Below are 144,179 nucleotides of genomic sequence, written 5' to 3' on the forward strand. Positions count from 1 at the left end.
AGACGTAGCCATCCCTCGGGCAGCATTGTCAGCAGCATCCAATAGTCGTTTTATCCGGCCATCATGTTTGATGGTCTCACCTCCTGAGGTGACAAATCCTTGTCTTCCCCAAATGGCATTTCTAGATTTTTTCCAAACTTGTTAGTTTTATTTATTTATTTTTAAAAGATGAGATTTAACATTTTATTTTAAATGTATCTCAGTATTTTGTTGTGCCTTTTCTTAACCCGTGTTACTTGAAACCTTCACAACAAAATGAACTCTTCACTGTTCCCATCCTAATTTCTGCTCCCCTTTTGTAGTATTTGTATTTATTTTTCGATTAAAAAATGTCAAATATGGTAATACTGTTTTTTTTAAATATTGGAATTCTCATTTATACTTATAGTTTCTAAGTGATTCACAGATCACAGAATGCAAAATACTTGTTTTATAATTATGTGCATAACCTCTGTTTTAGAAGCTGAACATTAAAAACTCCAATCCAAGTAGGAAAGTATAAGTAGTAAATCTTTTGCTCTGTAACTTCAAGATATATTTTGTGATACAGTACCTCATAAATTACATCTTTTTAGGCTTCAGCTTCTGACATAGTAGTTGAGGTAGAGTTACACAGATGTGTACTTTTATTAAAAAGGTTTCCAAACCCAAGATTTTCCAATACAACCAAAATGTTTATCAACATAAGAACATAAGAACATAAGAATTAGGAACAGGAGTAGGCCATCGAGTGCCTCGAGCCTGCTCCGCCATTCAAAAAGATCATGGCTGATCTGGCCGTGGACTCAGGCCCGCTCCCCATAACCCTTAATTCCCTTATTGGTTAAAAATTTATCTATCTGTGATTTGAATACATTCAATGAGCTAACCTCAACTGCTTCCCTGTGCTGAGAATTCCACAGATTCACAACCCTCTTGGAGAAGAAATTCCTTCTCAACTGGGTTTTAAATTGGCTCCCCGGTATTTTGAGGCTGTGCCCCCCAGTTCTAGTCTCCCCGACAAGTGAAAACAACCTCTCTGCCTCTATCTTGTCTATCCTTTTCATTATTTTAAATGTTTCTATAAGATCACCCCTCATCCTTCTGAACTCCAACGAGTAAAGACCCAGTCTACTCAATCTATCATCATAAGGTAACCCCCACATCTCCGGAATCAGCCTAGTGAATTGTCTCTGTACCCCCTCCAAAGCTAGTATATCCTTCCTTAAGTAAGGTGACCAAAACTGCACGCAGTACTCCAGGTGCGGCCTCACCAATACCCTGTACAGTTGCAGCAGGACCTCCCTGCATTTGTACTCCATCCCTCTCGCAATGAAGGCCAACATTCCATTCGCCTTCCTGATTACCTGCTGTACCTGCAAATTAACTTTTTGGGATTCATGCACAGGGACCCCCAGGTCCCTCTGCACTGCAGCATGTTGTAATTTCTCCCCATTCAAATAATATTCCCTTTTACTGTTTTTTTTTTCCAAGGTGGATGACCTCACATTTTCCTACATTGTATTCCATCTGCCAAACCTTAGCCCATTTGCTTAACCTATCTAAATCTCTTTGCAGCCTCTCTGTGTCCTCTACATAGAAACATAGAAACATAGAAAATAGGTGCAGGAGTAGGCCATTCGGCCCTTCTAGCCTGCACCGCCATTCAATGAGCTCATGGCTGAACATGCAACTTCAGTACCCCATTCCTGCTTTCCCCTTGATTCCCCTAGTAGTAAGGACTTCATCTAACTCCTTTTTGAATATATTTAGTGAATTGGCCTCAACAACTTTCTGTGGTAGAGAATTCCACAGGTTCACCACTCTCTGGGTGAAGAAATTCCTCCTCATCTCGGTCCTAAATGGCTTACCCCTTATCCTTAGACTGTGTCCCCTGGTTCTGGACTTCCCCAACATTGGGAACATTCTTCCTGCATCTAACCTGTCTAACCCCGTCAGAATTTTAAACGTTTCTATGAGGTCCCCTCTCATTCTTCTGAACTCCAGTGAATACAAGCCCAGTTGATCCAGTCTTTCTTGATAGGTCAGTCCCGCCATCCCGGGAATCAGTCTGGTGAACCTTCGCTGCACTCCCTCAATAGCAAGAATGTCCTTCCTCAGGTTAGGAGACCAAAACTGTGCACAATACTCCAGGTGTGGCCTCACCAAGGCCCTGTACAACTGTAGCAACACCTCCCTGCCCCTGTACTCAAATCCCCTCGCTATGAAGGCCAACATGCCATTTGCTTTCTTAACCGCCTTCTGTACCTGCATGCCAACCTTCAATGACTGATGTACCATGACACCCAGGTCTCGTTGTACCTCCCCTTTTCCTAATCTGTCACCATTCAGATAATAGTCTGTCTCTCTGTTTTTACCACCAAAGTGGATAACCTCACATTTATCCACATTATACTTCATCTGCCATGCATTTGCCCACTCACCTAACCTATCCAAGTCACTCTGCAGCCTCATAGCATCCTCCTCGCAGCTCACACTGCCACCCAACTTAGTGTCATCCGCAAATTTGGAGATACTACATTTAATCCCCTCGTCTAAATCATTAATGTACAGTGTAAACAGCTGGGGCCCCAGCACAGAACCTTGGGGTACCCCACTAGTCACTGCCTGCCATTCTGAAAAGTCCCCATTTACTCCTACTCTTTGCTTCCTGTCTGACAACCAGTTCTCAATCCATGTCAGCACACTACCCCCAATCCCATGTGCTTTAACTTTGCACATTAATCTCTTGTGTGGGACCTTGTCGAAAGCCTTCTGAAAGTCCAAATATACCACATCAACTGGTTCTCCCTTATCCACTCTACTGGAAACATCCTCAAAAAATTCCAGAAGATTTGTCAAGCATGATTTCCCTTTCACAAATCCATGCTGACTTGGACCTATCATATCACCTCTTTCCAAATGCACTGCTATGACATCCTTAATAATTGATTCCATCATTTTACCCACTACCGATGTCAGGCTGACCGGTCTATAATTCCCTGTTATCTCTCTCCCTCCTTCCCCACGAATCTTTGTGTCATCTGCAAATTTTGTTACACTGCACTCTGTTCCCTCCTCCAGGTCATCTATATATATTGTAAACAGTTGTGGTCCCAGCACCAAACCCTGTGGCACACCACTAACCACCGATTTCCAACCTGAAAAGGACCCATTTATCCCAACTCTGCTTTCTGTTAGCCAGCCAATTCTCTATCCATGCTAATACATTTCCTCTGACTCCGCGTACCTTTATCTTCTGCAGTAACCTTTTGTGTGGCACCTTATCGAATGCCTTTTGGAAATCTAAATACACCACATCCATCGGTACACCTCTATCCACCATGCTCGTTATATCTTCAAAGAATTCCAGTAAATTAGTTAAACATGATTTCCCCTTCATGAATCCATGTTGCGTCTGCTTGATTGCACTATTCCTATCTAGCTGTCCCGCTATTTCTTCCTTAATGATAGCTTCAAGCATTTTCCCCACTACAGATGTTAAACTAACCAGCCTATAGTTACCTGCCTTTTGTCTGCCCCCTTTTTTAAACAGAGGCGTTACATTAGCTGCTTTCCAATCCACTGATACCTCCCCAGAGTCCAGAGAATTTTGGTAGATTATAACCAATGCATCTGCTATAACTTCTGCCATCTCTTTTAATACCCTTAGATGCATTTCATCAGGACCAGGGGACTTGTCTACCTTGATTCCCATTAGCCTGTCCAGCACTACCTCCCTAGTGATAGTGATTGTCTCAAGGTCCTCCCTTCCCACATTCCCGTGACCAGCAATTTTTGGCATGGTTTTTGTGTCTTCCACTGTGAAGACCGAAGCAAAATAATTGTTTAAGGTCTCAGCCATTTCCACATTTCCCATTATTAAATCCCCCTTCTCATCTTCTAAGGGACCAACATTTACTTTAGTCACTCTTTTCCTTTTTATATATCGATAAAAGCTTTTACTATCTGTTTTTATGTTTTGCGCAAGTTTACTTTCGTAATCTATCTTTCCTTTCTTTATTGCTTTCTTAGTCATACTTTGCTGTCGTTTAAAATTTTCCTAATCTTCTAGTTTCCCACCAACCTTGGCCACCTTATACGCATTGGTTTTTAATTTGATACTCTCCTTTATTTCCTTGGTTATCCACGGCTGGTTATCCCTTCTCTTACCGCCCTTCTTTTTCACTATAATATATTTTTGTTGCGCACTATGAAAGAGCTCCTTAAAAGTCCTCCACTGTTCCTCAATTGTGCCACCGTTTAGTCTATGTTCCCAGTCTACTTTAGCTAACTCTGCCCTCATCCCACTGTAGTCCCCTTTGTTTAAGCATCCTCGTTTGAGACACTGCTTTCTCACCCTCAATCTGTATTACAAATTCAACCATACTGTGATCACTCATTCTGAGAGGATCTTTGACTAGGAGATCGTTTATCATTCCTGTCTTATTACACAGGACCAGATCTAAGATAGCTTTCTCCCTTGTAGGTTCTGTAACATACTGTTCTAAGAAACAATCCCGTATGCATTCAATGAATTCCTCCTCCAGGCTACCCTGTGTGATTTGATTTGACCAATCGATATGTAGGTTAAAGTCCCCCATGATTACTGCCATTCCTTTTTCACATGCCTTTATTATTCCCTTGATTATTGTCCACCCCACCGTGAAGTTATTATTTGGGGGCCTAATAAACTACGCCCACCAGTTACTTTTTCCCCTTACTATCTCTAATCTCCACCCACAATGATTCAACATCTTGTTCATTAGAGCCAATATCGTCTCTCACAACTGCCCTAATATCATCCTTTATTAACAGAGCTACCCCACCTCCTTTCCCTTCTTGTCTATCCTTCTGAATTGTCAGATACCCCTGTATGTTTAATTCCCAGTCTTGGCCACCCTGCAACCACGTTTCTGTAATGGCCACCAAATCATACCCATTTGTAATTATTTGTGCCGTCAACTCTATTTTATTTACTTTATTTCGAATGCTGCATCTATCAAGAAGAATCACCCGAAATATCTCAAAATCCCAATTCAAATATTGTGCTGCCAATCTTCTATTTAAAACTCTTTTTACTGAGCTTGAAGCTTTCACGTTATTTAACATAAGATTTTACACAAAGGAAAACGGGGGCGTAGCTTCCCCAGCCCATAGCTTCGAGAGACCCATGCAGACTTTTTTAAAGGCATTACAATTTCCCTTCTCCTTTCTTTATCTCATTCCTAGACTCAATTTATTGTCTTTCAACACAATGTAGTCAATGATTACGTGTTTTCTTTTGACAAGTAAGTGAGTGTGTCGGAATTATTTTTTCAACAAACGGGACCAGGCATTTTTTATCTTTTGTTTAACAAACTTATCCTTTGTGCATTTCCTAGCTCCGTAACTTAACATCAAAATAAATCCGCACCTGCGTTCCTAACTTAAAATGCAATTCAATTCTAGGTTTACACTTTCTTAAAACTTTCCACACTTCGGACAACATTACAAAGGGTTAAAAACTTTCAACTCTCTGTCTGAAAAAGTGGGTGGAGCTAAAACAAACAGACAGCTACATCATTTTTTTTAAACAGGCTTTCAGACAAATGAAAAATTCATTAATTCCCACCTCAAATATTCTGCAGTCAAGAACCACATACACACTTTTCATTTAAAGACAGACATTCACTCCAGCTTTTCATTCAACAAAGCTTATTAATTCTTTTTTTTTTTGGCCGGCTCCATTTTATGATCCCATCTGTCACATAACATAGTCACAATCAGTTTCTTATAGTCGGCCAAAAAATATCTACTAAGGCAGCAGTCCAGCCCTCCAATCCAGCATATCTTTACACACCATACTCAGTTTTGGTACATCTACCCCTATATCGGTTTCACTGTATTCTCAGATACTGACCGTCCCCTTACTTGGTTTCACTTAAACCCGGCGTCTAAGGTCTCACCGACTTTTTATCGATTTAAACAGTATTCTTAGATACTGGTTGTCTCTCTAATCGGTTTCACCTAACCCTAGAACCTGCAATCCCATCGAAACCCTTATCGATTTATCTGTATTCTAAGATACTGATTGTCCCTCTACTCGGTTCCCCTTGAAACGAGAGGCAACAATCCCATCGATACCTTATGATAGTTTCTATTGTGACTTCCTAATTCCCCCAAGTCTTTTACACCATAACAGACCTTACACAGATTCAGGTACCCCGGGCAACAGACACATCTCGTAACAGCTCACATTGGATTTTGAGTGGTAGTTTAAATATACTCACTCATGATGGCTCTGTATACGCTCATCTATTGGCTTCCCGAATACCCCGCTCGCAGTGCCAAAATGTTGTGGAGTATTAAAAATATAACACTCAACACAAGGTCTGTATATAGAGAAAAGAGTTGTTTATTTAAACCTGATCGATCAAAGAAGACTCGGTCACATCTGTACTGATACTGATGCAATCCACACCGGTCTCTAGGAACAGCCTGGGCTGCTACATTTTATACATTCAAAATACAGTCAAAATCATGAAACTATGCGGGGACGTGTCCATTGGTTGTTTGGCACAAGTTCCCGCCCACCTACTATTAATACGTTGGTTAATAGTTACAGTAATTTCATTGGTACATTCAATTTCTAATGATTTCATTGGTACATTCAATTCTAAGGATTTCATTGGTACATTCAGTTATAGCAAATTTAGCTGGACGGCCCTTATGAGTTAGGTGTTACATTTCTGTGAACTTCTTTCCCAGGCATGGATTCTAATACTGGTGTCCTTTATAAGTACAGCTGGATAATTTTATTTCAAAGAGACCTTGTCTCATGTTATCTCGTGTACCTCAAGGTGGCCCTTCCAGTTTATTATTTTATGAGCTGTCTCCATTTGTCTTGTTGAGCTGTTGGTTTGTTTTTAGGCATATGTTCTCAGGAGATGTTATCTCCTCGAGAACTCTCTGACCTCAGTCCTAATCCTTTGTGAGAACCTTTGTTCTTTGTTTCAGATGGAGAAAGCTGTAACCATTAATTACTAGACTGCAGAACTCAGCTATTCCACCATGACCACATTAAGCCTTTCTTTCAACCTACTTTACTTAAGATTTTAACTTTACTAAATTAATTTTTTTCCTGATTAATTTCTTGCTACTACACTGACCAACGGATCTACCACAGACCCAATCTACGTCCGGACTGGAGTCAAGGAGGACTGCGTCATTGCACCAACACTCTTCTCGGTCTTCCTTGCTGCAATGATTCAACCCACTCTGAACAAGCTCCCCGCTGAAGTGGAACTAAACTATAGAACCAATGGGAACCTGTTCAACCTTCACCACCTCCAGGCTAGATCCAAGATCATCCCATCCTCTGTCATCGAACTGCAGTATATGGATGACATTTACGTGTGCGCACATTCAGAGGTCGAACTCCAAGCCATCGTCAACACCTTTACTGAGGCATACGAGAGCATGGGCCTTACACTAAACATCCATAAGACAAAGATCCTCCACCAACCTGACCCCACCACACAGCACTGCCCCCGTTCATCAAAATCCACGGCATGGCCTTGGACAACGTGGACCATTTTCCATATCTAGGGAGCCCACAGATCAGCAAGGGTAGACATCAATGATGCGGTTCAACACCGCCTGCAGTATGCCAGTGCAGCCTTCGGTCACCTGAGGAAGAGAGTGTTTGAAGACCAGGACCTCAAATATGGCACCAAGCTTATGGTCTACAGGGCAGTAGTGATACCCACCCTCCTATATGGCTCAGAGACGTGGACTATATACAGCAGACATCTCAAAGCACTGGAGAAGTACCACCAGCGCTGCCTACACAAGATCCTGAAAATCCACTGGGAGGTTAGACACACCAATGTCAATGTTCTTGCTCAGGCCAACATCCCCAGCACTGAAGCACTGAAGCACTGACCACGCTCGATCAGCTCCGTTGGGTGGGCCACATCGTCCGTATGCCCACACGAGGCTCCCTAAGCAAGCACTCTACTCGGAGCTCCGGCACGGCAAACGAGCCCCAGGTGGGCAGAGGAAACATTTCAAGGACACCCTCAAAGCTTCCTTGATAAAGTGCAACATCCCCACCGGCACCTGGGAATCCCTGGCCCAAATCCGTCCAAAATAGAGGAAGAGCATCTGGGAGGGCGCTGAGCACCTCGAGTCTTGTCGCCAAGAGCATGCAGAAACCAAGCGCAGACAGCGGCAGGAGTGTGCGACAAACCAGACTTCCCACCCACCCTTTCCATCAACCTTTGTCTGCCCCACCTGTGACAGTGATTGTAATTCCCGTATTGGACAGTACAGTCACCTGATAACTCGTTTTTAGAGTGGAAGCAAGTCTTCCTCGATTTCAAGGGAGTACCGATGATGATGATGTTAATGATGATGATGATTTTGGGACCAGTGAGTTATTTCAATTATTTTCACTCAAGAGAAAAGGATAATTCTGCAGAATTTCTAAAAATTCACAAGGACTAATACATTTTGCGGAAAACCCATGTTTGTGAGTTTTTATTTCCGCTGGCCATAAACAAGCATGAGAAGTTTAATTGTGTGAAATGTTAAAAATAAGCTCCATGGAATAAATTATCAACTTTAATGGTTTAGAGATTTTTTTTCCCAAACGTTGACAAGTAATTTTTTGCAATTTCTATTTGTTTCTTTGTTGAATATTCTTACAGCAGGTCAACAAGTGCCTTGTGTATAAAATAGTTAGAGACCTGCCACCCCATTATGTTCCTCATTCAGCAGCAAAATGTCACTTTTGGATCTCTGGATATTGGCATATTTGCTCACTTTTTGCCCTTCCTCGCTATGCAAATGAGAATAAAATGGTGACGCCATCGAGGGCTGGACTTTCCCTAAAGCCCCTCAATGCCCGATTGTCCACTGAGAGGAACCGCTAACATTTGGTGAGTAACGTTGGCAAAAATTTCCATTTTTATAGTTAAAGTAATTGAAACTAATCGCCCGATGCAAAAATGGACGTTGCACCTTCATTGTCGGCGGTTTTCTCGGCAGTTAAGTGGAAAGTTAGTAACTTGGGCGATGGTTACCGGAATGGACGGTAAGTACTAAAATTTAGCCCGAGGCTGCTGTTGGGCCCAGGAAGAGGGGAAAACATTATTAAATAACTTCAATTTAAAAAAATAAAAACATACAAAGCAATCCCAAGACACTTTTATGCCTAATCGCCATTTTAAATTTTAATAAAAAATAAAGAACCTTAAACTTACCTTTCGTTGCAGAGGACTCGCCTACCGGCCTGTTTAAGCAGCTTTTACAAGGCGGTTCTCGCGGCGAACTGGACGTCGGCGGTTGAGGCCAAACTTACGCCTTGGCGGTTGTTCTTGGCGTTGCACGTGGGCGATTTGGTTCTGGCGGGCGTGTTCAGATGTGGGCGATAACATTGAAAAACTTAAGTGGAAGCTCTCGCCGGGCGGAAAAACAGCTGTACAGCCGAGAAAATCGGCGGCAATGAAGGTGAAAGTCTGGCCCCGAGAGTTTATCATCATCATCATCATCATAGGCAGTCTCTTGGGGTCGAGGATGACTTGCTCCCTCACTAAAGATGAGTACTCAGGTGACTGATGAACTCATTTGAACAATGGAAGATGCCTATGCTTGAAATCTTTTCACGTGTGGTGGCCGTTGCACACCAGCCACCATATGGGCTTCACGGAGCAAGGTCTTGGTCCAGTGTGAAGGGGATCCAAGACGAGAGGTGATCTTATCGAAACGTATAAGATTATGAGGGGGCTTGACAAGGTGGATGCAGAGAGGATGTTTCCACTGATGGGGAACACTAGAACTAGACGGCATGATCTGGGAATAAGGGGCCGCCCATTTCAAATAGAGACGAGGAGAAATTTCTTCTCTCAAAGGGTTGTAAATCTGTGGAATTCGCTGCCTCAGAGATCTGTGGAAACGTAGAAATATAGAAAATAGGTGCAGGAGTAGGCCATTCGGTCCTTCGAGCCTGCACCGCCATTCAATAAGGTCATGGTTGATCATTCCCTCAGTACCCCTTTCCTGCTTTCCCTCCATACCCCTTGATCCCTTTAGCCGTAAGGGCCATATCTAACTCCCTCTTTAATATATCCAATGAACTGGCATCAACAACTCTCTGTAGCAGGGAATTCCACAGTTTAACAATTCTCTGAATGAAGAAGTTTCTCCTCATCACAGTCCTAAATGGCCTACGCCGTTCTGGACTTCCCCAACATCGGGAACATTCTTCCCGCATCTAATCTGTCCAGTCCCATCAGAATCATGTCCGTTTCTATGAGATCCCCTCTCATCCTTCTAAACTCCAGTGAATAAAGACCCAGTTGATCCAGTCTCGCCTCATATGGCAGTCCAGCCATCCCTGGAATTAGTCTGGTGAACCTTCACTGCACTCCCTCAATAGCAAGAATGTCCTTCCTCAGATTAGGAGACCAAAACTGAACACAATATTCCAGGTGAGGCCTCACCAAGGCCCTGCACAACTGCAGTAAGACCTCCCTGCTCCGATACTCAAATCCCCCAGCTATGAAGGCCAACATACCATTTGCCTTCTTCACCCCCCCGCTGTACCTGCATGCCAAACTTCAATGACTGATGAATTATGACACCCAAGTCTCGTTGCACCTCTCCTTTTCCTAATCTGCCACCATTCAGATAATATCCTGCCTTTGTGTTTTTGCCCCCAAAATGGATAACCTCACATTTATCCACATTATACTGCATCTGCCATGCATTTTCCCACTCACCTAACCTGTCCAAGTCACCCTGCAGCCTCTTAGCGTCCCCCTCACAGCTCACACCGCCACCCAGTTTAGTGTCATCTGCAAACGTGGAGATGTTACACTTAATTCCTTCATCCAAATCGTTAATGTATATTATAAAGAGCTAGGCTCCCAGCATTGAGCCCTGCGGCACTCCACTAGTCACCGCCTGCCATTCTGAAAAGGACCCGTTTATCCCGACTCTTTGCTTCCTGTCTGCCAACCAGTTCTCTATCCATGTCAGAACGTTACCACCAATACCATGTGCTTTGATTTTGCACACCAATCTCTTGTGCGGGACCTTGTATAAAGCCTTTTGAAAGTCCAAATACACCACATCCACTGGTTCTCCCTTATCCACTCTACTAGTTACATCCTCAAAAAATTCCAGAAGATTCATCAAGTATGATTTCCCTTTCATAAATCCATGCTGACTTGGACCGATCTTGTCACTGCTTTCCAAATGCGCTGCTATTTCATCCTTAATGATTGATTCCAACATTTTCCCCACTATTGATGTCAGGCTAACCGGTCTATAATTACCCGTTTTCTCTCTCCCTCCTTTTTTAAAAAGTGGTGTTACATTAGCTACCCTCCAGTCCATAGAAACTGATCCAGAGTCGATAGACTGTTGGAAAATGGTCACCAATGCATCCACTATTTCTAGATGCTAATTGAAAAGTCCTGTCCCCTCAGTACAGATTCACACGAGGCATGTAGTGAAGTCAAGGTCACTCTGGACCTGCACCTTTAGTTCACAGCTCTGGAATGCTGCACTTGCCTGAGACCTGTCCTTATATACCTGTCTCTTGCAAGTGCACCCCTGGTGGTAAGGTATGCTGGTGGTTACAGGTCATATCATATTACAGTCATGTATAGCATGTTAGGATACAGTTATATATAATAATGTAAGATACATGACATCACCCTCCCCCAAGGTCTTATTGACTTTATAGGTTCAGTCTCCCAGGTGGTCTATGCTCTCGCGTGGAGCGTCTGAGTTGTGGTTCAGTTGTTTGCCTTGGTGTCTGTTTTTCTTTGGATGTGGTTGCTGGTATCTCGCCTGGGCTGTCTGTTTCGATTGGTGTGATTGTTGTTGACTCACCTGGGCTGTCTGTTGGGATTGCCCTTTCCTCAGGTTGTTCCCTCTGTCTGTTCACCAGGTGTAGTGCGAGTTCCACATTGTAGTCTGCCTCTGGTTCCACAGTGTTGTGGGTAAATCCGCTTTTGACTTGGTCTACATGCCTCCGGCAGGTTTTGCCATTGTCCATTTGTACTACCAGTCGCCTGTTTCCTTCCTTGCCCGTTACTGTCCCTGCAAGCCATTTGGGACCCCTGCCATAGTTTAGTACAAACACTTTGTCCCCTATCTCTTTCCATCTCCCCCTCGAATTTCTGTCATGGTACTCAGTCAGTTTACGGTGCTTTGCCTCAATGATTTCTTGCATGTCTGGGAGGATTAATAAGAGCCTTGTTTTTAAAGTCCTTTACATCAACAGTTGCGCGGGGGGGATCCCAGTAAGTGAGTGCGGACGAGATCTGTATGCCAGCAGCAGTCGCGACAGGCGACCCTGCAGCGTGGGACCTTGGATTTTAAGCATGCCTTGTTTAATGATTTGCAATGCTCTCCGCCTGGCCGTTGGAGGCCGGCTTGAACGGTGCCGTTTTGACGTGATTTATGCCGTGGTCAATTATAAAGTCTTGGAATTCTGCGCTGGTGAAGCACGGACCATTGTCACTGACCAATATGTCAGGGATTCCGTGCGTTGCAAACATGGTTGCGAGGCTCTCCACAGTGGTGGAGGTTGTGCTCGAGTTTAAAATGGTGCATTCGATCCACTTTGAAAATGCATCGACAACTACGAGGAACATTTTGCCCATGAATGGGCCCGCATAGTCTACGTGCACCCGCGACCACGGTTTGGTAGGCCAGGGCCAGGGGCTCAGTGGAGCCTCCCTGGGGGCATTGCTGAGTTGGGCACAAATGGTGCACCTTCGGACGCAGAGCTCCAAGTCCGCGTCAATATCAGGCCACCAGACGTGGGATCTGGCTATGGCCTTCATGAGAACGATCCCCGGGTGCTCGCGGTGGAGCTCCCAGACAAATTCCTCTCTGCCTGGCAGATGCATGACTACTCGGCTGCCCCACATCAGGCAGTCTGCTTGTAGTGATAGCTCATGCATGCGCCTGTGAAAGGGTTTTAATTCCTCGGGACAGACATCGCGAGCCTCTGCCCAGTCACCAGTTAGGACACATCTTTTTACTAAGGATAACGTGGGGTCGCTGGCCGTCCAGGCTCTGATTTGGCGAGCCGTCATGGATGAACCTGTGGACTCAAAGGCATTGATTGCCATGACTATCTCACAGTCCTGTTCGTCAGACCCTTCCGTGATCGCCAGGGGTAGCCTGCTGAGCGCGTCGGCATAGTTGTCTGTGCCTGGTCTGTGCCTTATGGTATAGTCGTAGGACGCCAGCATGAGTGCCCACCACTGAATTCGCACCGAGGCGTTGGCGTTTATTGCCTTGCTCTCAGATAGGAGGGACGTGAGGGGCTTGTGGTCGGTTTCTAACGTGAACTTGGCCCCGAAAAGGTATTGGTGCATCTTTTTGACACCATACACGCACACGAGCGCCTCCTTCTCTACCATTCCGTACCCGCGCCCCGCCCGCGAAAGTGAACTGGAGGCATAAGCTATGGGCTGTAATTTGCCTGCACTATTGGCATGTTGCAAAACGCACCCAACCCATACGCTGACGCATCGCATGTGAGAACTGGCTTTTTACCTGGGTCAAAGAAAGTCAAAACACTGTTGGAACACAGAAGGTTGCGTGCCTTATTGAAGGCGCGTTCCTGGGCGTCCCCCCAAAACCAATCGCACCCCTTCCTGAGTAGCACGTGAAAAGGCTCCAGCAGCGTGCTTAAGTTCTGCATAAAGTTCCCAAAGTAATTGAGAAGCCCGAGAAAGGTGCGCAGTTCTGAGAAATTCCGGGGCCTGGGTGCCAGGCGAATTGCTTCTGTTTTGGACTCTGTTGGGCGGATTCCATCAGCGGCAATCCTTCTGCCCAAAAATTCAACCTCGGGTGCGAGAAACAGGCACTTGGATTTCTTGACTCGTAGGCCTACCCGATCCAACCGCTTTAGTACTTCCTCCAAATTACGGAGATGGGAGTCAGTGTCCCTGCCCGTGATAAGTATGTCGTCTTGAAATACAACCGTCCCCGGGATGGACTTGAGCAGACTCTCCATGTTGCGCTGGAATATGGCAGCTGCCGTCCTGATGCCGAATGGGCATCGATTGTACATGAAAAGACCTCGATGTGTGTTGATGGTGGTGAGTAGCTTGGATTCCTCGGTCAATTCTTGCATCATATACGCAGATGTGAGGTCTAATTTTGAGAAAAGTTTACCTCCAGCCAATGTGGCAAATAAGTCCTCCGCTCTGGGCAGCGGGTACTGGTCCTGCAGGGAGACTCTGTTTATGGTAGATTTGTAGTCCCCACAGATTCGTATGGATCCATCAGGCTTCATGACTGGGACGATGGGACTTGCCCAGTCGCTAAATTCCACAGGTGATATAATGCCTTCCCGCAGAAGCCTGTCGAGTTCGTGTTCAATCTTTTCCCTCATCACATAGGGTACAGCTCTGGCCTTGTGATGGACCGGTCTAGCATCCTGTGTGATGTAGATTTTGACTTTGGCCCCTTTGAAAGTGCCCACACCTGGCTGAAAGAGACGTTCAAATCGCTTTATAACTGTTGAGCAGGAGGTCCGTTCCTCTAATGACATGGCATGGACATCATCCCATTTCCAGTTTAGTTTTGCCAGCCAGCTTCTCCCCAGCAGTGCTGGGGGGTCTCCGGGGACAATCCACAGGGGAAGTCGGTTCACTGTCCCTTTGTGTGTGACAGAGAGCATGGCGCTGCCAAGGACTGGCACGATTTCTTTGGTATAGGTCCTTAGTGTGGTGTCGACCCTTGTGAGTTTTGGTCTGTCTCTTTTATGCGGCTACAGTTGTTCAAATTGCTGAGCGCCCAATGCAGATTGACTCGCTCCCGTATCCAGCTCCATGTTGACAGATATCCCGTTGAGTAGGACCCTCATCATTATAGGAGGCGTCCTGTTGTTGGAGCAGCAGCCATTGATCGTGTTGACCCGCTGTACATCGGTGTCCCGGGTACTGTCCCCACCATCTTCTGGTCCGCTTTCTGACCCATCCGATTCGTATACCAGCCGAGCTGCCGTTCTTTTGCACATGCGGGCCAAATGCCCTGTATATTCACAATTTCTGCAAACAGCCTGCTGAAATCGACATCCCCTTGACGAGTGCCCACCCCCACACCTCTAGCACAGACCTGTTCCATTGTTCAAAGTGTTCCCAAAGAATGAGCTGCGTCTGGCTGATCTCTCTTGAGCTTCTCTCAGTTTGTAGTTGATTGCTCGCATTGTGGGTTAATGAGGTGTGAACGGCCGTTCCTGTGGCCCTTGATGGCTTCTGCCTGCTGTCAAGAGCCTGTTCTCCCGGTTTTCTCTGTGTGTGGTGGTAGCAGCTTGTTTAGTGCTGTGAACTTCTTGTTCTGATATTTTGTTAGTTGTCGTACCTGCATTGTAAATCAACCTCGTTTCTTCTTCCCCTACCAAGAATGTCTGTGCAACCAGTGCTGCTGCCTCTAAGGTCAGGTTCTTGGTCTCTATGAGCTTTCGGAATATGCCTGCATGGCCTATTCCTTCAATGAAAAAGTCTCTCAGCATTTCTCTCCTCAGTTCATCGGAGAACTCACATAAACTAGCCAACCTCCGAAGTTCCGCCACAAAGTCGGGTATGCTCTGGCCCACACAGTGTCTGTAGTTGTAGAACCTGTGTCTGGCCATGTGTAGGCTGTTCGCTGGCTTCAGGTAGTCTCTTACCAGTGTGCTCAATTCTTCAAACGACTTGCTTGCTGGATTCTCGGGTGCCAACAGATCCTTCATTAAAACATATGTTTTCGAGCCACAGCTAGTCAAGAGATGGGCTCTTCTCTTGTCTGCCTTATCGTCGCCTAACCAGTCTTTGGTTACAAAGCTTTGCTGGAGCCTTTCTATAAAGCCCTCCCAATTGTCTCCCACATTGTACTTTTCATCTGATCCGTTGTTCGCCATTCTGTGGATTCTGTTATCCCGTAACTCGTCGCCACTGTAAAGTCCTGTCCCCTCAGTACAGATTTACACGAGGCATGTAGTGAAGTCAAGGTCACTCTGGACCTGTACCTTTATTTCACAGCTCTGGAATGCTGCACTTGCCTGAGACCTGTCCTTATATACCTGTCTATTGCTAGTGCACCCCTGGTGGTAAGGTATGCTGGTGGTTACAGATCATATCTTATTACAGTCATGTATCGAACATAAGAACATAAGAACATAAGAATTAGGAACAGGAGTAGGCCATCTAGCCCCTCGAGCCTGCTCTGCCATTCAATAAGATCATGGCTGATCTGGCCGTGGACTCAGCTCCACTTACCCGCCCGCTCCCCGTAACCCTTGATTCCCTTATTGGTTAAAAATCTATCCATCTGTGACTTGAATACATTCAATGAGCTAGCCTCAACTGCTTCCTTGGGCACAGAATTCCACAGATTCACAACCCTCTGGGAGAAGAAATTCCTTCTCAACTCGGTTTTAAATTGGCTCCCCCGTATTTTGAGGCTGTGACCCCTAGTTCTAGTCTCCCCGACCAGTGGAAACAACCTCTCTGCCTCTATCTTGTCTATCCCTTTCATTATTTTAAATGTTTCTATAAGATCACCCATCATCCTTCTGAACTCCAACGAGTAAAGACCCAGTCTACTCAATCTATCATCATTAGGTAACCCCCTCATCTCCGGAATCAGCCTAGTGAATCGACTCTGTACCCCCTCCAAAGCTAGTATATCCTTCCTTAAGTAAGGTGACCAAAACTGCACGCAGTACTCCAGGTGCGGCCTCACCAATACCCTGTACAGTTGCAGCAGGACCTCCCTGCATTTGTACTCCATCCCTCTCGCAATGAAGGCCAACATTCCATTCGCCTTCCTGATTACCTGCTGCACCTGCAAACTAACCTTTTGGGATTCATGCACCGCAGCATGTTGTAATTTCTCCCCATTCAAATAATATTCCCTTTTACTGTTTTTTTTCGCAAGGTGGATGACCTCACACTTTCCGACATTTTATTCCATCTGCCAAATCTTAGCCCATTCGCTTAACCTATCCAAATCTCTTTGCAGCCTCTCTGTGTCCTCTACATAACCCACTTTCCCACTAATCTTTGTGTCATCTGCAAATTTTGTTACACTACACTCTGTCCCCTCTTCCAGGTCATCTATGTATATTGTAAACAGTTGTGGTCCCAGCACCGATCCCTGTGGCAAACCACTAACCACCGATTTCCAACCCAAAAAGGACCCATTTATCCCGACTCTCTGCTTTCTGTTCGCCAGCCAATTCTCTATCCATGCTAATTCATTTCCTCTGACTCCGCGTACCTCTATTTTCTGCAGTAACCTTATCGAATGCCTTTTGGAAATCTAAATACATCACATCCATCGGTATACCTCTATCCACCATGCTCGTTTTATCCTCAAAGAATTACAGTAAATTAGTTCAACATGATTTCCCCTTCATGAATCCATGCTGCGTCTGCTTGATTGCACTATTCCTATCTAGATGTCCCGCTATTTCTTCCTTAATGATAGTTTCAAGCATTTTCCCCACTACAGATGTTAAACTAACCAGCCTATAGTTAGCTGCCTTTTGTCTGCCCCCTTTTTTAAACAGAGGCGTTACATTAGCATGTTAGGATACAGTTATATATAATAATGTAAGATGCACGACACTAATGTTGGTGCGTCTGTCCTCCCAGGGGTTTGTAGGATCTTGCGGAGGCATCGTTGGTGGTGTAAGGTTCTGCAAAACCAACCACGGAGACATGTGGCAGGGAGAATGGGAAGATGCCATGTTTAAAATGACCAACTGCAGCCAACAGCCTGTAAACCGTGGAGGATGATGGGACTCTGGCCACCCTGTACAGTAACAGACAGTGTTGCAGGGGCACAGAACCGGACGGTGGATGAGCCAGCTACCGTAAGAAGGAAGAGTGTACATTCGGTTCTTCCAGGAAAATGGATACAAGGCAACTTTATATTTTAAAAGGACATTTCTCCAGCTTTTCGTGTAAAGACCTCTCAGGGGAGGCAACATGTCCAGGCAAAATCTCCCCAGTAATACACAAGGCAACACAAAGGGTATCAGTTTGAATAATTAAACAAAGGCCCACAGGTCTGATGCAATCATTTTGGCCAGCCCAGACAGAGTGGCACCTCTGTCGAGATAGTGAACAATCATCTTCATTCACCCCATCAGCGAGCGACAGGATACAAGAGGTGTGGCTAATCTCCCATTCCAGACAGATCAATACACATCGAATTGCCATTCACACCCCATTTTATTCAAGGAAGACCCAAGACAATGGCATGCAGTTTTGGCGCGAAGCTGAACGGACTTTAAGAAAAGCTGCAAAAACACACAAGGAGGTTGGAGGTTGGAGTCAGCTTTTTGCATTGAGTTGTAGAGTTGAGTTCAGAAGGTGGGAGTAAGTTTTCGTTGTGGTTGAGTTGAGTTAAAGGGGAGTTGAGTCAGCTCTTCACAGGGCCCTCGCTCTGGGGAAGGTGTGCTTAACTCCAGCAGCTTTTTGCTCAGGAGCCAACCGAGAGGCAAATAGAAGAATCCGACGCAACATTGAGGAGGAAAACCGAACCGGCCAACAATGTAAAACCCACCCCAGAGGGACCCTGAGCTGAAATAAGTGCCCCCAGAACCCCGGCATTGATAGGATTGTGAGTAGAGCCCAAACCCCCTCACAGACTCAATTTAGGATAGGAATTGGTGAGAAGGGTGGAAGTGGGAGGTGTGGTTGCGAGAATTTTTCGTGTTGTTGAGTGAGATTGTGCCATTTCTGTTATTTACGACCTCTTCCTAAACCCTCTATCTTTGTGTTTACTTTTCTAAATAAACAACATTAGCCATTTTGCACTCTTACCCACTGTGTCTGGTGCCTCATTACTCACCCATCCTCATAAATCGCATGTACAGAACCTCAGGGGAGTGTGGATTCGAACCCACACCCCAAGCTCCCCTTACAGTGGTATTTCGCCAGCGACTTGAGGTGTCTACTGTACATGGCCCATGTCTCTGAGCCATACAGGAGGGCGGGTATTACTACAGCCCTGTAGACCATGAGCTTGGTGACAATTTTGAGGGCCTGGTCTTCAAACATTCTTTTTCTCAGGCGGCCTAAGGCTGCACTGGTGCACTGGAGGTGGTGTTGAATCTCGTCATCAATGTCTGCTCTTGTTGATCGAGGTTCCGGAGGTATGGGAAATGGTCCCCGTTGTCCAGGGCCATGCCGTTGATCTTGATGTAAGTCCTTTCTGAAGCTCATTCCCAGAAAATAAATTGTGTGTTGACCTTTCAGCGAACAAACCTTAAAAGAAACACTATTTGGCACTTAATGGGTAATTAACAAACATCTCCGTGCATTGAGTCAGCTAATTATAGTATTTGAGCACTATTCATGGAACACTATCATCAATTCGGAACAAATGTTACAAAAGACAGATTAAACATACATTTTAAACAGAAAAATGCACAAAGATCACCATCTGAAACTTTGCACTGCCGCAATAACAATCTCCGCTGTCTAAGCGAGCAGACACTTGCTGTTGTTATAAATACACCTGAAGATTGCTCACAGTAATTTGTATGACATGCGTTTTATAAGTATAAGAGCATCATTCCATGTAATGGGCTATGTATTACTAGATTGCTCAGGTGCAGCTGTACGTAACCTATCTGTCTGTTTAAAGCCACAAGGTCTCGTTGGTGTAATGGAGCGCATTTTAGCATCAATTCGAGGCCAGTTCCTCTTCTACATGTCCTGACATCAGGATTAAAGCGGGAATCATTTTTTAGTAGATTGGCAGCAGCAGGACATAAAGATTTGTCTATTTTATTCAATTTTTTGGCATCTGTAACTAACTCAAAATTTATAGATAGATCGATACGGGAGGATAAAAACAAAGGCAGGAAAAGACTATCAAGCTCATTAAGCCCACTTCATCTAGATATAGTGCAATCATGCACACCGCTGACCCAACTCCCCAACTATGTAGCTTCACGAGAGTGGAGAAAAAACCTGCAGCCAATTCTGGAAAATCCCACTCCGATGTTGACTCTTTGCTCGGTTACTGACCCAGAAGTGTTAAACATCATTCAATATTTTGCCAAGTGCACAGTGCAAACAGTGAATGTTGACAGGCTATTCTGACAGACATTCAACACTAGTGTGTTATCTTAAGGTTTAAAACAAATGTAATTTTTATGTGTTTTTAGTCTTATTTTGATATCTTAAAAACTCAGTGGCCTAGAAATTCGGTAAAGTCCATTTTTGGGCACCTTACCCACAGAGTGTTAACAGCCTGGGGAGGCCCAAGGAGCCTGGGACTTTGGGCCTCGCGCCTCATTATCATGTCGATGGTGCTGCTGTAGGAGCCCGCACAGGTTCGTGCGCCAATTTTCAGGTTAGTGATTGGGTAAGATCCTGGGTGTCTGGAGAGGAACAGCTGGGCTTCGGAGTGTGAGCGGAGGGCTGTCATGGGTCAGGGAAGAAGATCGTGCCATTCTGGAGTATCATGGGAGGGATGAGGAGTGCTGTCGGAGAGCTAGGAGGTCGGGCTGAGGTTGGGGGGAGATTCGGGGAGTCTGGAGGTTGGAATCAGGAGTGAATCAGGTGAAACAGCAATTTACTTGTACTTCTTTCAATTTAGTATACTGTATTTGCTGCTCATGATGTGGTCCCCTCTACATTGAGGAGACCAAGCATAGATTGGGTGACCGCTTTGCGGAACACCTCCGTTCAGTCCGCAAGTGTGACCCTGAGCTTCCGGTTGCCTGTTACTTTAATTCTCCATTGCATTCCCACTCTGACCTCTCCGTCCCCGGACCCCTACACTGTTCTAATGAAGCTCAACGCAAGCTCGAGGAACAGCACCTCATCTTTCGTATAGACACTTTACAGCCTTCTGGACTCAACATCGAGTTCAAAAATTTCAGATCATAACCGCTGGCAATCTTTGGCTCCATTTCCCCCCACCCTCCCCATCCCCTCAGAACCTGTTTCTTTCTTTGTTTTCTCCTTGCCTCTAATGGCAGTTGGTCATGATCCCACCATTCACACCCTATCTCGACTAATGTTTTTCTAACTCCTGACATTACCATTTGAATTTGGGCCATCATTCCTTTTGTCTCTCTAATCTCTCCTGTCTTCCAACCTATCGCAGACCTTCCCTTTTGTACTTTCTTCCCTTCCCCCTTTCAATGTTTGTTAAGAAAGAATCTGTTCTTTTCGAACATTTTCCAGTTCTGACGAAGGATCATTGACCTGAAATGTTAACTCTGCTTCCTCTCCACAGATGCTGCCTGACCTGCTGAGAATTCCAGCATTTTCTGCATTTATTCCAGATTCCAGCATCCGCAGTATTTTGCTTTTGTATTAGTGAGGTTGGACATCTCGGAGCCAGGATGACGATGACAGTGGCAGTAATTATGGTAAGTACTTATCTTTTTTTAATTCTGTGCTATTTAGCGTTGGTTTTCCCGGAGGCAATCAGCACTGACGCTGGCTGCCTCAGGCATAACCCAAAGTTCCAAGAGCAAGCAGAAGCAGGCATTAGGCCCCTTATTTGCATGTGTAAATGGCCTTATGCCTGCTTCAGATGTGGGTAAAGGACACCTCTTGTTTGGCCTTTACCAAGACGGAGTCGGGCGCGGCATGCACCAGAAGTGTGCGCACACAACGCATGGCGCGAATGCTATTTTGGACACAAAACGGCACCCATAGCACCGAAAAAGTGGGCACTATTAGCCGGATTTCTAGCCCAGGGCTGGATATTAGGCTTTTTGCATTTTCGCCCATTTCTAGTTGCAATTTGCGGTGAAATCAAAAATTTAGTACCAGGTTAGCATCAGTGCCAGAGTGTGCAACTTTTGCCAAATGAAAGTTCGCGAAGAACATTAGCGCTAACTCCGGTGTTGCACCACACAATTTGTGCATCGGAGCTGAAAGTACCGGCGCTAAAAAACTCGGCCATTCTGCGCATGCGCAAATGTTTTTTTTTCTTCCCGCACTTCTGGTCTGCTGTCCGATCGCAAGCACCAATGTCGGGCATGGCCGCACGCATGTGCAGTACACCCGGGGCTGAATCAGCCATTTTCAATTTGGATTTTCATGATGGAGGATGAGGAATCGAGACAATGTGCCAGGCGATTCAGCCAGGGGGCTAATGAATCTCTGGTGGGGGCTGTGGAGAGAAGATGGCAGGAGTTACCTTGGATGGGTTAATCTAGTCTACTGCCAACCATTTTCAAGCGCATTTGGAGGGAAATCACTGAGGAGGTCTCTGCCTCAGACACAGTGGTCAGGAGTGGCACACAGTGCCGAAAGAAGTTTAATGATCTTTCGAGGGTCGTTAGAGTGAGTACAATTTTAATTCATACACTCCTTCATTACTTCAGTTATAAATCTGACATGCTATTTGTTCTCATGCTGTAGTTATCTGAGCACTCTGTGCGTTGCCTCCTAAAATGCATGACACATAGGTAGGCTTAGTTTGGCACCCTATTTGCCATGATGATCTTTACACATTATTAAGATTGCTTTCTGAGATCTCTTAAGATGAGTCCGTACTTCGATGTCCCCCTGATGAACCACGTGCAACTTCCAAGGCCATTAAACAGAGGACTGCATTACATTCAGACAGTATTGCATAATTCCTTTGGAGGCTATCTATGCCACAAGAGCAGATGGAACCTCTTGTAACAATCCCATTTTCATCTTTGCAGGGCCAAGAAGTCCCATAACCACCGCGAGCAGGTGTAGACAGGTGGCAGTCCGCCTCAGACATATGCCACTTACCGACCTTGAGGAGAAAGTGGCAGGCCTCACCGGTGGCTCAGGTTGGACAACTGCCACTGCAGATGCAGACCCCTGCTTGGATACTGAGGGTAAGTCCTGCAGACTGTGGATTAGGGTTGGGGCAATATCCTGCACACTCTCTAGGCTGGATTGGAGCAATGTGATGCAGTGTCTATGGACTAGGGTTGGGGCAATGTCCTGCAGTGCCTCTGGACTAGATATAATGGAGTAGCAGTGGTCCTTCAAATGAGCCTGTGCTATGCGACCTTCCTCATGTCACCCTGCCCCCTCCCCTGCTGCTAACCACTCGTCTGTTGCTTTCTACTTCCAGATGACCAGCCACAGCTGCAGCATTCCTCAAAACAACACTCCACGTCAGGTCACCGTCTGGAGAAAGAGGAGGACGAGGCTACCAATCAGCCGACTGCAGCGCAGCTGCAATCCACCCTGTTTTACCACCAGCACTCACCTCGTCTGAGAATGACGATGTGACTTTCTCGGGGTTTGACAACTGTAGCAACGCAGTTCTGGGGTCGAATCCCGTATGCCATCTCTCCGGAGGGTGAGTTGGCAAAGTCGGTCTGCTGACAGTCAGGCAGACGTGGAATTGAACATGGTAGGAATCTTTAGGGAAAACATCCAGGTCACCCATCAGCTCCTTGATGACTTGGGTAAGATTTCCGTGACCATCGAGACTCTCACTGCGACCATTACGGAGGTAGGGTCGCAGATTGTCGGTGCGAGCGGTGAAACCTGCGAAGCCATCAGTGCCCACACGAGGCTGGTGGCCTCCAGCAGTGACACTGGAGTCCCGGAGAATGTGATGCGAACCCTTGCGGAACATGGCACAACACAGGCACAAGTTTTGCTTCAGCTTGGGCAGGTGATGCAATCCGTAAACCCTCCCACCATACTCTCTGCGTTCCCCACTGGAACACCCAAACCCCAACCACCTGTGACTGGCGACCCCGATAAAGAGGCTCGCCAGTCAGAAGCGGGTCTTCCATTCCACGAACTGGTCCAGTGTGTCCTCAGGCGGTGTTTCCATTGTCTCTCCCACCAACACAGCAGTGCTCTGGCAACGTTGCAGCATGCCATCTTAGTACCACCTGGTTTAGGAGCAGCAGGCAGGGGAGTGGGATGAAGGGAAGGGGGGGGAAATCTGGTAGTAAAAAATAGTGGGGCAGGGTTTGCTGCATTAAGTTGTTGATGCTGGATGCATCCTATGTTTTATGTTGCATTATGATTATGTTCTGGATTATAGTGTTGATAATGTTGTTGTTGTTGAATAATCACACTGCTGGATGCAGCTAATTTATGTTATTTTATTAAAGTTTCACAATTAAGTTTACAAAGTTGACAAAGTTTACAATGTTTAATAAATTCTTTTGTTCACCTTTGCCAGTCCTGTATAGTGTCTCATTTGCAGAATAAGAGGAGGAATAGTCAACTTGATGGGATAGAGTGGCCAGGCAACACTCAAACGTGTTGTTCACTCTTCAAGCAAAGTGTTCAATTATGAGCTGCCGACATAATGCTTTTGCAGCGGCGAAATTTTCACAATGCCTTCCCTGTGGTTGTGGTGGGGATGTTGGTGGTGGTTGCATGGGTTCTTTGCCAGGCTTCTCTTCCTCATCTTCCTCCTCCTCCTCCTCCTCTCACCTTCTCTCCTGAGGTGGGCTGCAATCCCCATCGGCGTTTCCTGCCCCCTCATGATGGCTAAGTTGTGTAGCATGCAGCGCACCACAATGAACTCAGAGACCTGCTGAGGGGAGAATTGTAGGCAACCTCCAGAATGGTCCTGGCATCGGAAGCACTGCTTGAGCACTCCAATTGTCCGTTTGACGATGTTGCATGTAGCTGCATGGCTCTCATTATAGTGATGCTCGGCTTCTGTCTGAGGGTTCCAGAGGCGGATCATGAGTCAGGTGGCGAGGCCGTAACCTTTGTCCCCGAGCATCCAGCTCTGATCTTCTGGTTGATGCTGCAACATGCGTGTGACACTGCTCTCACGCAAGTTGAAAGCATCATGGATGCTCCCTGGATATTGGACATTGACTGCCATGATGCGCTGAGTATGGTCACAAACGATCTGTACGTTCATGGAGTGGAATCCCTTTCGGTTTCGGCAAACCTCTGGATTCTCTAAAGGTGCCTGCAGGGTGATGTGTGTACAGTTAATGGCACCCTGAATCTTGGGGAAGCCAGCAAATCGTCCAAAACCTACAGCCCTTTGATTTTGGGTCTTCTTGGTCGTTGGGAAGTTTATGAGGTCCATTCTGTGTGCGTACAGTGCAGTAGTCACCTGACGAATGCAGCCATGTGTAGAGTGCTGCGAGATGGAGCATATGTCTCCTGCTGATGCCTGAAAGGAGCCGGAGGCATAGAAGGCAAGTGCCACAGTCACCTTCACCTTGATGGGCAGTGCAGTCCTCTTGCCATTGGTAGGCTGTAGGTCTGCCTGTATGAGCTACCATATCTCTGTGACCACCCTTTTTCGGAGCACAGCCTTCTAACACACTGTGCCTCAGAGAGCTGGAGGAATGAGCGATGATCCCTGTAAACCCGTGAGGAGTAAGGCCTCCTCCCCATACTTCTGTGACCTCTCGATTACGTTGAAAATGATCATCAATAAGCCTTCTTCCAGCTTTACGCCGTATGAATATAGCAGCTAGGATTACTGGCTCCCGACATAGCATGCCACCATCTTTTAAAATGTCCTTAAATGTCCTTTAAAACAAACTAGAAACTTACACAAACTTCACAATTAAAAGTATGCAGTAACGCAGCATTTTTCTCCCAATGTTTTTAATCACTCATAACTGCAACTTTCTCCTCCGTTTTCAAGATGGCACCATTAGCACTGGTGCACCCTGGGTCCGACTGGTTTTTCTTGAGGGGTTCCCTGGCGGGCGCTAAATTGGGCAAAATGCTCGAAAGTTCTGCCCGGGGCACTAGCACAGTGATGCACGACAATTTACGTCCTCCAAACGGTCAAAACAACGGCGGAGCGCGAAGTTTTAGCGCCGCCGCAAAACTATTGGCGAAAATTCCACCCGGGCGCAAAATCTTGTGCACCTCAGTTCATGCCCAAAAAATCATTTTTGCACCCTGCCGAGGCGCTAAATGGGGCGCAAATGAATGGAAAAACCAGCCCAAAGGATGGCAATGCTGAAAATGGAACTTTGCAATGAATGGCTGTACACTAAAATGTTCTTCAAGTTGCAAATATATTCCACCATGGAACTCAACAGTGAATGACTTCCAAGTTCACTTCGGTTGGGAAGCCCAGAACCTGATATAGGCTCCTAGAGATTTCTTCGATGGCGACATCATGATGTCATGGTGTCACAAGGCATGCCGCACAAAATGGTTAACTTGATGTTTTTTAGTTTTTTTATTTCTTCAACCCTTTGGGGAATCATTTTTTTTCAAGTTTACCAATTGGTTTCTCCTTGGCACTGATAAATGCTGTTCTTTGGGACTTGAACCTCAGAAGATTACATTTACACTGCAGTCTGTGATCCACATTTTGGGTCTGAAATCATCAGGTGCTGGGTTAGACAGTTAGGTCTGGAGATCAACACCGTTTGCAAAGCAGGAACTGCCAAAAAAAAGGTATGAATCCCTTCCAAGAGATTATCTGCAGTGACTATCTGATGATAGTCACAGCAATATGCTGACTCGGCATTAAAGATATGCTAAGACACTTTGGGCTATATTTTGCTGTAGCAGGGTATCTAAGCTGATTAAGGGATATGGGGATAGGGCGGGAAGGTGGCGTTGAGGTCGAAGATCAGCCATGATCTTATTGAATGGTGGAGCAGGCTCGAGGGGTCGCATGGCCTACTCCTGCTCCTAATTCTAATATTCTAACAGCGCCAACCGATAGTTTAGGCTTTTACATTTTATGCATGGTGAGTTGCTAAAAGTGCAAGCTGATAATGTCGCAGCGAGGAAATCGGACATCTGGGTGTGTATATCTCCTTAACCAAACAGATTGAAGGATTATGAAATAAACAGTGCAACGACTGAGAAGGAAGTATAAATTAGAATGGGTAAATTCATTACCAAATCAGGTACAGAAAGAGAAATAATGAGAGGGAAATAAAAATGGAATTAAAGAAGAAGGAATAAAGAGACAGAAAGGAAAAGTAAAAAAAAAATTTTTAATTTGACATTTTTTAAATCTCCAACAATTAAATCCTGAAGACATGAGACTCACTTTTAATAGTTAATGTTTAGTGCCAGAGAAGTTGATTTACAGTAATTTACACATCATGTCATTAAAAGGGTACTTAAACATGAAATGACTTGACTTAACTTTCTGTGGCAAGTTTAGTTCATATCCGCTGCGCAAATACAGCAATTTCATGCCATTCAATGCGTTTCAATCATGAGGCCTACAGCAGAATGTTATTTTCACAAAGCTAACAGCAGTGCGGCACAACTCGGACAGCACCTTTTGGATATTTGAGTTTAACTGTGCATCTTCCCTCACTTGAAGTTGCTGTACCATTTGCACTGAAATACCAGCAAGCACCATTAGCCTCACCATTTATTTGACAGAAAGTTGCTAATAGTTCCGAATTTCCTTGGAGTCTGGGGGGACACGAGTAGTAAAAAATAGCCTGACAAGCAGCAGACCAGGCAGAAAACCACCAGGAACTGGAAACCCCAAGTCTCTGCCCAGAAATCAACCTGGGGAATTCCAACTGGGGCTTGGGGCAGTTGAACCTTCCATCCAACCCATAGAAAGACACGACAAAAGGAAAATGGCAGAACTGGTAGGATGGCCTTCTCCTCCAGAATTCCTGTGGCTCTCATCTCATGATTTCCCAGCGATCTGAACATGGGAAGGTACTAGCATCCAGGTTTATTGGGGGCCGTAGGTAGGGACGATACAAAGATGGAAGGAAGGGTAATGTGTGAGGAGGACATAAAGAGGCTGCAGGAGGACATAGACAGGCTCAGTGAGTGGGCAAGAATTTGGCAGATGGAGTATGTTATGCCTTTAGATGCTTTGATAATGACTCCCATGAGGCAATGTATTGTACTTGAACTGCAGTGACCTTAGTCCATTTAATGTAACTCCACAGTGAGTATCACACATGGTGGCCTGCCTTTTATACTATGCCTGGCACACCTGTATAGATAATCTACAAGTCTCCCACTGCAGTGCCCTCTGGTGGCACACCTTAGTGACCATACAGCTGGTGTACAAGGTTCCCATTGTAGTACCCTCTGGTGGCACATCATATGTAATAGTACAAGCAGTAAACATGTTTGGATACATGACATCACTCCCCCCCCCCTCTCCCCGCCCCCCCAAGTCCTGAGTGTAAATCGCCTTCGTGCATTCACTGTGCTCTAGGCTTAGCTCTATCTGGTTGACCCTTGGGGGGGGGGGGGGGTCGTCTCCATCTTGAGTGAGTAGGTGGTATTTCATTGGCAGTAGAGGTGCTGGTGGATTCTGATTGTGTGTCCATGACCACTCCATTCTCTCCCCCCCACATATAGATTATGCCGGTGGCTCATTACATTCATATACATTCAAGTCCAGAAAAAACATTTGCATTTACATCATTACATTTGTGATACAGTTGTGGAGCAAGTACATTTGACTGATGAGGTACATACTTGATGCATACTCGTAATCAGTACTGGTGTCAGCACCAGAACTGCTGGATGTTGTCCAGGTAGTCTGGTGGCAGCACGGTGCCCAGTGCTGGCAGTGGGAACCCGGTTGGCTCAAGTTGCCTGCTCTCGGGGCCTTTGACGTTGCTCCTAGCGTCGGGCAGGTTCACCGATGCCTCCCTGTCCTTTCCTTGCGCCCCGGGTCGCTGCTGCTCCCTGAGGAGCAGTCATCCAGCAGTGCGCAGGGAACTGCTGACTCGCTTGCCTGGCCGTTATTTGGTTTGGGATTCTAGCTGGTCCCGGACCCATTTGGGAGAACCGTTGCGGGTGAGGGTAGAAATAAGAAGGCTAGTCAGATAAATACATGGCTGGAGCATTGGTGTAGGAGGGAGGGCTTTAGTTCCTGAACAATTGGGATCGCTTCTGGGGTAGGTGGGACCTGTACAAGTCAGACAGGTTACACCTCAGCAGAGACGGGACCAATGTTCTCGTGGGTGGTTTTGATAGTGCGGTTGGGAGGGCTTTAAACTAGCTTGACAGGTGGATGGGAACCCAGGAGAGTGCTCTGAGCTAGTTAGAGTGGGTGAGAGCTCAGATGAACAGAACCCCAAGAAAGGATGCAAAAGGCAGGAGGCAACAGAGCAGAGTAGCACTGGGGTAAGTGTAAATCACAAGGTGATAGGAAGGGACAATATGTATGAATATAAAGGGGCTGCAGGAGGGGTCAAAACTAAAAATCATGGTTTAAAAACTAGTATTAAAACACTTTACGTAAATGCATGCAGCATTCGAAACAAAGTAAATGAGTTGACGGCACAAATCATTACAAATGGGTATGATTTGGTGGCCATTACAGAAACGTGGTTGCAGGGTGGCCAAGACTGGGAATTAAACATACAGGGGTATCTGACAATTCGGAAAGATAGACAAGAAGGGAAAGGAGGTGGGGTAGCTCTGTTAATAAAGGATGATATCAGGGCAGTTGTGAGAGACGATATTGGCTCGAATGAACAAAATGTTGAATCATTGTGGGTGGAGATTAGAGATAGTAAGGGGAAAAAGTCACTGGTGGGCATAGTTTATAGGCCCCCAAATAATAACTTCACGGTGGGGCAGACAATAATCAAGGGAATAATGGAGGCATGTGAAAAAGGAACGGTAGTAATCATGGGGGATTTTAACCTACATATCGATTGGTCAACTCAAATCGCACGGGGTAGCCTAGAGGAGGAATTCATAGAATGCATACGGGATTGTTTCTTAGAACAGTATGTTACAGAACCTACAAGGGAGCAAGCTATCTTAGATCTGGTCCTGTGTAATGAGACAGGAAAAATAAACGATCTCCTAGTAAAAGATCCTCTCGGAATGAGTAATCACAGTATGGTTGAGGGTGAGAAAGCAGTGTCTCAAACGAGCGTACTATGCTTAAACAAAGAGGACACAGTGGTAATCAGGAAGGCGAATGGAATGTTGGCCTTCATTGCGAGAGGGATGGAGTACAAAAGCAGGGAGGTCCTGCTGCAACTGTACAGGGTATTGGTGAGGCCGCACCTGGAGTACTGCGTGCAGTTTTGGTCACCTTACTTAAGGAAGGATATACTAGCTTTGGAGGGGGTACAGAGACGATTCACTAGGTTGATTCCGGAGATGAGGGGGTTACCTTATGATGATAGATTGAGTAGACTGGGTCTTTACTCATTGGAGTTCAGAAGGATGAGAGGTGATCTTATAGAAACATTTAAAATAATGAAAGGGATAGACAAGATAGAGGCAGAGAGGTTGTTTCCACTGGTCGGGGAGACTAGAACTAGGAGGCACAGACTCAAAATACGGGGGAGCCAATTTAAAACCGAGTTGAGAAGGAATTTCTTAGAATCTGTAGAATTCTCTGCCCAGGGAAGCAGTTGAGGCTAGCTCAATGAATGTATTCAAATCACAGATAGATAGATTTTTAACCAATAAGGGAATTAAGGGTTATGGGGAGCGGGCGGGTAAGTGGAGCTGAGTCCACGGCCAGATCAGCCATGATCTTATTGAGTGGCGGAACAGGCTCAAGGGGCTAGATGGCCTACTCCTGTTCCTAATTCTTATGTTCTTATGTTCTTATGTTCTTATGTGACCTTTCGTTCCCGGGTGTAGCCTTGGTGGCGATAGGATCTGGGGGCTGCGCCTTAGCGCGGTTTGCTCTTTCAGGCTCGTGGCAGTTGGTGCCATCGGGTGCCCGAGAGGTGGAGCCGATCAGGGGCAGGGTATCGATACCAGTGTCGGTGCCCTCCTGAGATCGCTTGCTCTGCAGCTTGTCTATTTTAGCTGCTTGTGGCCACACTCCGTGGTGTATCACTCTGGTCCCAGGGATGCAGACTACAGCATTCGGTAGCTCGCTGGACCTGTGTGCTCCCAATGGGTGTTTGCCCGCTATATTAACTGAACGCAGTTGAAATCCTACATCGCACAACGTTTCATTACTCATTGTGGATAAACTGTAGCTCCGATCGCAATCGCACGACTTTTCTTTGCTTATTACATGTATAAAACTCTGATCAATTACAAGCTTTACATTTAACTCACAATTGCTATTACATTAATTGGGAATGTGGACCTGTCCCTCTAAGTGTGGTGGGTTGCTGGCCTCCTTTAAGAGAGCCTTGCCATCTTTTCCCCAACCATCTTCTTCGCTTGGTGCCACATGTTGCTCCATCAGCGCTGCACCTCGTGGTCTGGCCGCCACCATCTTTTTCTTCATCGCTTCACCTCGTGGTTTGGGCACCATCTTTCTTCCATCCACGATGTCGACTGCTGTGATCCTCTTCTACCCGGGTTCTGTCACCGAGGCTGGGAAATCGCCTTTGCATCCGATTTTCTTCCTTCGGAGTCCTGCCACTGGAGTCTGGAAAGTGCGTTCGGGTCATCTCAGCTGGATCATCTCTACGCAGTCAAGCTGAGCGGTCTGTGCCTCGGGTGCTGTGCTGGTCTGCTCTCTGGTGCCAGATCCAACCTCAGGTGAGGGCTTGCTTTGCCTCTGAGTGCGGGGGACGTTGATCGCTGGGTGGATGAAATCTTCCCAGCTCCAATGGATCTTCTCCATCCACCTTCTTCCGAGTAGCGTTGGTCCATCACCTGCAACAATCCACAGTGGTAATTTGTGCATCATGCCATCATGGAGTACCTTTACATCCGCACTACCAATGACTGGGACAAGTTCATTGGTGTAGGTGCGCAGCTTTGCCTGAACCGGGACCAACTTGGGTCGTTCAGCTTGATTGTCCCATAGCCTCTCAAAGGCTTCTTGATTCATTACTGACTGGCTCGCTCCCATGTCCACTTCCATGAAGACTGGAACACCGTTTATCTCAACTTCCATCCTCAACGGGGAATATTCTGTGGTGCAGGTAAACATGTCATACACCTCATCGTGGGGCTGAGCTGCCTCTCTGACTATCGCTTCATAATCCGTGCTGGATTCATGGCCATCTGCAGACTCTTCATCAACACAGTGAGTCATATTTCTTTTACACATTCACTGGAGGTGGCCCTTTGTGCTGCAGCCTTTACACACATAGGGCCCAAGTTTCCACAAGAAAAAAAACGGGCGCTCCTCCGAGCTGGGCGCCCGTTTTTCGCGCCTAAAACGGCGCCTAAAAAAATCCTCGGTATTCTCCACCGACTTACAGGTCCTGTGGCACTCGGCGCAGCCGGCACGAGCTGTGGGGGGGCGGAGCCAGGTCCCTGCGCTGAAAACAGTGCCGGGACCTCTGCACATGCGCGCTACAGTCGGCACGCAAGTGCAGTAGCTCCAGGCGCCGAACTGTGTGGGAGGGGCCCGAAGCACGCAGCCCCTAGCCCTGGCCCAATGGCCTCACTGGGGCTGCGTGAATGAGGCTCCTCCCACGGCCAGCTCCTGCTCCCCCTCCCGACCAGACCCGACACTCGCTGCCCCCCCACCCCCGACACCCGAGACCCGCTCCCCCCCGCCCGACCGAGACGCGACACCCGCTCTCGCCCCACCCCCCCGCCCCGACCCGAGACCCGCTCCCCCCCCCTCCCCCGACCCGCTCCCCGCCCCGACCCGAGGCCTGCTCCCCCCCCTCCCCCGACCCGAGGCACGCTCCCCCAGCCCCGACCCGACACTTGCTCCCCCCCGACCCGACACCCGCTCCCCCGACCCGACACCCGCTCCTGTTCCCTGACCCCCCCCCTCTCTTCCCCGACCCCCCCTCTCTTCCCTCCCCTCCCTCCCTCTCTCTCCCTCCCCTCCCTCCCTCCCTCTCTCTCCTCCCTCCCTCTCTCCCTCTCCCTCTCCCTCCCTCTCTCCCTCTCCCCTTCTCTCTCTCCCTCCCTCTCTCTCTCTCCCTCCCTCTCTCGCTCAGCGGCACGAACAGCTGCAGAATTATCCCTGACTGAAGCACTTTCACACAGGGAGGAAGATGGTTTATTTAATCTTTTCTTGGCTTATAAATGTTTATTCAGGTTGGATTTATTTGTATAATATTTGTAGAAGTATAAATAAGGATTTATTGTCGAATTTAATGAGTTCCCTCCCCCCCACCTCGTTCTGGACGCCTAATTTGTAACCTGCGCCTGATTTTTTAATGTGTAGAACAGGTTTTTTCAGTTCTACAAAAATCTTCACTGGCGCCATTCTACTTTAGTTTGGAGTACATTTTCACTGTGGAAACTTTCAAATCAGGCGTCAGTGGCCGGACACGCCGCCTTTTGAAGAAAAAATTCTGTTCTAAACTAGAACTGTTCTACCTGACTAGAACTGCAGAAAAAAAAATGTGGAGAATTGCGATTTCTAAAATAGTCCGTTCTCCACCAGTTGCTCCTAAAAATCAGGCGCGAATCATGTGGAAACTTGGGCCCATAGTCCTTAAAACGGCACTGGTGAGCCCTGCGATTCCCTCCGCAACGCCAGCATGGTGCGACTTGATTAGCCCCCCTCGGCGGACTCTGAGTTCAGGGACTCGGGGGCCTGTTCTCTCTCCCCTGAGGAGATTCACGTTCTACAGTCCAGCCTCTAAAAGACGCCATTCACTGTACAATACTTGCTGTACAGTGAAAACTGTCTATTTCTGTCTTAAATTTATTCAATGTCCCAGCTTCTACAGCTCTCTGAGGCAGCGAATTCCACAAATTCACAACCCTCTTAGAGAAGAAATTTCTCCTCATCTCAGTTCTAAATGGGCGGCCTCTTATTCTAAGATCATGCCCTCTAGTTCTAGTCTCCCCCATCAGTGGAATCATCCTCTCTGCATCCACCTTGTCAAGCCCCCTCAAAATCTTATATGTTTCAATAAGATCACCTCTCATTCTTCTGAATTCCAATGAGTAGAGGCCCAACCTGCTCAACCTTTCCTCATAAGTCAACCCCCTCATCCCCGGAATCAACCTAGTGAACCTTCTCTGAACTGCCTCTAAAGCAAGTATATCCTTTCGTAAATATGGAAACCAAAACTGCACGCAGTATTCCAGGTGTGGCCTCACCAATACCTTGTATAGCTGTAGCAAGACTTCCCTGCTTTTATACTCCATCCCCTTTGCAATAAAGGCCAGATACCATTGGCCTTCCTGATCACTTGCTGTACCTACATACTATCCTTTTATGTTTCATACACAAGTACCCCCAGGGCCCGCTGTACTGCGGCACTTTGCAATCTTTCTCCACTTAAATAATAATTTGCTTTTTGATTTTTTCTGCCAAAGTGCATGACCTCACACTTTCCAACATTATACTCCATCTGCCAAATTTTTGCCCACTCACTTAACCTGTCTATGTCCTTTTGCAGATCTTTTGTGTCCTCCTCACACATTGCTTTTCCTCCCATCTTTGTATCGTCAGCAAACTTGGCTACGTTACACTCAGTCTGTTCTTCCAAGTTGTTTATATAGATTGTAAATAGTTGGGGTCCCAGCACTGATCCCTGCAGCACCTGACTAGTTACTGGTTGCCAACCAGAGAATGAACCATTTATCCCAACTCTCTGATCTCTGTTAGTTAGCCAATCCTCTATCCATGCTAATATATTACCCCCAACCCTGTAACCTTTTATATGGCACCTTGTCAAATGCCTTCTGGAAGTCCAAATGCACCACATCCACTGGCTCCCCTTTATTTATCCTGTTCGTTACATCCTCAAAGAACTCCAACAAATTTAGCAAACATGACTTCCCCTTCATAAATCCATGCTGACTCTGCCTGACGGAATTTTCCTGTCCCAAATGTCCTGCTACTGCTTCTTTAATAATGGACTCCAATATTTTCCCAACCATAGATGTTAGGCTAACTGGTCTATAGTTTCCTGCTTTTTGCCTGCTTCCTTTTTTAAATAGGGGCATTACATTTTCAGTTCTCCAATCTGCTGGGACCTCCGCAGAATCCAGGAAATTTTGGTAAATTACAACCAATGCATCCACAATCCCTGCCGCTACTTCTCTTAAGACCCTAGGATGCAAGCCATCAGGTCCAGGGGATTTATCTGCGTTTAGTCCCATTATTTTACTGAGTACTACCTCCTTAGTGATTGTGATTGTGTTAAGTTCCTCCCCCCCAGAGCCTCTTGACTATCCACTGTTGGAATATTGTTAGTGTACTCTACCGTAAAGACTGATACAAAATATTTGTTCAGGGTTTCTGCCATCTCCATGTTCCCCATTACTAGTTCCCCGGTCTTGTCCTCTAAGGGCCAACATTTACTTTAGCCACTCTTTTCCTATCTTTATACCATCTTGACTCAGGATGTTGGCTTTGGCTCAGTGGTATCACTCTTATCTCTAAGTCAAGTGTCCATGGGTTCAAGGCCCATTCCAGAGACCTAAGCACATAATCTAGGATGACACTTCAATGCAGTACTGAGGAGCTGGTGCATTGTTGTAGATGTTATCTTTCAGATGAGATGTTAAACTGAAGCACTGTCTGCCCATTCAGGTGGATGTAAAAGATGTCATGGCACTATTCAAAGAAAGGCAGCGGTTAAGAAGACATATGGGATACTTTCCTTTATTAGCCGAAACATAGAATTTAACAACAGGGAGGTTAGGCTTGAACTGCATAAAACACATGTTAGGCCACAACTAGAGTACTGTGTACAGTTCTGGTCACCACATTACAGGAAATATGTGATTACACTAGTGAGGGTATGGGAGAGATTTAGGAAGAAGTTGCCAGGACTGGAGAATTTTACCTATGAGGAAAGATTGGATCATCTGGGATTGTTTTATTTGGAACTGAGGAGGCTGAGGGAGACTTGATTGCCATGTACAAAATTATGAGGGGCCTAGATACAGTGGATAGGAAGGACCTATTTCCCCTCGCAGAAAAGTCATTAACCAGGGAACATAGATTTAAAATAATTGGTAGAAGGATTAGAGGGGTGTAGAGGAGAACTTTTTTCACCCAGAGGGTGGTGGGGGTTAGGAATTCACTGCGTGAACTTGTAGTAGTGGCAGAAAACTTCATTACATTTAAAAATCACTTGAATATGTACTTGAAGTGCCGTAACCTACAAGGCTATGGACCAAGAGATGGAATGAAGGATTAGGCTGGATAGCTCTTTTTCGGCCGGCACGGAAGAATAGCCTACTTCTGTGCCGTAAATTTCTATGATTTGTCTGATTATCCAGGCTATCATTTATCATAGAATCATAGAATGGTTACAGCATGGAAGAAGGCCATTCGGACTGTCGATATACATATACCTCAGACAACACAACCAAAAATAGATTGGGCTGTATTTTGCGGCCCCTATGGGTACGTGCGATGTGTGCACGTGCCCGTAGGGGCTGTGCATGTTACGGGTTTACGCATATGCTGCGCATGCGCTAAAACCCAGAACTTGCATCTGTCAAGAATTCTCTTGACAGATCCTCCGCATCGCCAAGAAAAGGGCCTCCGCACGCGGAGAGTTGGGCGATTTGCCCAACTTCTGCCCAGCAAATGCCCATGAAATTCTTATGTCTGGTAAGACTTTTAAGAGTTTTAAACAACTTAAAAATAAAATGTTATCAATCATTTATACATTAAAATCCCTGTGCAATAAGGTAAGTTTATTTTTTTACTCCTGTTAAAACATTTTAAATATTTAATTAAATGCCACTTGAATTCATTTCAAATCTGTTTTTTTTTTATTTATTTGTTATGTTGAATGTATTTTTTATGTGATCCCCATTCATGCTTATGGGGATTACGTACATACAGAATCCCATAAGCATGAATTGGGATTCCCTTCCTTGATTGGTTGGGCTGGCCCACGTGATCCCAGGGGCACTTGCAAACCGCCTGCGCGCCTGGGATGCGCAGGCCTACGCATAGAGGCCCAGGAGCGTAAATTTCCATGGATCCTGAGGCAGGAGGTAAGTGCATAGATTTTTTGCTGGTCGGAGGCATCCGCCCACGGGAAACCTCTGACTGCAAATTCAGCTCTTATATCTGGTCATTTATCTCACTGCTGTTTGCAGTGTACAAATTGGCCACCATGTTTTCCTACATTACAACAGTGACTACATTTCCGAAGTAATTCATCGGCTGTGAAGTGCTTTGGGACATCCTGAGGATCTGAAGCATGCCCTATAAATGCAAGTTCTTTCTTTTGACAATATCTGTTTAACTATGAATTCTGCAGTTGAAAGGACTATAATGGTGGAAGAGCTAGCTAGCACTTGACAAGGAAAGAAGGAACACAAGCACTAATGAACTAACAAAGCTTATAAAGATGGAGTAGCTGTTGCAAGCGCTTGAATGCTAAGGGCTAGTCAGAACCAGCATTTGGTAAGATGACAGTTTATAAATTTTGGGTGCCACTGGGGACCAGATAGCAAACTTTCAATGGTTGTGATCAATAGCATTTACGTGCATATAGCACAATGTCATTTTAACTAGGTTTCTGCAACAGGGATTTGGCAAGAAAGCCACAGCTCAGTCAGATTCCTAAAACATTCGGAAAGCAGCATTGTGAGGAATTCTGGACTGTAAAGAATGAGTTACTTCTGTGACCATATTCTGGGCCCAAGTTTCGAGCCGCGCCTAGAACGGCGCAGTCCCGACCTGGACGCCCGTTTTTCACGCCACAAAGTGCGCCTAAAAAAACCCTCCAGATTCTCCACCTCCCTGCAGGTCCTCTGGCCCTCGGCGCAGTGCAGCAGGAGCTGTAGGGGGCGGAGTCAGGTCCCTGCGCCGAAAACAGTGCCGGGACCTATGCACATGCACGCTACAGTGGGCACGCATGTTCAGTAGCTCCAGGCGCCCGAAACTGTGTGGGAGGGGCCGAAGCATGCAGCCCCTAGCTCTGGCCCAATGGCCTCACTGGGGCTGCGTGAATAAGGCTCCTCCCACGGCCAGCTCCTGCTTCCTCCCGACCCGACTCGACTCCCGCTTCCCACCCCCGGACCGGACACACCCCCCCCCCGCACCCGGACCGGACCCGACATTCGCTCCACCCCGCCCCCGGACTGGACCCGACACCCGCTCCCCCCCCCCCCGCCCCCGGACCGGACCCTCCCCCCACCCCGCACCCAGACCGGACCCGACATCCGCTCCACCCCACCCCCCCCCCCGCCCCCAGACCGGACCCGACACCTGCTCCACCCACCCCCTCCCGCCCCCGGACCGGACCCGACACCCGCTCCCCCCCCCGCCCCCGGACTGGATCTGACCTGACCTCCCTCCCCCCGACCTGACCTCTCTCTCCCTCCCTCCCTCCCTCCCTCCCCCCGACCCGAACCGAACCGACCTCCCTCCCACCACCCCCCCGACCCGACCCAACGCCACCTACCTGTAAATCTGGTGCTGGGGACGGGCCCTGCCCAAAGTCTCGGGCCCGGCCCGTTCAGCCTCCCTCCTCCTTCTCCTTCCCCCCCACCCCCCCAATCTCCTTCACCCCCCCCAATCTCCTTTCCCCCCCCATCTCCTTCCCCTCCCCCCAATCTCCTTCTCCCCCCCATCTCCTTCTCCCCCCATCTCCTTTCTCCCCCTTCTCCCCTTTATCCCCTTCACCCCCCTCCCCCCTTCCCCCTTCTCCCTCCTTCTCCCCCATCCCTCCTCCTTCTCCCCCATCCCTCCCCCTTCTCCCCCATCCCCCCCTTCCCTCCCTCTGCTCCCCCCCTCTCTCCCTCTACCCCCCTCCTCCCCCTCCCCTCGCTGTCAGAAACACAGACACTGACAGACAGAGAATGAGAGACACACACTGACCGACAGAGAGATAGAGACACTGACAGAGACACACTGAGTGGGGCATCCCAGCACACTGTTGGAGGGCTCCCGGTGCTGCAGTCGGTAAGTAGAAAATGTTTTATTTATTGATTTTTTAAAAAATTATTTCTTATTAATTTCTTTTGATTGATTTATTGGTTGATTTATTGATGTATTTATCATTTATTATTGATGATGGCTCTTTATTTGTAAAACTGAAGTGTTTAATGTTTGTAAACTTCTCTTTAAACACCCCCCCCCCCCCACCATTCCCTACGCCTGATTTGTAACCTACGCCTGATTTTCTAAAGTGTAGACAAGGTTTTTTCGAGCGTACAAAAATCTTCACTTACTCCATTCCAAGTTAGTTTGGAGTAAGTTTTCACTGACGAAACTTTGAAAACAGGCGTAAGTGGCCGGACACGCCCCCTTTTGAAAAAAAAATTCTGTTCCAAAGTGAAACTGACTAGAACTGGAGCAAACTAAATGACGAGAATGCCGATTTCTAAGATACTCCGTTCTACACCAGTTGCTCCTAAAAATCAGGAGCAAATCATGTGGAAACTTGGGGCCATAGAGTTTACATTGTCCAACTGCTTTAATCAATAAGTATTCACTTATTAGATATATATTTATTACATTGAATTCTTAAATGTGAAAATACTGTCATCTTTATTGCTTTTCAACTCTGTTTTCAGATGCATAAATTTAATGTAATAAATACATATCTAATAATTGAATAGTCCTTGGTATATTGAGTGCTGTTGTTTTATTCAGATAGTGAACTCCCTCACTTGCGCACTGCAAACTCTCACAAACAGCAATGTGATAATGGAGAGATAATCTGTTTTTGTTGTGTTGAATGAGGGATAAATATTGGCCAGGACACCGTGGATAACTCCCCTGCTCTTCTTTGAAATAGTGCCATGGGATCTTTTACCTGGGATCGGGGCCTCAGTTTAATGTCTCATCCGAAAGTCGGCACCTCCGACAGTGCAGCGCTCCCTCAGCACTGCACTGGAGTATCAGCCTAGATTTTTGTGCTCAAGTCCCTGGAGTGGGACTTGAACCCATACCTTCTGATTCAGAGGCAAGTGTAAAGCCCACTGAGCCATATTAAAACAAGGGGGGTCGAAATTCGGGAGCACACCATTTGGGGCGCTAACTTTTAAAAGTTGAAAAAATGAGTGCCAGGTGCTAATGTTTTTCAACTTCTAAAAAATTCGGGGTTTGTGCTCCAGGAAGGAAGTGGAGCACTAAATCAAGCGCTCTACTTCCTTCCTGGAGCGCAACAGGCAGCAGGCGGGTCGGTAGGTGTGCAACGCTGCACAATAGGCAGTGTAGCGCTACCGTGTTGGAAGGCTCCTTCCCTCCCTTAAAGGGAAGTGCCATCGCTGCAGGCTCTGCAAGGGAAAACTTACCTGGTCCCCAACAGCAGCAGTGATCCGGCCTGATCAGTCAGATGCCCTGCAGCAGAGTGCCGGGTTGTTCGATCGGAACGGAAGAGGTTGAAAAAAATGGAATTACAACATTGTACACTTTTTATTACTTATCTCAGTCACCTTATCTTTAAGCATCGCCCCCGAAACGTCTGACCTCCCAATGAACGCCTCCTGTAGCTGCCGGTGATTTCGCCCGGCGATGCTGCAGGGGGCAGAACCCAAGGTCAGGTCCGTGATGCTACCGGGGCAATGTGCGTGGCGATGACATCACGATCTCCGGGCGAAGGAGTTCGGGATGCATTGCCATAACGCTGCCGCAAACCTCCCACCGAATCTAGCGGGAGTCGATCTTCTTGCCACACCCGGTAGGTAAGTGGTTAGCGACCCATTATCGACCCTCTGGAGGCGACAATGGAAGGCGCTAAGGAGGCCAATTTCTAGGCCAAGGAGTTCAAATATAGGAACAATTTCAATCAGTCTCTCTACGCCAAAAGTAATTGCCTAAATACACAGCATTGACAAAATTAATAAAAGAAACTGTTCAACTGAACGACTAATAGATATTTCGCAAAATTATGAATATTTAGTGAGCTAGTTCAAAATGTGTGTTAAGCCTAATACATTCATGTGCACTTGGGCTAAGGTCTAAGCTTCAGAGGCTGAATAGACAAGAGTTCTCTTGAGAAGACAGAACAACAGAAAGAGGAAAGGGGACGAGTCTTATGCATTTTACAAATGTTTACAAATGTTTTTCTCACCCAAAAAGCTTTACCTAGAACGACAGTCGAACACCTCAAATAAGTCTGCTGATCAGAATTATTAAAAGAATATTCCATTTGATTAGGCACCTCCTCACATTAGATTTTCAATCATCATGACTACTGTCATATCGTGGTATGCTTGGGCTCCAGGAATGAAGTGCGGAAGCAAACTAATGACTCCTCTGAGATTCCAAGTGATTCCACAATGATGCTCCATTTTGACGAGATCTCAGGAAGTTTCCATTCCCAGCGGATCACAATATTTCACACACCTTCAATACATTTAGCAGTCATTTTAAACTGTTACAAAGGAAACCTTACAGCATTTCAGACCATTTTCCACCATATAAAAAATTGTACAATATTGTAATTGTATTGTAATTGTACAAAATTACTAATATTTCACTAGGAATTCCCTAAAGTTATTGCAGTTGAGAAATAGGTTATACAATTGCAATAGGTTATATGTAGCAATTGACTGCATTCCATTTTTACACTTTCAAATACAAAACTTTTAATGGTAGGAGCATAAAAGAATCATAAAATTACACAAAAAACAGATATTTTATATAAAATTGTAAATTACAGTATTGAACCAATCCAAGGGGATAGTTATAAGATAAAGCTTCACCAATTTATATTAGTCTCCAGTCACTCTTAAAAGCAATAAATGTAACAGTGCAGTAGGATTGTTATTAATGATGCATTTCGTGCTGCAATTTTACTTGATAATCCAGAAATCCCTGTACACAGGGTGTCAATTTAAAAATGAAATACTGCCATTACCTGCTGCAATTCTTACAGTAAATGCTTCAGAGTTTGTGAAAGATGCAATCTTCATTCAAGCACTTTCTTTAATGATCATGGGGGGGGAAATTTGGCTACTTTGTGGCACCCGATAGCGCCCCCGGGGGTGCAAGTCAGTTTGTGACCGGGCACAGCGAGAACAGCGCCTCTCACTAAATTCGGCAGAGGTTTTACGGCAGCGGTTACATGTAACGCCCCGCTCTGCTGCGCCCAACGATGCTGACGTCATCACCATGTGCATTGCCGCACTAGCGCCCTCGTACCCTAATTTAGTGCCTGGCGCTGACAACGACAGGTTCAGCAGCCGAGTTTCAGTCGGATGTCAGTTGGAGGAGTGCTATTTAAAGGTGCCAGCGCCCGGTGACATTTTAGTCGGTCACTAATGTTTCCTTATTAGTTTCAAAAAGGCAGACAGGTTTCACCGATTTGAGCGATTTGCAGTTCAAGGCTCTTTCACTGAGGGCAGATCTGAAACTCCATTTATATCATTTCATGAAGGCTGTGCTGGCACTGGACCTCGCGCTCCAGCGTCACCATCGGAGGCAACTGAGGCACAGAGAAAGTGTGTAAAATATGGCCACAGGTATAGTATTAGGCGGTCTCTCATGTCGAGGATGACTCACTTCCACATTTACATCAATACCTCGCACCCTCGCATTCCTGTCATGGTAGTGATATTGTGACTGGCGCCTGCTTTCGACAATTTCTTTCATGGTGGGGATAATCGGGTTTTGAGCGTCCTTTTCATTAGTAGCTCTGCGGGTGGAACCCCTGTGAGCGAGTGTGGTCAGGATCTATTGGCCAACAGGAGGGATAAGTTCACGGGTGTTTCAATGAGCGACCTGACATTCCAGGTCCCAAACTACATATTGAAGGGTGGAAGATGCCTGTGCATGGATTCTTTTAACATGAGGTGGCCATTGCACACCAGCCACCACACGAGCTTGACAGTGGCAAGGATTAACCAAGACGGCTGGATACCAAGTTCTGTTGCATGGACCTAGTACACACACATACTCCAACTGTCCATACATCGCAGTGTGGGCTGGTCCGTGTTGCCCCTGGGCCCTCGCCTCCTCTGGGTCCCGAACTCTCGCCTCTCCTGGGCCCTGAGCACCACGCTCCTGGGCCACGAGCTCACACCGCACCTCCGCCACGATCTCTCGCCCCTCCTCCGCCCTGACCTCCCCGCTCCTCTGCTGTACCTGGGCCCCGCCGGTGATCCTGCCCATGCTCCAATCAGCGACCTGGATTTTGATGACCTCAATCCAGTTGCCCACCTCAGATCCGTTGCCCTCCTGGGACAGGTCACGCTGCACCCTACAGAGGCTAGCTCCTCCTCTTATCCCCGATCTGCGGCATTGGTGTTCCCTTGCAGGTCGGCGGGGCACCATGCTGTCCAGGGCTGCTCTGCTCCTCCTCCGATCCCCAACCTGCGGCGGTGGCGATCACCACAGGTTGGGGATAGGGGGAGGAGTGGAGCGGCCCTGGACAGGCCAGAGGTAGAAGGGCCAACAGGGCTCTCAACAAGATGCCTTACCCTCCCAGGGTATTCCGGCAGCAGTTCTCCTAAATCAATTTCACTGAGGAACAGTGTGTTCGAAGGGTACGCTTCAGTAAGGACGTGGTCACAGAGCTCTGCCACCTCCTGCAACCAGACCGCGAGCCTCAGACCAGAGTGAGGACGGCTCTCTCAGTGGCCGTCAAGGTCACCATCACACTCAATTTCTACACCAATCGATGTTCCAGTGTGCAAGAGGAGACATCTCCAACATCTCCCAGTTTGCCGTGAGGTCACGGATGCTCTCTACAGAAGGTGAAGAGACTACATTTTCTTCTCCATCACCAGACAGAAGCAGCACAAACGTGCATGTGACTTTAGCAGGATAGTGGGCTTGCCCATGGTGCAGGGCGTCATTGAGGTCACCCGCGTCGCTTGGCAGGCACCGCATTACAATCCTGAGATCTTCCGTAACCGCAAAGGCTACCACTCACTGAATGTGCAGTTGGTGTGCGACCAGACATGCCGCATCCTCACCGTTAATGCCCACTTTCCTGGCAGCAGCTATAATACATTTATCCTGCGCCAGTTCTCTTCCAGCCACAACATCAAGCTTGCGGCTGGCTTATCAGTGACAAAGGCTATCCGCTCTCTCGCTGGCTCATGACTCCCCTCCTCAACCCCAACACTCCTGCCCAGCACTCATATATTGAGAACCATCAGAGTGCTCAAGCAAAGATTCTGGCTGCCTTGACCACTTGGGATGAGTCCTCCAGTATTGGGCTGAGTGGGTGTCCCTTTTCGTCATCATCTCCTGCATGCTGCGCAGCTTGGCAATCATGAGGATGCAGCCATTGCCACCAGAGATAGCCACACCACCTCAGGACGAGGAAGAGGATGAGGACGAGTAGGAGCAGAAGGAGGAGGACTAGGAGGAGAAGGAAGAGGAGCAGCAGCAGCAGCGACATAGGAGGCAGGCACTCAATCGGCCTTCTGCAAGGGCGGTCCATGAACTCCACGTCAGAATTCGGTTCCAATGAATTTCAGGCAAATTTACGGTTGGTCTGCACGACCCCATCATTACAACAATTTCTCATTCCATTGCAGAGCCCCAAAACTGAAATGAGAGACAGCGCCAAATATGCAACATTCCAATTAAATTTTTATCATAAAACATGAACCATATATATATATCTATTCAACAATTAAATTGACCACTCTCCCTTGTTCAAAACCTTGTATCCCCTCTTAACACAGACTTTACCTATTCGACTCCTCGTACCCAGTCATAGGCAGTCCATCGAAATCGAGGAAGACTTGCTTCCCCTCTAAGGGCTCAGTTTTCCCCAAAGCATTTATTTGGCGTACTTGAAGAGTTACGCCCGATGTTTTGTGGCCCAAGTACGCCAAAAAAAAGTGTTGTAAGCTTACCCTTAGGGTCTCTTCATTTTGGCGTGGCCTGATGGGGGGTGGAGCCTTGATCTGCGCCAAAAAGATCGGGCTGCCATGGTAACTTGTGAGTTCTCCTGCCTGCCGGTGAGTTCTGTCAGTTCTCCTGCCTGCCCCTAGCCCTGGCCGAGTGGCCTCCCGGTCCGCTCCCCCGCCCCTAACCCAGGTCGAGTCGTCTCCTCCCTCCCAGTCAAAGGCTTCCCCCCACCCCCTCTCCCTCCCCCCACCTCTCTCTTCCTCCCTCATCTCTCTCTCCCCCTCTCTCTTACCTTTCCTGCTGCTGCAGTCCGGGCACCTGCTTCACTTACCTACGCCGATTTCCTTACCTGCGCCGATTTCCTTACCTGCGCCGATTTCCTTACCTGCGCGGATTTCATTACCTACGCCAATTTCTTTAACTCTCTGCAAGGGTTTTCTGAAGTCGACATATACGCTAGCCAAAGTAGAAATGGGGTAACTATTAGCTAGCCAAAGTTGCCTAAATGGCCAGAACTGGCGTAGGTGGCTGGTAAGCAGGGAAGTCTTGCTACAGCTATATAAGGTATTGGTGAGGCCACACCTGGAATACTGTGTGCAGTTTTGGTTTCCATATTTACGAAAGGATATAATTGCTTTGGAGGCAGTTCAGAGAAGGTTCACCAGGTTGATTCCGGGATGAGGGGGTTGACTTATGAGGAAAGGTTGAATAGGTTGGGCCTCCACTCATCGGAATTCAGAAGAATGAGAGATGATCTTATCGAAATGTATAAGATTATGAGGGGGCTTGACACGGTGGATGCAGAGAGGATGTTTCCACTGATAGGGGAGACTAGAACTAGAGGGCATGATCTTAGAATAAGGGGCCACCCATTTAAAACAGAGATGAGGAGACATTTCTTCTCTCAGAGGGTTGTAAATCTGTGGAATTCGCTGCCTCAGAGAGCTGTGGAAGCTGGGACATTGAATAAATTTAAGAGAGAAATAGACAGTTTCTTAAATGATAAGGGGATAAGGGGTTATGGGGAGCGGGCGGGGGAGTGGAGCTGAGTCCATGATCAGATCAGCCATGATCTTATTGAATGGCGGAGCAGCCTCGAGGGGCCGCATGGCCTACTCCTGCTCCTATTTCTTATGTTTTTTTGAGAAAAAAAACATAACTAAGTGAGTTACGCTGGTGCAAATTGATTGGGGAAACTGGGGATTTTTAAGTTAAGCCAGAAAAAGCAGCCTACTCCAAAAAAAACAGAGCAACTCCTGGGGAAAATTGAGCTCTAAAAGTGAGTTCTCAGGTGACTGAACAGTCCAATAGAGGAATTACAGTCTCTGTCACAGGTGGGACAGACAGTCATTGGAGGAAAGAGTGGGTGGGGAGTCTGGTTTGCTGCACGCTCCTTCCGTTGCCTGCGCTTGTTTTCTGCATGCTCTCGGCGACGAGACTCTAGCTGCTCAGCGCCCTCCCGGATGCTCTTCCTCCACCTAGGGTGGCCTTTGTCCAGGGACTCCCAGGTGTCAGTGGGGATGTTGCAATTTATCAAGGAGGCTTCGAGGGTGTTCTTGAAATGTTTCCTCTGCCCACCTGGGGCTCGCTTGAAATGTAGGAGTTCCGAGTAGAGCGCTTGCTTTGGGAGTCTTGTGTCGGGCATGCGAATAATGTGGCCCGCCCAAGAAGCTGGTTCAGTGCTTCAATGCTGGGGATGTTGGCCTGATCGAGAACACTGACGTTGGTGCGTCTATCCTCCCAGGGGATTTTCAGGATCTTGCAGAGACATTGTTGGTGGTATTTCTCCAGCGATTTGAGGTGTCTACTGTACATGGTCCACGTCTCTGAGCCATACAGGAGGGTGGGTATTACTACAGCCCAGTGGACCATAAGCTTGGTGCCAGATTTGAGGGCCTGATATTCAAACATTCTCTTCCTCAAACTACCGAAGGCTGCGCTGGCACACTAGAGGTGGTGTTGAACCTCGTCGTCGATGTCTGCCCTTGCTGGTAATAGGCTCCCAAGATATGGAAAGTGGTCCACGTTGTCCAAGGCCGCGCCGTGGATCTTGATGACTGGGGGGGGTAGTGCCATGTGGCGAGGTCAGATTGGTGGAGGACCTTTGTCTTACGGATGTTTAGTGTCAGGCCCATGCTTTTGCATGCCTCGATGAAGGTGTTGACTATGACTTGGCGTTCAGCCTTTGAATGTGCGCAGACGCAAGCGTCGTTCGACGACAGAGGATGAGACAGTCTTGGATCTAGCCTAGATGCGATGAAGGTTGAACAGGTTCCCATTGGTTCTACAGTTTAATTCCACTCCAGCGGTGAGCTTGTTGAGCATGAGGTGGAGCATACAGCGAGGAAGATCGAGAAGAGGGTTCGGGCGATGATGCAGCCCTGCTTGACCCTGGTCCGGAAGTGGATTGGATCTGTGGTGGATCTGTTGTTCAGGATCATGGCTTTCATGTCATCGTGGAGCAGGTGGAGGATGGTGACAAACTTTTGGGGCAGCTGAAATGGAGGAGGGCGCTCCATAGTCCCTTGCAGTTAACAGTGTCAAAGGCCTTTGTGCAGTCAAAGAAGGCCATGTACAAGGGTTGGTGCTGTTCCCTGCATTTTTCTTGCAGTTGTCGCGCCGGAAAGATCATGTCCATTGTACTCCGTAGTGGATGGAATCCGCACTGTGACTCCGGGAGGAGCTCCTCAGCCACAGGGAGAAACCAGTTGAGGAGGATTCTAGCGATGACTTTCCCAGTGGCCGACAACAGGGAGATTCCTCTTTAGTTGCCGCAATTGGACTTGTCCCCTTTTTTAAAGCTGGTCCCGATTACTGCATCTCTGAGATCTCCCGGATTGCTCTCCTCCTTCCCGATGAGAGAGATGAGGTCATTCATTCGTGCCAATAGTGCCTCTCCGCCATATTTTAGTGCCTCAGCGGGGATTCCATCCAATCCCAATGCCTTGTTGTTCTTGAGCTGACGGATGGCCTTTTCTACCTCATGCAGGGTTGGGATTTTGCTGCGATGGTGGCGGGTAGCATGCTGCGGGATGGAGTCAAGGACACTCGAGTTAAAGGCAGAGTCTTGATTAAGGAGATCTTTGAAATGCTCCTTCCAGTGGGTCCTGACTGCCTCGGTGTCCTTGATAAGTGTCTCCCCATTCTTGGCCAGCTGGGGCCTTGGGTGCTTGGGCCGTAGATGGACTTGACTGTGGTGAAGAATCCTCGCACATCATGGCTGTCAGCCAGCTGCTGAATCTCCTGTGCTTTCTCCACCCACCATTTATTCCTACCTAGTGTGTCCCCTGTGGCTGCATCACAGCTGGTGGAAGGCTGCTCTGTGTCAGGGCCAGAGATTACAGATGGCCTTGCAGGACGCCCTCGACCAGCTCTGGGCCTGGAAGGCCCGGCTGTAGACTGCACTACCTCAGGCTGGGCGGCGGCAGTCTGGGCTGGCTTGGTGACCAACAGTGACAAGTACAATGGCGAAGTGGTAGTGATGGGATCAGGAATGCTGTCATCTTGAACGAGGACTGCAGGTTCCTGCTCCACTGACGCACAGCCATTCCCCCGGGACAGCACCTCAGTATCCCCACCAATCTGCTGGAGCACAGATCGGTGGGCTGCTGCAATGCTGTGAGATCCCCAGTCAACTGTGCTAGACCCAGCGATGATGGAAGAAGTCAGAAGTCAGAGCTCGCGTGGCATCGAGCTGAGACCGCATGAGAACAGTCTGAGCTTCGATGCCAGCAACCATTCTCTGCATTACAGCACCAAGATGTTGCATTGCTGCAAAGGAGGCTGCCACATCGCCCATGACATGCAACATGAGGTCTGGATCTGCACGGTCTCTCTGGGAGTCCACCGTCGTCTGCAGACTGGAAATGTTGGGCTCCATGGTGTGCACAGAGCTCTGTGTAATGTTGGAGGCAGAATCTTCCACACTCCTTACCACAGCCGAGAGACTCTCGGGCGCCCTTGCCATTGCACCTATCATCTCGGAGTGCATGGCCATCACCCTTGTTGTGAACTCCTCCCCATATATGTCGTCACCTGAGTCCTGTGCAGCAGAACTTGTGTGCGAACTCTCACTCCAGGGAGCTGGCTCCTGAGCTACCCTTTCCACTTGGCCTTGCTGCAGCCCACTCGTCTCTGGTGCATCACCCAGTCATCATCATCATCAGAGCAGTCCCTCGGAATCGAGAAAGACTTGCTTCCACTCTAAAAATGAGTCCTTTGGTGACTGAACAGTCCAATATGAGAACCACAGCCCCTGTCAAAGGTGGTACAGATAGTCGTTGAAGGAAAGGGTGGATGGGACTGGTTTTCCGCACGCTCTTTCCACTGCCTGCACTTGATTTCTGCATGCTCTCGGCGATGAGACTCGAGGTGTCCAGCGCCTCTCACCCAGTACAAACCCCACCACGAAGCTAACCTCTAACGAACGCATAGAGCCAGTCTCTGAAGTGGTGCCTGCGGGTGAGAAATGCAATGACATGGTGCTTGGGTCCTCCTCCTCTTCTCCTTCATCACTCTCATTGGGGGTCTCAGGGACAGGCTGGACATACTGGTGGCTGATTATCTGAAAGCATAAACGCAAAAGACTCACGTTAAGGTGAGGGAAGCAGGGTAGGAATGGAGCAAGGAATGCAGACAGTATCAGGAGCTGGAAAGTGATAAAGCCTTCTGTTGTGAGAGGAAAGTGGGATGAGAAGAGGAGAGGGAATAAAGATACCGTTTTTGTGCCCAGCGGGATCGATGGTGCCAACGGCCACGGCACCCACTACCTGCTGCGCAATGAGCCACAGCACTTGTTCCTCGATGTCTGACAGCTGCTGGAGCTGAGGTTCACCCCCACCTGTCCTCTGCTGCTCCCTCCTACTGTGCCCCATCTTGGCCTGCAAAAGAAAGGAATGTGTATGAGTTAGATTCCAGCTGTGTGTCTGGGAGATATGCCTGCTATAGTTGAATAGCTGTGAATGTAGGCAAGACGTGAGGTGAGGATGCGAGTTTTAATAGTTGCAGATGTTTGATGGATGAGTGGTGGGTGGAAACCTATGAGCTCTCTCCCTTCAATCTGGATTAGGAGCAGCCATGGCCATGAGGTCTCTCAGTTGGTGTCAGATCAAGTTGCAGTTTGATAGAATCTCCCCTTTAAGAACTGGAATGAGCCCGTGTGAAGGATTGAAAGCTGAATGCTGAATGCAAGCCACCTGAACTTCGGTAGCGCACTGGTAATAGCGCTCCTCTGAGGTCATTAGTGCTTGATTTACTGCCCCCTTCCTTCCTGGGGCGCTAAAGCCCAATTTAGAAGTTCAGTTTCCTTTGCGCCTAGCACTAAATTTTCAAAATTTAAAAAGTTAATGTCCCAACTGGGGTGCTACCGAATTTCTCCCCCATAATTTTGAAATTGCTCACAAATATATTTATTATGAAAAGCTTGCATTTTACCCTCCAAGAGATTTGATAGAGGTGTTCAAAATCATGAGGGGTCTGGACAGAGTAGATAGAGTGAAACTGTTCCCATTGGTGGAAGGGTCGAGAACCAGGGGACACAGATTTCAGGTGATTGGGAAAAGAACTAAAGGCGACATGAGGCAAAAACTTTTTTACGCAGCGAGTGGTTAGGATCTGGAATACACTGCCTGAAAGGGTGGTGGAGGCAGACTTAATTAGGGCTTTCAAGAGGGAGTTGGATAAGTACTTGAAAGAAAAAAAATTGTAGGGCTCTGGGGAAAGGGCAGGGGAGTGGGACTAGCTGAGGTGCTCTTGCAGAGAGCCGGCATGGGCTCGACGGGCCAAATGGCCTTCTTCCGTCCTGTAAGTGATTTTGCCTTTGGTGGTTTTGAATCACCCCTGTTACAACAGTTCTAGATCCCAGGAATTATAGTAGTGAACATCATCATCATAGGCAGTCCCTCGGAATGGAGGAAGACTTGCATCCACTCTTAGAATGAGTCCTTTGGTAGCTGAACAGTCCAATGCGAGAGCCACAGTCCCTGCCACAGGTGGGACAAGATAGTCGTTGAGGGTAAGAGAGGGTGGGACAGGTTTGCCGCACGTTCCTTCCACTGCCTGTGCTTGTCTTCCGCATGCACTCGCCGATAATTCTCGAGGCGCTTAGCACCCTCCCGGATCCACCTCCTCCACCCAGGGCAGTCTTCGGCCAGGGATTCCCAGGAATCGGTGGGGATGCTGCACTTTACCAGGGAGGCTTTGAGGGTGTCAGCCTATGTGATGGTCTAAAGGATGTGTGGGCTGGGATAATGCTCACCAGTTACCCCTTTGGCTTACTCGCTGTTTCTCCCGATGAGGCGTATCTTCTGCTTTCTGTACCAATCTGTGGTTTCCAAGACCCAGTCTCAAGGTCAGCTTTCCAGTCAAAATAGCGAGGCTCTCTTTGCTCACAGATGATTTCTTCTCTCCGTCCCAGACGGAGTGCTCTGTCCTTGAATGTGTTGAACAAAGCAAGCAGAGGAGGGAGAGAGAGAAATGGCAGCAAACTGCTGTCTCTTATACCTGAAAGTACTTGCTGAATCCTCGTGCCAAAAACCAGTCCTTTGCCTGAGGCAGTCCAATTAAAGAGCAATAAATCACATCTCCAGCCTGTGCCTTTGTTACCGAGCTCTTCCTGGGGATAAAGGCTCCAACGAGTCTGGGTGGCCAAATAGCTTCCTTTGTCCTGAGGTTCCCGCACTCCGGGGCTCGCAGTCATTTCGACAGCTTGAGCACTGACCAGTTTACCTGATCTCTCACTGGTGGGTTCCCATTACATGACAAAAGGGTCCTCCATCTGCTTTCAGCCATCCCAGACTATCCCCGCCCATCTGATGTGTATTCCTGTGGAACATGCCTAGGCTAGTCCCAGTCATGCTGTCAGCTCTTCTGAAATATGAAAAAGCAATGTCCAAAACATAAAGTCCAAAATCCTGAAGTCTGTGTCGATGTTTACGCCGATGCTTACAGTGCTGTAACCACTCTAAGATTCTATGATTCTAAGTTAGAGTGAATAATTTCAGCCAAAGGATTATTGAAACTTGGAATTCTTCATTTCAAGTCCCAATGAGACAAAGGCTATAATAAAATTTAAGGGAAATGGCAGAGAAATGGGATTACAGTAGATAGCTCCAGCTGAAGAGCTAGAAGTAATGCAGACATGAAGGGCTGAATGGCCTGTTTCTCTGCTATGGTTTTTAAGATTCTTTGAAAAAGCCACATAGGTCTGCTGAATTCAGAGCTCAGGTATGTTTATTTTACCACCTGTTGATTCCCTACTTTAGGGAACACTAAGAGTGAAACATTTGGGGGCTTAATGTCACCCGTTACTAGCAAAAAATAAGTTCACATTTAAGCTTTTTAAAAAATGTTATTAGAAGTAGTGGCTTGTTACAATAGATGTTTAAAGATTTTTGTGTGTAGGGAGTGCTGCTGGATGCTTGCAAGACCTTGGATGGTAAAGGCAAGTCCTGCTAAGTATTTCCAGCTGTTATTTCAGACTTACAGAATCTGCTCGCAGAGGGAAGAGGAGGACACCGAAGAGGAGGAAGCCAAAGAAAAGGAAGCAGAATGAAGGATACAGCCCTTTCTGGCTAGGATATCCGGGATGGAATCATCTACCTGCGGTACCAGTGACCAGAACTCCAATTCCCCTTTCCACATTTGTCCCACACCTTACCTCCCCTTTGTTACTGACCATCACAGTGTCATCTTGGCCATGATGCTGAAATAAAAGCAAACTTTCCAATCCAACTTTATACATCTATCCATCCAATATGACATCAAGAAATCAACACATCACCCTTATGCATTCTCTTAGTGATTGTCTTGGGTGTGCTTTTGCCTATCCTCTCTTCCTCCTCCCCCTCCCTCCTCCCTCCAACCTCCTCCCTCCATCTCCCTCTTGCTCAACCATTGACTAGGCAGGCTGTATTTCTTGGGTGTGTGAAATGAGGAAGACACAAGGATGGAGTTGTGGTGAGGGGAGGGCTGGAAAGCAAGAGGTGCATGCCAGAAGGAGAATAACATATAAGGATACCAGTATCTTGTATCCTTTCTGCCCCGCCACTGGCCATGGGCTCAGCCATGCTCCTGTGAAGAATGGCCTGCACTGTCTCCTCCAAGGGAGTGAGGTGAGGCTAGGAATGGAAGGTGTGGCTCGTGATTGCTAAAGATTGTTGGTAGGTGAGTGATTAGCTGGGAGGGTGGGGGCAGGGGGGAGTCGTGCGTTGAGCAGTGTGTGAGGCTAGTTCTGCAGTTGGTGGGAGACAGCTTTTGAAGATGCATTCACTGACCTTGACCAGTGATCTGAGGTCACGGATCTTCTTTGACACTGGAGCCAGTTGGTGGGGGCGACATTGCTGGCAGTAACAACCTCAGTGATTTGGTCCCATATCATTCTTTCTGGAGGTCCTTCTGGCCCCTGTGGGTTGAGGACCTCTCTTGCAATGTTGACCCCATGCACAAAGCTGGAGTGCTGCGTGTGAGACCCTGGGTATCCTTCCTTGGCTTGCTGGGCCACTTGTGTTAGTGCAGAAGCAATTTTTCCCATTTATTTAGGTTCAGAAGAGAATTCAGCTTTAAGTGCTGAAGACTCCCATTTGGGATTTATTTCTGATGTTAATTTTTTTAAAGGCAGTAAGGGCCAAAACTGAATTTTTCCACATCATTTAATTTTTATTAGTTCAGAAAGCCCTGCCCTTTTAATGCATTGCCCCTTTAATTTTCCACAATGCCTAGCGAACTCTGTAGCCTCGCTTTCAGAGATTGTTGGAAGATGAAACGCCGCTCCTGGACGGGAACTCTCATGTCTGCACTAATGCCACCAGGAGGGCATTACATTTCGAAGATCTCCTTAACCGAGACTCTGTCTTCAACGCGAGTGTCCTCGACTCTATCCCGCAGCTTCCTACCCGCCACCATCTCAGTACAACCCAGCTCGGCATGAGGTAGAAAAGGCCATCTGTAAGCTGAAGAATAACAAGGCAACGGGAGCAGATGGAATTCTCGCCGAAACACTAAAGCATGGTGGAGAAGAACTTTGGGCATGAATATATGACCTAATTTCTCTTATCTGGAAGGACTAGAGCATGCCAGGAGATCTCAGGGACGCTGTAATCGTGACCATCTTCAAAAAAGGGGAAATGTCCGACTGCGGTAACTACAGAGGAATCTCCCTGCTGTCGGCCACAGGGAAAGTCATTGCAAGAATCCTCCTCAATCGTCTTCTCCCTGTGACTGAAGAGCTCCTCCCAGAGTCGCAATGCGGATTCTATCCACTACAGGGTACAACAGACATGATCTTCACTGCGTGATAACTACAAGAGAAATGCAGGGAACAGTAACAATCCTTGTACGTGGCCTTCTTTGATCTCACAAAGGCCTTTGACACTGTCAACAGTGAGGGACTATGGAACATCCTCCTCCATTTCGGCTGCCCCCAAAAGTTTGAGAAGTACCACCAGCGCTGCCTCCGCAAGATCCTGCAAATCCAGACGCACCAACATCAGTGTTCTTGCTCAGGCCAATATCCCCAGCATCAAAGCATTGACCATACTCGATCAGCTGCATTGGGCAGGCCACATCATCCGCATACCAGACACAAGTCTCCCAAAGCAAGCACTCTACGCGGAGCTTCGATACGGCAAGCGAGCCCCAGGTGGACAGAGGAAACGCTTCAAGGTCACCCTCAAAGTCTCCTTGATAAAATGCAACATACTCGCTGGCACCTGAGAATCCCTGGCCCAAGACTGCCCAAAGTGGAGGAAAAGCATCCGGGAGGGCACTGAGCACCTCGAGTCCCATCGCCGAGAACAAGCAGAAACCAAGCGTAGACAGCGGAAGGAGCGTGCATCAACGCAGGCTTCCTGACCACCCTTTCCTTCATCCACTGTCTGCCCCTCCTGTGACAGAGACTGTAGGTCCTGCATTGGACTCCTCAGTCACCTGAGAACTCACTTTTAGAGTGGACGCAAGTCATCCTCGACTCCGAGGGACTGTCTATGATGATGATGATGATGACATGGTAAGTTAGTGTTGGGCTAAAAATCTTTAGCCCCAGCACAAAGTTTTCCCTAGTAGCTCTTCGTTCATTTTCAGCTGCCATTAACCCGAGTTGCCAGTGATACCATGGTGGCCACAAATTTTTAGCCTTAAGTTCCGTCTCCTACCTCCCCTGAAAAAAGGCAAGCAATGTTGTTTATATCTATAATTTGGGTGACAATGGTTACCAATTCATTTTCTCATTGTGTTACTTCTAAATTCAGTTCATAATGGAAATGTCTACACAAAGTCAATAATTATTGAGGGGTTTTTGGAAGTTAGGAGAAATTATTAAGCCATGCTTTTATTTCTTTTCAATGTTTTATTTACATTTGAATTGCAAGTCAAAATCAATAAATCTAACACTTAATATTGACAAATCCTACAAATTCCTCAAATCTGCTATATACATAAAGCAAGGCAATCTATCTGCCAATTTGTAAATTCCAGAATTTATCAACCTTATGTAGGAGTACCATAATCAAGAAAAATTACCTGCCAAACCTTTTTCTATTTAAGAAAGAAGGACCAGCAAAATCATATTATTTTCATCATGACAAAATCACATAAAAGGGACACTATGATGTATTTTACAATCCTTGCAAATTATTGCCTCATCTCCAACTTCCCTTTCCTCTCCAAAGTCCTTGACCGTGTTGTTGCCTCCCAAATCTGTGCCCAGCTTTCCAGCAACAACAGCCAGAATTTTGCTGGTGCACAGCGGACAGGATTGGTGTCGGGACCCGCTGTCAAATCGCAAACACTTACTTTTCCCAATGTCGAGTCTGCCAGCACTAAGCAGACCCAACCGGCAGCGGAGGGGACCTCATTTAAACAATTATTGGCTTGTTGACAAGCCCTTAAGCATGAAATAAACCTTACCTTTTGACCTGAACATCTCGTCCATGGCTTCCACACTGCTGCTGGACCCCGTCTGTTAATCTCAGGCGGAAGTTGTGTGATCATTGAATCAGCTGATGAGTGATAGCTTGAAATGTAGATAAAAGCTCCCACTTCACACCTGTTTACTTTCCAAATTATGAAGCTCTTGTTTACTGCATGTGCAACACAGATTGAGCTTTATGCAGGCTACAAGTATTTGCAGCAAACTCATCCACAATTGACAGATTGCTTCTGTCATCTCAACTTCAACTGCTATCTACTCCATCAGCATGGGTGCCCTTTACACTCTCTCACCTTGGTCCACCACGATCACCAGGCACACCAGCAGCACCAACAACAACACCACCAACCTTCTTTGCAATCACCTGTTAATGCACAGGACAGAGGGCATCAGCACCCAACCACATTGATACCAAGGAGGCCAGGGATGGCCTCACCATGCCCCCATTTGCTTCACTTGATGCTGTTCACTCTGACTGACACATGATGTGCCAGGTTGGCACCAGCCCACACCAACACCATAAAGTATTCCTACAATGCCGACATCATTCCTTTCACACCTATTCGCATTGCATGGGGCACAGTTATAGAAACATAGAAACATAGAAAATAGGTGCAGGAGTAGGCCATTCGGCCCTTTGAGTCTGCACCCCCATTCAATAAGATCATGGCTGATCATTCACCTCAGTACCCCTTTCCCGCCTTAGCTCCATACCCCTTGATCCCTTTAGCCATAAGGGCCATATCTAACTCCCTCTTGAATATATTCAATGAACTGGCATCAACAACTGTCTGCGGTGGGGAATTCTACAGGTTAACAACTCTGAGTGCAGAAGTTTCTCCTCATCTCAGTCCTAAATGGCTTACCCCTTATCCTTAGACTATGTCCCCTGGTTCTGGACTTCGCCAACATCGGCAACATTCTTCCTGCATCTAACCTGTCCAGTCCCGTCAGAATTTTATAAGTTTCTATGCAATCCCCTCTAATCCTTCTTAACGCCAGAGAATACAGTCGATCCAGTCTCTCCTCATATATCAGTCCTACCATCCTGGGAATCAGTCTGGTGAACCTTCGCTGCACTCCCTCAATAGCAAGAACATCCTTCCTCAGATTAGGAGACCAAAACTGAACACAATATTCCAAGTGAGGCCTCACTAAGGCCCTGTACAACTGCAGTAAGGCCTCCCTGCTCCTATACTCAAATCCCCTAGCTGAGAAGACCAACAAACCATTTGCCTTCTTCACCGCCTGCTGTACCTGCATGCCAACTTTCAATGACTGATGCACATGACACCCATGTCTCGTTGCACCTCCCCTTTTCCTAATCTGCCGCCATTCAGATAATATTCTGCCTTCGTGTTTTTACCACCAAAATGGATAACCTCACATTAATCCATATTATACTGCATCTGCCACACATTTACCCACTCACTAACCTGTCCAAATCACCCTGCAGCCTTTTAGCGTCCTCCTCATACCCAGCTTAGTGTTATCTGCAAACTTGGAGATATTACACTAAATTCCCTCATTCAAATCATTAATGATTATTGTAAATAGCTGGGGTCCCAGCACTGAGCACTGCGACACCCCATTAGTCACTGCCTGCCATTCTGAAAAGGACCCGTTTATCCCGACTCTCTGCTTCCTGTCTGCCAAACAGTTCTCTATCCACGTCAGTATATTACCCCCAATACCATGTGTTTTAATTTTGCACACCAATCTCTTGTGTGGGACCTTGTCAAAAACCTTTTGAAACTCCAAAAACACCACATCTACTGGTTCTCCCTTGTCCACTCTACTAGTTACATCCTCAAAAAATTCTAGATTTGTCAAGCAGAATTTCCCTTTCGTACTTGGACCGATCCTGTCACTGCTTTTCAAAGGTGCTGCTATTTCATCTTTAATAATTGATTCCAACATTTTCCCACTACTGATGTCAGGCTAACCAGTCTATAATTAGCCGTTTTCGCTCTCCCTCCTTTCTTAAAAAGTGGTGTTACATTAGCTACCCTCCAGTCCATAGGAACTGATCCAGAGTCGATAGACTGTTGGAAAATGATCACCAATGCATCCACTATTTCTAGGGCTACTTCCTTAAGTACTTTGGGATGCAGACTATCAGGCCCCGAGGATTTATCGGGCTTCAATCCCATCAATTTCCCAAACACAATTTCCCGCCTAATAAGGATTTCCTTCAGTTCCTCCTTCTCACTAGACCCACTGTCCCCTAGTATTTCCGGAAGGTTATTTGTTCTTCCTTCGTGAAGACAGAACCAAAGTATTTGTTTTACAGGTCCGCCATTTCTTTGTTCCCCATTATAAATTCACCTGAATCTGACTGCAAGGGACCTATGTTTGTTTTCACTCATCTTTTTCTCTTCACGTATCTATAGAAGCTTTTGCAGTCAGATTTTATGACCCCAGCTAGCTTCCTCTCATACACTATTTTCCTCCTTTTAAATAAACCCTTTGTCCTCCTCCGCTGTCTTATAAAATTCTCCCTGTCCTCAGGTTTGCTGCTTTTTCTATCTAATTTATATGCCTCTTCCTTGGATTTAATACTATCCTTAATTTTCCTTGTTAGCCACGGTTGAGCCACCTTCCCCGTTTTATTTTTACTCCAGACATGGATGTACAATTGTTGAAGTTCATCCATGTGATCTTTAAATGTTTGCCATTGCCTATCCACCGTCAACCCTTTAAGTATAATTTGCCAGTCTATTCTAGCCAATTCACAACTCATACCATCGAAGTTGCCTTTCCTTAAGTTCAGGACCCTAGTCTCTGAATTAACTGTGTCACTCTCCGTCTTAATAAAGAATTCTACCATATTATGGTCACTCTTCCCCAAGGGGCCTCGCACAACAAGATTGCTAATTAGTCCTTTCTCATTACACATCACCCAGTCTAGGATGGCCAGCCCTCTAGTTGGTTCCTCGACATATTGGTCTGGAAGACCATCCCTAATACACTCCAGGAAATCTTCGTCCACCGCATTGCTACCAGTTTGGTTAGCCTGATCAATATGTAGATTAAAGTCGCCATGATAACCGCTGTACCTTTATTGCACGCATCCCTAATTTCTTGTTTGATGCTGTCCCCAACCTCACTACTACTGTTTGGTGATCTGTACACAACTCCCACTAGCGTTTTCTGCCCTTTGGTATTCCATAGCTCCACCCATACCGATTCCACATCATCCAAGCTAATGTCCTTCCTTACTATTGCATTAATTTCCTCTTTAACCAGCAATGCCATCCATCTCCTTTTCCTTTCTGTCTATCCTTCCTAAATGTTGAATACCCCTGGATGTGAGTTCCCAGCCTTGGTCACCCTGGAGCCATGTCTCCGTGATGCCAATTACATCATATCTGCGCAGTTAATTTGTCTACCTTATTCCGAATACTCCTCTCATTGAGGCACAGAGCCTTCAGACTTGTCTTTTTAACACACTTTGCCCCTTTAGAATTTTGCTGCAATGTGGCCTTTTTGCTTTTTTCCTTGGGTTTCTCTGCCCTCCACTTTTACTTTGCTCCTTTCTATCTTTTGCTTCTGCCCCTATTCTACTTCCCTCTGTCTCCCTGCATCGGTTCCCATCCCCCTGCCATATTAGTTTAAGCCCTCCTCAACAGTACTAGCAAACACTCCCCCGAGGACATTGGTTCCGGCCCTGCCCAGGTGCAGACCGTTCAGTTTGTATTAGTCCCACCTCCCCCAAAACCGGTTCCAATGTCCCAGGAATTTGAATCCCTCCCTTCTGCACCATTCCTCAAGCCACGTATTCATCTGAGCTATCCTGTGATTCATACTCTGACTAGCATGTGGCATGGGTAGCAATCCCGAGATTACTACTTTTGAGGTCTTACTTTTTAATTTAGCTCCTAGCTCCCTAAATTCGTCTTATAGGACCTCATCCCATTTTTTACCTATATCGTTGGTACCTAAATGCAGCGGGACAACTGGCTGTTCACCCTCCCCCTTCAAAATGTCCTGCAGCCGCTCCGAGACATCCTTGATCCTTGCACCAGGGAGGCAACATACCATCCTGGAGTCTCAGTTGCGGCCGCAGAAACGTCTATCTATTCCCCTTACAATAGAATCCCCTACCACTATAGCTCTCCCATTCATTTTCCTGCCCTCCTGTGCAGCAGAGCCACCCATGGTGCCATGAACTTGTCTGCTGCTGCTCTCCCCTAATTAGTCATCCCATTCATCCCATCCCATATCCCCTGATATGTCTCACCATTCAATGCAACTCACTAAGCCACTTCCAAAGGTGCACACAAATCTGTCCAAGAATGCAAAGTATTAAAAATAAAGGTGTCAATGATTGACACCACATTAACAGAAATTTTACTTGAACATTGCATAAAACACCCAAGTACCTACCATTGTGTGTGGTTAGTTGGTATGATTGCACTAGGATGAGGGTGGCTAGTGAGATGAGGAAGTGATAATATAGATAAAGATGGATGGGTGGAGGTCCAAAGTAAATTGGTGTGAGTAAGGATGTGCAGGAATAGGGCAAGAAAGGTAGAGTGATGCGGATGTGATGAGAGGCACAGCAGGATGAGGTTGAGTGGCTTTGTACTAACATTTCGTGATATACTGAGATCATGGAAACGTTTGTGGCACTGCACCCAGGTCCTCCTGACCACATTCCTGCTTTTTCCCTCCTGTGCAATGTGCAACCAGACTGCACTGATCTCCTGGGGAGGTCTCTTCTACCCATGGGAAGGGAAGAAAACCTCTGTGTATGCTGTGACACCCTCCATAAGCATATGGAAGGAATCATGGGAGAGCCTGGGTGCAGCCCTATGCCATTGTAAAGTGCTTGTCAGTGTTGCAGGTACAGCAAGTAATCAGGAAGGCAAATGGAATGTTGGCCTTTATTGCAAAGGGAATGGAGTATAAAAGCAGGGAAGTCCTGCTACAACTGTATAGGGTATTGGTAAAGCCACACCTGGAGTATTGCATCCAGTTTTTTAAGGAGGGATATACTTGTAGTTCAGAGACAGTTCACTAGGTTGATTTCTGAGATGAAGGTGTTGACTTATGAAAAAAGATTGAGCAGATTGGGCCTATACTCATTGCAGTCTAGAAGAATGAGAGGTGATCTTATTGAAACATATAAGATACTGAGGGGGCGCAACAAGATAGATGCAGAGAGGATGTTTCCCCTCATGGGGCAATGTAGGGGGCATGGTTTCAGAATAAGGGGTCGCCTGTTTAGAACTGAGATGAGGAGGAATTTCTTCTCTCAGAGGATCATAAATCTGTGGAATTCTCTGTCCCAGGGAGCTGTGGCGGCTGGGTCATTGAATATATTTAAGGTGGAGCTAGACAGCTTTTTGAGCGATAAGCGAGTGAAGGGTTATGGGGAGCGGGCAGGGAAGTGGAGCTGAGCCCAGGATCAGATCAGCCATGATCTTATTAAATGGCGAAGCAGACTCGAGGGGCCAGATAGCCGCCTCCTGCTCCTATTTCTTCTGTTCTCATGTTTGCAACACCTCAAGCTGTAGAACACTGACAGCACAACTGCCAAAATCAATTTGGACATGGTCCCTTCAAGGAAACCGGCTGATGACGCATCAGAGGCTCTTTCTCTAATTGGCTGGGAAACTCGTTGGTCGGGCAATTATGCGCCACAGCTCCCTGGGACAGAGAATTCCACAGATTTATGATCCTCTGAGAGAAGAAATTCCTCCTCATCTCAGTTCTAAACAGGCGACCCCTTATTCTGAAACCATGCCCCCTACATTGCTCCATGAGGGGAAACATCCTCTCTGCATCTATCTTGTTGCGCCCCCTCAGTATCTTATATGTTTCAATACGATCATCGCTCATTTTTCTAGACCTATTAAGGGAAATTCATTTCACAGAGCGGGATGGAGCCAGCAGCGGGATCGGGATCTGTCACTGATGTTGTCCGCCACGGACACACCGAGGTTAATAAAATTAGGGCCTACATCTTTGAACATCTGGGTTACCACCCCTGCTACAGCACTAAAACAGCCCTTAGCAAAGTCACAAATGTCATCTTCTGTGACTGTGCCTGCAGTGCACTATGCCACCTCTCCCTTCTTGGCCTATCTGCAGCCTTTGACATGGTTAACCACACCATCCTCCTCCAATGCCTCTCCACCATTGTCCAACTGAGTGGAACTGCTCTTGTCTGGTTCCACCCTTACCTATCCAGTCAGAGCCAGAGAATCCCCTGGAATGGCTTCCCTTCCTACCCCCATGTCATTACCTTTGTAGTTTCCAACAATCTATCCTTGGCCCCCTCCTATTTCTCATCTGCATGCTGCCCTCAGCGACATCATCTGAAGACATAAAACCATAGAAAGTTATGGCACAGAAGGAAGCCATTTAGTTCTTCGTGTCTGTGCCAGCCAAAAAAGAGCTATCCAGCCTAATCCCACTTCCCAGCTCTTGGTCTGTAGTCTTGTAGATTGCAGCACTTCAGATGCATATCCAAGTACTTTTTAAATGTGATGAGGATTTCTGCCTCTATTGCCCTTTCAGGCAGTGAGTTCCAAACCCCCACCAGCCTCTGGGTGAAAACATTTCTCCTCAACTCCCCTCCACAAACTTCTACCAATTACTTTACATGACATAAAGCTCCACACGTAAGCAGGCAACATCCAGGTCAACCTCACTACCACCTGTTCTCCACACTTGCACTGCTTATGGGTTGTCAGCCTGCTTGTCTGACATCCAATCCTGGATGAGCTACAATTTCCTCGAATTAAACATTGGAAAGACCAAAGGCATTGTCTTCAGTCCCCGCCACAAACTTTGTTTCCACCCCATGATTGAGTAGACTAGGCCTATATTCCTTAGAGTTTAGAAGAATGAGAGGTGATCTAATTGAAGCATATAAAATTCTTAAGGGGATTGACAGGGCTAATTCTGAGAAAATGATTTCCCTGGCTGGGAATCTAGAACACAGAGTCACAGTCTCAGAATAAGGACTGAGATAAGGAGAAATTTCTTCACTCAAAGGGTTGTGAATCTTTAGAATTCTCGACCCCAGATTGCTGTGGATGCTCAGTCATTGATAGAGGTTGATAAAATTTGGGGAACTAAGGGAATGAAGGGATATGGGGATAGTGCGGGAAGGTGGAGTTGAGGGAGAAGATCAGCCATGATCTTGTTGAATGGCTCGAGTGGCCAAATGGTTTACTCCAGCTCCTAATTCTTGTACTTACATTCTTACGATTCCATCTCCCTCCCCGGCCATTGTCTCAGCCTGAACCAAGCTGTTCACAACCTCAATGTCCTATTTGACCCTGAGCTGAGTTTCCGAGCCCATACCATCTCCATGAAAGGACCACCCACATCCACCTCTGTAACAGCGCCCGTCTCTGCCGCTGCCTCAGCCTCTCTGTTGCGGAAAACCTCATCCCTGCTTTTGTTACCGATAGACTCCACTATTCCAATGCTCTCCTGGCCAGCCTCCCATCTCCTACTCTCCATATACTCGAGCTCATCCAAAACTTTGCTGTCCATCTCCTAACCCGCACCAAATCCTGCTCACCATTATTCCTGTGCTCGCTAACCTGCATTGGCTCCTCGTCCATCCGCACCTCAAATTTAATACCTTGATCCTTCTGTTCAAATCCTTCCATGGCCTCGCAACTTCCTAATGCTGTAATCTTCTCCAACCTAGCAATCCTCCAAGAATCCAAAACTAGGGACCATAAATACAAGATAATTATGAATAAATCCAAAAGGGAAATAGGAGAATCTTCTTTTCTCAGAGAGAGGTTAGAATGTGGAACTCACTACTAAAGTGGTTGCGGCAAATAACTTAGATGCTTTCAAAAGGAAACTAGATGAGTACATGAGAGAAAAGGGAATAGAAAGATATGCTGAAAGGCTGAGATGAGGTAGATAGAATGAGAGGAGATTTCTGTAGAGGATAAACACCAGCACAGACAAGTTGGGCCGAATGGTCGGTTTCTGTGCTGTATATTGTATATAATTCTCTGTAACTCTACATTCCTCCAATCTGGTCTCTTATGCATCACCCACTTCTTTGCCCCATCATTGGCAGCCGCTCTTCAGCAGTCCAGGCCCAAAGCTCTGGAATTCCCTCTCTATACCTCTCTACGTCTCTCTCCTTCTTTAAGATCCTCCTTAAAACCTATGGGTGAGAAATTCACTATCACTCCACCAGGCGCTAACAATTTCAAACGTAAAAAATTCAAGGTTTGCGCTCCAGGAAGGAAGTAGAGCGCTAAATCAAGCGCCCCACTTCTTTCCTGGAGCATAATCGGCAGCAGGCGGGGGCGGTGACTTCAGCAACACTGCACACTGGGCCGTGTAGCGCTGCTGCATTGAAAGGCTCCTTCCCTCCCTTAAAGGGAAGGGTCATCGCTGCAGATTCTGCAAAATAAAAAGTACCTACCTGGACCACCGCAGCAGCCGCGATCCCGTGCGATCAGCCCAGCACTCAAGCAGGGAGTCGGGCTGATTGATTGTGGGCACAAACCGGCGAAAAAAACTGGAAGAGAAAAGATAAGTTTTATTTTTACTTACCTCGGCCACCTCGCCTTTAAGTATCGTCCCAGAAGCGGCCGGCCTCCCGATGCACACCTCCTGCAGCTGTCAGTGTTTTCGCCTGGCGCTGCTGCAGGGGCCAGAAGGCAATTTCGGGTCCGGCACGCTACCGGGACAATGCATACGGCGATGACGTCATGATCTCTGGGCATAGGGGATTGGGGCACAACGCTATACCGCCGCCACAAAACTCCCACCGAATATAGCGGGAGTCAATGTCTAGAGCAGTAACTGGAGGCACCAAGGCGCCCAATTTTGCCCCCTATCTCTTCAACCAAGCTTTTCGTCGCTCCTCATATCTCCTTCTTTAGTTCGGAGTCAATTTTTGCCTGATTACGCTCCTGTTAAGCGCCTTGCAACATTTTACTACATTAAAGGCACTATATAAATGCAAGTTGTTGTAATATGTACTGCCCAGCTCAGTCTTAATTTACATTTTATGCCCTGACCAGGGTTAAATTAAATGACAGCACTTTTGTCTGGTGTTTACATCACTGTTGAAGAGAAATAATTGGCATGCTCATTTAGATCTCTTTTAGTTCCAATGAAAGGCTTGCATGTCAATCTGAATTCTTGCAAACAAGCAATCGATCCAGACTCCACATGCTTTGCTTGTTCAACTACATTTGTGATGTGATCAGATCCAGCTTCTTATGTGAGACACACACAGATTGCAAAACAAGTCTACTAATGCAAGACATAACATCCTTTACCAGTGTTAGGTACAGATAATATATATGAATTGGGATTAAAAATTATTAGTGATTTAATTAAAAATGTATAAATTTATTTTAAAATTAGGCTGGTTCATTGATTTAAGAGCTAAAAATGTACGATGCATTGAATTATATATTACATATTCACTATGTTAATGAGCTGTTTGTTTACATTCAATGAGTGATTTGTTTTACAATTAGGTTATTGTAGTTACGAGGTACTCTTCATTAAAGCTGTAATCTCAATTTGCCGTGTTCTTAAAAAAAAACTGCATCGTATATGTCAGAAGATGAAATGCCTGTATTTGTAAATATTTCTCATAGTAGGAGAATTATGTCATTTACCCATTTCTGCGCCCAGGTTGCCATTTTCATCACTACAACAACAACTTGGCCCCAAAACTCCTCGGGGGCTCTGGTCTAAAGAGTGGAACCTCAAACCACCACTTACAGGCAAATGACAGCCAAATTGTGGAGCCGAGGAAATAACTCCCCAAGTTGGGAGTTCCTGCTCCTCAGCTTCAGTCAGGTTCCAGCATTATAGTGGTGGCCAGAGTGCCAAGTGAGTGGAGACTGATCAACCTCCAGAAAGATGTACATGGGCCCTAAGCCAGGCAAGAGGCAATTCTTTTCAGCAATAAAAATGTTCAGCTATTTTCTCTTGCCCAGGGAGCTGAAAGGATCACAGGAACAGTATCCCCCCACCCCACTATGCCCCGCCCCCACCACCCCTTACCACACTTGGTCAGCTCCGCTGGGCAGGCCACATTGTTCGCATGCCAGACCCGAGACTCCCAAAGCAAGCGTTCTACTTGGAACTCCTTCACGGCAAACGAGCCAAAGTTGGGCAGAGGAAATGCTACAAGGACACCCTCAAAACCTCCCTGATAAAATGCGACATCCCCACCAACGCCTGGGAGTCCCTGGCCAAAGACAGCCCTGAGTGGAGGAAATGCATCCGGGAGGACGCTGAGCACCTCGAGTCTCAACGCCGAGTGCATGCAGAAATCAAGCGCAGGCAGTGAAAAGAGCGTGCGGCAAACCAGTCCCACCCTCCCTTTCCCTCAATGACTATCTGTCCCACCTTTGACAGGGACTGTGATTCTCGTATTGGACTGTTCAGCCAAGAGCTCATTTTTAGAGTGGAAGCAAGTCTTCCTCGATTCCGAGGGACTGCCTATGATGATCATGACCACAGATAAGAGGGGGCACCAGAGCTTCTGGAAATTATGGACGGGGAAGCATCAGAAAAGTGTCTGAAGTGGTGCTTGCCCCTGCCTGACCCATGTGAATGAAGTGCACTTCTACTGAACCCTAATATTTATATAGCGCATTTAATATAGTAAACATGTGAGAGTTAGGAGAGATGATAAAAAAGGATGCTTTAATAATGCAGGCACAAAGTAGCAAGATGGAGGGGTTTCGGGAGGGAGTTCCAGAGACCAGGGCTGAGACAGCTGAAGGCTCTGCCATTAATAGTGGCGTGAAAGGAGGGGCCATGTAGAAGAAGCCATAGTCAGAGAACTGAAGGGCTTCGACAGGCAAGTAGAGTTGGAGCAGGTTGTAAAGACAGACTGAGTTCAGGCCATGAAGAGAATAAAATAAGCTTTGGGGGCAGGAGACCAATGGAGTTCAGCAAGTAGGATTTGGTATGGGACTGAATTCGCACAGTAAGTATTTTGGACAAGTTGGAGTGTGTGCAGGATGAAGCTCGGAAATCCAGTGCTTGAGAAGGCAAGTCCGGATATATGGGGCTCAATTTTCCCCACTGATTTGTGACTTTTTTTTGGTGCGCGCCGCTTTTTTTGGCCTAAATTTAAAATTCCAAGTTCCCCCAAAGATTGTGTGCCGGCATAACTCAGTTAGTTACGATTTTTTTAGGTTCCTTTTTTTTGCGTCATGGGGAGTGTAACCTAATGCATGCGCCAGTTTTTCACATTTATGTAAGTTTGTCCAACTTACGCTTCTCCTAGGACGGCGTATGTGGCCACTCCCAAAAAACCTTCTGGGCTTAAGAAAAACCAGCGCAGATCAAAAAATTGTCGCAGAAAGACGCCATTGTTTTTATGCAAAGTTTTGGAGGGAGTCAAGACACATTAAATATGCATCATCAAGCTTAATTTTTTTCAATTGAAAATGCAGGAAATGGAAGTTTCATGCAATTCTTTAATTTTTGATTTTTTTTAAAGTGCCATGCCACCAACAAACGTCTCCAAACCGGGCTCAAGGGTCGCAGAATCGGCCAGCAGAATTGGTCCCTCGCCCGGACACAGGGGCTAAGGGCTCGGCTTCAAAAGAAGCCTGGGGGGGGTGCGGCGGTGGGGGGGTGTGGAAACCGAACTAAAGGGATGAGAACACTTACACTATGCAGCAAGGCAAGCAACATCAAATGAAGCCCGAGGGAGTGGGAGGGTGTTTCCCGATCTAAGCAAGCCTATTGCGCATGCTCAGACCTGGGTGTGGTCCAGTCTAGGGCGTCGACCTTGTGGAGAGAGACAACAAAGAAGCTTGTCCTGCCTGCTGTTTTGAGCTTCTTGCAAAGGTACAATTTAATCATGAGGGCAATACTGACAATGCCGTACCTCGTGCAAGCCTTCTGCATTGCAAGCAAGCAAGCAAGTGCTGCAGAGGAGACAATTGATTTGACGTCATCGCATGTGGAACCTCAGCGCATGGGCAGGAAGCCTTATCCAGGTCAGGTATATCGAGTCAGGTGTTCATACCTGCACCTGAGTGATGCAGACTGTGTGAGAAGGCCGCATTTCTGCAAAGAAGTTGTAACCGAGATCTGTGAGTTCGTAAAAGCAGACCTGCAACCTAGAAGCATCAAAAGAACTGCATTTTCAGTTGAAGTGAAGGTTACAGCTGCACTTTCATTCTATGCATCTGGATCGTTCTAGGCCACAACTGGGGATGTGTGCACCAATTCTCAACATGCAACACATAGCTGCATTCGGCAGGTGACTGCTCTACTATATGCCTGGAGGAATGACTACATAAAGTTCCCCTGCCCGCCCAGGCAATGTGTGAAAGGGCTGTGGGCTTCTCCAGGATTGCTGGCATTGATTGTACCCACATCGCCTTGTTAGCACGTTTAGAGGATTCCGAGATGTACAGGAACAGAAAAGGCTTCCACTCCATTAATGTGCAACTCATGTGTGATGACATGCATCACATCATGTTAGTTGATGCAAGATACCCTGGAAGCACCCCTGATGCATTCATCCTATGGGAGGGTGCTATATCTGCCATGTTTCAGCAGTAGCCAGAAGCGCAGAGCTGCTACTGGGAGACAAAGGGTACGGCCTCGCCACCTGGCTCATGAAACCCCTACGCGTAACCCGGACAGAAGCTGACTGTCGCACACACAGCATAATAGAGAGGAGCATTGGCATCTTGAAACAACGTTTCCGATGCCTGGACCATTCCGGAGGCTACTTGCAATACTCCCCTGAGATTGTCGGTTAGTTCACTCTTGGGTGCTGCATGCTACATAACTTAACCATCATGAGGCAACAGCAGCTGGTAGTAGAAGACCCACCTGGGGTGAGAGTGGCTGATGATGAGGAGGAAGATGTAGCTGATGAGCAGGAGGAGGACAAGGACGAGGAAGCCATGCAATGACCTGAACCCAGAGCACGACGGCAGAGGAGTGTGGGTCATCGTGCCCCTTTAGCGATTGCTTGAGCCTTGCACCAGCAGCTCATCCGTGAACGCTTTGCTGCCTGAAGGCTCAGCGGCAACTATTCGAAATGGACCATGTTTACTGTTTGGAGCTGTTCCGTAATGTGTTGATAATGGAACTAATAATGGAAATGATTCAGTTATAATTTCAAATATATTTTATTCAAAAGTTTAACAAACACTTGTTGTACTTAGCTTAATTTAATAAAAATATTCTTATATTAAACTTTAAAGTTTTCGGTTAAGATCACTTACAAACTTTAAGATCACTTACTAACTTTTAAACTTATAAATTTACATAACTTACAAAAAACCTTTAATTTGAGAACAGTTACAACAGTAACAACAACAGCAGCAAAGAAAGGCTGCACCCATCTCTCCTCCACCTTATTCTAAGACCGCCCGCTGCGCTTGACCTTGTTGACTCCACTCCTGCCCGCAGGCGGTGGCGCAGTGTTTCTCGGGTTGGTACCAACCTTATTCTTTCAAACACCTTGGGTAATGCGCACTTCTTAATGGGGGGTGGGGGCAGGTGGTAATGTGGAAGGCCCAGCTTGGGCCTCTTCAGAGGCTGGTCTGGGGATTGGAGTGGGAGTGGCAGTTGATTTTGTCAATGGGAATGGGGTCTGGGCATGTTCCCTTATTGCAGCAGTTACCTCCGACATTCCCTCCCTCATGTGCCCTGACAGTGTCTCAGCTACCTGTGACATTCCCTCCCTCATGTTGACCAACAGTGTGCCAGCTACCTGCAACATTCCCTCCCTCATGTGCCCTGACAGTGTAACGGCTACCTGCGACATTCACTCCCTCATGTGCGCCAACATTGTATCAGCTGCCTTAGTCATTCCCTCCCTCATCACCCACCCCACTGATGGTGTCCAGGAGTGATTGTGTAAGGTCAATGCTCTCCGCGCTCATTGCCATCATCTGAACCACATCTGTTAGATCCTGCACCTCAGGAGAGCGCTGTTGAGCTCTCCTTCATCTCCTCACCCTGGGTGTGTCTCGCAGCATTCCACTGGAACCCGCAGCCTCGAACACTGGGGCCCTGGGTGTGCCTCGCTGCACCCCACTGGATCCCCAGCCTCGGACTGAGAGAACCATGGAATGTCCCAACAACACTCGAACCACTCAGGAAAGGGGCTGGCACCTCAATCGGCAGCATCTGCACCTCCTGCAGAGTGAGTACAACAGTGGGGGCTTCATCCATCACCTCCCCCTCCCCCTCCCCCTCCCCCTCACCCCCATGCTCTTGGTCTGGAGGGTGGGATTGGAAGATGTTCTCCTCTTCAGGCCCGTCTGCGTCTGAATCTTCTTGTGTATCGTCAGGGTCGGCCTCAAGTTCTGCAAAATATAACAGAACAGACAAATGATTAGCAGCAGAGGAGGGGACAGAGGGCATGAGTAGGCTCACACAGCGCAGTCAGCAGGCTGATTTGAAGGACCATGATGAATGATAACACATTACATCAACCGAAGCGTAGCTGACGGAGACATCCCCATGAACCGAAGCATGGCTAGCCCACGCAGTACTTAACACTTAGCAAAGTCAGACTGTGAAATTTGCAGGACTTACCCTCTCCCTCGAGTGTGGGCCCAGCTTGTGCAGTGGTGGTTGCTTTCCTCCAGGCAGGACCCATCAAAGCAGCAGCCCTGTCTTCCAATTGTGTCAGTGGGTGCAGATTTGCCAGGCCACCTCCTTTTCGAGTTCTTTCCCTTTTGTTGTGTGCCACCTTCCTCTGCAAAGACGAAAATATAACTTTTTAGAGAGGGTGTCTTTCTGCTGGGTGGGACATATACAGATGGTCACATTTACAATTGCAATTCCAGTAAATAAATGAAAATATTACTTACACTAACTACTTTACCAAAGTCCTGCCACTTCTTTTTGCACTGGCCTCCAGACCTCGGGGTGGTCACCATTGCACAGTAATCTTCTGCAAGTTCCAGCATTTCTTAATTTCTTTTGGTGAAACTTTTATGTGACCTCTGCTGGTGTCCAGCTCATGCCATCTGGCCTCAATTACAGTAATGAGTGTCTCCACTTCATCCTGTAAGAAATTCTTGGTCCTTGAGCCGCGTTGCATCTTGTATTGCAGCTCCGATTTTTCCAATGAGAATTAAAGTTCTCACACACAACTGGCTCATTAAAAACGGCTGAATGCAGACTGGGAGGTGTACTGGCCATGCGTGCCCATAGCAATCACGTCAAAACTTTCCTTTTTTTTCCCGCGCATGCGTAGAAGGGGAGACATCGTTTTTCCGATGCAGACCTTAGGCTCTACCCACCGACCCCCCACCCCCCGAGGCTAAAGGACAGGCTGCATGGCGCCAATTTCAAAAAATAGAACGGGGAAATTTGCTTCTTATTTTTTTTGAGTAGCCGGGCACAATAAAACGGGCGTAACTCTGGCAATACACAAAAATACGCCAACACGGAAAATTGAGCCCCATGGGGAGGACTGAGCGGCCACAGCACAGACATGTGTGCCCATTGTCCCCAATCAACTAACTTTTCTTGTATTTTCACAATTGGAGCAACAGTTTTAGACTCACTGGGAACCAAAGTTCCTCGGTGTTCTCTTGTTTTCGATTTAAAATTGATGATGTAGCAAACTGGCAATATCACAACAATATCCTTTATTTGCAACAGATTTACAGATGGTGCAATCAGCAGAAACATGGAAACATAGAAAATAGGTGCAGGAGTAGGCCATTCGGCCCTTCGAGCCTACACCACCATTCAATAAGATCATGGCTGATCATTCCCTCAGTACCCATTTCCTGCTTTCTCTCCATACCCCTTGATCCCTTTAGCCGTAAGGGCCATATCTAACTCCCTCTTGAATATATCCAATGAACTGGCATCAACAACTCTCTGCGGTAGAGAATTCCACAGGTTAACAACTCTCTGAGTGAAGAAGTTTCTCCTCATCTCAGTCCTAAATGGCCTACCCCTTATCCTGTGTCCCCTGGTTCTGGACTTCCCCATCATCTGGAACATTCTTCCCGCATCTAACCTGTCCAGTCCCATCAGAATCTTATAAGTTTCTATGAGATCCCCTCTCATTCTTCTAAACTCCAGTGTATAAAGGCCCAGTTGATCCAGTCTCTCCTCATATGTCAGTCCCGCCATACCTGGAATCAGTCTGGTGAACCTTCGCTGCACTCCCTCAATAGCATCCTTCCTCAGATTAGGAGACCAAAACTGAACACAATATTCCAGATGAGGCCTCACCAAGGCCCTGTACGACTGCAGTAAGACCTCCCTGCTCCTATACTCAAAACCCCTAGCTATGAAGGCCAACATACCATTTGCCTTCTTCACCGCCTGCTGTACCTGCATGCCAACTTTCAATGATTGATGAACCATGACACCCAGGTCTCGTTGCATCTCCCCCTGCCCTAATCTGCGGCCATTCAGATAATATTCTGCCTTCGTGTTTTTGCCACCAAATTGGACAACCTCACATTTATCCACATTATACTGCATCTGCCATGCATTTGCCCACTCACCTAACCTGTCCAAGTCACCCTGCAACCTCTTAGCATTTACCTCACAGCTCACACCGCTACCCAGTTTAGTGTCATCTACAAACTTGGAGATATTACACTCAATTCCTTCATCCAAATCATTAATGTATATTGTAAGGAGCTGGGGTCCCAGCACTGAGCCCTGCGGTACTCCACTAGTCACTGCCTGCCACTCTGAAAAGGACCCGTTTATCCCGACTTTCTGCTTCCTGTCTGCCAACCAGTTCTCTATCCACATCAGTACATTACCCCCAATACCATGTGCTTTGATTTTGCACAACAATCTCTTGTGTGGGACCTTGTCAAAAGCCTTTTGAAAGTCCAAATACACCACACCCACTGGTTCTCCCTTGTCCACTCTACTAGTTACATCCTCAAAAAATTCTAGAAGATTTGTCAAACATGATTTCCCTTTCATAAATCCATGCTGACTTGGACCGATCCTGTCACTGCTTTCCAAATGCGCTGCTATTTCATCTTTGATAATTGATTCCAACATTTTCCACACTACTGATGTCAGGCTAACCGGTCTATAATTACCCATTTTCTCTCTCCCTCCTTTTTTAAACAGTGCTGTTACATTAGCTACCCTCCAGTCCATAGGAACTGATCCACAGTCAATAGACTGTTGGAAAATGATCACCAATGCATCCACTATTTCTATGGCCACTTCCTTAAGTACTCTGGGATGCAGACTATCAGGCCCCGGGGATTTATCGGCCTTCAATCCCATCAATTTCCCGAACATAATTTCCCATTTTATAACAATATCCTTCAGTTCCTTCTTCTCACTAGACCCTCGGTCCCCTAGTATTTCTGGAAGGTTATTTGTGTCTTCCTTCGTGAAAACAGAACCAAAGTATTTGTTTAATTGGTCCGCCATTTCTTTGTTCCCCATTATAAATTCACCTGAATCTGACTGCAAGGGACCTACATTTGTCTTCACTAATCTTTTTCTTTTCACATATCTATCGAAGCTTTTGCAGTCAGTTTTTATGTTCCCAGCAAGCTTCCTCTCATACTCTATGTTCTCCCTCCTAATTAAACCCTTTGTCCTCCTCTGCTGTATTACAAAACCAGTCCTCAGGTTTGCTTCTTTTTCTGGCCAATTTATAAGCCTCTTCCTTGGATTTAACACTATCCTTAATTTCCCTTGTTAGCCACGCTTGAGCAACCTTCCCCGTTTTATTTTTACTCCAGACAAGGATGTACAATTGTTGAAGTTCATCCATATGATCTTTGTCTCTGTGTCACTCTCCATCTTAACAAAGAATTCTACCATATTATGGTCACACTTCCCCAAGTGGGCCTCGTACAACAAGATTGTTAATTAGTCCTTTCTCATTACACATCACCCAGTCTAGGAAGGCCAGCCCTCTAGTTGGTTCCTCGACATATTGGTCTAGAAAACCATTCCTAATACACTCCAGGAAATCCTCCTCCACTGCATTGGTACCAGTTTGGTTAGCCCAGTCAATATGTAGATTAAAGTCACCTATGATAACTGCTGTACCTTTATTGCACACATCCCTAATTTCTTTTTTGATGCTGTCCCCATCCTCATTACTACTGTTTGGTGGCCTGTACACAACAAACACTAGCGTTTTTAAATTACAGTATCAGTTTGACTTAGTTTGTAGTACTCTCATCTCTGAGTTAGAAGGTTATGGGTTCAACTTCTATTCTAGGACCACAGATATTTCATCTTTCGGAAGCTCGGACATTGTTATCATTTAGAATGGTTCCTCCGAATAGAAAATTAAATATAGCCAAGCTGGTCAATATTAATGAGCAGTAAAAATACAATTTATTTTCTGAGTGTTCAAAGTTTTATTGCTCTTTTAATAATAACAATTTGCTTTTATACAATGCCTTTAACATAAAAATCATCTCAAGGCACTTCATGAATGGAAATAGATAGGGATGAAGAAATCCCTGGATATGTGTTGTCCCACCGGCAGGACAGGGCCACCAGAGGTGCGGGCACAGTGGTATATAGTCAATTGATGCTGACCCTGGGTGTCCTCAATACTGATTAAAGACCCTGAAGTCTCATAGGGCTGGATATTAGCTCGCAGACGGGGAAGGAGGGGGAGCAGATTTGAGGTTGGCAAACCCGGAAGTACGGTTTTCCCGAATGTCCTGCCGTTAGTCTTTAGATTTTTTTCTGTTGTTTTCCCGCCCAGGAGCAGACAGATCACGGGGGCAGGAGAGTTTTCTGCAGAGAATATTGGGCCTGCTGCAAACACTCCTGTTCCTCCTGGCCCACAAGCAGTGCTTTAAAGGCGCTTAGCTCATGAATTCAGCCCTTCCCGTTTCCTTTCACCTGCCAAGGCCAAGGAAACCCAGCCTACTGTAGTTAAATCAACATAACAAAAACAGATTATCTGATCATTATCACTTTGCTGTGTGTGGGAGCTTGCTGTGTGCAATTTGGCTGCCGCATTTCCTACATTACAATAGTGATTACACTCCAAAAGTACTTAATTGGCTGTAAAGCATTTTGAGACATCCGGTGGTTGTGAAAGGCACTATATAATTGCAAGTCTTTCTTTCTTTAAAAATCGAATCACTGCTAAAGTGAAGGCACGCAGCCCCATTAAAGTATTTAATGGACCAACCTGCAAGTGGATTGGTCGCCCGCCCCTTGTCCTGCCTGCAGTAAAACTGAAAGTGGGCAGGTTTGAGGTGAATTGGATTCCTGTTTCATATTTTTACTTTTTAACCTCCCATCCAAACCAAACCCACCAGTTTTTGGGTGTTAAAATTCCCCCCATGCTTTCAGATCAAACATGGGCAAGTAACCCTCCTGGTGATTACCACCTAATGTCCTCTTTCAACAAATGAATCAGGATTCCTCCATATTGAATACCACTTGGAGGAAGTACTGAGGGTACTAAAGGCACAGAATGTATGCTGGGTACCACCACTGACCCAGCTCGCTGAGTCCTGAAGGACATGACTGCCAGACTGGGCCTGCGGCAGGTGGTGAGAAAACTAACATAAGGGAATAACTTACTTGAATTCATCCTTACCAAGCTACCTGTTGCAGTTGTATCTGTCCATCACAGCATTAGTAGGAGTGAGCACCACACATTCCTTTTGGGGACCAATTCTTGTCTTCTCACTGAGTACATCCTCCATCATGTTGTGTGACAGTACCACCATGTACAGCAGAACATATTAAGAACAGATTCAACAGTTCAAAACTGGGCATTCATGAGGCGTTTTGGACCATCAACAGCTGTAAAATTGTACATCACCACAATCTGTAAACATATTGCCTCCACTCCCTCACTCCTCCATCACCATCAAACCAGACGACCAGCCCTGGTTCAATGAGGAGTATAGATGAGCATAAAAACAGAAAATGCTGAAATCTCAGCAGGTCAGGCAGCATTTGTGGCGAGGATGCAGAGTTAACATTTCGGGTCGACGACCCTTCGTCAGAACTGGCGAATGTTTGAAAAGAACAGATTCTTAACAAGCACTGAAAGGGGGAGGGGAAGAAAGAACAAAAGGGAAGGTCTGTGATAGGTTGGAAGACAAGAGAGTTGACAAAAGGGATGATGGCCCAAATTCAAATGGTAATGCCAGGAGTTAGAAAAACATTAGTCGAGATAGGGTGTGAATGATGGGATTATGACCAACTGCCTTTAGAGACAAGGAGAAAAAAAAGAAAGAAACAGACTCTGAGGGGATGGGGAGGGGGCGGGTGGGGCCAAAGATTGGCAGCGGCTATGCTCTGAAATTTTTGAACTCAATGTTGAGTCCAGAAGGCTGTAAAGTGCCTAAATGAAAGATGAGGTGCTGTTCCTCGAGCTTGCGTTGAGCTTCGTTGGAACAGTGTAGCAGACCAAGGACAGAGAGGTCAGAGTGGGAATGGAATGGAGAATTAAGGTGACAGGCGACTGGAAGCTCAGGGTCACTTGCGGACTGAACGGAGGTGCTCCGCAAAGCGGTCACCCAATCTCCCCTTGGTCTCCCCAATGTAGAGGAGACCACATCTTGAGCAGCGAATACAGTATACTAAATTGAAAGAAGTACAAGTAAATCACTGTTTCACCTGGAAGGAGTATTTGGGGCCCTGGATAGTGGTAAGGGAGGAGGTAAACAGGAAAGTGTGTTCGCATGTCAGGAGCAGCAACAGGTGTACCTGAAAATGAGATTTCAATCTGGTGAAGCTACAGTACAACACACTCTTGTTTTTATCTGAATTTCAAGGCATAATTGGCTAGATTTCCTACCTGTTGACCAAGAATGGGTGGTATATGTCACAGATAGCAAAGATTATAGTTCCAATGAGGAGAAAGAGGAATAAGACTTTGAAAATTCTGAGAAGAGGTGCTGTCATGATTCCAAGATAATTTCTGGAACAAACATGGATCATGGGTCACATGTAGCAGAGGTAAGAGAATCAAAGCATATTGGTCCCAGGTTCAGGCAAAATATGTTCTGAATTAGGTGATTCCAGCCAGGGTTCTGTTATGTGTGCAACACTATATAACCAGCATTCCACCACCATCAGAGGGCATATCTGTTGGAGTCCCAAGGGATCCTAGCATCCCTTGGGAGCAGGCCTCCCATGCTGTACAGGTACTCTGGAGTTAGAATAAAGGGACTAAGGTCACACTTACTCAGTCAGTAACATTGCTTTATTTGAGACATAATAACTGGCGACGAGGTAACGAACCATTACGCAAAAATGCAGAGAACTGTTGGCATCCTGGAGAAATTCTCAGAAGGGGATGATTGGGAGGCCTTCGTGGAGCAACTCGACCAATACTTCGTGGCCAACGAGCTGGAAGGAAGTGTGAATGCTGCCAAACGAAGAGCGATCCTCCTCACCGTCTGTGGGGCAACAACCTATGAAGAATCTTCTTGCTCCGGTGAAACCAACAACCAAATCGTATGAAGAACTGTGTACGCTGGTCCGGGAGCACCGAAATCCGAAGGAGAGCGTTCTGATGGCAAGGTATCAATTTTACACATGTCAACGGTCTGAAGGCCAGGAAGTGGCGAGCTATGTCGCCGAACTAAGGCGCCTTGTAGGACATTGCAAATTCGATGGATTCCTGGAGCAAATGCTAAGAGACTTCTTTGTGCTTGGCATTGGCCATGAGGTTATCCATCACAAACTATTGACAGTTGAAACACCGAACCTGAGCAAAGCCATAACGATAGCCCACGTATTTATGTCCACCAGCGATAACACCAAACAAATTTCGCAGCATAAAAATGTTTCGGCAAGTACTCAAAGTAACATCATTTTCAGGCAGGAATGCATATGGCAGAATGTACATGCCTGCAGCTGCACGACCTTAGATGACTCAGAGTCCGCCATCAAGCGTTAATGCGAGGCAATTGACACCTTGTTGGCACTGCAGAGGTGATCATCGAGCCCATCAATGCCGCTTCAAACACTATGCGACAAAGGCTGTGGAACAATGGGATACCTCCAGTGAATGTGCAGATGAGCTGCAAACCCTGCAAACCACCACGTTGCAGAGGAAGACCATGGCGGATCAAACTGAACAAGAGACTCAAACCGAGGAGGCAGAAGTATACGGGGTACACACCTTCACCACAAAATGTCCACTGATCATGTTAAAAGTCGAACTGAACGGAATTCCAGTATCCATGGAATTGGACACGGGTGCGAGTCAGTCTATCATGAGCAAAAAGGCCTTCGACAGGCTGTGGTGCAACAAGGCACACAGGCCCAAGCTGAGCCCTATTCATACCAAGCTGAGAACTTACACCAAAGAGCTGATCCCTGTAATTGGCAGTGCAGCAGTAAAAGTCTCCTATGATGGAGCAGTGCACGAACTACCACTATGAATTGTACCAGGAGATGGCCCCACACTGTTCGACAGAAGCTGGCTGGGAAAAGTCCGCTGGAACTGGGACGGCATCCGAGCACTTTCATCCGTCGACGACGCCTCATGTGCCCAGGTTCTGAGCTAGTTTTCGTCGTTGTTTACGCCAGGCATCGGAAGTTCTCGGGGGCGAAGATACAGATCCACTTGATTCCTGGTACATGACCCATCCACCACAGGGCATGGGCGGTGCCATATATGATGCGAGAGAAAGTGGAGATCGAGCTAGACAGGCTGCAATGAGAGGGCATTATCGTGCCGGTGGAGTTCAATGAGTGGGCCAGTCCAATTGTTCCGGTTCTCAAGGGCGATGGCACGGTCAGAATTTGTGGAGATTATAAAGTAACGATTAACCGTTTTTCGCTGCAGGACCAGTACCCGCTACCCAAGGCAGACGACCTATTTGCGACGCTGGCAGGAGAAAAGACGTTCACCAAGTTGGACCTGACCTCGGCCTACATGACGCAGGAGCTGGCGGAATCTTCGAAAGGCCTCACCTGCATCAACACGCACAAAGGTCTGTTCATCTACAATAGATGCCTGTTTGGGATTCGATCAGCCACGGCTATTTTTCAAAGGAACATGGAAAGTCTGCTAAAGTCGGTTCCGCGCACCATGGTTTTCCAGGACGGCATTGATCACAGGTCGGGACACCATCGAACACTTGAAGAACCTGGAAGAGGTTCTAAGTTGGCTAGATCGTTTGGGACTCAGGTTGAAATGCTCGAAGTGTGTTTTCCTGGCACCAGAGGTTGAGTTCTTAGGGAGAAGAAACGCAGCAGATGGCATCAGAACCACCAAAGCCAAGACAGAGGCCATCAAGAACGCGCTGAGACCACAGAATGTGATGGAGCTGTGGTCATTCCTGGGACTCCTCAATTATTTTGGTAATTTCCTACCGGGTTGAGCACCTTGCTAGAACCTCGCCACATGTTGCTACGCAAGGGAGATGACTGGGTATGGGGGAAATCACAAGAGACAGCTTTTGAGAAAGCCTGAAATCAGTTATGTTCCAACAAACTGCTTGTCCTGTATGATCCATGTAAACGTTTAGTGCTAGCTTGCGATGCGTCTTCGTACGTGGTTGGGTGTGTATTTCAACAAACTAACGAATCGGGAACATTGCAACCGGCGGCTTATGCTTCCAGGAGCTTGTCCAAGGCCGAAAGGGCCGACAGCATGATTGAAAATGAAGCTCTGGCATGCGTATATGAGGTAAAAAAAATGCAGTATCTGTTTGGGCTTAAGTTCGAGTTAGAAACTGACCATAAGCCGCTCATATTGCTATTCTCAGAGACCAAAGGTATCAATACCAATGCCTCTGTTCGCATCCAAAGATGGGTACTCACGTTGCATATAACTATGTAATTTGCCATTGGCCAGGCACAGAGAACTGCCCTGACGCCCTCAGTCGGCTACCATTGCCCACCACCGGGGTGGAAATGGCACAGCCTGCAGACTTGCTCTTGGTGATGGATGCATTCGAAAACGAAAGGTCACCCGTTACAGCCCGTCAGATCAGGACCTGGATCAGTCAGGAGCCTTTACTGTCCCTGGTTAAAAAAAAACTGTGTCCTCCATGGGAGCTGGTCCAGCGTCCCAGCGGAGATGTATGAAGAGATCAAGACGAAATGTCCATACAGGCGGACTGTCTTTTGTGGGGTAATCGCGTGGTTTTGCCTAAGAAAGGCAGGGAAACGTTCATACGCAACCTACACAGCACCCACCCAGGCGTAGTACTGATGAAAGCTATAGCCAGATCCCATGTGTGGTGGCCCGGCATCGACTCAGGTTTGGAGTCTTGCGTGCGCCAATGCAACACTTGCTCTCAACTGAGCAATGCACTCAGGGAGGCACCGCTAAGTTTGTGGTCATGGCCCTCCAAACCATGGTCTAGGATCCACGTTGACTTCGCTGGCCCGTTCCTCGGCAAAATGTTCTTGGTTGTTGTGGATGCTTATTCAAAATGGATTGAGTGTGTGATAATGTCTGTAAGCACGTCCACTGCCACCATCGAAAAGCAACGAGCCATGTTTGCCACGCACAGTCTGCTGATGTCCTTGTCAGCGACAATGGGCCTTGTTTCACCAGCGCTGAATTCAAGGAATTCATGACCCGCAATGGGATCAAGCATGTCACATCTGCCCCGTTCAAGCCCGCATCCAACGGCCAGGCAGAACAGGCAGTCCAAACCATCAAGCAAAGCTTGAAATGCATGTCGGAAGACTCCCTGCAGATCCGTCTGTCCCAAGTCCTGCTCAGCCACCGCACCAGACCCCACTCGCTCAGCAGGGTTACCCCAGCTGAATTGCTCATGTAAAGGGCGCTCAAAACAAGGCTCTGTCTAATCCAGGATCATGTCGAGGGCAGACGGCATCAACAAAGCATGTACCATGATCGCGCAAATTTTTCTCGTGATATCGAAGTCAATGACCCTGTATTTGTACTCAACTATGGACATGGTCCCAAACAGCTAGCTTGCACTGTCATAGCTAAAGAAGGGAGTAGAGTGTTTCAGGTCAAACTCGCAAATAGACGAACTTGCAGAAAGCATTTGAACCAAACCAAACTGCGATTCACAGACTGCCACAACTTTATAGGTTCACAATAATCAAAAGTGTTCAGGCCAGAAACGGCTGGAATTTTCGGGGGTCCATGCGAGCTTGACTGGAGGCGGATCAGGTGGGAAGTTTTAATTATCTTGCAGCGGGTCGTGAACTTACCCTTGTCATGCCTTACCCTCGGGCACATTTTTCGGCCCATCAGCGCCCCGAACACCAGGGGCGAGCGAGCTAAGTTAAATCATTATTTAGGTACTTGTCAGACTCTTAAGAATCTTTTTAAACCCACCTTTCAAATTTCACTGGATGACTACAGAAATCACGCAGCTCGGGAACCAAGTCTGTGAGCCTAAGGTGGGAGCTGAGTGGCCATTGATCCAGCTGATTAATGGAAAGCATGGAAAGTACAATAAAACCTCCCACCTCACAGCTGGTCACTTTCCTCAGGCAGAAGCTATTGCTGACTGCATGCCAGCACAGATTTAGCTTTCTACAAGCTGCAAGGCCAAGTTTTCCCTGACCTCGGCGGGCAACGCCGGTAGCGGGTCCCGGCCTCGCTGCTGGCTCCAGCCCGCTGACCAAAATGAATTTCCCTGATTGGGCTTGTAAAGCCCGCCCAGTACATTTGCCAACCAATTGAAGGAAGTGGGTCAGATGATGTCATTTGATGACACGTCATCAGCCGATTTCCTTAAAGGGACCATGTCCAAATTGATTTTGACAATTGTGCTTTCAGTGTTCTACAGCATTGAGGTGCTGCAAACACTGACAAGCACTGCACAAAGTTACACGGCTGCACCCGGGCTCTCCCATGATTCCCTCAATCTGCTTATGGAGGGAGTCACAGCATGCAGAGAAGTGCTCTTCCCTTCCAATGGGCAGAAGAGACCTTCCCAGGAGACTAACGCAACTTGGTTGCTCATTGCACAGGAGGACGCAAGCAGGGATGTCATCAGGAGCACCAGGCTGCAGTGGCGCAAACCTTTCAATGATCTCAGTGGATCACAAAACATTACAGCAAAGCCATACTCAACCAAATCCTGCTGTGCCGCTCATCACATCCCCATCACTCTGCCTTCCCTACCCTACTCCTGCACATCCTTACTCACACTAACTTACTTTGCACCGACAGCCATCCCTCTCTCTCTATCTACATTGTCACTTCCCCATCTCACTAGCCACCTCTCACACTCACCCTCATCCTAGTGCAATCATACCAACTATCAATACACAAGGGTAGTCACTTGGATGTTTTATGCAATATCCATCAAAAGTTTCTGCAGAGAGACAACTATTATCTGAATGGTGACAGATTAGGAAAAGGGGAGGTGCAACGAGACCTGAGTGTCATGGTACCTCAGTCATTGAAGGTTGGCATGCAGGTACAGCAGGCGGTTAAGAAAGCAAATGGCATGTTGGCCTTCATAGCGAGGGGATTTGAGTACAGGGGCAGGGAGGTGTTACTACAGTTGTACAGGGCCTTGGTGAGGCCACACCTGGAGTATTGTGTACAGTTTTGGTCTCCTAACTTGAGGAAGGACATTCTTGCTATTGAGGGAGTGCAGTGAAGGTTCACCAGACTGATTCCCGGGATGGCAGGACTGACATATCAAGAAAGACTGGATCAGCTGGGCTTGTATTCACTGGAGTTCAGAAGAATGAGAGGGGATCTCATAGAAACGTTTAAAATTCTGACAGGTTTAGACAGGTTAGATGCAGGAAGAATGTTCCCAATGTTGGGGAAGTCCAGACCAGGGGTCACAGTGTAAGGATAAAGGGTAAGCCATTTAGGACCGAGATGAGGAGAAACTTCTTCACCCAGAGAGTGGTGAACCTGTGGAATTCTCTACCACAGAAAGTTGTTGAGGCCAATTCACTAAATATATTCAAAAAGGAGTTAGATGCAGTCCTTACTACTAGGGGGATCAAGGGGTATGGCGAGAAAGCAGGAGTGAGGTACTGAAGTTGCATGTTCAGCCATGAACTCATTGATTGGTGGTGCAGGCTCGAAGGGCCAAATGGCCTACTCCTGCACATATTTTCTGTGTTTCTATGGGCCCAAGTTTCCACATGATTTGCGCCTGATTTTTAGGAGCAACTGGTGGAGAACGGACTATCTTAGAAATCGCAATTCTCCACATTTTTTTTTCTGCAGTTCTAGTCAGGTAGAACAGTTCTACTTTGGAACAGAATTTTTTCTTCAAAAGGTGCCGTGTCCAGCCACTGATGCCTGATTTCAAAGTTTCCATAGTGAAAACGTACTCCAAACTAAAGTAGAATGGAGCAAGTGAAGATTTTTGTAGAACTGAAAAAACCTGTTTTACACATTAAAAAATCAGGCGCAGGTTACAAATTAGGCGTCCAGAACGAGGTGGGGGGGGAAGGGAAGTCATTAAATTCGACAATAAATCCTTATTTATACTTCTACAAATATTATATAAATAAATCCAACCTGAATAAACATTTATAAGCAAAGAAAAGATTAAATAAACCATCTTCTTACCTGTGTGAAAGTGCTTCAGTCAGCGATGTTCCCGCGAACGGGAGGGAGGGGAGGAGGGGAGGGAGGGGGAGGAGGGGAGGGAGGGGCAGGCAGGCAGCAAAGATACAGCAGCAGGCTTCGAGCTGTGAGGGGGACTGAGGCCATTTGGACAGGGAGAGGCAGCCACATCGACAGTTTTAAATTTACATTTGCAGAATGGGTGCTGCATTGTCAACACCACATATTATGCAATGGTTCGCCATCAATTCACTGCATAGGAGAGAATTGATTAGAGCTCACCACAACAGGAACGTCGTAGCCCGTAGGTTGATGGGCAGGAGACCTTACCCATGTCGACAATATCGAACCAGGCGCTCGTACCTGGACATGAGCGAGGCTGATTGTGTGAAAAGACTGCGTTTTCGCAGAGAAGTTGTCACTGAGATCTGTGATATGGTGAGAGCAGATTTGCAGCCCAGAAGCAGAAGGACAACTTCCTTGTCTGTTGAAGTGAAGGTAACAGCTGCACTTTCTTTCTATGCCTCGGGATCGTTTCAGGCTACAACTGGAGATGTGTGTGCCATCTCTCAACGTGCAATACATGCCTGTGTTTACCAGGTCACGGCTGCACTGTGCGCGAAGGAATGACTTCATCAATTTCCCAATGACCGCACAAGCGATCCATGAGAGGACTGTGGGCTTCTTCAGGATTGCCGGCTTCCCAAAGGTACAGGGCTGCATTGATTGTACTCACATAGCCTTGCGAGCACCCGTGGAGGATTCTGAGCAGTACCGAAATAGGAAAGGTTTCCACTCTATCAATGTGCAGCTCGTGTGTGACGACAAGCAGCGCATCACGTCAGTCGATGCGAGATACCCTGGCAGCACCCATGATGCGGTCATCCTACGCGACAGCGTTCTATCTGACATGTTTGAGCAGCAGCCAGAAGGGCAGAGCTGGCTACTGGGAGACAAAGGGTACGGCCTGACCACCTGGCTCATGACACCCCTACGCGTGACACGGACAGAAACTGACCGTCAATACAACATGGCGCACATTGCGACGCGCAGCATCATTGAGAGGGCCATTGGCATATTGAAACTGCGATTCCGATGCCTGGACCATTCCGGAGGACAGTTGCAATACTCTCCTGAGATGGTTGGTCACTTCACTGTTGTGTGCTGTATGCTTCATAACTTAGCCATCATGAGGCAGCAGGAGCTGGTAGTGGAACCCGAAGACCCACGTGAGGGTCCAGTGCATGATGATAGTATTACGGAAGACCAGGATGTGGATGATAACGACAATCAGGAAAGCATGCAAGTGCCTGATGCCGGAGCACGAGGTCGGAGGAGGGCCGTCCATCATGCCCCTTTAATGATTGCTCAAGCCTTGCGCCAGCAGCTCATCCGTGAACGCTTCAACTACTGATGCCTGAGGGCTCTGCGAACACTTTTGCATATGGACATGTTTATTCTTTGCAGTTGTTCCTACGTTGTGTTGTGTTAATGGAACATGAAACAGTTTTAATGAAAAAATATTTTATTGAAAAGTTAACGTCACTCTAATAAAATATTTGTTGTATCAAACTATATCTTTTAATATGACTCTTGAAGATCACTTATAAACTTGTAAAGTTACAAAAGTTACAAAACACTTTCTATGTGAAACATTTTACACTCTAAGATCACTACAACTTCAAGATCACTTTTTAGATGCAAAATTAAATAATTTACAGAATGTGCGAGCATTTACACTATAAGATCACTTGAAAACCCTGAGATCACTTATAAGTTGTAAAGTTACAAAACTTACAAAACAATTTCAATTTGAAAAATCTTACACTCTGAAGAACACTTTTAAACTTCAGGATCACTTTTTAGGTGCAAAATTAAATAAGATACAAAAAAATGTGAGAACATTTACACTATGAGATCACTTAAAAACCATAAGATCCCTTATAATTTTTAACGTAACAAAACTTACAAAATAATTTCAATTTGAAAAACGCTACGACAGCTACATCAAGAACAAGAACAAAAGCAGCAAAGAAAGGCTGCAACCATGTCTCATCCACATCTCAGTGAACGTTCACTTCCTCATGGGGGTGTCATTTGATTGGCTGGGCTGTGTGCCCTTATTGCAGCAGCTACCTCAACCAGGCCCATCCTGACAGCCTGTGCTGACACTTGCATGCCTTCCCTGATGGCCTGTGCCGACACTTGCATGCCCTCCCTGATGGCCTGTGCTGACACTTGCATGCCCTCCCTGATGGCCTGTGCCGACACTTGCATGCCCTCCCTGATGGCCTGTGCCGACACTTGCATGCCCTCCCTGACGGCCTGTGCCGACACTTGCATGCCCTCCCTGATGGCCTGTGCCGACACTTGCATGCCCTCCCTGACGGCCTGTGCCGACACTTGCATGCCCTCCCTGATGGCCTGTGCCGTCGATTGCACTCCCTCGGACATTCCCTCCCTAAGTTCCCGTGTCATTACTGCTATTTCTCCCGTCAGGCCCGTCAACTCTTCATCTGCTGCATTGACGCCACCGATGAGTGATCGGGTAAGCTCATTGGTCTCCATACCCAATGCCACAACCTGAGCCGCATCTGTTGCATGCTGCATCTCAGGAGAGCGTGTCTCCAATCTCCTTCTCTTCTGCCTGGGTCTGCCTCGTGGCACCACTGCACTGGGAGGCTTGGGCTGGGACTGGAGGGAGAGGCTTGGGCTGGAATGGTGGGATGCTCTGTGTTCCAGACGACAGCACTCGAGTGCGAGCCATGGGCTGGGATGTTGGACGAATGGGTGTAAACTGCTCGATGATATCAGCAGCAACACTGGGAACCGAAGCGTTGGAATCGAAACCATAGTAGGTGGAACCAGAACCTATGCGAGAGGGAGGCGTAGGCTGGGACGGTAGTGCACTGACTGTAGAAAGCTGCATTATACCAGCAGCACCACTGGGACCCGCAACATCGGAAGCGAAACCATGGATGGTGGGACCAAGACCTATGCTAGGGGTTGAAACTCTGATGCCCCTTGATGGGGGCTCATAAACATTAAATTGGAAGCTCCCCCTTGCAGACATTTCAGTCATCGCTGCCATCATCCAGTCTGGATTGTCCGCAGCTGGTTGTACTGGTTCTTGTTCTGTACCCTCAGGATCCTCAGGGTTGGCAGCAACAGCATCGTCATCATCATCATCATCATCATGTTCTGCAAAATACATCAGAACAGTCAAATGCTTAACAGCAAGGGAGGGGGCCGGGTGGGTGGCCTGAGTACTCTCACACATAGCAGGCCAGGCAGCAGGTTGATTTAAAGGGCCACGATGCATTTTCAGGACTTACCCTCTTCCTCGCGTGCGGGCCCAGCTTGTGCTGTACCAATTGCTTTACTCCATGTCCGACTCATCATAGCAGCTACCCTTTGTTCCAAGGGTGTCAGTGGATGCAGATTGGGCACGCCTCCTCCTGTACGAGTTGCTTCCCTTTTGTTGTGGGCCAATTTCTTCTGCAAAGAGTAAAATATAACTTTTTACAGAGTGTGTCAGTCTGCAAGGTGAGACATACAGATAGCCAGATTACAATTACGATTAAATTAAAAATGGGAAATACTACTTACACTAACTACTTGACCAAGGTCGTGCCATTTCTTTTTACACTGACTTCCAGATCTCCTGGTATGCACCACTGCGCAGTAATCTTCTGCAACTTGGTTCCAGCGTTTCTTCATTTCTTTTGGTGGCACTTTTATGCGACCTCTGTTGCTGGTATCTAGCTCCTGCCATCTCTGCTCAATTACATTCACTAATATCTCAACTTCCTCATGTAAGAAATTCTTTTTTCTTGGTAGATGTTGATCCATTGCAAAGTTGAATTGGCACTTTTTTTTCTCCAAACACAGTCCTTAATTTCAGTGAAAAGCTGAACTCACTGATTTCAGAAGGTGATTTCTTCAGCAGTGCTGCTAAAAGCATTCCCTCACACACAGATATATCAATAAAATTAAAATACAAGCCTTTGCAGGGGTCCAAGAACAAATCTTCACGTTTTCTGCAGCACTTTCAAAAATGGCCGAGTGCCAATGTTTTTTTTCACACTGCGCGTGCGCGAACACTCCAACACGCGTGCGAACGCTCCAACGCGCACGCGCAGCGTTGCTGGCAGGAAAAAAAACTAATTTAAATAGTACCCGCCCCCTCCCACTTACAAAATCGGCGTGAGTGTAGGCTCCGCCCCCCTGGGCGCCGCGCCAGGCAGACAAGGAGCTGCAGAACGCTCCAGAATCGCGATTATTTTTTTTGGCGCCGTTTTAGGCGCGAAAACCGGGCGCCCAGCTCGGAGGGGCGCCCGTTTTTTATCCTGTGGAAACTTGGGCCCTATGTTTCTATGTGGTGTCAAACATTGAAACCATTATTTTCAACCATTTGCCTTTTGGACAGATCTGTGTGCACCTTTGGAAGTGGCTTCGTGAGTTGCAGTGAATGCTGAGACATAACAATACCTCGCGCAATAGTGATGAATGTGAAAGGAATGGCTTTGGCATTATAGGGATGTTTTATGGTGTTGGTGTGGGATAGTGCCAACCTGGCGCATCATGTGGCAGTCAGGGTGTACAGCATCAAGTAAAGTCAATCTGGCCACAATGAGACCATACCTAACGACCCGGGCAATAATGTAGTCGGGTGCTGTTGCCCTCTGTCCTTTGCAGCATCAGTTGATTGCGGAGAAGGTTGGTGTTATTTTTGGTGCTGCTAGTGTGCCAGGTGCTGTTGGTGTTAGGGTTGATCATGGTGGGATTCTGAAGACCAAGGTGAGATAGTTTCAAGGGCACTGATGCTGATAGAGTAGATAGCAGGTGAACTTGAGATGACAGAAGCATTCTGTCAATGGTGAGAGAGGTTGTTCCAATGAGGTGACACTGGATAGAGAGTTTACTCCAAACACTTGCCACCTGCAAAAAATTCAATCTGTTTTCCAAATACAGTAAGGAACAGCTTCTGAGCTTGGAATGTGAACAGCTGTGAGATGGGAGCCTTTATAGCACATTTACAACTGTCAAGTAATGAGATGATTCCATGGCCATTCAACTCCCTGAGCAGTGTGGACCCCGTAGGCAACCTCATAAAATGTATAGGTGAACTCAAAATAATTCCTAATGGGTTGTTAACAAGGTCATAATGACCTAAATTGCCTTCCCCGCTGCTGCCTGTCGGGTCTGTTCAACGCTGACAGAACCGACATCTGGGAAAGGCGCGTGGCAGCAGATTGACAGCGCAGTCAAAAAAAAATGTTTTTCCACCCGGCCCGCCACCAGAAGGCACCCGCTGACCCCTGATTAATTACCCCCCCCCCCCCCCAAGTGTTTCCAGCAAAGTAGCCATCCAGTGTCACTTCACTGACAGATTGCTTCTGTCATCTCTACTTGACATTCCATCTATTTCATCAGTATGGGTGCAATCTATACTGTCTCACCTTGGTCCTCAGAATCGGACCACCATGAGTCACAACACCAGCAGCACTAGGCATACCAGCAGCACCAACAACAACACCACCAATATTCTCCTCAACCACCTGATGCTGCACAGCACAGAGGGCATTAGTGCAGGGCAACATCACGCTGGTGACGATACTCCCAACACAGGATATACAGGCAGAGGATAAGCTTCCTGAACATGACTGAGCAGCAGTGCCAAAGGAGGCTCAGGCTATCGCACCAGGTCATTGCAGACATTTGCATATTGCTGGAGCAAGACCTACAGCCCAGAGTGTGCCTTCCCTACCTTACTCCTGCACATCCTTACTCACACCAGCTTACCTTGCACCTCTACCATGGAAGCACCATCGCCTGCGAGATGGTAGTGCTCATATTGGAGATGCACTCCTCCATTCTCTGCACATTTGCAGACATAGTGCTCGCAAAAGCTGTCGATGCCTCCTGCACTTCATGCTGCACCTCATGGATCACCCTCTTTTTGGAAGGCCTCCGAGGCTCAGCATCCGCACGAAGCTGAGCAGAGCTGGGAGCATCCTGCGCCCCCCGGCGAGGAGTCTCCACTGCTGTCCATCACTTTTGAGTTGTGAGACACCAGGTGACAACACTACTCTATTTCGCATAGCACCCACCGAGGTGTGCGTATCTGCGCTGGTGTTGGGTGCACTTATGTCTGGTGACGGTGCTCACTCAGAGGCTGGAGGCTCCTCTGAGGAGTCATCTTCCTCTTTCTCCTGGACAGTGGGGGGCACTTTTGATGGATCTGTGGGAGAGTAAAGAGATGAATTAGATATATAATTTGAAGAATGGGTACAGATACCATTATGCACATGATGACCATTCAGTGGCTGCTGATATAAGTCCCTATGTGAGTGACTGATGTACACCATTTCTAATTCTGTAATTCTGTCACCAGGTTGCAGAGATGTCCCCCTCTCTCTGTCGCCCACTTCCAGCTTCTTGGTGACTCTAGAAACCTCCAAGGCAGCCTCCTCTGCTGATATTAGGATTGCCAATGATGGCGTTCCACCTCCGGTTCCCTCCCTCTCCCTCTTATTGTGGTCTCTCTTTTCCTGCAAGGAGCAAACAAGAGAAGGTTGTGTGGGAGTGATGGAATGAGTGTAAGGAATGATAGAATGAGTGTAAGGAATGGATGGGTTACATCTTTAGAGGGAGACTATGATGGAGTGTTTTGCGAAAGCCAAGTGGCCTCCATCTGTGTTGTTAGTTGGTATGATTGCATTAGGATTAGTGTGAGTGTGAGTGTGAGGGGTGGCTAGTCAGATGGGAATGTGATATGTCGATAGACAGGAAGGGATGGGTGAACATGCAAGATATGTTGGTGTGAGTAAGGATGTGCAGGAGTAGGCTTGGGAAGGCAGAGTGATGGGGATATGATGAGAGGCACAGCAGGATGAAGTTGAGTGGGCTTTGTACTCACCTTTCCTGATCTAATGAGATCCTTTAAAACATTTCTGGCACTTCACCCAGGTCCTCCTGACCACATCCCTGCTGTTGATCTCCCCTGCTATTTGGAGCCAGGCTCTTTTGGTCTCCTGGCGAGGTCTCTTCCATCCATTAGAAAGAAAGAGGACCTCCCTGCATGCTCTGATTCCCTCCACAAATATATGGAGGGAGTCATCAGAGAACCTGGGTGCAGCCCTCTGTCTCAGTGCCATCATGTTTGCCTCTCTTGCAGCAGTCCAATTGTGGCATGGTAGCCTCGACCTGCAAGAGACCACTAGCGGCAGGTCGGGGCCATAAAAGGAGTGGCGAGCGGCGGCCTGGAGCAGCGTGGCGGCATACCACTGCTAGGTACAGCACGAGCTGGTGCAGGAGGGCGACGGCATTGAAGAGGGCGACTGGATTGCACGTCATCAAGGTCCAGGTCGGTGATTGGAGCGTGGGCAGGTACAGCAGGAGCGGCGAGGTCAGGGCGCAGGAGCGGCAAAAGATTGCAGAGCGATGTGATCGGGGCACAGAAGAGGCGTGAGTTCGAGGACCAGAAGAGACGAGGGCCCAGGGGCAGCACGGGCCAGCCATACTGCGATATTTGCACACACTAGGTCTGTGCAGCAGAGCTGGTCTGCAGTCATCTTGGTCAATCCTTGCCACTGGACCAAGACCTAGCTCTGTCAAGCCCATGTGGTGGCTGGTGTGCAACGGCCACCACACGTTAAAAAAATCCACAACAGGCATCTTCCATCGGTCAGGATGGAGTTCGGGACCTGGAATATTAGGTCCTTCATTGAAACACCTGTAAACTCATCCCTTTTTGGCGTGGGAGCAAGTCATCCTCAATACGAGGGACTGCCTGTTATGATGATGAGTCCAATTGTGCAAAGTGCTGCCTGCACACTCGGAGATGAACCTTCAAATGCAATGTGGCCATGGCTTCTTTAAATATCCTGGCTGGAAACGCATCATCGATGATGTCATCAGACCTGCACCATGTAATTGGGCCGGGTAACACGCAGGGAGGTCTCGATAGGCCCCATTAACGCATAGAATCAGGAACGTGGTCGTGACCCGCCATGGTGACCGCCTGCACATGACTCGCCCAGGTACGGAAGATTCCGGCCGTATAGATAGTTTGATTTGAAATCCATTAACTTAACTAGTATGTTGTATGCATGGCTGTACTAGTGTTACAATTAATACACAAAAGTAAGTAGCTGAGCTTCGGAATTAAAAAAATTAAATATTTGGTATGATTTTCGTAGAATGCATTGTCACTGGAAAATCAAACCAAAGATATAAAAAATATACTTTTGAAGCTCAGGCACCTTACTTTTGTGTATTAATTGTAACACTATTGCAGGCATGCATACAACATACCAGTTAAGTGAATGGATCTCAAATCAAATTATTTTTACATTTCTGGCTTGAACAGTTTTGATTATTGTCTCCAGAAGATAATAACCACACACTCCACCAAACGGCAAAGCCAATGAAAAATAAAAATACTTTGCAAAGGGAGCCAGAAGCTAGAATTAATATTATAAGGGATTACTAGCTGTCATGATTCTTTGGTGTCTTATATTGCTTGAGTCACAGACTGTTGTAATGGAATATTATGGCCTGGATCAAAACAAGACTGGTAGCAATTCTGATGCATTAAAAGTTGCCTGTTTAAATTACATGTTGGTTGTATAGAATGCAAAAGCAATGATAGTTATTTATACCTCAAACAAAGACTGATGTGCTGATATTATTCTCCTTGTCATGGCTAAGTTAATGGCAGTAGATTTAAACTGTATTCTTGATTTTGCTCCAGATAGGTCCAATTTCCAAATTAAAATCCAAGACAGCTTTAAACTTACTAAAATAGCCAGACAATTGAAAATGCAGGAACAGAACTCAGGTTTAATCGACATTTGGTGTTTCCTGAATCCTCGAGGGAGGGATTATGTATTCTACTCCACTCCTCATGCACACTACATCAGAATTGATTGCTTTTTTTCCTTTAAGCATCTAATACAAGCCTGTGTTCAGCTATTAACTGTAGAATAAGTACCATTGCTATTTCTGACCATGCTCGAATGAAGCTTTCTCTTCCTTTGAGTTCTCTCCCAGTTGGGGCTAGGAAACAAAAGCTGAATTTTAGCTTTCAGTTCAATCCTCAACTACACTCTCGCATAGAAAAAATAAACTATACTTGAATACAAAAACAGAGATCCCACTATGTCCACCTGAGTCAAACAAGAAGGTACATTCGCTTTCATTAGAAAGTAAATCTATTATTTCTGTTCCACCAGATAAAAAAAAAACACCGTAATCAAAGATTTTGCCTGAGGGAAACTAGGTGGAGTGGGTGCATAGAGCATGGTCTTGGCACCTCTGGGACTTGGATCTGTATCCAATCCAGTTTGATGGGCTAAGTCTTCTCTCTCTGCCTGTAATGGTCCCATATGAGAGAAGTTTGGGCTGTCTCAATCCAGTTGTGTTGGATTATGATGAAAGGTTATCGAACTGAAATGCTGCTCTCTCCACAGATGCTGCCTGCCCTGCTGAGCACTTCTTGCATTTTCTGTTTTTATTTCACTTCTACCTTAACATAGCTCAGCAAGGCGCAATGTGCCCTGATAAACCCTTTAGCTGAAGAGGTAAGATTTGACTCAGCTATCTGATATTCCTGCAAAGTTTGAACATTGCTTTTCTTTATATCCTGATTATATTTTCTCAGACGTTGATCCTAAACACCCTTCTAGAATAATGCGAAACAATAGTATATTATTGTTGAGATCCAAAATAAATTAGAAGGGATATTTCTTTCCGCATAATTACGCACTAATAATGGGGGCGAAATTGGTCTCCGTCTGAAGCGTGAAATGTGCTCATAGCGAATCGGCAATCCGTTTTACATGGTAAAGATCAATCTCGCCCCCAATGATTGATTACAATGGGCTTTCACTACCCTGGCCACTCAGTATTATTTTTAATACAACTTACTCCAAGTTAAGCACTGAAAATAAAAATGATGTTTCCTGATACTGCTCTCCTTGCGCTTGTTTGGTAAAGTAAACAAAGATGAACATCCTGCCAAGGTTCATTTATGTGCTTCGAGTTCCCTCTATATTGTGCCCAAAGCATTCTCTGATGACCTCAATAAGTCTCTGTCATTCTTCTGAGAATGGACGTTTCACATTGCGCCTTGCTGAGCTATGTTAAATGGGGTCGGAGGAAAATGTCATTTTAGATTATCATTTATATTATTGAGCTCACCTATATTTTATTTTAATGGTTAGAACTTAAAAACAAGCGAAATGGAAGCTTAGATAATCCATCTATTTCTTTTTGTGATAAAGTGAGAAACAAAACACTTTTTTACTTGGTTTCTACATCCCAGTTTACCATCAACCAAGAACATCTTGTATTGGATTCATCATTATTAAAAGAGTCAGTTCTTTAATCCAGAAAGGGCAATAGGAAATTTAGAGAATATGATGCATGCTTGATTATAGAATCTGGATTTCAGTTTGTGTCAGTTAGATACACAATTCTCTAAAATGTTGAAAATACACATGAGTGTGACAAATTTTATTTTACATGTATAACTCTGTTCAATAATTATTATAAAACCAGTTGAACATATGATAACAAGGTAAATGGGCAAATATCCCAGGTATCTACTATTTGGAGCAAATTAAAAGAAACAATTGAGCTGTGTTTGTTTCAATGGGCCAGGAAATTAAGCACTCTAGAGAGGGGAGGAGAATACCCAATTATGAGAAATTACAAAGCTGCAGTGAAGGAGAAAGACGCTTCCCCTCAGGTCACACTTGGCAAGGACTCCCCGCGTTACGAGTTTCTATGACCAACCCAATAGATTGTCTGAAATGTTAACTTTGAATAAACCAGTCTTTTTATATGCAATCAAAAACATCTTTGCCATGATCAAAAGTTGTCTATCCACTCCATGTTGCTCAATCGTTGTTTGCTCCAATGTAATTATGAAAAAGTTAGTTGTTGACTGCTTTTTGTTTCAGTATAGCTGCAGAGGTGATCCCATTATTAACAAAACAAAGGGGGCGAAATTGCCGCTTCTTATAGCCCTGTCAGCACCTCTGAGGGGTCGCTAACGGGGCGCAAGATACCTTTTGCCATGGGAAGGGTGGTGCTCCCGCCTACCGGGAAATTGCCTGGGAGCTTGCGGAGGTGCCGCCGCGCACTCGGCGATGACGTAATCGTCAAGCACAGTGACCTCCTCACTGGCCCCGCCGACCCCTCAACATCCCGTGAGGGAAATTGCCCTGAAGGCCGCAAGGCTAGCGCGAGCAGATGTCAACGCCAGCTTCGCAGGTCGTGAAGCTGGCCGACATGTGCTCTTGGGACGGTGCTTAAAGGGGAGGGTGCCAACATCCCGGGCCGCCATCTGTTTTTCGGCCGACTCTCAGGTCGGCTCAAAGATAGCGGTCCTAGAATGGTCCAGGTCGCCATCGTGTAGCCTGGCACTCCATCTTGGATGCCGGGCTGCTGACCCGGTCACACGATGCCATGGTGGCCCAGTGGAGGCCATCAGAGGCTGTGCACAGTGCACAGCGGCCCTCCCTTTTAAACTAAGGGGAGGGGTGTTGAAGTGCATCAGTGCTATGCGGAGCATCCACATAGCGCTTGACTCCCCGCCCCAGTAGTTTCCCGGTTACCGCCCCCGCTTCCTTTCTGAGGCGGTAAGGGCAATTCCGCGGCGGGGGAGGAACTGCCATGCCAGATGCTAAAAGTTCCAGCCCTGGAAGGTTAACGCCCGCAATCAGGGCGCAGGGCAATTTTGCCCCCAAAGTCTCAGCCTAGGGTTCTGAGTTTGATTGACAGCTGTGTATGAGCCTGTTAAGAAGAAGGTTGTCATCCTCTTTGACAGATTCAGTCAACGTCTAAGGGTTGCCAGTGTTGCAAAGTTTTAGGCCAGTCAACGTCAATAGCTGAGCCTTTTCTACACTGTAAGAAGTGAGTCTTTTTAAAGTATGTTTAGCCCCTCTTTATGTATTAAGGAGGGTGGAGTAGTAAATATTTCTACATTGTAAATGCTTTTTAGAAGTGATGAGAGGGGATCTCATAGAAACATACAAGATTCTGACGGGACGGGACAGGTTAGATGCAGGTAGAATGTTCCCGATGTTGGGGAAGTCCAGAACCAGGGGACACAGTCTAAGGATAAGGGGTAGGCCATTTAGGACTGAGATGAGGAGAAACTTCTTCACTCAGTGAGTTGTTAACCTGTAGAATTCCCTGCCGCAGAGAGTTGTTGATGCCAGTTCATTGGATATATTCAAGAGGGAGTTAGATATGGCCCATACGGCTAAGGGGATCAAGGGATATGGAGAGAAAGCAGGAAAGGGGTACTGAGGGAATGATCAGCCATGATCTTTTTGAATGGTGGTGCAGGCTCGAAGGGCCAAATGGCCTACTCCTGCACCTATTTTCTATGTTTCTATGTTTCTAAGGAATACCTCTTTAACAGTCTATATTAATCTGTAATTTTGTTATTTCCTCGATGAAATCAATCAAGTTGGTGCAACATTCCTAAAGCCATGTTGGGGATCACTAATAAGCACAACATTTTCCATGTGATCATATATTACATCCTGTGGAGTGCTTTCCAACAGCTTCTCCATTACCAAAATCAAACTCATCACTAGCAACAACAACTTGCACTTTTAATGTAGAAGGACATCTCAAGGCACTTCACAGACAGAAATCAATGCCGCACCACAGAAAGAGATATTAGGATGGGTAGTCAGAGGTTTTAAGGAGCGTCTTAAAGGATGAGAGGGAAGTGGTGAAGTTGAGAGGTTATGGGAATATTTCCAGAGTGTAATGCTGGATGGCTGAAGACATGGCTACCCATGGTGAGGTGAAGGGATGTACAAGAGACCAGAAAGGAATGCAGTATTCTCAGAATTTTAGAGCATAAAAAGGTTACAGAGATGAGGAGGGGTGAGGCCATGAAAGGATTTAAAGATGAGGATGAGAATTTTAAATTTGAAGCGTTATAGGCCTATAATTTCCAGAGTCCAATTCCTTCCCTTTTAAAAATAATAATGGGACAACAAGAGTTTCTCTCCAAGCCATAGGAACTAAAAGGCATCACAATGTGCGATTGAATCTGTAGTGTCTCTGCACTGTATTATGAAGTCACACGAGTCATATACTGCAGACAAGGTCACTCATGACCTGCACCTTTATTTCCAGGACCAAGGAGTGCTGAGCCTGCGTGGAGCCTCCCTTTAAGTACCTGGCTGACCAGATGAGGAGTGTCTCCTACAAGTTCACCCCCTGTGGTCAAGGTGTGTATTTGACAGTTGTATGCAGTGTACAGTGTTGTTACATATTGGTTACAGTTATGTGAAGGTTACAAACATGACATTATCTCCCCCCTAATGTCTTTGGGTCAAAGATTGAGTCTTTCAGGCGGTCGACGCTCTCTCGTGGAGCGCCGCAGTTGTGGCTCTGGTGGTTGAGCCGTGACATGCGTCTCTGTCGCCTGAGTTGGTTCCGGCCTGTCCGGGCTGGCCGCAGGGACTGTGCATGTTGTTGACTGTCCTTGTTGCCCGTTCACTGGCAGTGGTGTGGTTGACATCCCATGGTCTATTTCAGGTTCCTTCGTGTCCATGCTGAACCCTTTCTTTACTGGTCCAAATGTTTGCGGCATATCTGCCCATTGTTTAGTCTGACCACGATTGCCCTATTCCCCTCTTTGCCTATTACAGTGCCCTCAAGCCACTTGAGTCCCAATGCGTGATTGAGAACGAATACAGGGTCATTGATTTCTATGCATCTCCCCACTGAGTTGCGATCATGGCACTCGAGTTGGGACTGGCGCTTGCCCTCAACAATGTCCGACAGAGTAGGATGAATGAGGGACAGCCGCGTTTTAAGCGTGCGTTTCATGAGTAGTTCCGCGGGCGGGACTCCCGTGAGCGAATGTGGGCGGGACCAATAGGCCAGCAGGAGGCGCGATAGGCAGTACTGAAGAGAGGGTCCTTAAATCCGGAGCATGTCCTGTTTTATGATTTGAACCGCACGTTCCACCTGGCCATTGGAAGCCGGCTTGAACGGCGCTGTCCTGACGTGTTTGATACCATTACCCGACATAAACTCCTGGAATTCATAGCTAGTAAAGCACGGGCCATTGTCGCTAACTAGGATGTCTGGCAAGCCGTGGGTCGCAAATACCATGTGCAGACTCGCCACAGTGGTGGATGTCGTACACGAATTCAATATGATGCACTTGATCCATTTCAAGTGTGCATTGACAACAATCAGGAAAATTTTTCCCATAAACGGGCTTGCTTAGTCTACATGAATGCGTGACCATGGCTTGGTGGGCCAGGGCCACGGGCTGAGGGGGGCCACCCTAGGGGCATTTCCCAGCTGAGCACACGTCATACACCTGTGAACACAGTGTTCCAGGTCTGAATCAATTCCCAGCCACCATACATGTGGCCTTCATTAGCACGATACCTGGGTGCTCGCTGTGGAGTTCCCTGATGAAAGCTTCCCTTCCTTTCTGGGGCATGACTACTCGGCTGCCCCATAGTAGGCAGTTGGCTTGGATGGAGAGCTCGTTCATCCGTCTGTGAAACGGCCTGACCTCCTCGGGGCACGCTCCGTGTGCGGGTGCCCAATCCCCGGTCAGGACACATTTCTTTATCAGTGACAGGAGGGGATCTCGGTTGGTCCAGATTTTGATCTGACGGGCTGTGATGGGGGAGCCTGCGGTGTCGAAAGCTTCAACGGCCATGACCATCTCCACGCTTTGCTCCGACGCCCCCTCGGTGGTCGCCAGTGGGAGCCTGCTGAGCGCATCAGCGCAATTTTCAGTGCCTGGCTGGTGCCGTATGGTGTAGTCATACGCAGCCAGCGTGGGGCCCACCGCTGTATGCAAGCTGACGCATTGGCATTGACAGCCTTGCTGTCGGACAACAAGGATGTTAACGGTTTGTGGTCCGTTTCTAACTCGAACCTTCTGCCAAAAAGGTACTGGTGCATCTTTTTTACCCTGTAGACACATGCGAGTGCTTCCTTTTCAACCACCTCATATCCCCGTTCTGCTTGGGAGAGCGACCTGGAGGCATAGGCCACAGGTTGAAGTTGGCCCTCATCAGTACTCTGCTGCAACACACACCCAACCCCATAGGATGATGCATCACACGTTAAAACCAGTTTCTTACAGGGGTTGTACAAGGTCAACAGCTTATTAGAACAAAGCAGGTTCCACACCCGATTGAAAGCCCGTTCTTGACAGTCCCCCCAAAACCATTCGCAACCCTTACGCAAGAGCACGTGTAGTGGCTCCAACAATGTGCTTAAGTTCGGCAGAAAGTTCTCGAAATAGCTTAAAAGTCCCAGGAATGACCGCAACTGCGATGTGTTGCCGGGCCGAGGTGCACGACGGATCGCCTCCGTTTTGGATTCGGTAGGCCGGATCCCATCTGCGGCAACCCTCCTGCCCAAAAACTCGGCCTCAGGGGCCAAAAACACACACTTGGGCTTCTTTAGTCACAAGCCTACTCAGTCCAGTCGGCGTAGCAACGCCTCCAGGTTGTTGAGGTGTTCCTCGGTGTCTCGACCCATGATTAGGATGTCATCTTGGAATACGATTGTGCCAGGAATGGATTTAAGCAAGCTTTCCATGTTCCTCTGAAAGATAACGGCCGCTGAACGAATGCCAAACGGACACTTGTTGTAAACAAATAGCTCTTTGTGCGTAGTGATGGTGGTTAGTAGCTTGGATTCTTCAGCCAGTTCCTGGGTCAGGTCGGCTGAAGTGAGGTCCAACTTGGTGAACAGCTTGCCACCTGCCAGCGTGGCGAAAAGGTCCTCCGCTCTCGGAAGCGGGTATTGGTCCTGTAGTGACACTCGGTTGATGGTGGCCTTGTAGTCACCACAAATCCTGACCGAGCCATCCGCTTTAAGGACAGGGACGATGGGGCTTGCCCAGTCACTGAATTCAACAGGTGATATTATGCCCTCTCTTAGCAGCCTGTCCAACTCACTCTCAATTTTCTAACGCATCACATACGGCACGGCTCTGACTTTGTGGTGCACTGGTCTGGCATCCTGGGTGATGTGTATCACTACTTTGGTGCCCTTGAAAGTCTCGATCCCAGGTTGAAATAGTGATTCGAATTTCTGTAGGACCTGTGAGCATGAACTTCGTTCCACAGATGAAATGTCGTGCATATCCCCCCATTTCCAGTTCATCTCAGCTAGCCAGCTCCTCCCCAAAAGCGCGGGACCATTCCTCGGGACAATCCAGAGTGGCAGCCGGTTCTCTGATCTATAATGTGTGACCACCAAATTTGCACTGCCGAGCACTGGGATGATCTCTTTGGTGTACGTTCGTAATTGCGTCTCAATTCGTTCTAGTATGGGTCTGCTAGCTTTGAGTAGCCATAGTCTTTCGAATTGTTGGACACTCATAAGTGACTGGCTAGCTCCTGTGTCCAGCTCCATGCGTACCAGGATGCCATTTAATAGAACTTTCATCATCATAGGCGGCGTTTTAGTGTATGAGCTGTGGATGTCTGCCACGTGAACCCACTGGACTTCAGCGTCCATGGCTGTGCCCCAAGCATCCAACTGCCTTGCAGACTCTTTGTCTGGTTCATCTGCCTCATAAACTAACATCGCTACGGGTTTTCTGCACATTCTGACCAAATGTCCCTTGAAATGGCAGGTTCTGCAGATAAATTGTTGAACCCTGCAGGTTTTCGCATTATGTCTGCCCCCGCATCTCCAGCATGAGCTGAGATTGTTGTGTACAAAGGGACTGTTACCAGGCATTATTCTCTGATTTACTCTTTGATTACTCCTGATCACTCTGTTGCTGTGTGTCAATGGTCCCATCCTGGCACGCATTGTCCCCTGTGATGGTGTGAATTGCCGATCCTCCTGCCATTGTCTCTGTTGCTGTTCTACCCTGAAATCTGTTGCTGCCTGGGCGGTGTCGAATTGCCCTTGCCTGTCTGCGGGGTTCTGTATCGCTTTTACAACTTTAACTCCCTGGTTCATCGCCACGTTGAAACCAGGGCTGCGTGTGTAAATTATCTTGGTCTCCTCTTCCCCTGCCAAGAAGGTCTCAGCTATCAAAGCTGCCCTTTCCAAAGTCAAGTCCTTGGTCTCAATAAGCTTCCTGCAAATCCCGGCATGACCAATGCCCTCAATGAAGAAATCCCTTAACCTCTCTCCCCTGCAGGTATCTGTGAACTTACAGTGGCTGGCCAAACGCCGAAGGTCCGCAACGAAGTCCGGTATGCTTTGTCCCTCCCGACGTCTGTGTGAATAGAATCGGTGTCGGGCCATGTGTACGCTGCTTGCCGGTTTGAGGTGCTCACCGATCAGTTTACTGAGCTCCTCAAAGGTTTTGTCCGCCAGCTTCTCAGGTGCGAGCAGGTCTTTCATCGCGTACGTCTTAGGCCCACAGCTGGTCAGTAGGTGCACCCTTCGGTTGTCAGCTGCTGCATCTCCCAGCCAGTCCTTCGTGACAAAGCTCTGCTGGAGCCTCTCAACGAAATCGTCCCAGTCCTCACCAACACAGTACCTTTCATCTGTGCTACCAGTGGCCATTCTCATGAGTCGTTGATTCCCGTTTCCCGTCACCAAATATAGTGTCTCTGCACTGTATTATAAAGTCACACGAGGCATATACTGCAGACAAGATCATTCATGACCTGCACCTTTATTCCCAGGACCAAGGAGTGCTGAGCCTGCTTGGAACCTTCCTTTAAGTATCTGGCTGACCAGGTGAGGAGTGTCTCCCACAAGTTCACCCCCTGTGGTCAAGGTGTTTATTTGACAGTTGTATACAGTGTCCAGTGTTGTTACATATTGGTTACAGTTATGTGAAAGTTACATACATGACAGAATCTATGAGGCAGTGGTTCACATTGAGCCTCCCCCATTCTCCTGAGCACTCTACATAACTGACATCAGTGCCTGCAACACCATGGGGGCGAAATTGACCCTCGCCCCGATTGGGGGCGGTAACCTTCCAGGACCGGGACTTTTATCGCCAGGCCCGGAAGTCCCACCCCCAAAGCAGAATTGAGCCATGCGCCCCTCAAAGGAAGTGGAGCGCTGTCTCCGACGCTCTGCTTCTTTGGCGGGGTGCTCCTGGGGTGGCAGCGCAGCACGGAGTCCAGCTCCGTGCTGAGGAGGCCAGCGCTACACGGATGATCCATGAAATGCTGACGCACCACAACGCCGCTCCTCTTCCATTAAAGGTCACTGCCGCTGCGCATTCTGCAGACCCTTTGGTGGCCAGCCATTGGGCTACCAGGGACGCGAAGGTTGGGCCAGCAGTACGGCACCCAAAGCAGAATCGGCCGACAAATTAAAATGGTGGCCCAGGGCGCTAAAGGCCTCACCTTTAAGGGGTGTCCCAGCAGTGGATATCCGCCTGCCTCGCGACCCGTGGTGCGCAAAGGGGTTGGCGCGCATGGCAATGACATTATCGGCGGTCGTGCACCGGCCCGGGACGCTAATGACGGGGTGCAGCGCTGCTGGGACAGTGCCCCCTTCCCCGGGCGAAAATGCCATTGCGCCCCGTTATCGCCCCCCTCCGGTGCAACATCTTAGCTAATACCAGTTCTATTGTTACTTCTAGTGCATGTTTAGCTACACACATTTCCTGGAACACTGGAACCATATGACACTTTATCCAGAAGTAAAAACTGATGCGTAGTTTCTGTCAGATCAGTCATATCTTTATCTTCATTCACAATCTGCCCTGGTAAATCCCTCAAAGGGCCACTCCAGCCCATGATAATTTCTGCTTTCTAACTGAAAAAAGTCTTACCATCAGCACTGCAATTGTCCACCATTCTTTTTTCTAATACCATGTTAGCTTTACTAATACTGGCCTTATCCATTAATACTGACTTGCATCCATGCCAAAACATTCACAGGTGTTTCAATGAAGGACCTAATATTCCAAGCCCTGAACTAAATCTTGAAGGGTGAAAGATGCCTGTGCGTGGATTTTTTAATGTGTGGTGGCCGTTGCACACCAGCCATCACACGGGCTTGACAGAGCAAGGTCTTGGTCCAGTGGCAAGGATTTACAACTGGAGACCAGTTCTGCTGCACGGACCAAGTGCGCACATATATCGCAGAAATAAAATGGGTATGATCTGATTGCCATTACAGAGACATGGCTGCAAAGTGACCAAGGATGGGAATTGAATATTCAGGGTTATTTGCCATTTCATGAGGATAGGCAGAAAAGAAAAGGAGGTGGGGTAGATCTGTTAATAAGGGATGAGATCAATGCAGTAGTGAGAAATGAGATTGGCTCAGAAGATCAAGATGTAGAATCAGTTTGGGTGGAGATAAGAAATAATAAGGGTAGGAAGTCACTGATGGGAGTAGTCTACAGGCTCCCAAACATGAGCTACACTGTAGGACGGAGTATAAATCAAGAAATAATAGAAGCTGTTAAGAAAGGTATAGCAATAGGTATAGCAATAATCATGGGCGATTTTAATCTTCATATTGATTGGACAAATCAAATTGGCAATGGTATCCTTGAGGAAGAGTTCATAGAGTGTATGTGGGATGGTTTCTTGGAACAATACGTCGTGGAACCAACCAGGGAGCAGATTATTTTAAATCTAGTAATGTGCAATGAGTCTGGATCAATTAATGATCTCGTAGTGAAGGGTCCTCTTTGGGAAGAGTGATCAGAGCATGGTAGAAATTCAAATTCACTTTGAGGGTGAGAAAGCTCGTTCTTAAACTAGTGTGCTGAACTTAAATAAAGGTAATTACAAAAGTATGAAGGCAGAGCTGGTTAAAATGGACTGGGAAAATATATTAAATATATTATACAAAAGCAGTGGCAAACATTTAAGGAGATATCTCATTGCTCTCAGCAAAGATATATTCCAGTGGGAAAGAAAGGCTCTAAGAGAAGGAAGAACCATCCATGGCGAAGTAATGAAGTAAAGGATGGTATCAAATTGAAAACAAAGGCATACAATGTTGTGAAGAACAGTGAAAGGCCAGAGGATTGGGATATTTTTAGAAACCAGCAAAGGACGATTAAAAACATGATAAAGAGAGAGAAGATAGCATATGAGAGTAAATTAGCAACAAATATAAAAACAGACAGTAAAAGCCTCTACAGGTATATAAAAAGGAAATGAGTAGCTAAAGTAAATGTTGGTCCCTTAGAGGATGAGACTGGGGAATTAATAATGGGAAAGAGAGAAATGGCGGAGACTTTGAACAAATATTTTGCATTGGTCTTCACTGTAGAAAACACTAAATGCATCCCAATAATTGATAATCAAGGGGCTATTGGGGGGGGGGGGATTTAAAAAAACCACTATCACTAAAGAAAAAGTACAAGGCAAACTAATGGGACTAAAGGTGGACAAGTCCCCTGGACCTGATGGCCTGCATCCTAGGGTCTTAAAAGAGATAGCTGCAGAGATAGTGAATGCACATCTGTGGTTGGGAAAATGTTGGAGTCCATTATTAAAGAAGCAGTAGCAGGACATTTGGAAAAGCAAAATTTGGTCAGGCAGAGTCAGCATGGATTTATGAAGGGGAAGTCATGTTTGAAAAATTTGCTGGAATTCTTTGAGGATGTAACGAACAGGGTGGATAAAGGGGAACCAGTGGATGTGGTGTATTTGGACTTCCAAAAGGCATTTGACAAGGTGCCACATAAAAGGTTACTGCACAAGATAAAAGTTCACAGGGTTGGGGGTAATATATTAGCATGGATAGAGGATTGGCTAACTAACAGAGAACAGAGAGTCGGGATTCTCTGGTTGGCAACCAGTAACTAGTGGGGTGCTGCAGGGATCAGTGCTGGGATCCCATCTATTTACAATCTATATTAACGACTTGGAAGAAGGGACTGAGTGTAACGTAGCCAAGTTTGCTGATGATACAAAGATGGGAGGAAAAGCAATGTGTGAGGAGAACACAAAAAATCTGCAAAAGGACATAGACAGGCTAAGTGAGTGGGCAAAAATTTGGCAGATGGAGTATAATGTTGGAAAGTGTGAGGTCATGCACCTTGGCAGAAAAAAATCAAAGAGCAAGTTATTATTTAAATGGAGAAAGATTGCAAAGTGCAGCAGTACAGCGGGACCTGGGGGTACTTGTGCATGAAACACAAAAGCATAGTAAGCAGATACAGCAAATAATCAGGAAGGCCAATGGTATCTTGGCCTTTATTACAAAGGGGATGGAGTATAAAACAAGGAAGTCTTGCTGCAGCTATACAAGGTATTGGTGAGGCCACACCTGGAATACTGTGTGCACTTTTGGGTTCCATATTTACGAAAGGATATACTTGCTTTGGAGGCAGTTCAGAGAAGGTTCACTAGGTTGATTCCGGGGATGAGGGGGTTGACCCCTGAGGAAAGGTTGAGTCGGTTGAGCCTCTACTCATTGGAATTCAGAAGAATGAGAGGTGATCTTATCGAAACGTATAAGATTATGAGGTGGCTTGACAAGGTGGATGCAGAGAGGATGTTTCCACTGATGGGGGAGACTAGAACTAGAGATCTTAGAATAAGAGGCCGCCCATTTAAAACTGAGATGAGGAGAAATTTCTTCTCTCAGAGGGTTGTAAATCTGTGGAATTCGCTGCCTCGAGAGCTGTGGAAGCTGGGATATTGAATAAATTTAAGACAGAAATAGACAGTTTCTTAAACGATAAGGGGATAAGGGGTTATGGGGAGCAGGCAGGGAAGTGGAGCTGAGTACATGATCAGATCAGCAATGATCTTATTGAATGGCAGAGCAGGCTGTAAATTTCTATGATTCGATGATTTTCATCATTATTATGTAAAATGAAGAGCAACCGAATAACCAATGTGGTTTGAAAGGATAAGCATAGCATGCAAGTGGCCCAAAGTCTGACAGTGACCTAATGACAAAACATGCACAAGTTATGTAAGGTAAAGGAAGCCTTTTCCTTTGTCAGCCACCAACTTGGAGCTCTATCCTTCAATATATGGTAGTTAGTGAATGGATGAGGTGAGAGATGAGGGGCATTGTTTTGCATGCTGCATTGCTGAACTGGCATCACATTGTGGTCTGAGTGCTTACTGCATGCGTAGTGCATATATTCCTTTCCTTTAAGTAGCACACTTTAATCTAATACTACCTTCTTGGGTACAGCAGTTAGGCTCCAGTTAAAAGGCACAACAGCCCTTTAAGAGCTGTTGTGCAGCTGTAGCCTGGTCTTGGTAACACTGTTAATAAAAACTTCTTGCTTTCAGTTACGGGCTGTCGCTTTTACTGATTGCACAAGCTTTATCATCTTTGAGGATGCCGTGATCACTCTTCCTCTGGAAGAATTTGAAAATATAAGTTACTTCAATGTTTTTTAACGGAAGTGTATTCTCACAAGTTTTAAAAAGGTTACTAGATGATCATCATATCATCATCATAGGCAGTCCCTCGGAATCGAGGAAGACTTGCTTCCACTCCTGAAGTGAGTTCTTTCGTGGCTGAACAATCCAATTTGAGTACCACAGACTCTGTCACAGGTGGGACAGATAGTCGTTGAGGGAAGGGGTGGGTGGGACTGGTTTGCCGCACGCTCTTTCCGCTGCCTGCACTTGATTTCTGCATGCTCTCGGCGTTGAGACTCGAGGTGCTCAGCGCCTTCTCGCTTGCACTTCCTCCACTTAGGGCGGTCTTGGGCCAGGGATTCCCAGGTGTCGCACTTTATCAGGGTGGCTTTGAGGGTACCCTTGTAGCATTTCTGCAGCCCACCTTTGGCTCGTTTACCATGAAGGAGCTCCGAGTAGAGCACTTGCTTTGGGAGTCTCGTGTCTGGCATGCGGACTATGTGGCCTGCCCAGCAGAGCTGATCGAGTGTGGTCAGTGCTTCAATGTTGGGGATGTTGGCCTGAATGAGGATGCTGATGTTGGTGCGCCTGTCCTCCCAGGGGATTTGTAGGATCCTGCGAAGACATTGCTGGTGATATTTCTCCAGCAACTTGAGATGTCTCCAGTACATGGTCCATGTCTCTGAGCCATACAGGAGGGCAGCTATAACTATAGCCCTGTAGACCATGAGCTTGTGGCAGTTTTGAGGGCCTGGTCTTCAAACACTCTTTTGATCAGGTGGCCGAAGGCTGCACTAGCACACTGGAGGCAGTGTTGGATCTTGTCGTCGATGCCTGCTCTTGTTAATAGGAGGCTCCCGAGATATGGGAAGTGGTCCACATTGTCTAGGGCCGCGCCGTGGATCTTGATGACTGGGGGGCAGTGCTGTGCGGTGAGGACAGACTGGTGGAGGACCTTTGTCTTACGGATGTTTAGCGTAAGGTCCATGTTTTCGTACGGCTCAGTAAATATGTCGACTATGTCCTGGAGTTCAGCCTCTGTATGTGTCCGCGTACTGTAGCTCGACGACAGAGGTTGGGGTGATCTGGCCTGGAGACGGCACTGGTGGACCAGGCTCCCACTGGTTACTAGCTGAAAGGTGGTCATGTCAGTCTACCAAATGGAAGTTATTTTCAACAGAAACACAATATGTCATTTGTTAGCTGTCTGAGCAATTGAAAAAAAACGCCTCGCATTCCTTATGTTGGAAAACCCTGTGATCCCTCTCTGTGAAGTGAGAGATAAATGGTGAGGAGGAAAGCGGCTGAGATGGCGAGGTCGAGAAAAGGCAGGTTCAAAAAGATTCAAGAAACTGCAGAGAGAAAATGCTTTATCCTGGACTGTAGGGCACACTGCAGAGGATTCATTCAGTTTAGGTTAAGTAAAGTGACCCACTGATGTGGAGAAGCATGGATTCATGAAGGGGAAATCATGTTTGACAAATTTGCTGGAATTCTTTGAGGATGTAACGAACAGGGTGGATTAAAGGGAACCAGTGGATGTGGTGTATTTGGATTTCCAGAAGGCATTTGACAAGGTGCCACATAAAAGGTTACTGCACAAGATAAAAGTTCACAGGGTTGGGGGTAATATATTAGCATGGATAGAGGATTGGCTAACTTACAGAAAACAGAGAGTCAGGATAAATGGTTCATTCTCGGGTTGGCAATCAGTAATCAGTGGGGTGCCGCAGGGATCAGTGCTGGGACCCCAACTATTTACAATCTATATTAATGATTTGGATGAAGTAACCGAGTGTAACGTAGCCAAGTTTTCTGACAATACAAAGATGGGAGGAAATGCAATGTGTGAGGAGGACACAAAAAACCTGCAAAAGGACATAGACAGGCTAAGTGAGTGCGCAAAAATTTGGCAGATGGAGTATAATGTTGGAAAGTGTGAAAATTTGGCAGAAAAAATCGAAGAGCAAGTCATTGGCCCTGAAATTTCAGCCTCTCCAGGAATCCCCAGGAAAACCGGCTTTTCTGATCTGTCAAGTTTCTGGCTTTACTTGTGGCCGCATCTCAGGGAGAAGGCCATTCCCATGACTTGCCCTGCGAATGTCCTTAAAACTCTTGCGCCTAGTAAAAGCAGGCGCATAGCGTACTTTTACCAGCATAAGAGTTTAAAAACATCAAAAACATATAAAAATAACATTAAAAAATTCATATTTGTGTTAAAAACCCTCCCCACTCAGGTAAATTTATTTTAAACCATACTTAAAACTTTTTTCTTAAATCGGCAAATACTTTTTTCTCAAAAACATTTCGATCAACTTTAATTTCTATAATGTATTTATGTGAGGTGTTTTTTGAATGTTTTATGCAGTTGGGTGTTTGGGGGTGTTTCGGACTTACGAAACTCCTATTACTATGAAGGAGAAAATACTTTACTATGGTTGGGTATCCAGGCCAATATGATTCCTATGGACATCCCAAAGTGAACACGCTCTATTGCGCAAGAAGAGGAGGCCTCAGGACTGGGATCTCTGGTGAGCATTCGACCAAAAGGTAAGTGCACATCTTTTCTCATATTTTCAGTCGAACGTCCATGGGACAAAGAAACTGGGATTTCTGCACCATTTAAATGGAGAAAAATTGCAAAGTGCTGCAGTACAGCGGGACCTGGGGATTCTGGTGCATGAACCACAAAAGTTTAGTATGCAGGTACAGCAAGTGATCAGGAAGGCCAATGGAATCTTGGCCTTCATTGCAAAGGGGATGGAGTATAAAAGCAGGATATTGGTGAGGCCACACCTAGAATACTGCATACAGTTTTGGTTTCCATATTTAAGAAAGGATATATTTGCTTTGGAGGCAGTTCAGAAATGGTTCACTAGGTTGATTCCGGAGATGAGGGGGTTGACTTATGAGGAAAGGTTGAATTGGTTGGGCTCATTGGAATTCAGAAGAATGAGAGGTGATCTTATCGAAACGTATAAGATTATGGGCCAAGTTTGCCCAGGAGTTGCTCCGTTTTCTTTTGGAGCAACTAGATTTTTTTGGAGTATCTTAAAAATCACAATTCTGCCCATTTAATTTGCTCCATTGTAAGTGAGTTAGTTGGGGGTTTTTTTAATTTAGTTTTTTTTTCAAAAGGGGGCATTATCAGCCATTTACGCCTGTTTTGGCCATTTAAGCAAGTTTAGACAGCTAAACGTTACTCCAACACTTGTGGCCACACAGAAAAACCTTGCGGTGAGTTACGAAAAAAGCGCAGGTAGCCAGAGATGGGGGGGGGAAGGGAAGTGAGAAGACCTTCACAACAACATTAAAGAAGCATAAAAACCATCATCAATAATAAATGAAAAATAAACAAATTACTAAAAAAATTAAAAGTCCTACCTCGCCGACTGCAGCACGCACCGGCAAGCTCTTCATAGAAACATAGAAAATAGGTGCAGGAGTAGGCCATTCGGCCCTTTGAGCCTGCACTGCCATTCAATAAGATCATGGCTGATCATTCATCTCAGTACCCTTTTCCTGCTTTCTCTCCATACCCCTTGATCCCTTTAGCTGGAAGGACCATATCTAACCCCCTCTTGAATATATCCAATGAACTGGCATCAACAACTCTCTGCGGCAGGGAATTCCACAAGTTAACAACTCTCTGCGTGAAGAAGTTTCTCCTCATCTCAGTCCTAAATAGCCTACCCCTTATCCTAAGATTGTCCCCCCTGGTTCTGGACTTCCCCAACATCGAGAACATTCTTCCCGCATCGAACCTGTCCCGTCCCGTCAGAATCTTATACGTTTCTATTAGATCCCCTCTCATCCTTCTAAACTCCAGTGTATAAAGGCCCAGTTGATCCAGTCTCTTCTCATATGTCAGTCCAGCCATCCCTGGAATCAGTCTGGTGAACCTTCGCTGCACTCCCTCTATAGCAAGAACGTCCTTCCTCAGATTAGGAGACCAAAACTGAACACAATATTCCAGGTGAGGCCTCACCAAGGCCCTGTACAATTGCAGTAAGACCTCCCTGCTCCTATATTCAAATCCCCTAGCTATGAAGGCCAACATGCCATTTGCCTTCTTCACCGCCTGCTGCACCTGCATGCCAACTTTCAATGACTGATGAACCATGACACCCAGGTCTCGTTGCACCTCCCTTTTTGCTAATCTGCCATCATTCAGATAATATTCTGCCTTCCTGTTCTTGCCACCAAAGTGGATAACCTCACATTTATCCACATTATACTGCATCTGCCATGCTTTTGTCCACTCACCTAACCTGTCCAAATCACCCTGCAGTCTCTTAGCATTCTCCTCGCAGCTCACACCGCCACCCAGTTTAGTGTCATCAACAAACCTGGAGATACCACACTCAATTCCTTCATCCAAATCATTAATATATATTGTAAAGAGCTGCGGTCCCAGCACTGATCATTGCGGCACTCCACTAGTCACTGCCTCCCATTCCGAAAAGGACCCGTTTATCCCGACTCTCTGCTTCCTGTTTGCCAACCAATTCTCTATCCACGCGAGTATATTACCCCCAATACCATGTGCTTTGATTTTGCACAACAATCTCTTATGTGGGACCTTGTCAAAGGCCTTTTGAAAGTCCAAATACACTACATCCACTGGTTCTCCCTTGTCCACTCTACTAGTTACATCCTCAAAAAATTCCAGAAGATTTGTCAAGCATGATTTCCCTTTCATAAATCCATGCCGACTTGGACCAATCCTGTCACTGCTCTGCAAATGCGCTGCTATTTCATCCTTAATGATCGATTCCAACATTTCTCCCACTTCTGATGTCAGGCTAACCGATCTATAATTACCTGTTTTATCTCTCCCTCCTTTTTTAAAAAGTGATGTTATATTAGCTATCCATAGGAACTGATCCAGAGTGGATAGACTGTTGGGAAATGATCACCAATGCATCCACTATTTCTATGGTCACTTCCCTAAGTACTCTGGGATGCAGACTATCATGCCCCGGGGATTTATCAGCCTTCAATCCCATCAATTTCCCAAACACAATTTCCCGCCCAATAAGGATATCCTTCAGTTCCTCCTTCTCACTAGACCCTCGGTCCCCTAGTACCTCCGGAAGGTTATTTGTGTCTTCCTTCGTGAAGGCAGAACCAAAGTATTTGTTCAATTGGTCTGCCATTTCTTTGTTTCCCATTATAAATTCACCTGAATCCAACTGCAAGGGACCTACGTTTGTCTTCACTAATCTTTTTCTCTTCACATATCTATAGAAGCTTTTGCAGTCGGTTCTTATGTTCCCGGCAAGCTTCCTCTTGTACTCTATTTTCCCCCTTCTAATTAAGCTCTTTATCCTCCTCTGCTGAATTCTGAATGTCTCCCAGTCCTCAGGTTTGCTACTTTTTCTGGCCAATTTATATGCCTCTTCCTTGGATCTAACACTATCCTTAATTTCCCTTGTTAGCCACGGTTGAGTCACCTTCCCTGTTTTGTTTTTACTCCAGACAGGGATGTAAACTTGTTGAAGTTCATCCATGTGATCTTTCAATGTTTGCCATTGTCTATCCACCGTCAACCCTTTAAGTATCCTTTGCCAGTCCATTTTAGCCAATTCACGCCTCATGCCATCGAAGTTAGCTTTCCTTAAGTTCAGGACCTTAGTTTCTGAATTAACTGTGTCATACTCCATCTTAATAAAGAATTCTACCATATTATGGTCACTCTTCCCCAAGGGGCCTCGCACAACAAGATTGCTAATTAGTCCCTTCTCATTACACATCACCCAGTCTAGGATGGCCAGCTCTCTGGTTGGTTCCTCGACATATTGGTCAAGAAAACCATCCCAAATACACGCCAGGAAATCCTCCTCCACCACATTGCTACCAGTTTGGTTAGCCCAATCAATATGTAAATTAAAGTTGCCCATGACCTTTATTGCACACATCCCTTAATTCTTGTTTGATGCTGTCCCCAACCTTACTACTACTGTTTGGTGGTCTGTACACAACTCCCACCAGCGTTTTCTGCCCTTTGGTATTCCGTAGCTCCACCCATACCGATTCCATATCATCCAAGCCAATGTCCTTCCTTACTAATGCATTAATTTCCTCTTTAGTCAGCAACGCCATCCTGCCTCCTTTTCCTTTCTGTCTATCTTTCCAGGACTAGGGGCGGGAGGCACGCAAGAAGCAGCAGGAGAGCCCTTTGGGGCATGACATGCTGCACTGGCAAGTCCTTCGGCCATGGCTAGGGGCCGGAGACATGGCACACCACACCAGCAAGCCCTTCAGCCAGGGCTAGGGACGGGAGGTACGCAAGAAGCAGCAGGAGAGCCCTTTGGGGCACGACAAGCTGCACTGGCAATCCCTTCAGCCAGGGCCAGCGGCAGGAGGCATGATTCGCCGCACCGGCAAGCACTTTGGCCAGGGGCAACCAAGAAGCAGCAGGCTGGCCTGCAGGAGGGAATTCAAAGGGGGGCTGGGAACATACAGGCTGCAGGAGGGAAGCAGGCTGCAGCACTCTGGGGTGGTGGGGGGGGGGGGGGGATGATGAGGAGGGAGAGAGAAGTCACATAACTGAAGGGGGGAAGGGGAGAGAACAAAAGACTGGGTGTGGTCCAAGTACAGACCTTGCGGAGAGGGAGAAGTGCTGTGCTGCCATTTTTCACCTTATTTGGCTATGCAAGTGCCTGATGCCGGAGCACAACGTCGGAGGAGGTCGGGTAATCGTGCTCCTTTAACAATTGCTCAAGCCTTGCGCCAGCAGCTCATCCGTGAAAGCTTTACTGATGCCTGAGGGCTCAGCGACAACTGTTCCGCATGAACATGTTTATTTTGTGCAGTTGTTCCTAAATGTTGTGTTGTGTGAATGGAACATGATTCAGTTTTAATGTAAAATATATTTTACTGAAAAATTTACAATGTACTTTAGTGTAATAAAATAATTCTTGTGTCAAACTTTACTTTAATATGATTCTTTAAGATCACTTAAAAACTTTAAGCTCACTTATAAATTTGTAACGTTACAAAACTTACAAAACAATTTCAATTTGAAAAAACTTACAATCTAAGATCACTTAAAAACGTTAAGATAATTTTTTAGTTGTAAATTTTAAAAACTTACAAAATGTGAGAACATTTACACTTTAACATCACTTAAAAACGGTAAGATCACTTATAAAGTTGTAAATTTACATAACTTACAAAAAACTTTCAATTTGAAAACAGTTACAACAGTAACATCAACAACAACAACAACAGCAGCAGCAACCGCAGCAAAGAAAGGCTGCACCCAACTCTCATCCACATCTCGGTGAATGTGCACTTCTTCATGGGGGTGGGGGTGGTGGGGGGAGGGGCTCGGTTTGGGTCTCTACAGAGGCTGGTGCGGGGATTGCAGTGGGAGTGGCATTTGATTGGCCGAGCTGTGTCCCCTTATTGCAACAGCTACCTCACACATACCCTCCCTGATGGCCTGTGCCGTCGTTTGCACTGCCTCTGACATTCCCTCCCTGACGGCCTGTGCCTTTATTCCCACTGACTCTGAAATTACCTCCTTCAGTTCCCGTGTCATTACTGCTATTTCTTCCGACAGTCCCGTTACCTCAACACCCACCCCACTGACAGTGTCCACGAGTGATCGGGTAAGGTAATTGGTCTCCACACCCAATGCCATAACCTCAACCACATCTGTTGCATGCTGCATCTCAGGAGAGCATGGCCGAATTCTCCTTCCCCTTGCCTTGGGTCTGCCTCGCGGCATCAATCAAATGGGAGGCGCAGGCTGGGACGGTGGGGCCCGGGGTGTTCCAAGCGACACCCGACCACCACCACTGGGACCCGAAACCTTGGACAGTAGGGCACTGGGTGTTCGATGCTGCATTCCACCACTATCACTGAGATACGCAACCTCTGACAGTGGGGCACTGGATGTTCGATGCTACATTCCACCTACCACCACTGGGACCCGCAACCTCAGAACCTGTGAAACCATAGAATGTCGCACCAGAACTTACATCACTATATGCGGATGGGTACGTGATGAAACAATGGTATGTCGCATCAGAACTTAAAGCACAACGCAAGGATGGGTGTGGGCTGAAACCATGGAATGTCGGACCAGAACTCCTGGAAGTGTTTGGCAACGTAAGGTCCTGTACTATGGACTCATCCATATTAAGATCAACATTCTCCCCTGAACACATATCCATGCCCCCCCCCGTCTTCCCCCCACCCCCCACCCCCCCCACCGCCTTGGTCTGGATCATACGCGTCTGAATCTTCTTCTGGATCTTCAGGATCTTCAGGATTGGCATCATGTTCTGCAAAATATAACAAAACCAGTCAAATGGTTCGCAGCACAGGAGGGGGCAGGATGGGTGGCATGAGTAGGCTCACACGTAGCAGGCCAGGCAGCAGGTTGATTTGAAGGGCCACGATGAATTTTCAGGACTTACCCTTTCCCTCAGGTGTGGGCCCATCTACAGTACTAATTGTTTTTCTCCAGGTACAACTCATCAAAGCAGTGGCCCTTCTTCCAAGTATGTCAGTTGGTGCAGATTTGGTGGGCCCCCTCCTGTTCGAGTTCTTTCCCTTTTGTTGTGGGCAAATTTCTTCTGCAAAGATGAAAATATAACTTTTTAGAGAGGTGTCTTTCTGCTGAGTGGGACATATACAGATGGTCGCATTTACAATTGCAATTCCATTGAAAAATGAAAATATTACTTACACTAACTACTTGACCAAGGTCCTGCCATTTCTTTTTACACTGGCTTCCAAATCTCGTGGTATTCACCACTGCACAGTAATCTTCTGCAACTAGGTTCCAACGTTTCTTCATTTCTTTGGGTGGCACTTTTGTGCGGCCTCTATTGCTGGTATCCAGCTCCTGCCATCTGTTCTCAATGACATCCACTTCGTCATACAACAAATTCTTCGTTCTTGGTGCACGTTGTTGCATTACTGTATTGAATTGACACTCAGTGATTTTTCAAAACACACAGTCCTTACTTTGCATGCACCTATGCAGCACTCCTTCTGGAAGTTTGGCAGTAACACAGAACACTCACTGATTCCTGCAGCTGATTTCTTCCACCGTATTGCTCACAGCACTCCTCAGGCACCAAAAATCACTGAGAAGGCTTTACCTTTAAAAATGGCTGATTGCCAATGTTACTGACCCATTGCGCATGCGTGCACGCTCCAACGCACATGCGCAACGCTGCAGGCACTCACACACACGCTGGGCCCTAGCCCCCCCCCCCGCCACTGACAGCTCTGTTTATCCAGCACGGCCCTAGCTCCACCCCCCACTGCTTGTGCTGCGCCACGCCAAGGCCTACGACCCTCCAAATAGCGGGGAGAATACCGAGGTAGGTTTTCAGCACCGTTTTTTGTGTACAAAGTCAGCGCATTAACCAGAGGGGCAAACTTGGGCACTATGAGGGGGCTTTACAAGGTGGATGCAGAGAGGATGTTTCCACTGATAGGGGAGACTAGAACTAGGGGGCATAATCTTAGAATAAGGGGCTGCCTATTTAAAACTGAAATGAGGAGAAATTTCTTCTCTCAGAGGGTTGTGGATTTGTGGAACTCACTGCCTCAGAGAGCTGTGGAAGCTGGGTTATTGAATAAATTTAAGACAGAGATAGACAGTTTCTTAACCGATAAAGGAATAAGGGGTTATGGGGAGCGGGCAGGGAAGTGCACCTGAGTTCATGATCGGATCAGCCATGATCGTATTAAATGGCGGAGCAGGCTCGAGGGGCAGTGTGGCCTACACCTGCTCCTATTTCTTATGTTCTATGTTCTTATAATGTGTTTATTATTTTATATTATCACGTGAAGAAGTTTTATTGATTGGTTTCACTTATTTCAGTCATAACTATTCAGCATTTTCACCTGATGTGAAATAAAGCAGCCTAACAATTTGTATCAAGACTCGTCTCACCAAGTCACGTTTGCCCAGCCCACCTTTAGAGAGAATGAACAAATACATGTGCTAAAGACACAAATATCTGGTCCAGATCACAAGGCTACTATTGTTACATCCTCGGGTTACCTGATCATAGAAGCGCATGCAAAGTGAATTAAGCCAACTACTATAAAGGTAAAATGATCAGGCTGTTTACAAGAGTAATTGATTCCATGAGTAACAAGAATGTATCAAAAAAAGAAAATCTACGATGATGTCTTTATTAATAAAAAGAAAAAAGAATTCTCAAAGTATTATCAAATAACATAATTGCAAGCGACTACTTAAAAGTTTTAAAACTAACTTATTTTATCTAAAATGACTTCAGACCTAATTCGACAGGCATTGTAAAATCATAAAAGTATAGTATTTTTATTGTCTTTTATTCTAAATTATTGTCCTAAAAGTGCATTTTGTTTAGTTACTATTTGCCTCCTCCAAAATTTTACATTGTCCCTGAGTTCGCAGCACCTATGGGCGCGTACGAGGTGAGCACACGCCCATAGGTGCCAGCTCTACTGGCAGGAGCCTTACACTGACCACTTACACTGAAGTCTTGCAGTAAAGGTTCAAGATGACTAACACCAGGGTTAAGAGGAGGGAACGCGATTTACGTTCCCATCTCTACTTATTTCCGTATCTACAGGAAAGGTGATATTGTTGACATCAAGGGCACGGGCACTGTTCAAAAGTGCATGCCCCACAAATGTTACAATGGCAAGACTGGAAGAATTTATAATGTTACACAGCATACGAAGCACGTAAGCCTAAACCTCTTGACAGATCGCACGCATCCAGAAAAAAGGGGCCTCTGTGGGCGGAGAGTTGGGTTATTTTCCCAACTTCTGCCCAGCAAATGCCCGTGAAATTCTTACGACTGATAAAAGCAAGCATAAGACTTTTAAAAGACAGAAAAAGCCAATTTTTTCAATAATTTAAAACTTTAAAAACCTGTGAAATAAGGTAAGTTTACCTTTGGACCCTTCACAATGTATACATTTATTGTTCAAAAAATTAAATTTTGATTTAAATAGTTAATTAATTAAATTCCATTTTGATTCATATTAAATGTGTGATTTTTAAACATTTATTTCAAGTGTTTGTGTGTTTTGAGGGTATTCCCATTCATACTTATGGTGATTCCATACATATGGAATTCACCACAAGTATGAATGGGAATACCTCTACTTGGATTGGTTGGACTGGTTCACACGATCCCAGGGACACTTGTGAAGTGCCTGCATCCTTGGGATACGTGTGCCTCTACACAGGCCTTCATGTAGAGGCCAAGGAGCACAACTCTCTGAACCTCCCGGACCACCAGGTAAATTTGTAGATATTTTTCAGGTCGGAGGCATCTGCCCGCGGGAAGCCTCGGACTGTAATTTCCGGGCCAATGAGTTGCATCATGCTGGTAAACAGTATTATTTATGCCACATATGGTGAATTAATCTCCTCAAAATATATTTCATATTTCAATATGATGTCATAGTTGAGAACAGATGGCAGTCTGCAAAATCTTTCTTGTGATATCAATTAATTGTTTTATAATCTGCATATCAGTATCATTTGCTTTTGTACAAAAATACATCTGTCAGAACTGGAAATAGAGTTATTTCCAGCTCTACTGGCAGGAGCCTTACACTGACCACTTACACTGAAGTCTTGCAGTAAAGGTTCAAGATGACTCACACCAGGGGTAAGAGGAGGGGAACGTGACTTATGTTCGCAAGGCCCTTCCGTAAACGTGGACCTGTTCCCCTCTCTACTTATTTCCGTATCTACAGGAAAGGTGATATTGTTGACATCAAGGGCACGGGCACTGTTCAAAAGTGCATGCCCCACAAATGTTACCATGGCAAGTCTGGAAGAATTTATAATGTTACACAGCATGCTGTAGGCATTATTGTCAACAAGCAAGTCAAGGGCAAGATCCTTGCCAAAAGAATTAATGTGCATATTGAGCACATCAAGCAATCAAAAAGCAGGACAGCTTTCTGCTGCGTGTGAAAGCAAATGAACTGGCAAAGAAAGAGGCTAAGGAGAATGGGACCTGAGCTGATTTGTAGCGCCAACCTGCTGAGCCCAGAAAGGCACACTTCGTACGAACCAAAGTTAACAAGCCACAGTTGCTGGAACCAATTCCATACGAGTTCATGGCATAATTTTGTTACCTTATCAAATAAATATTGTGTCTAATCTCAAAGCTGATAACATATTTGTTTAATATTTTTACATTTTTTATTTTCTTCTTCATTTAAGTCCCCAATATTGCACACCAATCCTCAGAAAATAGTGCAAGAAATTTCAGGCACATTCTTGCTTCATAACACTCCATCATTATCTATATACAGGTTGAATCTCTCTTATCTGGTCCCCTCGGGACATGGCCTGTGCCGGACAAGGGATTTTGCCGGACAAGGAGAGGTCACGCTAAAGTGAATGGTACAGGTACTGAGCAAGGGGATATCAGGGCTGGCTGGTTTGGGGCTGGGAGTGTGGCAGAGAGATCGTGTGGGTGGCGGTGGATCGCGAGGTCAGGCCAACGATTGCGGGAGTCGGCAGTGAAGAAAGACTTCAATTTGTTCAATTTGTTCATGTTGGAGTGGTCGGGAATGGTGCCGGACGAGGGGTGGTGCCAGATAAGGGAGTCCCGGATAAGGGAGGTTTAACCTGATTCTACAATAAATTAAAGATTTTGCATGTGCGTGCACTTCCCATTGTACCACTTGATAAATTCCGATGTCCGCATATTGGCCCCAATTTTCCCTAAGAAAAAAATAAAGGCATACACTGACCTGTACATACGTTTCGTTGTGGTCCTTCAACGTTGAAAAAAAATTTGCAAGTTTTCTGCAAACTGACGCATCCTATCGCACCGGCGATACCCGAGTCCATCTCAGGGGGCGGAGATTAGAGTGTGCGCCTGAAACTTTTTTTTTTAAACTGACCTACTCATTACACAGAGGGTAAGAAAAATTAAAAAAACTGCACATGCACAGTAATTCGGTTGGGGATACCAACAGGTCGAGTCGGCTGCAAGAAGGCTGCCCTTGATGTTTTTCGGTTGAAAAAGATTATTTATCTGATGATTGTGTCTGCAATTTCGATTTTTAAGGATTACCAGGACTTCAGGAACATCTTAAAACATTTTGGGTCATTTAGGACATCGAAGGAAAAGGTTGTGAAGAATTATTTATTATTTGAATGCTTACAATTCTATCATCGAGGAACGAGCAGCAATGGTAAGTTTGCTTTTATTTATTTTATTTTTGAAGTTATATAAGGTTCCATAAAGTTCCATAAAGTTTCTCTAAAATAGGTAGGGTGTCCATTCGGCCGGGGATAGGAGCGAGCCAGTGCGGCTTTCTTTAACTGCAGGTAAGGATTTTTCCTATGGTGTTTTCAGTGTCTGTGCGCAGATTTTAAAAATATCGCTAATCAGGAAACTTGGTCTTACGTCCCAAAATGGCATGTGTTGTACTTTTCATCCAGCGCCAGAATGTATGGCGGCAAACATTCTGGCGCTGGTAGTCGACACCGGCGCCCCATAATTGGGGAATTGCTAATCTAAACTTCTGCACCAGAAAAATCGCTGGTCACCAAAAAGGTGCCGCCCAGTGCTGGGCAAACTTCAGCCCATAAAATGGGAAATGCCTTTTAAACTCATCACTCTGATTGGGCAGTCTAGCCACTGGATTGTGCCAATGAGTTCAACAATTCTCTCAGTTCTGTACTTTATATTATTTCCCTTGTTCTAAACATTCATGAGCAACTATAAGAAAACATCAACCATTTAAAGTGGGGAGTGACCAACACTTAAGAATTTCTAATTAATTGTAGCACTGTGGGTTTTTTCCCTTCTTTCTGTTTTTCAGAGAAAATATCATGGCCTAGATCATTGTTTTAACAAGTGCGTATCCTCATGCTGACATATATAATGCATATGCTTCCATACTCCGCCAGTTTTGGTGTTCGACTTAGCATCACAAAGTAACCTGCAAGTTTCTTATTATAAACTTTAATGAAAATTGTAGTGATTAAAGAGCCCAGATTTTGCGGTCAGCGGTAACTAAACAGCAATTGCCATTCATTACGCTTACAGCTGTCCACAGACATTTTGTGGGCTTTTGAGTGGCAACTTACAATTATTGGAGAGCCTATTCAACCCTCTATAGGAGATCTGTGCCCTGTGCGAGCAGAGCAAGCAACAACGTGTCTTTTCAATCAATCAGATTAAGGAATCCTCACTGTGGCACACAGCGTCTAAACTAGGAAGTATAAATTTGAATACTTAATTTAATATACAGAAAGAAAAATAAAGTGAGGAAAAGAAAGAGGTGATTAAGAAAAATAAATAAGAAAAATACTTTTTTTTTAAATTGCCAACAATAATTAAAATCTGAAGGAAGCACACTCTACATTTTTAAAAGTGCATATTTGGTGTCTGAGAGATTGTTTTGCAGTAGTTAAGATATCTCACACTGTTAAAAATTCACTAACAGCTGAATACACAAGCTCTAACTTTTTCTAGCGTAGTTAGTGGGTAAGTACGGCAATTTCACGCCCTTCAGGAGTCTCTTGGTGAGGTACTGGTGTAGCAAAGCTTGTGGAGGAACAGGGCAACTTGGACAGCAACTTCCTGATTTCCGCATTTAACTGCGCATGTGTGGACGCCGGACGTTGCTGTCCAATTTGTTCCATAATAACGGTGACCGCTGATAGCCACACCTTTATTCTTAACACAAACTCTGGGCCATTGCAAATAAGTACACCATACATGAATATATGCACAATTCATTAAAAGTCAATGGGGGAGAAATTGTGTCGCATCCCATTTGGGGCGATAACCTTTGCGATAGCACAGAAGTATTGGCAGGCACTACGCAAGGGACTCCGACACGAACATTAGTTTAGCGCTCCAAGAAGGAAGTGGAGCACTAAATCAAGCGCTACCACCTCCCTTGGAGCGCTAAAGCTGGCAAGAGGGGCAGTAGCGGTGCAATGCTACCCAATGTCGAGTGCAGCACTGCAGGGAACAGAAGTTCCTTCCCTCCCTTAAAGGGAAGGGCCATTGTTGCAGGCCCCTCTATGAGGTCCCCTCTATGAAATGAGGTCCTTCATCACCGACGGCAGCTGTAATCCACGACAATCAACCCCAAGCACTCTAGCAGGATTTTTTGCAACCATTGTTCCTAGTTTTCTAGGTCAGCATGTTCTGGTATAGATTTGGAGAGATATCTTTGCAACGGCCCTACAAATGTAACTTAGCCTTGGCCATTGCTTGGCATGTGGTCTAATGAGGAGATTCTGTACCCTCTCTTGCCTTCAAACTAACAATATTTCACATCACCCTCTAACCCCATTGCCAAATACTTATCCACATTTTGCCTTAATAACAGTAGCTTGCATTTATATAGCGCCTTTAATGTAGTAAAACATCCCAAGATGCACCATAGGAGCATAATAGGATAACAATTGATACCAAGGCAAAGAAGGAAATATTAGGACATGTATCCAAAAGCTTGGTCAAAGAGATAGGTTTTAAGGAATGTCATCAAGGAGAAGAGAGAGCTGGAGAATTGGAGAGGTTCAAGGAGGAAATTCAGAGCTTAGGGCCTAGACAAATCTGACCAGGGTGGGAGAAAGTAAATGGGAACAAAGGTATCATGGGTGGAAGTGAGGGTGTGTTTGAGCAGATCAATAGTTGCAACTGGCACATTTATCTGTCTTCCCTATGATTCTCAGCCTCTTTACTTATTGTTATAGCTTTCAACTTCAGAGTGGCAGTCTCTTAAATATGTGTGTAAACAACCATATTTCTGTGAAATATTTGCATTTGATTTACAAGGATAAGTCAACTAAATGAATATGTGCATTACATTTCGACATTATAAAATAAAAAAAGACTTGCATTTACATAGTGCCTTTCACAACCACTGGGCATCTCAAACCACTTTACAGCCAATCAAGTTCTTTTGAAGTGCAGTCACTGTTATAATGTGGGAAACGCAGTAGCCATTTTGCAAACAACAAGCTCCCACAAACAACAATGTGATAGTGACCAGATAATCTGTTTTGTTCTGTTAATTGAGGGATAAATATTGGCCAGGACACCAGGGATAACTCCACTGCTCTTCTTCGAAATAGTGCCATGGGATCTTTTACGTCCACCTGAGAGAGCAGACCAAGCCTCAGTTTAATGTCTCATCTGAAAGACGACATCTCCAACAGTGCAGCGCTCCTTCAGCACTGCACTGGAGTGTCAGCTGAGGTTTATGTGCTTGATGTGGAGTATTACAAAGATAATCAACACAAGTCTGTTTTGAAGAAAAGAATCATTTATTATAAAGTGCTCAATTGAGGGAGAGACAGCTTCTACACGAGTTCAGTATCTCGGTGACCCAAACCAGCTGTTCTCTCCGAACAATCGTCGGCTTACTGTTTTTATACAGTCAAAATACATACAAAATCACGAAGTTCTGTGCGGAGGCTTTCCATTTGTTGTTTCCCTGTCCATCACAAAATTTTTGCCTACCTACTATGATTAATTGGTTAATACAATTATATTGACAGCAAGCTCCTCTGTGCACCTTTAATCTGATAAGTTACGTGCCACATCATTACTTTTCGACGGTTGAACAATTCCTGTGAAAGTACTTTTTCCCAGGCCTATTTGTTCTTGACTAAATCTTCTGTTAATAGACAGACAAAGCTGGGGTGTTTATCGGTATCTCGTATAATTCTGTCTATTAGGACATCTGCCAAATACTCCCTTCTCGAGAGTTATATGTTATGGTCCCACACTCAACTTAAGCTTAGCCACAAACTTTTTAGAAATACTAATGATTTTTAACCCCTTCAATCCCCACTTTGGTCATATGGTTAATCTAATCCAACATGACCAATTATTCACCTTGTCTGATTCACGTGTACTCCACCCCGGTCTCGGTGATCAGGCGATAGGTTGGGAGTACCCACAAATCATATCAGGTATTCATTCTGCAACAATTTGACCTGATCCCTAGCTTGTAGCTTTGCTCGGGTACACCTCTTCTGTCTTTTGCACTTGTTACATAACATCACCAACCAACTCAAGGCTATTACTATCTGTACTGCCACTAGGGTATGTGAAAGGATCCTTATCCACGGATGTATTTCAAAGTTCATTCCTCAATTCCATAATTTCAAGTACCAAGGCGCGTTTTTCAGGTTATCCTTTATTTCATTGTCCAGTTCTTTGCCTTGAACCTTTAGCTCACAATATCTTTTAATGCTATTTCGTAATGGTCCTTTGAATTCAGTTAAATATTCATCATTGTTTTCCTGGCGTGTATATACATCATGCGTGCTCTTCCCACTGCCACCGACACTCTGGGAGTAAAGCAAAAGTTAGGTATTGTAAGGTTACAAGTCAAGCCTCCGTAATCGTAAGTTCCCAGGCTAGTTACCACACAATAGTCTCCTCATCCTTGATAGGCATAATGTGTGGGTTCGTCTCGGGCAGGGCTTATTCCAATGACACATCCTTCCGTAGTATTATCAAACCCGCAGCTATCTTTGCTTCCGTCTCCCACTGGGTGAGGGCACATAGTTAGGCTTCCTTCTCTCTGGCACACGGTTAAAGATATTCCCTTATCTTTCCATTCTTTTTGATCGCGTACTGGTCCATCGAGTAATGGCGAATGTACTCTTCCCCTCGTATTATCCCGATGTTTTCAACTTCATATTGAGGATACGGGTGTGAGCCTTGGCTTTGTAATGTCCTTACACACTACTATAAATTCACACGAGGCACATTCTGCAGACAAGGTCACTCTGTGACCTGAACCTTTATTCACAGGACCAAGAAGTGATGACCCTGCGTGGGACCTCCCTTTATATACCTGGATGACCAGGTGAGGAGTGTCTCCCACAAGTTCAAGCTAGCTTCCAATGGCCAGGTGGAACGTGTGGTCCAAATCATAAAACAGGGCATGCTCCGGATTCAAGGACCCTCCCTTCAATGACCCCCTGTGGTCAAGGTGTGCATTTCTTAGGTGTATACAGTATGCAGTGTTGTTATGAAGGTTACAATTACATGAAGGTTACATACATGACATCACCTCCCCCGCCACCCCCCCCCCCCAACGTCTTATGGGGTCAAAGATTAAGTCTTTCAGGCGGTCGCACTCTCTCGTGGAGCGCCGCAGTTGGGGCTCTGGTTGTTGAGCCTTGGCATGCGTCTCTGTCATCTGTGGTAATTCTGGCTTGTCCGGGCTGGCCGCAGGGACTGTGCATGCTGCTATGCTGCTGAATGTTCTTGTTGATCACTCACTGGCGGTGGTGTGAGCAACATCTCATGATCTTCCTCAGGTTCCTTAGTGTCCATGCTGAACCTTTGTTTTACTTGGTCCAGATGCTTGCGGCATATCTGTCCATTGTTAAGTCTGACCACTATGGTCCTATTCCCCTCTTTGCCAATTACAGTACCCTCAAGCCACTTGGGTCCCAAAGCATGATTAAGAACAAATACAGGGTCATCGATTTCTATACATCTCCCCTTTGAGTTACGGTCATGGCACTCATTTTGGGACTGGCGCTTGCCCTCAACAATGTCTGACAGGACAGGATGAATGAGGGACAGCTGAGTTTTAAGTGTACGTTTCATAAGTAGTGCTGCAGGCGGGACTCCCGTGAGCGAATGCGGTCGGGACGTATAGGCCAGCAGGAGGAGCGATAGGCGGCATTGAAGGGAGGATGCCTTGCTTTCTGATTTGGACCGCACGTTCCGCCTGGCCATTGGAAGCCAGCTTGAACGGTGCCGTCCTGACCTGTTTGATGCCATTACCCGACGTAAACTCCCGGAATTCATAGCTAGTGAAACACGGGCCGTTGTCGCTAACCAGGATGTCCGGCAAGCGTGGGTCGCAAAGACCGCACGTAGACTCTCCACAGTGGTGGATGTCGTGCACGAATTCAATATGATGCACTCAATCCATTTCGAGTACGCATCAACAACAATGAGGAACATTTTTCCCATGAATGGGCCCGCGTAGTCTATGTGAATACGTGACCGTGGCCTGGTGGGCCAGGGCCACGGGCTGAGTGGGGCCTCCCTGGGAGCATTGCCCAGCTGGGCACATGTCGTGCACCTGCGAACACCTGCGAACACAATAGCCTTCATTAGCACGATGCCTGGGTGCTCACTGTGGAGTTCCCTGATGAATGTTTCCCTTCCCTTCTGGGGCATGACTACCCAGCTGCCCCATAGTAGGCAGTCGGCTTGGATGGAGAGTTCATCCATCCATCTGTGAAACGGTCTGACCTTCTCGGGGCATGCTCCATGTGCGGGCAGCCAATCCCCAGTCAGGACACATTTCTTAATCAAGGATAGGAGGGGATCTCTATTGGTCCAGATTTTGATCTGGCGGGCTGTGATGGGGGAGCCTGCGCTGTCAAAGGCTTCAATGGCCATGACAATCTCAGTGCTTTGCTCCGCTGCCCCATCAGTGGTGGCCAGTGGAAGCCTGCTGAGCGCGTCAGCGCAATTTTCGGTGCCTGGCCGGTGCCATATGGTGTAGTCATACGCAGCCAGCGTGAGAGCCCATCGCTGTATGCGAGCTGACGCATTGGCATTGATAGCTTTGCTGTCTGACAACAGGGATGTTAGCGGCTTGTGGTCCGTTTCTAACTCGAACCTTCTACCAAAAAGGTACTGGTTGGCATCTTTTTCATCCCGTAGACACATGCGAGTGCTTCCTTTTCAACCATCCCATATCCCCGTTCTGCTTGGGAGAGCGACCTGGAGGCATAAGCCAGAGGTTGGAGTTGGCTCTCATCATTACTCTGCTGCAACACGCACCCAACCCCATAGGATGATGCATCACATGTCAAAACCAATTTCTTACAGGGGTTGTACAGAGTCAACAGCTTATTAGAACAAAGCAAGTTCCGCGCCCGATTGAAAGCCCGTTCCTGACAGTCCCCCCAAAACCAATCGCAACCCTTACGCAGGAGCACATGTAGCGGCTCCAACAATGTGCTTAAGATCGGCAGAAAGTTCCCAAAATAGTTCAAGAGTCCCAGAAATGAATGCAATTCCGACATGTTGCCGGCCTGGGCGCATGACGAATCGCCTCCGTTTTGGATTCGGTCGGCCGGATCCCATCTACGGCAATCCTCCTGCCCAAAAACTCGACCTCTGGGGCCAAAAACACACACTTGGACTTCTTTACCCGGTCCAATTGGCGTAGCACCTCCTCCAGGTTGTGAAGGTGTTCCTCGGTGTCTCGACCCATGATAAGGATGTCGTCCTGAAATACATTGTTCCAGGGATGGATTTGAGCAGGCTTTCTGTGTTCCTTTGAAAGATAGCAGCCGCTGATCGAATGCCAAATGGACACCTGTTGTAGACAAACAGCCCCTTGTGCGTGGTGATGGTGATCAGCAGCTTGGATTCTTCAGCCAGTTCCTGGGTCATGTAGGCTGAAGTGAGGTCCAACTTGGTGAACAACTTGCCGCCTGCCAGCGTGGCAAAAAGATCCCCTGCTCTCAGAAGCGGGTATTGGTCTTGTAGTGACACTCAGTTGATAGTGATCTTGTACTTGCCACAGATCCTGTCCGAGCCATCCGTTTTTAGCACAGGGACGATGGGGCTTACCCAGTCGCTGAATTCAATGGGCGAAATTATGCCCTCTCTTAGCAACCTATCCAACTCACTCTCAATTTTCTCCCGCATCACATATGGCACAGCTCTGGCTTTGTGGTGCACTGGTCTGGCGTCCGGGGTGATGCGTATCACTAATTTGGTACCTTTAAAAGTCCCGAGACCAGGTTGAAATAGTGACTCAAATTTCTGTAGGACCTGTGAGCATGAACTTCGCTCCACAGATGAAATGGCGTGCACATCCCCCCATTTCCAGTTCATCTCGGCTAGCCAGCTCCTCCCCAAAAGCGCGGGACCATTTCCCGGGACAATCAAGAGTGGCAGCTGGTTCTCTGATCCATTATGTGTGACCACCAACATTGCACTGTCTAGCACTAGGATGATCTCTTTGGTATACGTCCGTAATTGTGTGTCAATGTGTTCTAGTTTGGGTCTGCTAGCTCTGAGTGGCCATAGTTTCTCTAATTGTTGGACACTTATCAGTGACTGGCTGGCCCCTCTGTCCAGCTCCATGCGTACCGAGATGCCGTTTAATAGGTGGTGTTTTGGTATATGAGCTGTGGATGTTTGCCACATGAACCCGCTGAACTTTAGTGTCCATTGCTTTGTTCCAAGCATTAACCTGCCTTGCAGACCCCTCTTCTGGTTCATCTGCCTCATAAATTACCCTCGCTGTGGGCTTCCTGCACATTCTGGCTAAATGCCCACTGAAGTTACAATTTCTTTAGATAAATTGTTGAAACCTACAGGTTTTTGCTGCATGTCTGCCCCCGCACCTCCAGCATGAGCTGAGGTCGTTGTGAACAAAAGGGCTGTTACCAGGCATTCCTCTCTGATTGTCTCTTTGATTACTCTTGAGCACTCTGTTAATGGGTGTCAATGGCCCCATCCCGGGACGCATTGTCCACCGTGATGGCGTAAATGTCCGTTCAACCTGCCATTGTCTCTGTTGAGGACCCACTCTAGAGTCTGTTGCTGCCTGGGTGGTATCGAATTGCCCTTGCCTGCCTGCGGGGTTCTGAGTCACATTTACAGTGTTAACTCCCTGATCCATCGCCATGTTGGAAGCAGAGTTGCGCGCGTGTATTATCTTTGTTTCCTCCTCCCCCGCCATGAAGGTCTGAGCCATCAATGCCGCCGCTTCCAAGGTCAAGTCCTTGGTCTCAGTTAGCTTTCTGAAAATCCCGGCATGACCAATGCCCTCAATAAAGAAATCCCTTAACATCTCCCCCCTGCAGGCGTCTGTGAACTTACAGAGGCTGGCCAAGCGCCGAAGGTCCACAACGAAGTCCAGTATGCTCTGTCCTTCCCGACGTCGGTGTGTATAGAATCGGTGTCAGGCCATGTGTATACTGCTCACCGGTTTGAGGTGCTCACTAATCAGTTTGCTGAGCTCTTCAAAGGTTTTGTCCGCCGGCTTCTCGGGTGCGAGCAGGTCTTTCATCAGCACATACGTCTTAAGTCCACAGCTGGTCAGTAGATGCGCCCTTCGCTTGTCAGCCGCTGCATCTCCCAGCCAGTCCTTTGTGACAAAGCTTTGCTGGAGCCTCTCAATGAAATTGTCCCAGTCCTCACAAACACAGTACCGTTCTTCTGTGCTACCGGTGGCCATTCTCGTGAGTCGTTGATTCCCGTTTCTCGTTGCCAAATGTAATGTCCTTACATACTACTATAAATTCACACGAGGTACATTCTGCAGACAAGGTCACTCTGTGACCTGAACCTTTATTCACAGGACCAAGAAGTGATGACCCTGCGTGGGACCATCCTTTATATACCTGGATGACCAGGTGAGGAGTGTCTCCCACAAGTTCACCCCCTGCGGTCAAGGTGTGCATTTCTTAGGTGTACACAATATGTAGTGTTGTTATGAAGGTTACAGTTACATGAAGGTTACATACATGACAGGTTTATTATGGGGATCACTAGTATTGTCCCTACCATAGGGATTTGTTTCCCCTTACATCTTCCTGTAACCGCATATACCCTAGTCATTCCTTTCAGGTGCAGATGTCTAATGGTCCAGTGTGCTGTGCCATTTCTTTCAACTGGGTGCTATTTATCTAATCTGGAACTCGTCCGGTTTGTATCTGATTCATCTTGTGTCTCACCTGACCAATCATCCATCTCCCATAGGCATGACATGTGTCTCTTTTCCTGTCCTCGGCATCGTCCTCTCGTTCCTGCTTATTTAGCTCGTTAATTGTTCCTGCATGGTCTTCCAATACGGATATACCCTCTAGCAGTTTTCTAGATGTTTTAGATCCTAACTCTGAAGATTCTATCCCTATCCCGGCCTGTTTCCTCATTAGTACCTCCATCGTTCCCCTCAAACTATCTACTCCTGCTTGGATCGCCTATATATCGAGTGCATCTACTAGAGAGGTCCCTGTACTTACTCCAGTTAATACGCCATTCCCTTTCAATCTCCTCTGTCCTCCTCCTTTGTGTCTCAGCTGCTTGTGATACTCCCTTGTTCCTGATGCGTCACTAGCTTTTCTCAGGATTGTGTCTAGCAACCGTATGTACAATGCTTTGGTCTTGGGGCTACACTTTTCTGGCAGGTATAGGTCTGTTAAATTTATGATCACAGGTAACATTTCATGCTGCATATTGTCAAATAACAACATTCTCTCCGATTCGTCACCAACCCACCCGACGGACCTTCATAAGGAGGGGGCAAGTAATTGGTGGTAGTGTTGTTGGTCCTGGGGTTGTGACTATAGGTTTTTGCCAATAAATCATCACTGCTGGACCCGAACACTTTCTCTCTTCCTGATATATGACCCATTCTATCGCTTTTAACGAGGACGGCTCTAAGACCATGTCCCTGTTTGAGACCGGACAATGTACTATTACTTCTGTTCCAGGTTTAACTACCACGCACTTTCCCGAGGTTAATTCCCCTGGTTTACAATATTCAGGTAGCATTTTGTTATCCACTTTTCTTGTGGCTTCAAGATAAACGCTCCTGACACTCTGATGCCACCCCCTTGGAGCAGCTTTACGTAGTTGTTGTACCCTCTGGTAGGGGTATATGCTTCTGGGCCCCCTTCGGGCAGCCTTGTAGCTTGTCCTTGTAGAATCATAAGGGCGGTGGTGATCATGTTTATATACATTCTGTTGATAAAACACATCCTGGATATTCCAGGTTTTTAGTTAGATTATTACCATTTCTACTTCTACCAGATCATTTGCACCATTTCTCTGGATATGTGACCTTTCCCAGATCCATTTCATTATCGCAAGAACCCCTAGTATTGAAAATATTAATGCCAGTCTCCCAAAAAGTCCATTATCAATGCGTCCCTCCACTCCTTATACTTCAAGGCATATCTTAAGGAGTGGATTACTGGGAGTATCTTAGGTTCCGCCATCAGCCGTACCCTTATATTCTTTCAGCTGGGACCAATGTTTCCATCGGTCTCCACCTTTCATATTTAACATGCACATGTGTCATCACTGATTACCACCTCATATGGTCTGCTCCACCTTGGTGCGAATCCTGGTTTATCTGCCACTTCCTTAACCATTAACTTAGCTCGCACCTCAGGGATTATAACTGAGGTATTTGTCCCATCATCTTCGTCCTCCTCTCTCTGTCTTTCTCGGATCTACTGTCGCATACCTTTAAACTGCTCACTCAATTCCATCACATACTTCCTGATTCCATTTTGTAATGGTCCTAATTCTGCCCCTCCTGTAACTATCCCCTCGGGTAACTTCATTGCTCATCCAGTCATTAGCTCATAGCGGGTTAATCCTGTCGTTCGATTTGGTGTGGCGCATAACCTCATTCGTTTCGTGGGTAGTAATTCTGGCCAGGATTGTCTGGTTTCCTGTATAAACTATCTTAACATACAAGCGCTTGCAATTCAAGTTCTCACAAATCATTTTCAAGGCTACTTCCATACCTTATCTTGTCTCCCCCAAATGGCATTTCTGTCTTTCATCAGAGAAAATGGCATTTTTAGATTGTTTCCAAACATTTTAGTTTTATTTCTTTTTTTTAACGAGATCAGATTGGCTAATACCCACATTTAACATTTTATTTAGTGAGTCCTTTGATGAAAAACATTCTTTCAGTAGATCTGTTTCAGATCAACACAAAAAAAAATCTCAAACACCAAAATAGTTTTAAAGAGACTCAATTTTAAATGTATCTCAGTATTTTGTTGTGCCTTTTCTTAACCAGTGGTACTTGAAACCTTCACAACAAAATTAACTCTTTATTGCTCCCATCGTAATTGCTATTCTCCTTTTGTAGTATTTGTATTTATTTTTGAATTAAAAATGTCAAATGTGGTAAAACTGTTTTTTTAAAGATTGGAATTCTCATTTATGCTTATAGTTTAAACATATTGGCCCCAAGTTTCCACATGATTTGCTCCTGATTTTTAGGAGCAACTGGTGGAGAATGGAGTATCTTAGAAATCGGAATTCTCCACATTTAAGTTTTCTGCAGTTCTAGTCAGGTAGAACAGTTTCACTTTTGAACAGAATTTTTTTTTCATGTCCGGCCACTGACGCCTGATTTGAAAGTTTCCACAGTAAAAACGTACTCCAAACTAACTTAGAATGGAGCAAGTGAAGATTTTTGTACGCTTGAAAAAACCTTGTCTACACATTAAAAAATCAGGCGCAGGTTACAAATTAGGCGTCGGGAACGAGGTGGGGGGGGGGAGGGGGGGGAAGTCATTAAGTTCTACAATCAATCCTTATTTATACTTATACAAATATTATACAAATAAATCCAACCTGAATAAAAATTTATAAGCAAAGAAAAGATTAAATAAACCATGTTCCTACCTGTGTGAAAGTGCTTCAGGCAGGCCTTTCAGGCAGCGGTTTGCCGTCGGGACCGACCGACGGCAGGGGGAGAAAGCTGCAAGAAGCCTCAGTGCTGATCATGGAAGGGCAATGTGGTTTTATTAAAAAATGTTAAAAATTGAATAGCTACAAAGAATTTGAATAGTCTCAAACAAGTGCATGTGTCCCGTTTATCACAGTCTATCTTTAATTACAGAATGAGTGGTGGAGATTGAAACGGTAACGAGTTGTAAAGGCTGATTTAAAATGCACAGTTGCTGCAGTAACACTGGTTAAAGAGCCAACATTAATTCAGCAGTGATTTATTCAGCAGTGCTGCTAAAAGCACTCCCTCACACACAGAAATATCAAGAAAATTAAAATGCAAGCCTTTGCAAGGGTTCAATAAACAAATTTTCACTTTTTCTGCAGCACTTTTTAAAATGGCCGAGTGCCAATGTTTACTTCAGACTGCGCGTGCGCGACTGCTCCAATGCGCACGCGCAGGGTTGCCGGCACCAAAAAAACTCATTTAAATTGTACCCGCCCCCTCCTACTTACAAAATCGGCGCGAGTGGTAGGCTCCAACCCCTGTGCGCCATGCCAAGCAGACATCGAGCTCCAAGGAGCTTGAGAATACCGCGTTTTTTTTCAGGCGCCGTTTTCAGCGCGAAAAACAGGCACCCAACTCTGATGGGTGCCTTTTTCGCCACGTGTGGAAACTTGGGGCCATTATGTCTAAGTGATTCACAGACCACAGAATGCAAAGTACTTGTTTTATAATTATGTGCCTAACTTCTGTTTTAGAAGCTGAACATTAAAAAAAACTCCAATCCAAGTAGGAATAGCATAAGTAGTCATTTTTCTGCTCTGTAACTTCAAGATATATCAAGGAGAATCACCTGAAATATCTCAAAATCCCAATTCAAATACTGTACTGCCAATCTTTTATTTAAATCTCTTTTATTCTACACAAAGGAAAATGAGGGCATAGCTTCCCCCAGCCCGTAGCCTTGAGAAACCCATGCAGGCTTTTTTTAAAGGCATACACTCTACCTTACCCTTTCTTTATCCCATTCCTAGACTAAATTTATTGTCTTTCAACCCAATTTAATCAATGATTACGTGTTTTTTTTTGACAAGTGAGCGTGTCAGAATTTATTTTTAAAAACGAGACCACACATTTTTTTTTACTGTAATCCAATTAGAATATCCAAATAAATCTGCACCTGTGTTTCTAACTTAAAATATAATTCAATTCTAGGTTCACACTTTCTTAAAACTTCCCACATCTAGGACAACACTACAAAGGGTTAAAAACATTCAACTCTCTGTCTGAAAAAGTGGGTGGGGCTAAAACAAACAGAAGCTACACCATTTTTCTTTTGAAAAAAAACGGGCTTTCAGACAAATGAAAAATTCATTAACTCCCACCAACTTTTCATTCAACAAAGCTTATTTTCTTTATTTTCCTGGTTCCCTTGTTTTTCTTCGTCAGTCTCTGTCCCAACCGTCCGGTGGGCATCATTGTAGGCACTGACTATTAATCCTGCTTTGGCTGTTTTCTTATTTTTCTGTTTCTCCCATCATAATTTCTGTTTGGCCAACTCTATTTTAGGATCCCACCCATCACTTAACATAGTCATTATTAATCGGTTTCACTGTATCAGATATCACCCATCCCTCTGCTTGGTTTCCCTTAAACCCAGAGTCTACGGCCCCACCGATATCAGATATCACCTGTCTCTCTGCTTGATTTCCCTTAATCCCAGAATCTACGGCCCCACCGATATTTTCCTATGGATTTAAACTGTATTCTTAGATACTGATTGTCCCTCCCTAAAATCTACAATCCCATCGATACCTTATCTCACGTTTAGGCACGTCTACCCCTTCACCGGATTCTGTGAACTGTCTCCAAGATGGACTAAGAATACTGATTGCCTCCCTGATCTGGGTCCTTTAATCTAGAGTCTGCAACCACTACCAGTTTCTCACTTTGACTTATATAGTGACGGATATACAACACATTTAAATTACCCATAAGTCTTTTGCACCATAACAGACTTTTCAGAGATTCAAATAAACCGGGCAACAAACACATTTCGTAACAGCTTACATCGGATTATGATTTGTAGTTTAAATATACTCACTCGTGATGCTTCGGTAAATGCCCGCCTGACGGTTTCCCATAGGTACCCTGCTCGCAGTGCCAATTGATGTGGAGTATTACAAAAATACTCAACACAAGTCTGTTTTGGAGAAATGAATCGTTTATTATAAAGTATTCGATCGAGGGAGAGACAGCTCCAAACGAGTTCAGTAACTCGGTGACCCAAACCAGCTGTTCTCTCTGAACAATCGTCGCGTTACTGTTTTTATACAGTCAAAAATACATACAAAATCATGAAGTTCCGCATGGAGGCTTTCCATTTGTTGTTTCCCTGCTGCGTCACAAAATTTTTGCCTACCTACTATGATTAATTGGATAAAATTATATTGACAGCAAGCTTCGTTACCTCCCCTGTGCGCCTTTTATCTTATAAGTTACGTGCTACATCATTACTTTTCTATGGTTAAGCAATTCCTGTGAAAAGACTTTTTCCCAGGCCAATTTAGTCCTTGACTAAATCTTCTGTTAATCGACAGACAAAGCTGGGGTGTTTATCATTATCTCATGTAGTTCTGTCTATGCTAGAACATCTGCCAAATACTCACTTCTCGAGAGTTATACATTATGGTCCCACATTCAACTTAAGCTTAGCCACAAACTTTTTAGAAATGCTCATGATTTTTCACCCCTTCAGTGCTCAAGTCTCTGTAGTGGGGACTTGAACCCACAACTTTCTGACTCAAAGGCAAGTGTGCTATCCACTGAGCCACAGCTGACACTGATGCAAGTACTACTGCAAGCTTTTGAAGACAGTGGAAAAGAAAATCAGGTGGGATGTAAAACAGGCTGCTGATTCGCTATTAGCCTATTTTGCATGACTGGCGTTGACCAATTTTTCCCCGACTCCCACCCACCCACCCCTCCCCCCCCCTCAACCGCCCCCCCCCTCCACTCTCCCACACCGCCGTTTGTTTTTTCTTTCTGGGTGGATGAACTACCATGGGTTGAATGGCCTCACTCAGCTTGTGAACAGCCAAAATAGCTATTATTTTACAGTACTTCTTTACACCACTTTAATAAACTTGTTAACAATACTCCAAAATCTGACTAAAATAACAATACTCAGTGGAAGGACTGAACCCCATGGTACTTCAGGTTCTGGTTGTGTAATAATACTCCAGGCTCTGACCCACTCCAGCCCCAAATTAAATAACAGTACTGTAGACTTTCAGTCGTTCTTGACTCTAAATCTCTCCAGTCTTTGATTAAAAAGCATCATTTGCAAATTCTTCAATCAAGGTCATGAGACTTATTGCTGATCCTAAGCAGAAAGCATCACCATTCTGCTCAGCTTCTGTTTAAATTGCATGTGCAGATCTTTGTGAATATCATTGACAAGATTCCGCTTCTCACTGCTCAAATGAATAAGACACATTTAAGGCGTGTTTCTAAACCATTGGCTTATTTTTGTTTACAAGGGCTTTCACACTCCAGGAACTTTTACAGATCGTCCAATGTTTCAGTCCATTTGGCTAAACTTCATCTTTTCAGGAGTTCAGACTGGATATGATTACTAACTTTATAAGGTAGAACTCAAACTGGTTTGTTGTTTGCCCCTCAGTTGGCCTCCATAAAATGGGACTTCACATGGTCTTCATAGGCAGCTTGTCTATTCTCTAAACCACATATTAGATTCAAAAGCCTGCATAAATTGTGTATGGTGTGAGCAGCAAGATGAAAAACTAGGTCACTGTATCGCTATAATCCTTCGGTCAGAGTCATTCCAAGTCCTCTTTTACACAAACAACTGCTTCATTCCGGGTGTCAAACCACCAGCTGATAAATGTTGTCATTGAATGAATCTGGGTGAAATAGTGATGGTCTTCTTCATAGAACACTGCTTCAGAATAATTCCATTTCAAGTTCTTGCCCGAGGAAGAAATTGCATGAAAGCCGGGATTTTACTTGAATTATAAAAATATATTTCTGCCTCCTAAGTGTCTCTTTTTTTCCCTCCATAGATTTTAAAATCGTACATTTATCCCCTTGATTACTAAAGCTAGCAACCTATCTTCTTCTAATATGATCTGTTTCTATTAAGCTATTTTATTTGCATAAACAAATCATAAACAAAGCCAGTCCATTAGTTGCAGGGGGAAAAAGAGACAACTGCAAAGATGATACCCTTCCTATTTGCTCATATAGAACCATTTATATGCATTAACTGCAAAAGGATGAATCATAGCCAGAAGTTATCAGCTAAATTATTACTTTTCACTGCAAATAAAGCAAAAGCAAATAAAGGACAGCCAGGCCACAGTGTCTAATTAACTTATTTTAAAAAGAAAATGGTCTGATAATATGATTCAACTATTTGCAATTGAAACAAACCCACATCTATTATGTCTAATTTCCTACTTCATTGCAAAAGGCAATAAGATTAAATACATTTTTCATAACAGTTGGCATATAAAATATCTTATGTGTACTTCAACCTCCTAAAATTTAAAGCAAGACAGGCAAGTGAAAAATGTGAATAATTTATTCAGCTCTTAACTTTAATATTAAATTAAATGTGAGTATGCTATATTATTATATATGAAGCCTTATGAAGATGAATTTTCAATTACCAGATAAAACATACCTTAATCAGGAGATAATCATTAAAGATATGTTAATATTTTTTTTAATCATGAAGTAGTTATTTTCTGCTATTTGATGTGGCTAGCACCTTTTAAGATACTAGCAGATCCCCTACAACATTGTTTATGACAATTCAGGGATTATACTATTGCAAGGGAGGATAAGAGTCATATCTCCACTGAAAGGATTTGGAAGCAAGTTTGTGAGATCACTACAGATGCAGTGAAGTCATTTTTCTACTGTTTCTGAATCTTAAATAAATAGGCTTAAATTTTATACTCAACAATTCAGGCCTTTCTTACCCTCACTTTCCGAAGTAAAAATACATACTTGTCAGTAGTTTCTTGTTAAACCTTACTTCAAAAATGTGTAAACTTCATGCTCCAGCTTGTTTTGAGAATATTTGGTCAGTCAGTTGACATGTATGTGAACTCTTATGGCCTAGATTTTAGCCGATTTTTCAACCGGGTTTTCGCCGCGATTTGACCCTCTGCGGCAAAAACCCGGTCAGCAGGATCCTCGGTGACCTCTTTGCAACGGCGTTTTCACGTACCGCCGGGGAGAAGAGCACTGACGTGAAACGATGTGCAATGCCGCAGATTGCATTACCATCGTACTTTCGGCTCTCTTGGGACCCGTACGCCACACCCAGAATACCGACAGGGTCAAACCTGTCGGTGCAGCTCTGCCAGCAGCAGTAAGTATGAAGACCTGCAAAAAGATAAGTTCAAGTTTTTAATTTTTAATTATTTCTCAGCGATTTAATAGGTACGGGTTTTGTGAATCCTTTCTGAATGTTCCTTGCAATTTTTTTTGTTTTTTCCCCCTTCCCAAGGCCTCTCTCGCAGCATTACCGGCCCCGGACTAAAGTTGCCGAAACTCGCCGTTTGCGTTGGGAATTCTGGTTCAATGCCAACTTTAACGATGGATGTAAAGGCCGAAAGTTAGGCCTAAAAAAAGTAGCGCAATGAAAACTAATTTTGGCGTGAAACTACCGTTTTGGCTGAAAAACGAAAATCTAGCCCTGTGGTCTAATTTACACCTGCAGCCAAAAGCTTGGCAAAGTGGGTGAAAGGAAAATTGTGGCGAACTGCATATATTAAAGAGTTGAAAGGCAGATTAAAACAATGTTGATATTTGCAGGTAAGTGCTGTTTCTGTAGCTAAAAAAATAATCCTTTAAAAAGTTGTACTATTCTCTTATGGCAGTTCTCCGCAGTACTGCATACAATTGAATATTGAAAGAGCTTTCCACAACGATGGGCCATTCTTTTCAACAATGCACTTGTAATGGATAAATTTGCTTTTATAATATTTTTTCACGTGGACAATGTGGAAAGTTCCAATTTAAAGAAAGATGGCCTTCCGTGTTTAGCCTCAGCTACTATTTTCCTCCCTTTAATGCTATCGATGCAATAATTCACATCACTTGCACAGGTCAAATTACTATTTAATGTAAATTTGAGATTGCCAGCATTTCCTGTTTTTATTTCAGGTTCCAGTATCCACAGTATTGTTTGTATTAGTGGTCAAATTACTATTTCCTTTGATAAATGCAACAAACTTGAATACTGTCAAAAAATATCTAAACTGAATGTCTTAATTTATCACTAGCAGTAAGTTAAAGCCTGATGGAACAGAAACATGAGCATAATTATCTGAGTGGTAAGTATGCAAAGTTATTACTGAAAATCTGCCTCATGTAAGTTAATACCCGATATTCAGGAAACAAGATCTTGAGTGTCTTCTGAACACATGCTTTATTGAATTCTACATGAATTAAAGTGGGTCAAGTCTGTGAATGTCAGTTTTGTCTTTTTGGATAACAAACCTCGCTTCCACACAGGGCTCTACATAGTAGTCCATTCAAGGACTGATGAAACTCAGCCGCATGAGCCTGCCAAATCTGAGTGGTAGATAACTCTAGGTTTCAGATCTGAGACCTTCTGGTAAGGAGACAGGGATTGTACTATTTGAAGAATCAAAATGATTCTAACCTTTCCTTGTAACTCAGTCCTCCGACACTAGAGTTCAGCCTCATGGCCTCTCTTTAAACCACATCAAGGGTTGGATGCTTCCCTTGTGCCCCAAAGATCTGAACTGAATCCAGTATTCAAGGTATGGCCTGTCCACAACATTACGCAGCTTCAGCCAGAGGGCCTCACGTTAAACACTACTGATTTAGCTTTGTAGCTCTGCATTCTGTTTAGTTTGTTGATTGCCACCTCACAATAAAGGAGCATAGTCAATGTTATGTTTACTACCACTCTGATCTCTCTTCCAGCCTTTCCCCTAGCAAATTCAAAACGATTCATTAAGTACAGAGGGTTGCTAAAAATACATCTAGATCACCTTCCGCCATTCTGGTAGTGGCATGAAAGAATGATAGAAACATAGAAACAAAGAAAATAGGTACAGGAGTAGGCCATTCGGCCCTTCGAGCCTGCACCACCATTCAATATGATCATGGCTGATCATGGGCGAACTTAATCTACATATAGATTGGGCTAACCAAATTAGTAGCAATACGATGGGGGAGGATTTCCTGGAGTGTATTAGGGATGGTTTTCTAGACCAATATGTCGAGCAACCAACCAGAGAGCTGGCCATCCGAGACTGGGTGATGTATAATGAGAAAGGACTAATTAGCAATCTTGTTGTGCAAGGCCTCTTGGGGAAGAGTGACCATAATATGGTAGAATTCTTTATTAAGATGGAGAGTGACACAGTTAATTCAGAGACTAGGATCCTGAACTTCGGGAAAGGTAACTTCGATGGTATGAGACGTGAACTGGCTAGAATAGACTGGCGAATGATACTTAAAGGGTTAACGGTGGATAGGCAATACAAACATTTAAAGATCACATGGATGAACTTCAACAATTGTACATCCCTGACTGGAGTAAAAATAAAACGGGGAAGGTGGCTCAACCGTGGCTAACAAGGGAAATTAAGGATAATGTTAAATCCAAGGAAGAGGCATATAAATTGGCCAGAAAAAGCAGCCAACCTGAGGACTGGGAGAAATTTAGAATTCAGCAGAGGAGGACAAAGGATTTAATTAGGAGGGGGGAAATAGAGTATGAGAGGAAGCTTGCTGAGAACATACAAACTGACTGCAAAAGCTTCTATAGATATGAGAAGAGAAAAAGATTAGTGAAGACAAACGTCAGAATCAGGTGAATTTTAATGGGGAACAAAGAAATGGCAGACCAATTGAACAAATACTTTGGTTCTGTCTTCACAAAGGAAGACACAAATAACCTTCTGGAAATATTAGGGGACCGAGGGTCTAGTGAAAAGGAAGAACTGAAGGAAATCCTTATTAGGTGGGAAATTGTGTTAGGGAAATTGATGGGATTGAAGGCCGATAAATCCCCATGGCCTGATAGTCTGCATCCCAGCGTATTTAAGGAAGTGGCCCTTGAAATAGTGGATGCATTGGTGATCATTTTCCAGCTGTCTATCGATTCTGGATCAGTTTCTATGGACTGGAGGGTAGCTAATGTGACACCACTTTTTAAGAAAGGAGGGAGACAGAAAACAGGGAGTTATAGACCAGTTAGTCTGATATCAGTTATGGAGAAAATGTTGGAATCAATTATTAAAGATGAAATAGCAGCGCATTTGGAAATCAGTAACAGGATCGGTCCAAGTCAGCATGGATTTATGAAAGGGAAATCATGCTTGGCAAATCTTTGAGAATTTTTTGAGGATGTAACTAATAGAGTGGACAGGGGAGAACCAGTGGATGTGGTGTATTTGGACTTTCAAAAGGCTTTTGACAAGTCCCACACAAGGTCCCACACGCAAAGATAAAGCACATAATATTGGGGGTAATGTGTTGACATGGATAGAGAACTGGTTGGCAGACAGGAAGTAGAGAGTCGGGATAAACGGGTCCTTTTCAGAATGGCAGGCAGTGACTAGTGGGGTGCCGCAGGGCTCAGTGCAGGGACCCCAGCTATTTACAATATACATCAATGAATTAGATGAAGGAATTGACTGTAATATCTCCAAGTTTGCAGATGACACTAAGCTGGGTGGCGGTGTGAAATGCGAGGAGGATGCTAAGAGGCTGCAGGGTGACTTGGATAGGTTAGGTGAGTGGGCAAATGCATGGCAGATGCAGTATAATGTGGATAAATGTGAGGTTATCTACTTTGGTGGCAAAAACACGAGGGAAGAATATTATCTGAATGGCGGCAGATTAGCAAAAAGGGAGGTGCAACGAGACCTGGGTGTCATGGTACATCAGTCACTGAAAGTTGGCATGCAGGTACAGCAGGCAGTGAAGAAGGCAAATAGCATGTTGGCCTTCATAGCGAGGGGATTTGAGTATAGGAGCAGGGGGGTCTTACTGCAGTTGTACAGGGCCTTGGTGAGGCCTCACCTGGAATATTGTGTTCAGTTTGGGTCTCCTAATCTGAGGATGGATGTTCTTGCTATTGAGGGAGTGCAGCGAAGGTTCACCAGACTGATTCCCGGGATGGCAGGACTGACATATAAGGAGAGACTGGATCGACTGAGCCTGTATTCACTGGAGTTTAGAAGAATGAGAGGGGATCTCATAGAAACATATAAAATACTGACAGGACTGGACAGGTTAGATGCAGGAAGAATGTTCCCGATGTTGTTTTCTCTCCATACGCCTTGATCCCTTTAGCCGTAAGGGCCATATCTAACTCCCTCTTGAATATGTCCAACAAATTGGCATCAACAACTCTCCCTTTTGAATAAAGCTAACGAACTGGCCCCAACAACTTTCTGTGGTAGAGAATTCCACAGGTTCACAATTCTCTGAGTGAAGAAATTTCTCCTCATCTCGGTCCTAAATGGCTTACCCCTTATCCTTAGACTGTGACCCCTGGTTCTGGACTTCCCCAACATCGGGAACATTCTTCCTGCATCTAACCTGTCCAATCCCGTCAGAATTTTATATGTTTATAAGATCCCCTCTCATTCTTCTAAATTCCAGTGAATTCAGGCCCAGTCGATCCCGTCTTTCTTCATATGTCAGTCCTGTCATCCCGGGAATCAGTCTGGTGAACCTTCGCTGCACTCCCTCAATAGCAAGAATGTCCTTCCTCAGATTAGAAGACCAAAATTGTACACAACATTTAAGGTGTGGCCTCACCAAGGCCCTGTACAACTGCAGTAAGACCTCCCTGCTCCTATACTCAAATCCCCGAGCTATGAAGGCCAACATTCCATTTGCCTTCTTCACCGCCTGCTGTACCTGCATGCCAACATTCAATGACTGATGTACCATGACACCCAGGTCTCGTTGCACCTCCCCTTTTCCTAATCTGTCACCATTCAGATAATATTCTGCCTTCCTGTTTTTGCCACCAAAGTGGATAACCCCACATTTATCTACATTATACTGCATCTGCCATGTATTTGACCACTCACCTAACCTGTCCAAATCACTCTGCAGCCTCTTAGTATCCTCCTCACCGATCACACTGCTAACCAGTTTAGTGTCATCTGCAAACTTGGAGATATTACATTCAATTCCTTCGTCTAAATCATTAATGGAAATTGTAAATAGCTGAGGTCCCAGCACTGAACCTTGCGGTACCCCACTAGTCACTGCCTGCCATTCTGAAAAGGACCCGTTTATTCCCACTCTTTGCTCCCTGTCTGCCAACCAGTTCTCTATCCACGTCAATACATTACTCCCAATACCATGTGTCTTAATTTTGCACACTAATCTCTTTTGTGGGACCTTGTGAAAAGCCTTTTGAAAATCCAAATACACCACATCCACTGGTTCCCCCTTGTCCACTCTACTAGTTACATCCTCAAAAAATTCTAGAAGATTTGTCAAGCATGATTTCCCTTTCATAAATCCATGTTGTCATGTCACCCAAATAGAATTATTGACTAATCATGGCAATGAATCCCATCAATTAGTCTACAACAGACCCAGACAGGTGGCAAGGTAAACTCGTCAATGGTGGAAAGCTTTGGAAACCATAGGCCCAATGTTGCCTGTTTCTCCCAAGCATGCTACACTTATCACATGTCATGTCTCAAATTATTCATATATTGTATTCCAAAATATTATTTTCTGACAGAAATCTCTCTAATTTGCATTTGAATGAATCAACATTTTCTGTTTCCATCGTCTCCTGAGGGAGCTTGTTCCACAGATTTACCACTTGCTCACTGAAATATTGGGCTAGAAATTGCCCCTTGCCCCGATTGGGGGCGGTAACCTTCTGGGACCGGGACTTCCTGCGCCCGGCCTGGAGGTCCCGATCCTGACGTGAAATTGGGCCGTATGCCCCTCAAAGGAACCTGAGCGCAGAGCAGGCTAGCGCTATGCAGATGCTCAGCATAGCACTAACGCACTACAACACCCCTCCCCTTCCATTAAAAGGGAGGACCGCTGTGCACTCTGCAGGCCCTTTGGTGGCTGCCGCTGGGCCACCAGGAATGCGATCAACCAGGCTAGCAGCCCAGCACTCAAAATGAAATGCTGGGCTGCACGATAGCGGCCCAGTTGACGCAAGGGCCGCCATTGTCAGGCCGACCCAAGATTCGGCCGACAAATAAAGATAGTGGCCCGAGGCATTAAAGACCTCCCCTTTAAGGGGTGCTCCTGGCACGTGCGGATGTTAACAAAGCTGACGTTGATATCCTCCCGTGCCAGCCTCAAGGCCCGCAGGGCAATTTCCCCCGCGGGGCGCAAAGGGGTCGGTGTACATGGCAATGACGTCATTGCCGGTTATGCACCGGCCGGGGTGCTAATTGCGGGGCACGACTGAGACAGTGTTCCTTAAACCTCCGTTGCAATTTTCCGGGAGGCAGAAGCACCTTCCTCCCCTGGGCGAAAACACCATTGCGCCCCATTAGCACCCCCCATTGCTGCTAACGGGGCTGTAAAAAGTGGTAATTTCTCCCCCATTTCTTCCGCAGATCAGTTTTGAATTTATCGACCCGCCCGCCCTTCAAGTGCAGGCTGTGTCCTCTGGTTCTATTGTTGTGAACAAAATGTCATTATCTAGTCCTTTTAGAAGCCTAAAGAAAAGCAATCAAATCACATCTCAACCTTATTTTTTCTAGAGAGAACATGTCCAATTTACATAAACGCTTCTCATAATCCAATCCCTCCATCCTCTCAATCATTTTGATTGCCATCTTCTCTATCATCTCAATAGTTTCAATATCTTTTGATATTGTAGTTCTTTCTATTTAAGTAGTAGCCCCTGTAAACCTTTTCAGCAGCCGATTCTGGCATTTTTCAAAGCTTTAAAGTAATTGACAGTACACGGCAGCCAAAGTCCTTCCACACCATCGCTAAGATCGGCTACTTCCACCTCCATAACCTTCATAACTTTGCCCGAATCCATCCCTGCTTCAGCTCACCTTCCCGGCCCTATATCATTACCTCTGGTGCCCCCCAAGGATCTATCATTAGCCCCCGTCTAGATTTATGTGCTCAAGTCAAGGGTGCTCTGACTCAAGGGTGAGTTTAAACACTCAGTTTTATTATTACTCATATTAAAAACACTGTCCATTAAGGTAAGTTTATTTTTTAGCCTATTAAAACAATTTTTTTTTAAATCCAAAAAATATATTTAATTACATTTATTTTCAATTAATTTTAAATCTGTGAGGTGTTTTATTCATTTACTATGCTGTGTTTCGGTGTTTTAGGGGGTTTTCTCATTGAGGGTATGGGAGTCCGTACAAACAGAGCTCCCATTTTTATAAGCCCACTGACTCCCACAGCTACCTGGACTACAGTTCCTCCCACCCCGCATCCTGTAAGGACTCCATTCCATTCTCCCAGTTTCTCCGTCTCCGTCGCATCTTCTCTGACAACACCACCTTTCACACTAGTGCCTCTGACATGTCTTCCTTTCTCCTCAACTGAGGATTCCCCTCCGCCATGGTTAATATGACCCTCGACTGTGCCTGCTCTATTTCCTGCACCTCTACTCTCACCCCTTCCCCTCCCTCTCAGAACCACGACAGGGTTCGCTTTGTCCTCACCTTTCACCCCACCCGCCTCCACGTTCAACGGATCATCTTCCGCCATTTCCGCCACCTCCAGCGTGATCCCACCACCAATCACATCTTCTCCTCCCCTTTCCTCACAGTATTCCGAAGGGACGACTCCCTCCGTGACACCCCAGTCCATTCCGCAGTCACCCCCAGCACCCCCTCCATTTCCCATGGCATCTTCCCGTGCAAACGCAGGAGATGCAACGCCTGCCCTTTTACCTCCTCCCTTCCCACTGTGCAGGGCCCCAAAAACTCCTTCCAGGTGAAACAATGATTTACTTGTACTTCTTTCAATTTAGTATACTGTATTCGCTGCTCACAATGTGGTTTCCTCTACATAGATTGGGTGACCGCTTTGCTGAACACTTCCATTCAGTCCGTGTGTGACTCTGAGCTTCTCGTCGCCTGTCACTTTAATTCTCCACTCCACTCCCACTCTGATATCTCCATCCTCGGACTCCTCCGCTGTTCCAGTGAAGCTCAACGCAAGCTCGAGGAACAGCACCTCATCTTACGTTTAGGCACTTTACAGCTTTCTGGACTCAGCAGCGAGTTCAACAATTTCAGAGCATAATCTCTGGCCACCTTTGGCTCACTTTCCCCCCCCCCCCCGCCCCCCCCCCCCCCCCCCCCCCCCCCCCCCCCCCCCCGCCACCTGCCGCATTTTATGTTTTTTCCTTCTTTCTTCTCTCTCTTTTTTTTCTCTTTGTCTATAATGACAGCTGGTCATTACTATGCCATTCACACCCTATCCAGATTATCCTTTTTCTGACTTCTGTCATTACCATTTCAATTGGGGCATCATCCCTTTTGTCTCTCTAATCTCT

At 46.1% G+C, this 144,179-nt stretch overlaps 1 pseudogene; it reads left to right on the forward strand.

The window, feature by feature from the left end:
- Positions 1 to 116,804: 116,804 nt before the first annotated feature.
- LOC139257315 (large ribosomal subunit protein eL21-like) lies at positions 116,805 to 117,318 on the forward strand (annotated as a pseudogene).
- The last annotated feature ends 26,861 nt before the right edge of the window (positions 117,319 to 144,179 follow it).

This window comes from Pristiophorus japonicus, chromosome 3 (assembly GCF_044704955.1).
Source record: "Pristiophorus japonicus isolate sPriJap1 chromosome 3, sPriJap1.hap1, whole genome shotgun sequence".
Lineage (NCBI taxonomy): Eukaryota > Metazoa > Chordata > Chondrichthyes > Pristiophoridae > Pristiophorus > Pristiophorus japonicus.